Genomic DNA, 144,179 nt, shown 5'->3' on the forward strand with positions numbered 1-144,179 from the left:
GGAAAAAGAGAAGTTTCATTGCTAGTCGGACTGAGAGCTGGATGGTATTACGAGCTGCGGTCGTGATATCCATCATCCGAAGGAGCATATGCTGTGACTGCCATTATACCGGTGGGAGATACAAAAAGCTGTGGGCCAACCAAAAATTGGGGAACAGTGGGTATCACCTGGTACGGGGCAGTGGAACTACTGATCCCAGGTTGGAAACTCGAGGACTAAGAGAATTGTCTGTTGGACATTTACCTGGAATTGCTGTTCACCGTGGTCGGAAGGAATAAAACTAATTGCATAGTTAACCTGCCTAGGTGATTATTAAAATCCACAACCGCACATCTTTACACTAAGGATATCTTGATGAGGTTCTATGAGAGAGGATACTCTAAACGTAGCATAAAGAGAGGCTATAAAAGAGCTCTGTTGAGTAAAAGGACGGACCTTTTGAGTTCAAGAACCAAACCACCACAAGAGTTTAAGGTGAGATTCATCTCCACTTTTCACGAAAAGTGGTGGGATGTCAAAAATGCCTTGCAAAAGTACTGGCAAATTTTAAGAGTTGATGATACCCTTGCGAAATATACTTTTGACTACCCCTCTATAACGTACAGAAGAGCTAACAACCTGAAGGAACAATTGACACATAGTTACCATGCCGGATCTAGGCCTGAAAAATCTTTCTGCTCAAAAGGCCCATCATGGGGATTCTATCCATGCAAAAAGTGTATTGCGTGTCCCAATATGGTAAAGGCTGTGGATTTCCAATTGAGTGACGGGAAATGTAACTTCAAAATCACTCAACATATTACCTCGCTCAGTGTCCTTGCCGAAAAGTATATGTGGTTCTGATTCCTAGACCCCTGAGGATTAGAGTGCGGGAACATGTCAGGGATATTCTGAATGCCAGTGATGTTGAAGATATCCATTCATTAAAAGCAATACCAAGGCACTTTAAACAAGCCCACGGATGTGATGCTGGACTCCTGAAAGTCCATGGTATCGATAGAGTTCTTATATCCAGCAGAGGAGGTAATTGGAGGAGAAACCTGGCCCAGCTAGAGGCTAGATGGATCTTTAAGATTAATTTGGTTCAGCCTTTTGGCTTAAATTAAGTTTTGAGCTTTGCCCCCTTCTTGTAAATAATTGGTTATTTGTATTTTATGTTTTTTATTTGTTTTTAATTCCCGTTTTTTTGTCAGTTTTGTTGTAGAGGTATAGAGATCATTCGCTTGTATACTTACCTGATATGATATCCCTGGGCTTCTGGATGGTGGCAAGACGGCTGATGGAGATGCTTTTTACCATGCACTTGGATTCTCAAATGAAGCGTCATCAAAAAGGAAGTGAATAAAAAAAGCAGTTATAGTGTAGTTAGGGAAGGATAGGTATTTTTTAATTCAGATATATTAGAAAATAGTTTTGATTTTGAAATCAAATAGATAGGGATATAGGATGAAAATTACTTTGGACTTCGAACCACCCCTTTAAGTTTATATGTAAATGCTTTGGATAAAATTAGATACAAATTATTTTAATGGCTTGCCTATTTACACATTCATTTTATGGAAGTTAAACATAGGAAAGTATAAAACAATCACCTTGATACTCTCACACCAACTCATTAATGCATAGCTATTAGTATATAAAATCGTTTACCTTCTATTGCAATATGTCTCTAATGTATTGGCTTGTCTCACAAATATTGCTACTTTTCCAGTATTTTGGTTGCCATGTAATGTGGACATACATTGTCACAGTTTACCATTACCCTGCTAGTTCAGGTATCAAAGCACAGTTAAATCTGCCAGACACACACTGCTTGTGATGCCCCAGAGATCATCCTTGTCCTGAGAGGTAAAACACTGGCAGGAATGAATGGAGTGCAACATAATCACGTCTTTGTTGTTCTGAACAGTCTATTAAATGACGACATTGCATTCACAAGACTCCAGAATGACAGGCATATGGCACATATAAATAAATGAAAAGGCTGCTGATACAATTACGCTTAAAAGTCTGAACTGTGTACCTGGTAACATTTGGTAAGCTGCAGGTTGTCTGTTCCCTGATCAGTCGCCAGATGAAGTCTTTATCAATTTTCTTATCAAGCATTCATTATGATTCATTATAAAAATATTTTAAAAAAGGTTGAAAATATTGTACATTCAAGATATTATAGGTCTGTATTATTATTGCAATGCTTTGCAAGTATTAAATGGAAAAAATAATTGTATGATAAAAGTAATATCCATTACTGAAAATTAAATCCAAAGAAAAAAAATGTAAACATTTATAGAATGCCAACATATTCTGCAGCGCTTTACAATTATCATATATTTGTAAAATGACATATAATAAAAACACTGAAAAATGGGAACGTAGAGAGGTCTCTGGCCATAAGAGCTTACAGTCTAAAGACTCCCACACACATAAACATTTGTCAATTCGGACCGTGTATAGCACTTCACAAAACCTGATAAATAATGCTGGGGAAAAAAAGACTGGCATTTTAATTTAAACACCCAATTCTGTGTTCTCCCAGAATAGAGAGGTGTCTGACAGTGGCTTACTCTCCTGTCTCTGTACATGCATGTGTATGGGGTAGACAACTTTCTAATGCATATACAGTGCTGGCCAAAAGTATTGGCACCCTTGCAATTCTGTCAGATAATACTCAGTTTCTTCCTGAAAATGATTGCAATCACAAATTCTTTGGTATTATTCTCTTCATTTAATTTGCTTGCAAGGAAAAAACACAAAAGAGAATGAAGCAAAAATCAAATCATTGATCATTTCACACAAAACTCCAAAAAAGGGCCGGACAAAAGTATTGGCACCCTCAGCCTAATACTTGGTTGCACAACCTTTAGCCTAAATAACTGCGAACAATCTCTTCCGGTAACCATCAATGAGTTTCTTACAATGCACTGCTGCAGTTGTAGACCATTCTTCTTTGGCAAACTGCTCCAGGTCCCTGATATTTGAAGGGTGCCTTCTCCAAACTGCCATTTTGAGATCTCTCCACAGGTGTTCTATGGGATTCAGGTCTGGACTCATTGCTAGCAACCTTAGAAGTCTCCAGTGCTTTCTCTAAAACCATTTTATAGTGCTTTTGGAAGACCCATGACCTCTGAGGGAGACCCAGCTTTCTCACACTGGGCCCTACATTATGCTGCAAAATTTGTTGGTAGTCTTCAGACTTCAGACTTCATAATGCCATGCACACGGTCAAGCAGTCCAGTGCCAGAGGCAGCAAAGCAACCCCAAAACATCAGGGAACCTCCGCCATGTTTGACTGTAGGGACCGTGTTCTTTTCTTTGAATGCCTCTTTTTTTTCCTGTACACTCTATGTTGATGCTTTTTCCCAAAAAGCTCTACTTTTGTCTCATCTGACCAGAGAACATTCTTCCAAAACATTTTAGGCTTTCTCAGGTAAGTTTTGGCAAACTACAGCCTGGCTTTTTTATGTCTCGGGGTAAGAAGTGGGGTCTTCCTGGGTATCCTACTATACAGTCCCTTTTCATTCAGACGCCAACGGATAGTACGGGTTGACACTGTTGTACCCTCGGACTGCAGGGCAGCTTGAACTTGTTTGGATGTTAGTCGAGGTTCTTTATCCACCATCCGCACAATCTTGCGTTGAAATCTCTTGTCAATTTTTCTTTTCCATACACATCTAGGGAGGTTAGCAACAGTGCCATGGGCTTTAAACTTCTTGATGACACTGCGCATGGAAGACACAGGAACATTCAGGTCTTTGGAGATGGACTTGTAGCCTTGAGATTGTTCATGCTTCCTCACAATTTGGTTTCTCAAGTCCTCAGACAGTTCTTTGGTCTTCTTTCTTTTCTCCATGCTCAATGTGGTACACACAAGGACACAGGACAGAGGTTGAGTCAACTTTAATCCATGTTAACTGGCTGCAAGTGTGATTTAGTTATTGCCAACACCTGTTAGGTGCCACAGGTAAGTTACAGGTGCTGTTAATTACACGAATTAGAGAAGCATCACATGATTTTTCAAAGGGTGCCAATACTTTTGTCCACCCCCTTTTTTAGGTTTGGTGTGGAATTATATCCAATTTGGCTTTAGGACAGTTCTTTTTGTATTTTTTTCATTGAAGACAAATTAAATGAAGATAATAATACCAAAGAATTTGTGATTGCAATCATTTTCAGGAAGAAACTGAGTATTATCTGACAGAATTGCAGGGGTGCCAATACTTTTGGCCAGCACTGTAGGTCCCCTAAAACACTGCACAATAAGGTGTTCTAAAGGCCCCCTTAAAGAGTATATTAACATCAGCTGAATACAAATATTGGGTCAATTTTTTTCTACTACCTCTTGTGAGAATAAAAAATTTGAGGCCAAAGTAATATTTTACAGGAAAAAAAATAATCTTTGTATTTTATTGCCTAATCTTATAAAATTCTGTGAAGCACCTGTGAGTTCAAAATGTTCATCACACTCCTAGGTGAATTTTATGTGGAGATAAGATTGTAGTGTGACATTAAGTCACTTCTCACAGACTAGCCGTGAGACGGGGAAGTCAAGGAGTCCTAAGTTCAGAGCCAGAAACGTACATCATAAACAGAGGGGAGAGACAAAGGCATAGTCAGGACATAAAAAACAAAGACAAAAGCACAATACACAAATACCCAAAGGTAAATGGATAAATCGCAAAGTGCATAAAAATAATGATAAATAATAAAGGGTATTTAGTTAACATAAATTTTGATAAAGATAATGTAAAAACCATCCCGCCACGTCACGGCAACCCTTATGGGACAGTCCTAACTCTAATATTAAAACCTTACCATTTGTCAAGTGACATACATATAGATAAGGGATGAGAGACTGAACCCTTAGTAGAAGAATGGACCTGAGAGGCAGAATGAACCTTCCAGCTCAGAAAAAGGGCGGCCACACCCTTATATGCACTAATGCACATTAAACTACAAAGAAGTCAGGACATAGTCCGGGATCAGAATTCCAAAGTCCGAGTGCGTCAAGGCAAAAGGGGTAATCAAAAGGCAAATTCAAGCTCTGGCAACAAAGATCAGAATATCAGAGTACAGAGCACAGAGCAAACACACTTCTGATTCTATCCTATATACGGGGTATTCCAATGGCATTATTAATGCCAAAATGTTGGAGGGTTTAACCACTGAATGCCTGGTGGCTCCCACCTTCTAACACCTAAGGTACATAAGGATATCAATAATCCCCCAGGGAGTCCTATTGTGGCGGGCAATGGGGGGTAATATGAAGCTCCCTATCGCTTAATTGATGACTATCTGCAGCGGTGTGTTGAAACCCTTCCGTCCTTCATTAGGGACACTACAGACATCCTGAGACATCTGGATGGAGTACAATTAGAACCCGATATGATTCTTGTCACATGTGACATCGAATAGTTGTGCACACCTATAGGACCATGGGATCACGGTGTTCAGGCCCTTCTTAAATGCTACTGACCTGGACATGGATTTGATTGAATTTATCTTAGGACTTTTCCATTTTTCATTAACGCATAATTTCTTCGTGTTTAAGGACCTTTTTTCCTACAGCTCCAGGGAACGGCGATGGGGGCGACTTGTGCGTCCTCATACGCCAATCTTTCCCTGGGGCTGTGGGAGAAGGAGGTGGTTTATGAATTGGAGGACTTCGGCGCCGTGGACTCATGGTCCCTTTACATTGACAATATTTTGCTCATCTGGCAGGGGTCAGAGACATCTCTTATGACATTTCTAACCAGACTGAATGATAATGAAAGAAATATTCAGCTTACATGGAAATATAGTGCAATCCAGGTTGAATTTTTGGATGTCTTGACTCTTAATGGAAAGAGGCGAGAGGGCGGTTCATCACTACCTATATATTTCGGAAATCAACCGCCATGAATACACTCCTCCATGCGGCGTCGTTGCATCACCCCTCAACTACGAGAACCATTCCAATAGGTTCAGCGGATGCGTAGAATCTGCTGGGACTATATGAAATTTGAACAGCAATCTTGTATACTTACCCATAATCTACAACAGAGAGTCTATTATCATAGAACTATCAGAGCAGGGTATAGGAGGGCAAAATTTACATCTAGAAATCAATTGCTCGTGAACAACAAAAGCAAGAGAACTGTTAATGACTCCCAAATTGGGTTTATCACCTCCTTCAACTCTAGGTGGCCAGATCTTTTGAGTATTCTAAGGAAGCAATGGTCTGTATTGATTATAGACGAATATTTGAAAAAACATTTCCCCAGCCATCCATTAGTGACATGGAGGAGATCCAAAAATATAAAGGATCTGGTCACCCATAGTCATTATGTGCCACCTCCCTCGAAATTTTTTCTGACCGATAGAGTGGGACCAAGGTGGGGGTCCTTTAAGTGCGGTGATTGCTCTATATTTAATCACATGGAAAGATCCAACACCTTTACAAACAGTGATAATTCTAAAACCTATACCATCACGCACCATATCACATGTTGTTCGGAGATGGTTGTGTACTATATGTACTGTTCTTATTCTTTGATATATATCGGCATGACGACCCGCCAACTGCAAGTGAGGATTTTAGAGCACATAAGAGACATCAAAAATGCATCTGACATCACAAATCCATTAAAAACTATTCCTAGGCATTTTAGGGTCTGTCATCAGGGCTGCCACAAGGAATTTCAGGGTCCCATACTGGCAAAATTTTTGAGCCCCACTGAGACTCCGCCCCAGGCTCCACCCCAGCTCCACCTCCATCCTTCAAACCTTCCACAGTCCCACCGCCTAGTCTTGGAAATACTCCACTTCTGCACCACGTCCTCACCAATCACACATTAACAGTTTCCATAGAACACCAGATCACACACATAGCCAGCAGCTTCTGTTTTGGCCAAAAGATTTCTTAAGCCGCTACCAGGACAAGGTAGACTCTTCTGGCTGGATCCTACTCTACTTTAACCAATTAAACATTTCTTATAATACCCAATACTCTTTTTAAGTATATTTTTCTGGAAGGGAATGTGTCACATATTTTTTTTTAAAATGACCAATAATAACACATACAAGGGACAAATACCGCCACACCATTACCAGACCACATATTACCACCACATAGTGACTGAATAATACTACATACAAGGAATACCGCCACACCATGACTGGACCATATATTACTACCACATAGAACCTGAATAATGTCACATACAAGGAAAAAATACCACCACACCATGGTTGGACCACATATTACCATGACATAGTGACTGACTGCTACAATACTGATCATTAATAAAAAAAAAACACAATACTAATATTACCATAAGTGCCATTATACACAGGAGCTCTGCACATAATATACAGCAGTAATAATATCCCTTAAATGGCCCCTACAGTAATAATGTCCCACAACCTGCCCACATATGACTTCATCCTGTCCTCATGTCATGTCTTCGCTCTCCCCCCCATGTCTCTGCTCTGCACCCCATGTCTCCACTCTGCACCCTATGTCTCTGCTTTGCCCTCCATGTCTCAGCTCTGCCCTCCCTTTCTCAGCTCTGCACCCCATGTCTCCGCTCTGCACCCCATTTCTCATCTCACCCCCCATGTCTCCGCTCTGCACCCCATGACTCCGCTCTGCACCCCATGTCTCAGCTCTGCCCTCCATGTCTCATCTCATCCCCCCATGTCTCAGCTCACCCCCTCATGTCTCAGCTGTTAGAACCCTCCTGTTTGTTTTTTCCATCTTGTGTTTTGCGGTCACGTGACCATTTGCCTTTATATTCCAGCTCCACCCTTATGGCTGTGCTGGACTTCAGTGTTTGACTGTTTCTCTAGCCTGGTGCTTCGGTGCCTTTCTCTGTCAAGTTTGCTTGGTCCTTCTGGGACCTTTAGTACATTTTTGTCAGTTTGTCTTTTTGCGTTCTGCAACAACTTCTCTGTTTAGGAGGTGTCCCATTTTTGTCTCAGTCCTTAGTTCATTAAGGGACCCCTCCCTTAATGCTATAGGTCTTCGTTCAGACTAGCCGAGGACTAAGGCGGGTCTGTTCGCTAGGAACAGGCAGCCTGTTACATCGTAGGGATTCAGCATAGTCTTACTGTAGGGACAGCTTTTTTCCTATCTTTCCTTAGTACTTGTTGCAGATCATAACAGTAAGTCCATCCCAAAAAACTAAAAGGAAAGAAATTCGGGGATCAGTATGGTTTCAGTCCAGGATTTGGCTCAACGTCTGCAGGGATTGTCTCTGGAGGTGGCCGAGCTTCAGCAACACGTGAGTAGCTGTTCTGGAGCGCATTTTGTCGAACCCAAGGTAGGACTGCCTGATGTTTTTTATGGTAAACAGCAAGATTTTTTTTCCTTTAAAAATTCTTGTTTGTTATATTTTCATTTGAGACCAAGGTCCTCTGGGAATGAATCACAGCGCATTGGTTTTATTATGTCACTTTTGCGCAATGAACCACAGGGGTGGGCCTTTTCTTTCCATCCTAATGATCCGAGTTTAAGGTCTGTTGAAGAATTTTTTTCTGCTATGGGGCTTTTATATGACGATCCTGATCGAATCTCATCTGCTGAATCAGAACTCAGACGTTTGAATCAGGGGTCAGATGATGTTGAAAATTATTGCACACACTTCAGGGGATGGGCTTCAGAAATTAAGTGGAATGATCCTGCGCTGAGATGTTTATTTCTTGCTGGTCTGAGTGAAAGGGTTAAGGATTTGCTAATTGCATTCCCTGCACCTGAGACTCTGCAGGATGCTATGCAGTTAGCTTTTCGTATAGACTGGAGACTGAGGTGCAGGCTCAATGAGGTAAAGACTCCTGTAATGCCAGGTCCTAGTCCCCAGAAAATCTGCTCTGACGGCGGAGAACCGATGGAGGTTGGGACGATGTCACTCCACTCTCAGGAAAGAGACCGGAGGTTCGCCGAGGGATTGTGTCTTTATTGTGGTAAAGCTGACCATTTGATTAAGTATTGTGAGCGTCGTTTAAGTAAAGAAAAAAAAAGGTCAGTTACGCCTGTATAGCTTGTTTACGCTCTGCAGGAGTATTTCTTTCTGGGAGTACTACTCTGTAGGGAGATTTGATTGAATTTCAGGTATTTGTGGATTGTGGTTCAACACTTAACGTGATTGATAAAGGGTTTTTGGAAAACCTTACATTGAAATCCAAACCTTTGTCATATTTCTGTGATTGCAATTGATAACACTCCTTTGAAATGTATTACTCACAAGACTGCTGCATTTCCCCTCACTATCAATGGAGTTCACCAAGAAATTTTGGACTTGGTTGTTTTAGATAATTTACCCTCTCCAGTTGTACTAGGATTGCCTTGGTTAAAACTGCACAATCCTTTATTGGACTGGTCTACTAATGTGATTAAGTCTTGGAGTCCGAAGTGCTATGATAAATGTTGTAATGGTCGCATTGCGGCTGTGGAAAAAGGGGAATTACCGGTACCTATTCAAGATTTTTGGAGGGTTTTTTCGGAGGAGGAATCGCAAGTTTTACCTCCTCATAGGGATTATGATTGCGCCATTGAGTTTGCTCCGGCAGCTACTCTACCCAAGAGTCGCTTGTTTAATCTGACTATCCCTGAAAGAAAGGCCTTGGAGGAGTACATACAGACTAGCCTGGCTGCTGGTCACATTAGACCTTCTAAGTTGCCTGTGGCAGTTGGATGTTTCTTTGTTAAAAAAAAGGACGGCGGTTTACGTCCATGTCTGGATTTTTGTGAAATTAATAAGATTACCGTACGCAATTCCTACCCATTGCCGTTAATTCCTGACTTGTTTAACCAGTTAGTGGGGGCCAAAATTGATCTCTGGGGGGCATACAATTTGTTACGAGTGAAGGAGGGTGATGAATGGAAAACTGCTTTTAACAGTCCGGTAGGTCATTTTGAGAATCTGGTGATGCCTTTTGGTCTTACCAATGCACCTGCATTTTTTCAGAACCTTATTAATGACATCCTGAGACCTTTGATTGGTAAGAATGTGGTTGTGTATTTGGATGACATTTTGATTTACTCACCAGATCTAGAGTCCCATTGGCAGAGTGTACGTGAAGTTTTGCAGTTATTGAGTGATAATTCACTCTTTGCTAAGCTGAAGAAATGTGAGTTCGCTGTGCATAAAATTAGTTTTTTGGGCTACATTGTTTCCAGCGAGGGCTTTGAGATGGACCCTGTGAGGGTTCAGGCTGTGCAGGAATGGCCTAGGCCTATTCGTTTGAAATCTATACAGAGAATTTTGGGGTTTGCCAATTATTACAGGAAATTCATTAAGAATTTTTCTGTAATTGTTAAACCTTTAACCGATCTCACCAGGAAAGGTGCGAATACGGCCCAGTGGACTACTGAGGCCATTGAAGCGTTTGAGTATCTCAAAGAGAGGTTCAGTTCTGCCCCTATCCTTATGCAGCCTGATGAGACCAAGCCTTTTTTGGTCGAGGTCGATGCTTCATCTGTGGGGGTCGGAGCAGTTTTGTCTCAGGAGAACAAGGGTGGAGTACATCCTTGTGCCTTCTTTTCGAAAAAAATTTCGGTAACCGAACTGAATTATGATGTTGGAAATCGGGCATTGCTGGCTATTAAACTTGTGTTTGAACATTGGCGTCATTTTTTGGAAGGTGCTAGATTTCCTATTCAGGTTTTCACAGATCATAAGAATTTGATCTATCTGGATGCTGCCAAGCGCTTGAATGCCCGTCAAGCTAGGTGGGCACTTTTTTTTTCTCGGTTTCATTTTTCTGTTACCAATATCCCTGGTACTAAGAATGTTAAAGCCGATGCTTTATCTCGCAGCTTCTCTCCTACGGTCGGTGCCGAGGAGGAGGAGAGCATTTTACAGAAAAGAGTTGTGGTGGCGGCATTGGACTCCGTTTTGGAGAATGGGATTCTGAAAGCTCAAGATGATGCTCCATCTAACACTCCCCATGGGAGTTTGTTCGTGCCTAGAGCCTTTAGGAGAGATTTGTTTGTGGAGTGTCATGAGTCTCGGTTGGCAGGTCATCCAGGAATTTCGGAGACTAAGAGACTTATCAGTCGCAGTTTTTGGTGGCCTGGAAGGCAGAAGGAAGTCGTCAAGTGGATGCGTCAGTGTACTGTGTGTGCTAGGTCAAAGGCTTCACATACTCCTGCTGAAAGGTTGCTTTGCCCTCTGAAGGTTCCTAGTGCGCCTTGGACTCATCTCACAATGGATTTTATTACTGATCTTCCTGTGTCCGAGGGTTTTATTGTCATCTGGGTGGTCATGGACCGTTTTAGTAAGATGTGTCATTTGGTTCCATTCATTAAGTTGCCCTGCGCCAAGACACTCGCTAAGGCGTTTGTTAAGGAAATTGTCAAACTCCATGGCGTTCCCACGGATATTGTTTCTGATAGAGGACCTCAGTTTGTGGCTCGCTTTTGGCGTGCTTTTTGTGACAGGTTGGGAGTCCATTTGTCATTTTCGTCTGGCTATCATCCTGAGTCTAATGGACAGACTGAAAGAAAGAACCAGGATGTTGAACAGTTTTTGTGTTGTTTTGTGGCGGACAATCAAGAGGTGTGGTCTGAGTTTCTGCCTCTCACAGAATTTGCTCTTAATAATCATACATCCTCCTCTGCTGGGTGTTCTCCTTTTTTTTGTTGTACTGGGAGACATCCGTCTTTTGGTTCGTTCTCCAAATTGGGGTCGGCGGTGCAGGAGGAGGAGAATTTTTCCGGTGATTTGGAGAGAGTTTGGACTAATGTACGTTGCAAGCTTCAAGAGGCTAACAAGAAGTCCAAGAAGTATTTTGACAGGAAACGTAAGGAGGTTTTGTTTACTGTGGTTGACATGGTTTGGTTGTCCTCGATGAACCTGCGGTTGAGGATTCCCTCTAAAAAACTGGGTCCTAAGTTTGTGGGTCCATTTAAAGTGCTACAGGTTGTTAACCAGTCTGCTGTTAGGTTGGATGTCCCTACTTCCTGGAAGATTAATCCTGTGTTTCATGTTTCCTTGTTGAAAAAGGCTGATGTATCTGATAGGGACGCCACTGTCACAGTTCCTCCCGTTGCGGAAGACAGCGAATATGAAATTTCTCGTATCTTGAATTCTAGATGGCATAGAGGGAGATTGCAGTATTTTGTCTCCTGGAAGGGTTTCAGTCCCGAAGACAACTCCTGGTAAGGACGGATGATGTCTCTGCTCCTAGGCTTGTTAAAGCTTTCCACAGGAGGTTTCCGGATAGGCCTGGGCCTGGAGGATCCTCATAAAAGAGGGGGTACTGTTAGAACCCTCCTGTTTGTTTGTTTTTGTTTATATTCCAGCTCCGCCCTTATGGCTGTGCTGGACTTCAGTGTTTGACTGTTTCTCTAGCCTGGGGCTTCAGTGCCTTTCTCTGTCAAGTTTGCTTGGTCCTTCTGGGACCTTTAGTACATGTCAGTTTGCCTTTTTGTGTTCTGCAACAACTTTGTTTAGGAGGTGTCCCATTTTTGTCCAGTCCTTAGTTCTTTTAGGGACCCCTCCCTTAATGCTATAGGTCTTCGTTCAGACTAGCCGAGGACTAAGGCGGGTCTGTTCGCTAGGAACAGGCAGCCCGCTACATCGTAGGGATTCAGCTTAGTCTTACTGTAGGGACAGCTCTCCCCTATCTTTCCTTAGTACTTGTTGCAGATCATAACATCAGCTCACTCCCCATGTCTCAGCTCACACACCCCCATGTCTCAGCTCACACACCTCCATGTCTCAGCTCACCCCCCATGTCTCAGCTCAACCCCCATGTCTCATCTCACCCCCCCATGTCTCAGCTCTGCACCCCATGTCTCAGCTCTGCACCCCATTTCTCAGCTCTGCACCCCATGTCTCAGATCTGCACCCCATGTCTCAGCTCACCCCCATGTCTCAGCTCACACCCTCCATGTCTTATCTCACCCACCCATGTCTCAGCTCACCCCCCATGTCTCAGCTCAAACCCCCATGTCTTAGCTCACACACCCCCATGTCTCAGCTCACACACCCCCATTTCTCAGTTCACATCGCCCCATGTCTCAGCTCACACCCCCCCATGTCTCAGCTCACCCCCCCCATGTCTCAGCTCACCCCCCCATGTCTCATCTCTCCCCCCATGTCTCAGCTCACCCCCCCATGTCTCATCTCACCCCCCCATGTCTCAGCTCACGCCCCCATGTCTGAGCTCACACCCCCATGTCTCAGCTCACTCCTCATGTCTCAGCTCACCCCCCATGTCTCAGCTCACACCCCCCATGCCTCAGCTCACCCCCCATGTCTCATATCACCCCCCATGTCTCATCTCATCCCCCATGTCTCAGCTCACCCCCCATGTCTCATCTCACCCCCCATGTCTCATCTCACCCCCCATGTCTCAGCTCACCCCCCATGTCTCAGCTCAACCCCCATGTCTCACCTCACCCCCCATGTCTCAGCTCACCCCTACCATGTCTCAGCTCACCCCCCCATGTCTCAACTCACACCCCCAAGTCATAGCTCTGCACTCCATGTCTCCAAAAATAAAAAAAAACATTCCTCCTTACCTTGCTGCTGCTCCAAAAAACACCTGCAAGGGCTTCCTAAGCCTTTAAAAAGGTCCCTTAGGCTGTGTGCCCACTATGCGTTTTTTAAGCGTTTCCGCAGCGGCAATTCCGCTGCAGAAACCCTTAAAAAACGATTGGTAGAAGGTCTGCTATGCTCCCCAATGATAATCCGCATGTGCTGTGCACATGCTGCAGAAATTTCCGCTTCAGATTATCATTGCGGAAAAATCCGCAGTACTACCAATTATTTTGCATAAGCGCAGCGTTTTTGCCGCCATTGACTTGCATTGAATCGCTTAATATCCGCATGACTACATGTGCACATGTGGATATTAAGCTATTCAGTGTGCGGATGGTACCTAGGTCTGGAGAAGAGGAGACTCTCATCCAGACCCGGGTACCATAGTACCTGTAAAAAAAGAATTTAAAATAAAAAAACATTATACTCACCTTTTGATGGCCCCCAGTCTACTTAGTGATGCGTCCTGGCTCGTCAGCGGCTCGCGATGGTCAAAAAGGACCTTCCATGACGTCATTTAGTCATGTGACGGGTCACGCGACCGCTGACGTTGGCTGTCGCGTGACCTGTCACATGACTAAATGATGTCATGGAAGGTGCTTTTACACCACCGCGAGCTACCGGGGAGACCGGAGAAGGAGACCTGGGGCCATCGGAAGGTGAGTATAATTTTTTTTTAAACATTTTTATTCTTTTATTTAACTAACTTGGTCACACTCTATAAAATCCATGCCGGTTGCATGAATTTATATAGTGTGACCAAGTTGTCAAGCACTTTTCAAAGAGATGCTAAAATCGCTTGGAAAGCGCTTGACAACCCGCATGCGAAATTGCATATACAAAATGCGTGACAAACGCTTGTCCCTGGCTGGAAAAAGGCATGTAAAATCCGCATGTGTTTTTTTCTGCCAGGGAGATGTAGTAATGCTCCGGAAAAATCCGGAGCATTTCTGCATCATAGGCACATAGCCTTAGTCTGTTTCAGTAGGCTCAACAATCATGGGGAAGACTGCTGACTTGACAGATGTCCAGAAGGCAATCATTGACACACTCCACAAGGTCCCTCCATGCCGCGCCGCATTGATGCAGTAATTGATGCAAAAGGAGCCCCGGCCAAGTATTGAGTGCATTTACTGAACATACATTTCAGTACGCCAACATTTTGGATTTTAAAAACATTTTTCAAGCTGTTGTTATAAAGTATTCTAATTTAGTGAGATATTGACTTTTGTGTTTTCATTGGCTGTAAGCCATAATCATCAACATTAACAGAAATAAACACTTGAAATAGATCACTCTGTTTGTAATGACTCTACTGTATATAATATATGAGTTTCACTTTTTGCATTGAAGAACTGAAATAAATTAACATTTTCAGGATATTCTAATTTAGTGAGATGCACCTGTACATCATACATAGATTTGCAGTGCAGTATTTTTGATATCTCAAGCTATATAGCACTTACTATTAGCTTGACTTCCATAGATGGGGATTAGATTATGGCAACAAGCTATTTTGTGATAGCCTGACTTGTACCCAGTATGCAGACCATTAGCACACTCAGTGCATGTGTGGCACCCCAGGGGTCTGGTTTCCACAGTAACAGCAATGTTATGTCTGAGAGCAGGTGGGAGGTCTCTTGGTCAGGAATCCTATACATGCCACACCTCCTGCCCAGTCCTGGGAGGGGAAGGACTTCCCCTATATAAACCTAGGGCTGAGGCAGGGTTAGTGAGTAGAGAAGAAGTAGAGACAGAGAAGAGAAGCAGATATAGGAAAAGAACATCAGGAGCTCTGTGGGAGCAGTGCTATAAGGAGTCAGGGGCTGGCAGCTGCAGAGCTCGCCCTGACTGAGAAGCTATCACCGAACCCGGAGTCCGAGGCTGTGGGGACTAATCTTTACCCAGCAGCAGAAACCGCCCGGCAGGGGATTTCAGGTCCTCTGGCCAAGAAACCCGAAGGCACGGTCACACGCGTGGGACCAGCACCGCCGTCGTGGAGCGGACGCCACTAGAAGGCCCCGAGTCACCGGCCATACGGGTGAGCACCACACGGTACACTCAGGGACGTGGGCTACTTATACCCGCCTCTAGCAAGGTAGCCAGAAGAGTACAGTCAGTTTGGGAGGCCTACAACTCCGCCTGGCCAGGGGAGATCCCATCTGCTCAAGGACTGACCGGGCCCCGATCGCTAGCCAGTACTCCGGGAGGGTCTATCTTTATCACCAGTAAAGACCCTGAATTACACCGCATCGTCTCTGAGTGATTCCTGCTACCCCATCATCCACGTCGGCTGCCCTGAGGCCATACCCCTCCCGTTGGGGGTGATACTATCACGCTGCACAATCCTACCACCGGCCTCAGCGGTCTGCTCTGCAGCGGCAGCTCCTTCGCTGCATTCAACGGGTGGCGTAGTCGTCCAACATCTACCGCTAATACAGCACCACTTAGTCTGACTCCCTGGGCACGGACCGGGTCACCGCCACGAGACTACAACCCTCAACAGATCCGGCTCCGGGTAAGCTCCCGCGTGCGCAACGCTGCGCGACACAGGCCCAGGGGTGCGTCAACTTTTGGCGTAGTCGGCAGGATCTTGTGCCCGCAACCACCGGGTACTGCGTGCCTGAAAAAGACTGTTCAAACTTACCAGTGGTGAAGATTCCCGCCATCCGGCGCCATCTTCTGTCTTCTTCCCGCCATCCGCGAAGTTTTCCCGCCATCCGGCGCCATCTTCTGCCTTCTTCCCGCCATCCGTGGAGTTTTCCCGCCGTTGGACGCCATCTTGAAGACGCCGCGCGGGAAGAAGAGGGGCGTAGACTCCGAAAGCGCTCTAGAACTGAAGCCCCGCCTCACGTCCGGACGTTGCGTAAGGTCCTGGAAGGAGCCCAGCAGACGCCGACGTCACAGGAGCGCGACGGAAGGTCCTCAACCCTGACGATCCACTGCGGAGCCGCGGCCTACGGAAGAGGATCATCGCAAGGTAGGCCACGGTCCACTAGGGGGGAGAAGGATGTCGGATACGGAGGAGAGCTTCACCGCTTCAACCCCCGCCAGCGCCACCGCTGTTGCGGTCATGCCTTTCACCATGCCCTATATCCCGGGGGCAGCCTGGCTACCCCAGTACTCAGGGGAGTCACATACCCTGCATGACTTTAGAGAAAAGCTGGATAGCCTCTTCCAGGTGTATCCCCTCACCGAGGAGCAAAAAGTGAGCATCCTGGTGGCCCAATTAACCGGGGCAGCCCAAAGGGAGGTAAAGTCCTGGCCACCTGGGAGGAGGACTGTCGCAGAGATACTAACCCGGCTGAGGGACACCTTTGATACCCGCACCTCAGCCGAGATCAAGCTTAGATTCTACGGGTGCAAACAGCAGGCACATGAGAGTATAAGGGACTATGCCCTGAACCTACAAGAGGCCCTGAGAGCCATTAAGCAGACCGACCCTGACGACGTGGGAGACGAGGACAGGCTGTTGACTGAACAATTTATAGAGGGTTTATATTGCAATGCCCACCGAACCCAGTTGCGGGCAATGGCCTTACAGGACCCTCATCTGGGATTTGCACAGTTCAAGGACAGAGCCATCCGGGTGCTCCGAGAACCGGCACCAGGTGGCGTTGTGACCCACAGACGCCCCACTACCACTTACCACCAGGAGGCGGCACCCTTGTCGGCAGGGCCTGTGGGAGCTGATGCGCAGGCTTTGAACAATGACCCGGCTCCAGACCTGCACCATCAGGTCCAAGAGCTAGCTAAAAGCGTTGCCGCGCTAACCCGAACTGTGAAGTCTTTACAGGTTTCCACTCCAGGGAAGATCCAGCTGGCATCCGGACCGGAGGACATCCCGTGGCGTCGACCAAGGAGGACCCCACCGGCCAGAGGAAGACCCAGCGACCGATACAACGAGGACGGACAACCCATCTGCCGCCGCTGCAATCAACCCGGACATATGGCAAGGTACTGTCCTTTAAACTGGCACAACCTGGGGTAGAGGGCCAAACCCCAGGAAAAAGATCATCAGGCCCATCGAACTGGCGCGACAAATATGTGGGAGGGCGTCCAGTCTTGCCCGTGGTACTGGATGGCATCCCCATGAGTGCCCTACTGGACACCGGGTCACAGGTTACCACTATCCCGTACGTGCTCTTCAAGCAGTACTGGAATGACTCGGATATCACCCGCTACCCTGACGACGACTTGAGTATCATCGCCAGCAATGGTCAGCCCGTGCCACAGATTGGATTTAAAGAGGTGACCATTAAAATTGGTAGAGTCGAACTGGCAGCACAGGGACTGATCATTGTAGACATTGACAAACACGAGAGTCACCCAAAGATAACTCTAGGAACTAATGTAATTGAAAATTGTCTTGCAGAGGTGATTTTCCTTTTACAACAGGTTGCCAAGAACGCCAGCTCCGGCCAGCAGCGAGTGCTCCAGAAAGAGATCCGGGCACTGATGCGACGGCAACAGATAGAACTCTCCGGTGGTGAGATTGGTAGCGTAAGAATGTGTGACCCTTTCCCTATTGCCATGCCCCCAAAAAGTGAAATGATGATTTGGTGCCGGGCAGCTATTGGTCTGAGAGGTAGAGATTACCAGGCAATGGTAGAACCAGTTTACTCAGACAGTAGGCCCACCATTTTGACAGCACGGGGGGTGGTCAATGTACGCCATGGGAGGGTGCCCGTTCGCATAATAAATATCGGGAAGAGGGAAGTGTACCTGCCCCGGTATGCCACGCTAGCCAAATTGTATACCATCAATCAAAATTCCATACAGTCCGTAGAACCCTTGCCTCCATCTTCCCCGGAGGAAGGTAACGGCTCTAAGGAAACAATGGAGGACTGGTGTCAGCAACTACATTTGGGTACTGACTCCACTCCCTCACACCAGAAACAGGGAGTCTATCGGGTGGTTCAAGAGTACGAGAGAGTGTTTAGTAAACACCCGTTAGACTTCGGGCGAGTCAAGGGGGTAGAACACCACATCCCCACGGGAGACCATCTTCCTATAAAAGAGAGGTATCGACCCGTACCCCCTGCACACTACCAACACGCCAAGGGGATGCTTAGGGACATGAAGGAGGCTGGGGTGATCAGGGATAGCTGTAGCCCCTGGGCAGCTCCACTAGTCTTAGTCAAAAAGAAAGACAACACCATGAGGATGTGTGTAGATTACCGGAAAATTAACCGTATCACACACAAGGATGCGTACCCCTTACCAAGGATAGAGGAGTCTTTGGCTGCTTTAAGATCTGCTAACTTCTTCTCTACCTTGGATCTCACTAGCGGGTACTGGCAGGTTCCTGTAGCAGAGGCGGACCGGGAGAAGACCGCATTCACCACCCCGATGGGACTTAGCGAGTTTACCTGTATGCCGTTCGGACTCTGCAACGCACCGGGAACCTTCCAACGATTAATGGAGTGCTGTCTGGGCCACAGAAACTTCGAGACGGTCCTGTTGTACCTGGACGATGTGATCGTATATTCCAAGACTTATGAGGACCACCTGAAACACCTGGCGGAAGTGTTCGAAGCTCTGGCAAGCTACGGCTTAAAGGTAAAACCCTCCAAGTGTCACCTCTTGAAACCAAAGGTGCAGTACCTGGGACACGTGGTGAGCGCTGACGGAGTGGCTCCCGACCCTGATAAGATCACCGCAATTAAGGAATGGCCAAGTCCCTCCAGTGTAAAGGAAGTGCGGCAGTTCCTCGGGTTGGTAGGCTATTACCGCAGATTCATCCCCGGTTTCACCAAAAAGGCAGCTCCTATGCAGGACCTCCTGATAGGCCAGTCCCGGAAGGCCAAGAACCAGAAGCCGCCCTTCAAATGGGAGAAGTTAGAAGAAGAGTCCTTCCGCCAGCTGAAGATGGCCCTCACGGGGGATGAAATCCTGGCGTACCCTGATTACAGCCAGCCCTTTATCCTCTACACCGACGTAAGTAACATCGGGCTAGGAGCCGTACTGTCCCAGATCCAGCAGGGGAAAGAACGAGTAATCGCTTACGCTAGCCGAAAACTGCAATCCACCGAAAGAAACCCTGAGAATTACAGCTCATTTAAGCTAGAGTTCCTGGCAGTGGTGTGGGCAGTCACCGAACGCTTTAAGCACTACCTCGCTTCTTCCCGGTTCACCGTGTACACGGATAACAACCCGCTGACACACCTGGACACGGCAAGACTCGGTGCCCTAGAGCAGAGATGGATGGCCCGTCTGTCCAACTACGAGTTCACAATCAAATACCGGGCAGGACGCTCCAATACCAACGCGGACGCCCTGTCCAGGATGCCAAACCTACCGGACGTAGGAGAAGATCCAGAGGGACTGGAAGAAGTCGAACTCCCCGCGTTCCACCGTCATGGGACTATCCAGTATTCCCATCGGATAAGGAGTAAGCAAGCCGCTACGTTTAACCCCTTGCCTCACTACAACTGGGAGGAAACGCAAGACAGTGACCCTGCCGTCCGGCTGGTGAAGGAGATGCTGACTCGGCCAGAGGCTCGCCTTGACCCAGACGCTCCGGAGGAAGCCAAGCAACTGTGGGCTGAGAAGAGTCGACTGTTCCTTTACAAGGGGAAGTTGTGCCGCAGAATGGTTAACTCCCGGACACATGAACTAATCTGGCAAGTAGTGGTGCCACGGAGAGACGCAGCCATGGTGATGGAAGCATACCACGACGGGGCTGGACACTTCGGATGGAAGAAGCTGGAGTTCCTGCTGCGTGGGCGGTTCCACTGGGTAGGCATGAGGGGAACCATCGAGAGGTGGTGCAGAGACTGTGGCCCGTGCAACCTAAGAAGGAAGGACCGTGCCAGCCAGAAGACTCCCCTGCAGTCCATCGTCACCCGGCAGCCGTTGGAACTGGTAGCCTTGGATCATGTAAAACTGACCCCAAGCAGAAGTGGCTACGTCTACGCGTTAACCATTGTGGATCATTACTCCCGGTTCTTGGTCGTCGTCCCCGTTAAGGACTTAACGGCTCAAACAGCAGCTAGAGCCTTCCAGCAGCACTTCTGCCGCCCACACGGGTACCCGGACCAAGTGCTGACGGACCAGGGACCTGCCTTTGAAGCGGAGGTCTTCCAGGAATTCTGCAATCTGTATGGCTGCCGGAAGATAAGGACGACACCCTATCATCCGCAAACTAATGGACTTTGTGAGAAAATGAACCAGGTGGTAATGGATCTCCTGAAAACGTTGCCCCTGGAAGAACGCAGTCTGTGGCCTGAGAAGCTGCCCGATCTGGTGGACCTATACAACCACATCCCGGTAGGTTCCACCAACTGTACCCCGGCTTACCTAATGAGGGCGAGACCTGGTAAGTTACCTGTTGACCTGGAAATGGGAGTCCTGACACCCGAGGACACTTCACCAGAGGCAGACTGGGACACAGAGAGGCAGCAGCAGTACCGGAAAGTACAGGAGAGCGTGGAGCGAAGTCTCTGTCAGGCTAGGGAAAGACAAGAGAAAACTTACAACCAGTATGCTCCCGCTGTTCCCCTGGTACCCGGAGAGCAGGTCTTGAAGAGGAAAAGACGGCTCCACAAGTTGGACGACCAGTGGGAGAAGGACCCGTACACCGTACTGCCCTCAAGCCATGAGAACCCGAAAGTCTGTACCATCAGTAAAGACGGAGGGGAGACCATAGCCATTGTATCCCGGAATCACCTGAAGAAGTGTCCTGAACAGCTACGGAACCCTGAAGAGGAACAAGAAGACCATCGACCCGTAGAGGAAAGGGAAGATATGGTTAGTACTGTGCTCGGAAACTTCCCTCGGTCCTGGACTCAAGTCAATGGTGCAGTTGTGGTACCCATCCTCACGTTCCTCCAACCAGCATCCCAAGTGCCTACGGAGCAACAGGTAGAGCTGGAAGAGCAGCCGGTCCAGGAGGCAGAAGACTCCACACAAGCAGAACAGGAGGATCAACCCTCTGCTTATAGTGAGCCTGCCGTACCCCTAGTGAGCCAAAGAGCCGGTAGACAGCTGCCCAGTTTACCCTTGACAGCTCCTACACCCTGTAGTTCAGGGCTAGACAGTCAGCTCCGTAGGTCCACTAGGGCCACTAGAGGCCAGTTACCCGCACGTTGGAGGATTTGAAGTGTATAAACTGTTTTATTTGTGGTTACCTGTTTTTCTTGTTGCTTGTGTATAATTATGTGTTTCTAGTTATTTATAGGAGTCCTTGGTGGATTTACCGGGAATCCTTGTACATGGTTGGAGCGTAACCTAGGAATGGACTAAAGACTGTTAAGGACTCGGGGCAGGACAGACCCCTACCTGGTTACGTCTCCCTGTTTTGGTGAAATGGACACCTTGCTTTTCTTCAAAAACTGCACCCGGTTGCGGACACGCCGTGACCATCTTTATATGTTTTTCTTATTGTACTATTATTGTTTATACCTTGTTATGTTTAAAAATATGTTTAGTCCCGGAGTACTAAATTTAACTAGGGGGGAATGTGGCACCCCAGGGGTCTGGTTTCCACAGTAACAGCAATGTTATGTCTGAGAGCAGGTGGGAGGTCTCTTGGTCAGGAATCCTATACATGCCACACCTCCTGCCCAGTCCTGGGAGGGGAAGGACTTCCCCTATATAAACCTAGGGCTGAGGCAGGGTTAGTGAGTAGAGAAGAAGTAGAGACAGAGAAGAGAAGCAGATATAGGAAAAGAACATCAGGAGCTCTGTGGGAGCAGTGCTATAAGGAATCAGGGGCTGGCAGCTGCAGAGCTCGCCCTGACTGAGAAGCTATCACCGGACCCGGAGTCCGAGGCTGTGGGGACTAATCTTTACCCAGCAGCAGAAACCGCCCGGCAGGGGATTTCAGGTCCTCTGGCCAAGAAACCCGAAGGCACGGTCACACGCGTGGGACCAGCACTGCCGTCGTGGAGCGGACGCCACTAGAAGGCCCCGAGTCACCGGCCATACGGGTGGGCACCACACGGTACACTCAGGGACGTGGGCTACTTATACCCGCCTCTAGCAAGGTAGCCAGAAGAGTACAGTCAGTTTGGGAGGCCTACAACTCCGCCTGGCCAGGGGAGATCCCATCTGCTCAAGGACTGACCAGGCCCCGATCGCTAGCCAGTACTCCGGGAGGGTCCATCTTTATCACCAGTAAAGACCCTGAATTACACCGCATCGTCTCTGAGTGATTCCTGCTACCCCATCATCCACGTCGGCTGCCCTGAGGCCATACCCCTCCCGTTGGGGGCGATACTATCACGCTGCACAATCCTACCACCGGCCTCAGCGGTCTGCCCTGCAGCGGCAGCTCCTTCGCTGCACTCAACGGGTGGCGTAGTCGTCCAACATCTACCGCTAATACAGCGCCACTTAGTCTGACTCCCTGGGCACGGACCGGGTCACCGCCACGAGACTACAACCCTCAACAGATCCGGCTCCGGGTAAGCTCCCGCGTGCGCAACGCTGTGCGACACAGGCCCAGGGGTGCGTCACATGCGCTGCCGATGCCACCATGGGGTGGTGCTCAGTGATACGAGGCATCGTCTGGCAGCGGGCCGGGTCAGCTGACCTGGTTAGGCTGCGGGGTGACGTCCGCATTGAGCGCCGGCCACACGGATGGCGCAGCAACATGGAGGTGGCGCTCTTACACATGGACACTGACTGGCGCCAAGCACAAGGCACAGGTGAGGGAAGTCACAAGCAAGAATAGAAGGAAAGGCAGCACTCACCCAGTCTTCTTTAAAACGTTCCTTTATTTTTGTGTGCGGAGCATTTCAGCGTGCAGCATTGTACTGAGACCCCGAAGGGTATGCGGGGGGAGAGGAAAAAAGGGACAACGGCTGCCTTCTGGCGCTTTAACGGGTCCAAAGTAAGTGACACACCTGTTCACTTCCTTTTAAACCAATACAAACATGTGTGAATAAATTAAAACATAATGATATGCATAAAAACATTTTCCATCATTAAGCTGAAAAAACATTATAAGATGAAGCAAGCAAGTACATAGCGGTATCATAAGAAAACTGACAGATCTACCTTCTCATTCAACCCTAATGGGCCCTGGGCTTCAGAATTTAATATCCATCTAGCCTCATGTTGCAATAGTATTTTTTTGCGGTCTCCTCCTTCCCTTGGCAGTCTAACATGTTGTAACCCTGCAAAACGTAACACAGTCGGGTTGGCAATATGACATTCAGAGATATGTTGAATTAATCTAAGGGAACCTTTCTTTGATACTATAGAGTTATAGTGTTCCCTGAACCGAATAAATAAAGGTCTAATAGTTTTGCCAATATAATAAAACTGGCAGGGACATGTAATTATGTAAACTACATAGTTCGTTCTACAAGAAATAAAATCCTTGACTGTGTGTGTTAAAGGTCCTATTCTAAAAGATTTATCGATTCTATGAAATTTACAAAAGGAGCAATGCCCACACTTAAAGTTCCCCTTTGGAGTACCACTTTCTAACCAGTTAACAGAATCCTCTTGGAATCTGTTGTGCACCAGGAGGTCTCCCAGACTGCACTCCGTCTATAGGAAACAATTGGTTTTTTGCTGGCTCTTTCAGTCAGATCTTTGTCACTCTCCAGAAGGTGCCAATTATTGTTAATAGCTTTTTTAATTATATCTGACATCGGACTAAATTTGAAAGTTAGAATGAATTTTTGATCTTCTTTTTTGGACACTCTTTTTTGTCCTTTTAATAATTCTTTTTGAGTTTTTTTATCGGCTTTAGAGCGAGCTGAATTTACTTCTTGCATGGGATAACCTCTATCAAGAAATCTTTTGACAGGTCATCTGATTGTTCTTCAAATTTTTTATTAGAGTTATTAATTTTTCGAAGTCTTAAAAATTGACTGTAAGGAAGTCCACGTTTTGCATGATATGGATGATAACTATTAAAATGTAATAACATGTTAGTGGCAGTGTCTTTCCGAAACGACTCTGTCACAATAGTACCTTCCTGAATGGATACATGCACAAATTCTTCAAATTGCACTCTTGTCCCAGCCCATACCAAGAAAATGTCATCCACATATCTACGGTATGCCTTAATATATCTCAGGTAAGGATTAACACCACTCAGAATAAATGTTTCTTCCAAGACAGCTAAAAATAAGTTAGCGAAGGTACAAGCGACGGGCGTACCCATTGCTGTGCCTGTTGTTTGTGTATACCATTCATTCCCAAATTTGAAAGCATTATGGGCGAGTATAAATGAGAGGCTGTTTTTTACAAAATCTATATAACTCGTTTCATTGCCAGCTTTTTCCAGGATTTTACCAATCGCCTGTACACCCGCATGCTGAGGGATGCGCGTGTACAGGCTTTCAACGTCAAGGGATGCTAACGACCAATCGTCTTGCCATTCAATCTCCTGCACGATGTTTAAAAAATCTCCTGTATCTTTTACATATGAAGGTATCTCTTTTAATAATGGTTTCAATAACCAATCTATATATTTTGATAGAGGTTCTGTGAGGGAACCTATCCCTGAGATTATCGGGCGTCCCGGGGGCTTATGTGAATTTTTATGGACTTTAGGCAAATAGTACCAATGCGGTTTGCGTGGAAAGTCTGGTAATAATTTATCAGCCGCTTTTTTTGATAAAGTACCATTATCAATAGCCCTCCTCAATAATGAACGTAACTGCTCTTTATATTTGTGCGTAGGGTCCCCTGACAGTTTTTTATAGGTATTTTCATCTGATAGCTGTCTCTGAGCCTCCCTTAAATAGTCTGATTTTTTTAGTAGAACTATATTTCCCCCTTTATCTGCTTTACGGAATATCACATCATTCCAGTTTCTTAATTCTTTTATAGCCTCTTTCTCTCTTATGGTTAAATTATCTACCGTTTTTTTATAGATCAATGCTTGTACATCTGTAATAACTTTCTCTTGGAACAGATCAATCACGTTGCCTGGATTCACTGGTGGGACAAAGGTGGATTTGATACCACCTGTGAATGGTGTGTATTGTGCAGATGCAGGGCTTTTATTATTTGTGGAAGGGGGATCGTTCAGACTAAGTAGCAACTCTACTTCCTCTCGTGGTATGTGATCTTGAGCTAACGTACTAAATCCAAATTGATCAATAGTGGTGGGAATTTCACCTATAGCGGGGATTATTGTGCTCTGATCTTTATTTATAAACAATTTGTGCAAATGCATTTTTCGCGTGGATTTATAAAGATCTATTTTAAAGTCCGTTGAATCGAACTGTTCAGGGATACAGAAATTGAAACCCTTTTTTAGTTTGCTCAGATGATCAGAAGATAGTGTCCGGTCTGTTAAATTAATGATTTCATTATTCACTATATTTGTGTCCGTTATTTCCTCCAGGAAACTAGCTTGCGTTTCGTGCCACCTGTTGGCATATTTCTTCCTCCTTTTCCAACGTTTCCCTCCTCTCCGGATCTGTTTGGAGGGGGATTGAAGTTTTTTGAACCAGATTCTAATTGCGCTGTATCCATACATTCCATCCGATGATTTTCCTCAATCCCACTTGAATCTGAGTCAGTGGTCCAACCATCATAATCCATTCTTCTCTTCTTCCTGAAATTGGCATTAAAAAATCTGCGTGTTCTGAACGTCTTCTTATTTGTGTTTTGCAAATTTTTATTCCATTTAAATACCATATTCATTTCATAGTCCTTTTTTTTATCTTATGATACCGCTATTTACTTGTTTGCTTCATCTTATAATGTTTTTTCAGCTTAATGATGGAAAATGTTTTTATGCATATCATTATGTTTTAATTTATTCACACATGTGTTTGTATTGGTTTAAAAGGAAGTGAACAGGTGTGTCACTTACTTTGGACCCGTTGAAGCGCCGGGAGGCAGCGAAACGGCCGTTGTCCCTTTTTTCCTCTCCCCCGCATACCCTTCGGGGTCTCAGTCCAATGCTGCACGCTGAAATGCTCCGCACACAAAAATAAAGGAACGTTTTAAAGAAGACTGGGTGAGTGCTGCCTTTCCTTCTATTCTTGCTTGTGATTGAAATATTTCTTGGATGTGCACCAACGTTTAAGTCTTGAAGCACACAGTCTGAATTATGCCCTGGTGATTGATCCTCTGAAAAAACAGCGTGGTGCCAGAATGTTTCTCTTGCATTTGAACAGGTGAGGGAAGTATTGACAATTAGGGGCACTACATAAGGATAACTGAATTACGCATACACACCTCCTGACAAAACCGCAGGCAGCTGTGAAAGGCGTTGAGGTGTACGACAGCCCTGGTTCTCTGCACACATATCGCTATGGCTTCAGGTATGACCATTGTGACTTGTTTTATATCTTCTATGAGAATGAACTAATGGGGACTTTTGGTGGATACTGGATAATGAACTTTGCCTATCTACTGTTTTCTATTAATATTTTGCGCATTTGATCTGTGAGTGTATCCATACACATATACTAGTGATAGGCTATATCATTCTGCACTATATGTATAGGCAGTTTCATGGCAGATATTATTACAATTTCCTCTATCTTGTGCAATAATATCCTTGCATCTGTGCACCCATAGCAGTTCAATGAGATACAGTATCTCAATATACATTTCTAATAGTGGCCGTTACCAATTATGTTTAGCCAGCAGCATGGTAACTATGCCGTTTATGTGTTAATAAATATATTATAATATCAATATTGGGAAAACGGGGCTGGTTTTCACTGTGTTTTGTATCATATTTTATATTTTTTATATATGGATTGTTTAATAAAATTTATTTTTAAAACTACTTGGATTGTAAGCTCCTTCCTAATTTCTCTATAGGATATATATATATATATATATATATATATATATATATATATATATACTACTGAGCTGAAAGATATGACTGGCAATAGCCCCAGCATAGCCGAACAGCTAAATGGCCAAGCAATCACCCTGAAAGGGTGACACCTGGAGGATTTCCATCAGGCCTGGACTAATTGAACTGCAAGTAAATCCCATACACAAAACTGACAGCCGAGCACTCCTCTGCATGCTATAGGATGGCTAAGCTGTCACTCACAATGCTCACAGCCCAGCACGCCCCTGCAATCCATAGGATGGCTGGGTTGTCGCTCACTCCCTGGGACACAGTGAGCGGTGGGATTCTGACATGTAGATTGCAAAACCCATGAAAGCAGGGTCCTCTCCTGTTCTGTACCAGACTGCAAAAGATAGTTGGTTCTCTTGTAAGGTGCCCCAGCGAGGTAGTCGTGGGCGAGCTGTAGCCCCCTTTTGCTCTGGCACCCTGCAGACAATTCGTGTCCTCCCTCTGATGTGTGGCTGTGTATGTGGGGCTCTCCACTTACTTCAAACCATCCGATCGCGGCTGTCTCCAGGCATTTCTCTTCTGGGACCACAGCAGCAATAAATTCAGAGGATACGAGGTTCTTAACCATAACTTGGACTTTACTTGGGGAAGAGGAATATGTACAGTATTTACAGGCAGATATAATGGATAAGGCCCGACAGGCTATTATCTCCCTCACAGGCGCTGGCAATATTTTCAGCCCTGGTTCCCTCTTTAAGTGAAGCATCTCTGTGACTCTAATCTCTAGCCCAAGAGACTCTTCTGCAATACCAACAGTGTTCCGGATCCAATATCTCCCCCACGTCTTAGCCTGGAGTCCTATTTATCTTCCTCTGCTTCCTGCAGACTAGAAGTGCCCCGGGTCTTCAATACCTCTGTTGAGTTTCTCCGGCCAGCTAACAGGACTCTTGCGTAGGGAGACTTTTACACTGGTGATCCCACTGTCTGAGGGTATGGAGCTCCCGTCTACCCTAGCAGCCACCATATAGTCAGGCTGCCCGTACAGTTCACTGTCCTATCTCTTACTACTCATCACTTCCTGCTCCTGGAAACTAAGCAGGGATTTTCCTAATGTGCCCACCCTCTGTGGGCTGCCATCACACAGCATTAACCACATCACTGTCTGTAACACTGCTAGCAGACTCAACCTGACATCTGCACCCAGGACAGTGGCATCTTGTGGCTGGTCACAGGTACTGCAGCCCACAAGGAATTATGCCAGGAACAAGCTCTATAACACTCAAGGCTTGATCAGGGCACTAAGTTCCCCCTCTACTCTACTGACTGGACCACTAAAGCTAACCCCTTAGCTTGGCCTACCAACAGTTCAGAGAGGTCTAACTACAGGAACACTTTCTTTAACTACTTCAGTGCCAAAGGAAGGCTGCGTCCTTGCCCACTATTACATTCCCCCACACTTTAACGTTGGTCGTCCCCGACCACACTAGACAATCAATACACATCAGCATTTATGACATCATATCACATAACTACATTTACTAAAACATTTTAGCACAAGACTGGTCCTGAAGTCTTCTACTTGGGTGGGAGACTGGCCCTTCTCGGTTAAGGGCTCTGGAACTGCAATTCAGAACAGTCCATTGCCATAACATTTGACTCCGCTCAACAATACCGGTCCTTCTTGGTAAGGACCCTGGAAACACAATGTCCATGTCCATATTTTTTTAAGACAGGTCACACACCAATAGCCCTCAATCTCCTTTGAAGGCTGCATTCTGAGGCACACGATCACAGGGAACACCCCGTGAGTCTCTTTCTTCTTGGCCATAGCGGGGGTCACCAGTTCTTCCCGCTAGGCCGCAAATCTCTTAGATTTAGAGGACAGTCATCCTCACAGTGTGCCTCAGTGTTTCAAATTCCAGCAGAAAAAGGCGCAACAAGCGCAACAAAAATAAAAATAAAAGTAAAAACAAAAAGAGCAGTTCTCTTGGGCACACAACTTAGTGCTGCTTAAGGCCTTCCTGGCCTGGGAGGTAGGGGAACAGTCCTCCGTTTTTTTGTTTTTTTTTTCTTCTCCAACTTAAACTCAACATGGGGCATTCCGCCCCCATTGAGAAACAGTCCCAGAAGCAGAACCACAGCTGGTGAATCTTAGTAGAGGAAGAAATGAAAGGTCAACGGACCTTTTAGCCAGCTAGCTCATTTCTTCCGGGCCTCCCTCCGCTCCTTCATGAAGGCGGCCCATGCTGTAGATGAAGGTGGCTTCTTCCACCTCCAAGGCTGGTCAGGGTACCTGCTGGGCCCAAGGTCCTCATCCGAGGAAGTGGCACTGCCGCAGCCAACCTGGGTAGGGCCATAGCTAGTAACTGTAAAGTTATGGATCACATTACTGGCGCCAGCCTGAGATCTTCCGGCAGTTCCCTGATCAACTGCCTCAGCCCCTCCTGGGTGTTTTGTTGCTTAGTCAGCATCATGCACCTCACTGGGAGAGTCGGCACCCCTGCAGCTCGTGAAGCCTTCCTCCTCTTCACTTTCAATCTCTCCCCACTGCCGTTTCCTTGGTTCCTCCTCTTGCAGGACACCGGCCTTAGGAGGGGGTAGAAATCCTTTAGGTGCCTCCCTAGCCCAGCGCTGCAGAGCCTCTCTCTTGGCCCTTCATTGGAAGACCTCCTCATCCTTCTCAAGGACATCCTTTCATTCGTACGGTCGGGTGAGCGCAGCTGCGTACCACCCTCTAGAACACTCGCACTTCACGAAGTGCACTATATCTCCTACACACAGGTTATGGAGACGATCGGGCAGATAATCCCGCTTAATTACCTCACAAGTAACGAACACCTTGTGCCCGGTCCACTCTTCCTCCAGGAATCCGTACCCCTCACGGATGTGGAACTCAAGGACTCTTCCCCGTGTCTGGGAAGCCTCCACCGACTGCCTCCGTGCCGCATTGGACCCTTCCAGCCAGCCTCTCAGGAAGGTATCGGTCCACCGCCGCTGCTCCCGTGGCGTCATTGGGGGGTTACGTGTAGTCCACTTCAGACTACCGAGCTCGGCATAACGCTGCGCCGAGGGGGCGTTTAGGGCCTCTAGTGCCATCTGGCAAAAATTTTCCTGTGCGGCCTTCCTCCTTGGAGGCCTCGCCTCCGCATCAGCCTCTTCAGGCCTAGGGGCCTCCGCCGATGCCCCGGGAGTTATCACTATTGACTCCGTGAGCGGGGCCAGCCACCAGGATATAGGCCGCTCACCTTCATCAGGCCACGCTGTAGCAGCTGCTTCGGCCACACCGGGATGTTCTTCGCCCTCTGCCGAGGAGGAAGCATCTTCCGGCATCCGGCTCCAGCACCACATACGTAGCTCATGAACGAGCAGACCCACCTCCGGTTCAGGCCTAGTAGACCACTGGACGGCCACTGGTGGTAAGGGCAAAGGCTCACGGGTAGCGCCCGCGGGTGAGTGGCTTCCGGCTGCGGCCCCTGGGGTGATCAGCTTCAGGATTTCCTCCTCACTGCTCATCTCGGGCATGTCATCGGATCCTCCGGCTGCCATTTTCCTAGAACATCGGCTGCAGCACCTCCTTCTCCTCATGCAACGGACAGAAAATGGCGCTGGTCACTTACCGATGACGCGCGTCCTGCGCGTCCAACTCCTCCTCTTTCTGGGCCGGCCTTCTGACGAGACCGCCGCGTCACTCGTCACTCTCGGCAGCTCCGCCTTCAGCCACGCCCCTTCTCTGTGCGCACTGATACTCACTGGGCTGGACTTCGCTTTGCGTCGCGCCCTCTTCTTCACTGGATGTCCCATCCTGGGACGCATCTTCACTGCTGGGCCCATCCTTCTTTGGGACGGAACTTGTAGGGGCTGGACATTTTTCGCGCTCTCCGGCGCCGTCCACTCCCACGATAGACGATTCTTCTCCCAGACTTTACCGCCAATATCACCACCTTGGAATCCATGCTTCGGGCCGCCATCTTGGGCCGCATGCCTTCCAACACTTTCTCCTCAGTATTCTGCGTCGGCTCTTCCCCGTTTTCTTCGTGCGAGGAGCTCGGATCCTGCCGACTACACCAAATGTAAGGTGCCCAAGCGAGGTAGTCATGGGCGAGCTGTAGCCCCCTATCACTCTGGCACCCTACAGACAATTTGTGTCCTCCCTCTGATGTGTGGCTGTGTATGTGGGGCTCTCCACTTACTTCAAACCATCCGATTGCTGCTGTCTCCAGGCATTTCTCTTCTGGGACCACGGCAGCAATAAATTCAGAGGACACGAGGTTCTTAGCCATAACTTGGACTTTACTTGGGGAAGAGGAATATGTACAGTATTTACAGGCAGATATAATGGATAAGGCCCGACAGGCTATTATCTCCCTCACAGGCGCTGGCAACATCTTCAGCCCTGGTTCCCTCTTTAAGTGAAGCATCTCTGTGACTCTAATCTCTAGCCCAAGAGACTCTTCTGCAATACCAACAGTGCTCCGGATCCAATATCTCCCCCACGTCTTAGCCTGGAGTCCTATTTATCTTCCTCTGCTTCCTGCAGACTAGAAGTGCTCCGGGTCCTCAATACCTCTGTTGAGTTTCTCCGGCCAGCTAACAGGACTCTTGCGTAGGGAGACTTTTACACTGGTGATCCCACTGTCTGAGAGTATGGAGCTCCCGTCTACCCTAGCAGCCACCATATAGTCAGGCTGCCCGTACAGTTCACTGTCCTATCTCTTACTACTCATCACTTCCTGCTCCTGGAAACTAAGCAGGGATTTGCCTAATGTGCCCACCCTCTGTGGGCTGCCATCACACAGCATTAACCACATCACTGTCTGTAACACTGCTAGCAGACTCAACCTGACATCTGCACCCAGGACAGTGGCATCTTGTGGCTGGTCACAGATACTGCAGCCCACAAGGAATTATGCCAGGAACAAGCTCTATAACACTCAAGGCTTGATCAGGGCACTAAGTTCCCCCTCTACTCTACTGACTGGACCACTAAAGCTAACCCCTTAGCTTGGCCTACCAACAGTTCAGAGAGGTCTAACTACAGGAACACTTTCTTTAACTACTTCAGTGCCAAAGGAAGGCTGCATCCTTCCCCACTATTACACTCTGAAATGTATATATATTAATTGGTATGTAAACCCTATTAACATGTACAGTACCATGGAATTAAAAAAATAATAACAAGTTTCCAAAATGATTTCACTTGTGAGGGAAAGAGGGGTTTCTGCTTTTTTGGAGGAGCTCTGCAAATGAAACCTAGTGTCCACAATCTATTCTAGCCTAATTTTCACTAAAAAAACTAAATAGCACTATTTCTTTACCAAACCCTGGTAAAGACACACCTATAGGTAAAATCGTTGAGTGGTCTAGTTCCAAATATGGGGTCACATGTGGGTAGTTTCTGCTGTTTTATCACCTTAGGGACTCTGCAAATATGTGTTATAGCTCGCTTTGGGGATTTGATCCAGTGACCTGTTGCTGTGTGGTCGATTCCTCTGTCTGCTGAGCTATTGGACTTTCTTCCCTGTCCAAATGCTGATGGTTTCTATTGTTTTTGTTTTCCTTTCTTGGTTTGTTCCTCTCCAGTTGTTTATCATTTTCCCGTTTTGGTTTGCCCCATCACATTCTGGGTGGGGTTTTCTATGTTTACCCTTCACTGCACTTCCTTGCTGGCTATACCTCTTGGTAGAAGTGTGTACAGGGGTTCCAGCCCTTCAGCTAAGGAGTTTATGACGCGCCCCTGGGCCTGCTGTGTCGTGCGGCATCGCGCGCACGGGGCTTACCCGGAGCCGGATCAGATGGGGATAGTAGTCTCGTGGCGGTAACCCGGTCCGTGCCCAGGGTGTCAAACTAAGTGTGTGGCAGTCTTGGTAGATGTTGGACGACTACGCCACCCGTTGAGTACAGCTAAGGAGCTGCTGCTGCAGGGCAGACCGCTGAGGCCGGTGGTAGGATTGTGCAGCGTGATAGTATAACCCCCAACAGGAGGGGTATGGCCTCAGGGCAGCCGACGTGGATGATGGGGATAGCAGGAACCACTCGGAGACGGTACGGTGTAGTTCAGGGTCTTTACTGGTGACAAAGATAGACCCTCCCGGAGTACTGGCTAGCGATTGGGGCCTGGTCAGTCCTTGAGCAGATGGGATCTCCCCTGGCCAGGCGGAGTTGTAGGCCTCCCAAACTAACGATACTCTTCCGGCTACCTTGCTAGAGGCGGGTATAAGTAGCCCACGTCCCTGAGTGTACCGTGTGGTGCTCACCCGTATGGCCGGTGACTCGGGGCCTTCTAGTAGCTTCCGCTCCACGACGGCGGTGCTGGTCCCACGCGTGTAACCGTGCCTTCGGGTTTCTGGGCCAGAGGACCTGCAATCCCCTGCCGGTCGGTTTCTGCTGCTGGATAGGAGTTAGTCCCCACAGCCTCGGACTCCGGGTCCGGTGATAACTTCTCAGTCAGGGCGAGCTCTGCAGCTGCCAGCCCCTGACTCCTTGTAGCACTGCTCCCACAGAGCTCCTGATGTTCTTTTCCTATATCTGCTTCTCTGTCTCTACTTCTTCTCTACTCCCTAACCCTGCCTCAGCCCTAAGTTTATATAGGGGAAGTTCTTCCCCTCCCAGGACTGGGCAGGAGGTGTGGCATGCATAGGATCCCTGACAAAGAGACCTCCCACCTGCTCTCAGACGTAATATCTCTATCACTGTGGCAACCAGACCCCTGGGGTGTCACATTCCCCCCTAGTGAAATTTAGTACTCCGGGACTAAACATATTTTTTTAGAAAAACATAACAAGGTATAAACAATAATAATACAATAAGAAAAACACATAAAGATGGTTACGGCGTGTCCGCAACCGGGTGCAGTTTTGAAGAAAAGCAAGGTGTCCATTTCACCAAAACAGGGAGACGTAACCAGGTAGGGGTCTGTCCTGCCCCGAGTCCTTAACAGTCTTTTAGTCCATCCTGGGTTACGCTCCAACTAATTGTACAAGGACTCCTGGTAAATCCACCAAGGACTCCTAAAAATAACTAGAAACACATAATTATGTACAAGTAACAGACAGGTGACCACAAATAAAACAATTTAAACACTTCAAATCCTCCAACGTGCGGGTAACTGGCCTCTAGTGGCCCTAGTGGACCTACGGAGCTGACTGTCTGGCCCTGAACTACAGGGTGTAGGAACTGTCAAGGGTAAACTGGGCAGCTGTCCACGGGCCCTTTGGCTCACTAGAGGCATGGCAGGTTCACTATAAGCAGAGGGTTGATCCTCCTGGTCTGCTGGTGTGGGGCCTTCTGCCTCCTGGACCGGCTGTTCTTCCAGCTCTACCTGTTGCTCCGTAGGTGCTTGGGATGCTGGTTGGAGGAAGGTGAGTACGGGTACCACAACTGCACCATTGACTTGAGTCCAAGACAGAGGGAAGTCTCCGAGCACAGTACTAACCATATCTTCCCTTTCCTCTACGGGTCGAGGGTCTTCTTTTTCCTCTTCAGGGTTCCGTAGCTGTTCGGGACACTTCTTCAGGTGATCCCGGGATACAATGGTTGTGGTTTCCCCTCCGTCTTTACTGATGGTACAGACCTTTGGGTTGTCGTGGCTTGAGGGCAGTACGATGTACGGGTCCTTCTCCCACTGGTCGTCCAACTTGTGGAGCCGCCTTTTCCTCTTCAAGACCTGCTCTCCGGGTACCAGGGGAACAGCGGGAGCATACTGGTTGTAAGTTTTCTCTTGTCTTTCCCTAGCTTGACAGAGACTTCGCTCCACGCTCTCCTGTACTTTCCGGTACTGCTGCTGCCTCTCTGTGTCCCAGTCTGCTTCTGGTGAAGTGTCCTCGGGTGTCAGGACTCCCATCTCCAGGTCAACAGGTAGCTTACCAGGTCTTGCCCTCATCAGGTAAGCCGGGGTACAGTTGGTGGAACCTACCGGGATGTGGTTGTATAGGTCCACTAGGTCGGGCAGCCTCTCAGGCCACAGACTGCGTTCTTCCAGGGGCAATGTTTTCAGAAGATCTATCACCACCTGGTTCATTTTCTCACAAAGTCCATTAGTTTGCGGATGATAGGGTGCCGTCCTTATCTTCCGGCAGCCATACAGAGTGCAGAATTCTTGGAAGACCTCCGCTTCAAAGGCAGGTCCCTGGTCTGTCAACACTTGGTCCGGGTACCCGTGTGGACGGCAGAAATGCTGCTGGAAGGCTCTAGCTGCTGTTGGAGCTGTTAAGTCCTTGACGGGGACGACAACCAAGAACTGGGAGTAGTGATCCACGATGGTTAGTGCGTAGACGTAGCCACTTCTGCTTGGGGTCAGTTTTACATGATCCAAGGCTACCAGTTCCAACGGCTGCCGGGTGACGATGGACTGCAGGGGAGTCTTCTGGCTGGCACGGTCCTTCCTTCTTAGGTTGCACGGGCCACAGTCTCTGCACCACCTCTCGATGGTTCCCCTCATGCCTACCCAGTGGAACCGCCCGCGCAGCAGGAACTCCAGCTTCTTCCATCCGAAGTGTCCAGCCCCGTCGTGGTATGCCTCCATCACCACGGCTGCGTCTCTTCGTGGCACCACTACTTGCCAGATTAGTTCATGCGTCCGGGAGTTAACCATTCGGCGGCACAACATCCCCTTATAAAGGAACAGTCGACTCTTCTCAGCCCACAGTTGCTTGGCTTCCTCCGGAGCGTCTGGGTCAAGGCGAGCCTCTGGCCGAGTCAGCATCTCCTTCACCAGTCGGACGGCAGGGTCACTGTCTTGCGTTTCCGCCCAGTTGTAGTGAGGCAAGGGATTAAACGTAGCAGCTTGCTTACTCCCTACCCGGTGGGAATACTGGATAGTCCCATGACGGTGGAACGCGGGGAGTTCGACTTCTTCCAGTCCCTCTGGATCTTCTCCTACGTCCGGTAGGTTTGGCATCCTGGACAGGGCGTCCGCGTTGGTATTGGAGCGTCCTGCCCGGTATTTGATTGTGAACTCGTAGTTGGACAGACGGGCCATCCATCTCTGCTCTAGGGCACCGAGTCTTGCTGTGTCCAGGTGTGTCAACGGGTTGTTATCCGTGTACACGGTGAACCGGGAGGAAGCGAGGTAGTGCTTAAAGCGTTCGGTGACTGCCCACACCACTGCCAGGAACTCTAGCTTAAATGAGCTGTAATTCTCAGGGTTTCTCTCGGTGGGTCGCAGTTTTCGGCTAGCGTAAGCGATTACTCGTTCTTTCCCCTGCTGGATCTGGGACAGCACGGCTCCTAGCCCGATGTTACTTGCGTTGGTGTAGAGGATAAAGGGCTGGCTATAATCAGGGTACGCCAGGATTTCATCCCCCGTGAGGGCCATCTTCAGCTGGCGGAAGGACTCTTCTTCTAACTTCTCCCATCTGAAGGGTGGCTTCTGGTTCTTGGCCTTCCGGGACTGGCCTATCAGGAGGTCCTGCATAGGAGCTGCCTTTTTGGTGAAACCGGGGATGAATCTGCGGTAATAGCCTACCAACCCAAGGAACTGCCGCACTTCCTTTACACTGGAGGGACTTGGCCATTCCTTAATTGCGGTGATCTTATCAGGGTCGGGAGCCACTCCATCAGCGCTCACCACGTGTCCCAGGTACTGCACCTTTGGTTTCAGGAGGTGACACTTGGAGGGTTTCACCTTTAGGCCGTAGCTTGCCAGAGCTTCGAACACTTCCGCCAGGTGTTTCAGGTGGTCCTCATACGTCTTGGAATATACGATGACATCGTCCAGGTACAGCAGGACCGTCTCGAAGTTTCTGTGGCCCAGACAGCACTCCATTAATCGTTGGAAGGTTCCTGGTGCGTTGCAGAGTCCGAACGGCATGCAGGTAAACTCGCTAAGTCCCATCGGGGTGGTGAATGCGGTCTTCTCCCGGTCCGCCTCTGCTACAGGAACCTGCCAGTACCCACTAGTGAGATCCAAGGTAGAGAAGAAGTTAGCAGATCTTAAAGCAGCCAAAGACTCCTCTATCCTTGGTAAGGGGTACGCATCCTTGTGTGTGATACGGTTGATTTTCCGGTAATCTACACACATCCTCATGGTGTTGTCTTTCTTTTTGACTAAGACTAGTGGAGCTGCCCAGGGGCTACAGCTATCCCTGATCACCCCAGCCTCCTTCATGTCTCTAAGCATCCCCTTGGCGTGTTGGTAGTGTGCAGGGGGTACGGGTCGATACCTCTCTTTTATGGGAGGATGGTCTCCCGTGGGGATGTGGTGTTCTACCCCCTTGACTCGCCCGAAGTCTAACGGGTGTTTACTAAACACTCTCTCGTACTCTTGAACCACCCGATAGACTCCCTGTTTCTGGTGTGAGGGAGTGGAGTCAGTACCCAAATGTAGTTGCTGACACCAGTCCTCCATTGTTTTCTGAGAGCCGTTACCTTCCTCCGGGGAAGATGGAGGCAAGGGTTCTACGGGCAGTATGGAATCTTGATTGATGGTATACAATTTGGCTAGCGTGGCATACCGGGGCAGGTACACTTCCCTCTTCCCGATATTTATTATGCGAACGGGCACCCTCCCATGGCGTACATTGACCACCCCCCGTGCTGTCAAAATGGTGGGCCTACTGTCTGAATAAACTGGTTCTACCATTGCCTGGTAATCTCTACCTCTCAGACCAATAGCTGCCCGGCACCAAATCATCATTTCACTTTTCGGGGGCATGGCAATAGGGAAAGGGTCACACATTCGCACGCTACCAATCTCACCACCGGAGAGTTCTAGCTGTTGCCGTCGCATCAGTGCCCGGATCTCTTTCTGGAGCACTCGCTGCTGGCCGGAGCTGGCGTTCTTGGCAACCTGCTGTAAAAGGAAAATCACCTCTGCAAGACAATTTTCAATTACATTAGTTCCTAGAGTTATCTTTGGGTGACTCTCGTGTTTGTCAATGTCTACAATGATCAGTCCCTGTGCTGCCAGTTCGACTCTACCGATTTTAATGGTCACCTCTTTAAATCCAATCTGTGGCACGGGCTGACCATTGCTGGCGATGATACTCAAGTCGTCGTCAGGGTAGCGGGTGATATCCGAGTCATTCCAGTACTGCTTGAAGAGCACGTACGGGATGGTGGTGACCTGTGACCCGGTGTCCAGTAGGGCACTCATAGGAATGCCATCCAGTACCACGGGTAAGACTGGACGTCCTCCCACATATTTGTCGCGCCAGTTCGATGGGCCTGGTGATCTTTTTCCTTGGGGTTGGCCCTCTACCCCAGGTTGTGCCAGTTTAAAGGACAGTACCTTGCCATATGTCCGGGTTGATTGCAGCAGCGGCAGATGGGTCGTCCGTCCTCGTTGTATCGGTCGCTGGGTCTTCCTCTGGCCGGTGGGGTCCTCCTTGGTCGACGCCACGGGATGTCCTCCGGTCCGGATGCCAGCTGGATCTTCCCTGGAGTGGAAACCTGTAAAGACTGCACAGTTCGGGTTAGCGCAGCAACGCTTTTAGCTAGCTCTTGGACCTGATGGTGCAGGTCTGGAGCCGGGTCATTGTTCAAAGCCTGCGCACCAGCTCCCACAGGCCCTGCCGACAAGGGCGCCGCCTCCTGGTGGTAAGTGGTAGTGGGGCGTCTGGGGGTCACAACGCCACCTGGTGCCGGTTCTCGAAGCACCCGGATGGCTCTGTCCTTGAACTGTGCAAATCCCAGATGAGGGTCCTGTAAGGCCATTGCCCGCAACTGGGTTCGGTGGGCATTGCAATATAAACCCTCTATAAATTGTTCAGTCAACAGCCTGTCCTCGTCTCCCACGCCGTCAGGGTCGGTCTGCTTAATGGCTCTCAGGGCCTCTTGTAGGTTCAGGGCATAGTCCCTTATACTCTCATGTGCCCGCTGTTTGCACCCGTAGAATCTAAGCTTGATCTCGGCTGAGGTGCGGGTATCAAAGGTGTCCCTCAGCCGGGTTAGTATCCCTGCGACAGTCCTCCCCCCAGGTGGCCAGGACTTTACCTCCCTTTGGGCTGCCCCGGTTAATTGAGCCACCAGGATGCTCACTTTTTGCTCCTCTGTGAGGGGGTACACCTGGAAGAGGCTATCCAGCTTTTCTCTAAAGTCATGCAGGGTATGTGACTCCCCTGAGTACTGGGGTAGCCAGGCTGCCCCCGGGATATAGGGCATGGTGAAAGGCATGACCGCAACAGCGGTGGCGCTGGCGGGGGTTGAAGCGGTGAAGCTCTCCTCCGTATCCGACATCCTTCTCCCCCCTAGTGGACCGTGGCCTACCTTGCGATGATCCTCTTCCGTAGGCCGCGGCTCCGCAGTGGATCGTCAGGGTTGAGGACCTTCCGTCGCGCTCCTGTGACGTCGGCGTCTGCTGGGCTCCTTCCAGGACCTTACGCAACGTCCGGACGTGAGGCGGGGCTTCAGTTCTCGCGCGCTTTCGGAGTCCACGCCCCTCTTCTTCCCGTGCGGCGTCCTCAAGATGGCGTCCAATGGCGGGAAAACTCCACGTATGGCGGGAAGAAGGCCGAAGATGGCGCCGGATGGCGGGAATCTTCACCACAGGTAAGTTTGAACAGTCTTTTTCAGGCACGCAGTACCCGGTGGTTGCGGGCACGAAATCCTGCCGACTACGCCAAAAGTTGACGCGCCCCTGGGCCTGCTGTGTCGTGCGGCATCGCGCGCACGGGGCTTACCCGGAGCCGGATCAGATGGGGGTAGTAGTCTCGTGGCGGTAACCCGGTCCGTGCCCAGGGTGTCAAACTAAGTGTGTGGCAGTCTTGGTAGATGTTGAACGACTACGCCACCCGTTGAGTACAGCTAAGGAGCTGCTGCTGCAGGGCAGACCGCTGAGGTCGGTGGTAGGATTGTGCAGCATGATAGTATAACCCCCAACGGGAGGGGTATGGCCTCAGGGCAGCCGACGTGGATGATGGGGGTAGCAGGAACCACTCGGAGACGGTACGGTGTAGTTCAGGGTCTTTACTGGTGACAAAGATAGACCCTCCCGGAGTACTGGCTAGCGATTGGGGCCTGGTCAGTAGAGATGAGCGTTGTTCTACTCGAACTGTTCGCCAATCTCAAATTCGAGCTGTTTTGGGCGGTGTTCGAGCCGGTCGGCGAACACGAACAATTTGAGAAAAATTCGGCTGTTCGAGGTTATGTTCGATAACTGTTCGTTCACCAAAATCATAACTGGATTTTTTCTCAGTAATGATGAAAATTAATGTTAATACGCAGTTTGAGTGTACAGCGGGGCGGGGGGAGGGGCAGGGGATGGATCTCTGCAGGAACAATGAAGATCTCCATTTTTTTTTCTCTTTCCCGCATTTGCAGTGGGGAGGTGCAATCTGTCAGCCTATCAGCAGCGCACACACGGAGCGAAGTGCTTTTTTTCACACAAGCAAGGGCATGTGTGATTGGCAGTGTATGTCACATGTCCTTGCCCTATAAGACCAAGCCATTTTCCCCGTCGCCACCATTTTCTCACTGCTGCAGCTGCGTGTTAGACGGCACCGCTGTTGCTGTGTGCGCTATACCTTGTTAATTTCAAGCCAATTTTCGCACAAATATACAGATAGCTTGGGAGTAGGGAATAGTTGTGATTGCAGTCCTTTTAAGGACTAGGTTACAGCATTTCCTACGACTTTTATCAGGCAGGTCTGTGCTCTTAAATAGATAGATTGTGGGAGTAAAGACTAATTGTAATTGGAGTCCTTTTCAGGACTAGGTTACATCAGTTCCTATCAGTTTTTGCCAGGCAGGTCTGTGCCAGTGCTGTGCAAGTTTTTTTCACAGCATTTGGCTGAATCTAGCAAAGCTAATCCTTTTTGGCCTATTGCAGAGTGTGTTAGTCAGTGGAGTAGCCTATCTGTGTTGCAAGATATACCACCTGTGTATAGAATACCAATTTTTTTACTGCACCTAGTGAAGTAAAATCTTTTGGGCATAGCATCATTCTATTAGTCCATCTATACTGACCTCCATCAGGTTGCAAACTGAATATAATTTTTTTCTGCATCTAGCTCTGAAAAAATATTTGGGCTTCTAGCAGTGTGTGGGACTTGGTCTATTAGTCCATCTATACTGACCTCCATCAGGTTGCAAATTAAAAATAATTTTTTTCTTCATTTAGCTCTGAAAAAATATTTGGGCTTCTAGCAGTGTGTGGGACTTGTTCTATTAGTCCTTCTATACTGACCTCCAGCAGGTTGCAAATTGAATATAATTTTTTTCTGCATCTAGCTCTGAAAAAATATTTGGGCTTCTAGCGGTGTGTGGGACTTGGTCTATTAGTCCATCTATACTGACCTCCATCAGGTTGCAAATTAAAAATAATTTTTTTATGCATCTAGCTCTGAAAAAATATTTGGGCTTCTAGCAGTGTGTGGGACTTGGTCTATTAGTCCATCTATACTGACCTCCATCAGGTTGCAAATTAAAAATAATTTTTCTCTTCATTTATCTCTGAAAAAATATTTGGGCTTCTAGCAGCGTGTGGGACTTGTTCTATTAGTCCATCTATACTGACCTCCATCAGGTTGCAAATTAAAAATAATTTTTTTCTGCATCTAGCTCTGAAAAAATATTTGGGCTTCTAGCAGTGTGTGGGACTTGGTCTATTAGTCCATCTATACTGACCTCCATCAGGTTGCAAATTAAAAATAATTTTTTTCTGCATCTAGCTCTGAAAAAATATTTGGGCTTCTAGCAGTGTGTGGGACTTGGTCTATTAGTCCATCTATACTGACCTCCATCAGGTTGCAAATTGAATAAAAAAAATTTCTGCATCTAGCTCTGAAAAAATATTTGGGCTTCTAGCGGTGTGTGGGACTTGGTCTATTAGTCCATCTATACTGACCTCCATCAGGTTGCAAATTAAAAATAATTTTTTTCTGCATCTAGCTCTGAAAAAATATTTGGGCTTCTAGCAGTGTGTGGGACTTGGTCTATTAGTCCATCTATACTGACCTCCATCAGGTTGCAAATTAAAAATAATTTTTTTCTTCATTTAGCTCTGAAAAAATATTTGGGCTTCTAGCAGTGTGTGGGACTTGTTCTATTAGTCCTTCTATACTGACGTCCAGCAGGTTGCAAATTGAATATAATTTTTTTCTGCATCTAGCTCTGAAAAAATATTTGGGCTTCTAGCAGTGTGTGGGACTTGGTCTATTAGTCCATCTATACTGACCTCCATCAGGTTGCAAATTAAAAATAATTTTTTTATGCATCTAGCTCTGAAAAAATATTTGGGCTTCTAGCAGTGTGTGGGACTTGGTCTATTAGTCCATCTATACTGACCTCCATCAGGTTGCAAATTAAAAATAATTTTTCTCTTCATTTATCTCTGAAAAAATATTTGGGCTTCTAGCAGCGTGTGGGACTTGTTCTATTAGTCCATCTATACTGACCTCCATCAGGTTGCAAATTAAAAATAATTTTTTTCTGCATCTAGCTCTGAAAAAATATTTGGGCTTCTAGCAGTGTGTGGGACTTGGTCTATTAGTCCATCTATACTGACCTCCATCAGGTTGCAAATTAAAAATAATTTTTTTCTGCATCTAGCTCTGAAAAAATATTTGGGCTTCTAGCAGTGTGTGGGACTTGGTCTATTAGTCCATCTATACTGACCTCCATCAGGTTGCAAATTAAAAATAATTTTTTTCTTCATTTAGCTCTGAAAAAATATTTGGGCTTCTAGCAGTGTGTGGGACTTGTTCTATTAGTCCTTCTATACTGACGTCCAGCAGGTTGCAAATTGAATATAATTTTTTTCTGCATATAGCTCTGAAAAAATATTTGGGCTTCTAGCAGTGTGTGGGACTTGGTCTATTAGTCCATCTATACTGACCTCCATCAGGTTGCAAATTAAAAATAATTTTTTTCTGCATCTAGCTCTGAAAAAATATTTGGGCTTCTAGCGGTGTGTGGGACTTGGTCTATTAGTCCATCTATACTGACCTCCATCAGGTTGCAAATTAAAAATAATTTTTTTCTTCATTTAGCTCTGAAAAAATACTTGGGCTTCTAGCAGTGTGTGGGACTTGTTCTATTAGTCCTTCTATACTGACCTCCAGCAGGTTGCAAATTGAATATAATTTTTTTCTGCATCTAGCTCTGAAAAAATATTTGGGCTTCTAGCGGTGTGTGGGACTTGGTCTATTAGTCCATCTATACTGATCTCCATCAGGTTGCAAATTAAAAATAATTTTTCTCTTCATTTATCTCTGAAAAAATATTTGGGCTTCTAGCAGCGTGTGGGACTTGTTCTATTAGTCCATCTATACTGACCTCCATCAGGTTGCAAATTAAAAATAATTTTTTTCTGCATCTAGCTCTGAAAAAATATTTGGGCTTCTAGCAGTGTGTGGGACTTGGTCTATTAGTCCATCTATACTGACCTCCATCAGGTTGCAAATTAAAAATAATTTTTTTCTGCATCTAGCTCTGAAAAAATATTTGGGCTTCTAGCAGTGTGTGGGACTTGGTCTATTAGTCCATCTATACTGACCTCCATCAGGTTGCAAATTGAATAAAAAAAATTTCTGCATCTAGCTCTGAAAAAATATTTGGGCTTCTAGCGGTGTGTGGGACTTGGTCTATTAGTCCATCTATACTGACCTCCATCAGGTTGCAAATTAAAAATAATTTTTTTCTGCATCTAGCTCTGAAAAAATATTTGGGCTTCTAGCAGTGTGTGGGACTTGGTCTATTAGTCCATCTATACTGACCTCCATCAGGTTGCAAATTAAAAATAATTTTTTTCTTCATTTAGCTCTGAAAAAATATTTGGGCTTCTAGCAGTGTGTGGGACTTGTTCTATTAGTCCTTCTATACTGACGTCCAGCAGGTTGCAAATTGAATATAATTTTTTTCTGCATCTAGCTCTGAAAAAATATTTGGGCTTCTAGCAGTGTGTGGGACTTGGTCTATTAGTCCATCTATACTGACCTCCATCAGGTTGCAAATTAAAAATAATTTTTTTATGCATCTAGCTCTGAAAAAATATTTGGGCTTCTAGCAGTGTGTGGGACTTGGTCTATTAGTCCATCTATACTGACCTCCATCAGGTTGCAAATTAAAAATAATTTTTCTCTTCATTTATCTCTGAAAAAATATTTGGGCTTCTAGCAGCGTGTGGGACTTGTTCTATTAGTCCATCTATACTGACGTCCATCAGGTTGCAAATTAAAAATAATTTTTTTCTGCATCTAGCTCTGAAAAAATATTTGGGCTTCTAGCAGTGTGTGGGACTTGGTCTATTAGTCCATCTATACTGACCTCCATCAGGTTGCAAATTAAAAATAATTTTTTTCTGCATCTAGCTCTGAAAAAATATTTGGGCTTCTAGCAGTGTGTGGGACTTGGTCTATTAGTCCATCTATACTGACCTCCATCAGGTTGCAAATTAAAAATAATTTTTTTCTTCATTTAGCTCTGAAAAAATATTTGGGCTTCTAGCAGTGTGTGGGACTTGTTCTATTAGTCCTTCTATACTGACGTCCAGCAGGTTGCAAATTGAATATAATTTTTTTCTGCATATAGCTCTGAAAAAATATTTGGGCTTCTAGCAGTGTGTGGGACTTGGTCTATTAGTCCATCTATACTGACCTCCATCAGGTTGCAAATTAAAAATAATTTTTTTCTGCATCTAGCTCTGAAAAAATATTTGGGCTTCTAGCGGTGTGTGGGACTTGGTCTATTAGTCCATCTATACTGACCTCCATCAGGTTGCAAATTAAAAATAATTTTTTTCTTCATTTAGCTCTGAAAAAATATTTGGGCTTCTAGCAGTGTGTGGGACTTGTTCTATTAGTCCTTCTATACTGACCTCCAGCAGGTTGCAAATTGAATATAATTTTTTTCTGCATCTAGCTCTGAAAAAATATTTGGGCTTCTAGCGGTGTGTGGGACTTGGTCTATTAGTCCATCTATACTGACCTCCATCAGGTTGCAAATTAAAAATAATTTTTTTCTGCATCTAGCTCTGAAAAAATATTTGGGCTTCTAGCGGTGTGTGGGACTTGGTCTATTAGTCCATCTATACTGACCTCCATCAGGTTGCAAATTAAAAATAATTTTTTTCTGCATCTAGCTCTGAAAAAATATTTGGGCTTCTAGCAGTGTGTGGGACTTGGTCTATTAGTCCATCTATACTGACCTCCATCAGGTTGCAAATTGAATAAAAAAATTTTCTGCATCTAGCTCTGAAAAAATATTTGGGCTTCTAGCGGTGTGTGGGACTTGGTCTATTAGTCCATCTATACTGACCTCCATCAGGTTGCAAATTAAAAATAATTTTTTTCTGCATCTAACCCAGCCAATAGTTTTGGCCTAATACCACAGTTTGGCCACTCAGCTCTGCTCGGTTACCATCCATTGTTTTTTTGTGCAAACAACTCCAGAGTTGTGAATTAGTTAACCACCAAAATGAGTGGAAAAAGGCCTGCTGCTGGTGGAAAGGGGAATAGGCGTGTTGGGAAGGGGAAAAAAGGTTGTGTCCGTGGGGTAGGTGCAGAAGAAAGACCATCTTCCAGCCAAACTAAAATGTCTACTTCTTTTAGCGGACAATGTGATAAGATCCCTTTCTTACGGCCACGCCAATCGCTACAAATTCCAGATGAGGCACAAAAACAGCAGGTGCTTCAACGGATATCAAGTGCTCCTTTAAGTGGGCTCTCCTCCACATCAACTTCAACATCACAAATACTCCAGTCCTCAAAGGTGTCACCCAAATCGCACTTGCTTCCTCACAGCTCCCAAATCTCCAGCTGCCCGTCTGAGTATGAGGTAAAACAGATGGTTGAGTCTGCAGAGCTGTTTACTCATACTATAGCCTGGGAATCAGAGGTCGACTCCAGCGCTTCTGTGAATCCAGACGAGGAAATGATCTGCACTGATGCCCAGAATCTTTATGAGTCGGATCCAGGAGCAGACGCAGAAGGTTCTGACCATAATGTAGACCCTCATTCCCAAACTGTAACTCCTGTTGGTGGAGACAATGAGGAAGACGATGATAAGACTCAAATACCTGATTGGAGCGACAACTTTAGTTTTTTGTCAGGGCAGGAACAGGTTGGCTCTGAGGACGACGGGTGTGATAACGCACAGGGTGATGATGATGAGGTCGGAGATCCCACTTACTGTCAACCCACAGTCAGCCAAGAGATGAGGTCAGCAGAGGAGGTGGAGGAAGATGCTAGTGACGACGAGGTCAGGTTGCGCCTTCCTGGACAGAGACGTAGTACTGGAAGCACGTCAACAACTGCATCCTCAAACACAACTCTGCCTCTCACCACAAGTCGTGGTGGCTCTTCAGGTCGCATGGGTGCTAAGCCTTGCATAGCCTGGGCATTTTTTCAGATCGATAAAGATGACCCAACTCGTGTTATCTGTAACATTTGTCAGCAAAAGCTAAGTAGAGGCCAAAAAATACATAGTTTGAGTACTTCATGCATGAACCGGCACATGGACATGAAGCATAAGTTGCAGTGGGAAGCTCAGTGTGCTACAATGCGGTCTAGCCGGCCGGGCCAACCACCGTCTGCCATATCTTGTGCATCCGCGGCCTCTTCATCCTCTGTGACTGGGGGGACAGCAGTCACACCTGTTTTGGGGCGCAGACCTGCCACCTCTTTACCCGCAACAGCCAGCGTGATTGGCAGGTCATCATTTTCTTTGGAGGTGGTAACACCAGCTGGTCTTGAGCGCTGTCCGACATCGATAGCACCACCTTTGGATCAAGGCAACCTAACATGTCCGCCTGCATCTTCCTCACAGACCGGCAGTTTGCCGGGGACACCCTTATCAACCCCATCTAAGCACAATAGCCAGCCCTCGGTCCCTCAGATGTGGACAAGTAAAAGACCATTTCCTCCTAGCCATGAGAAAGCTAAGAGGTTGAATTTCACCATCTGCAAGCTCTTGGCTACAGAAATGCTGCCTTTCCGCCTGGTGGACACAGAGGATTTTCGAGACCTTATGTCCGTCGCAGTGCCCCAGTACCAGATGCCCAGTCGGCACTACTTCTCAAAGAAAGGTGTGCCTGCGCTCCACCAGCATGTCGCACACAACATCACCGCTTCTTTGAGAAACTCTGTGTGTGACAGGGTGCATTTCACCACAGACACTTGGACGAGTAGGCATGGACAGGGGCGTTACATGTCGCTGACTGGGCACTGGGTAACTATGGTGACAGCAGGACAAGGGGCTGCTGTCCAAGTCTTGCCGTCCCCACGAGTTGTGCGTCAATCCTCTTTATGTCATTTTTCCTCCACTGCTTCTGCCTCCTCAACCTCCTCTCGGTCTTCCACCTGCACCCAAAGCCTGTCTGGTCATGCCACAAGCTTTCTAACTGCGCAGAAGGGATCCTGCACACCTCCTTACTATGCTGGCAGTAGGGCTCAACGTCATCAGGCGGTTTTTACATCGAAATGTCTGGGAAATGTGAGTCACACAGCTGAGGAGTTGTGGTCAGCTCTGGAGAACCAATTTCATGAATGGTTGTCTCCACTGGACCTGAAACCAGGGAAGGCCGTGTGCGACAATGCTGCAAACCTGGGTGCGGCCCTTCGCCGGGGCAATGTCACACACGTGCCTTGTATGGCTCACGTGTTGAACCTGGTTGTCCAGCAATTTTTAGCCCACTATCCCAGACTAGATGGCCTTCTGCAGAGGGCACGGTCGCTGTGTGCTCACTTCCGCCGTTCGCATCCCGCAGCTCAGCGACTTACATCTCTACAGAAGTCGTTGGGCCTGCCACTTCACCGGCTAAAATGCGATGTGCCTACCCGGTGGAATTCAACTCTGCACATGTTGCAGCGACTGTGGCAGCACCGACAAGCCCTGGTGCAATACGTTCTGACGTATAGCCTGGGCCAACGAGATTCAGAGGTGGGGCAAATCACGCTGGAGGAGTGGTCTCAGATCAGGGACCTATGCACCCTTCTGCACAGTTTTGAAATGGCGACGAAGATGTTTAGTGCTGACGATGCCATTATCAGCATGACTATTCCGGTGATTTACATGCTGGAGCACATGTTAAACAGAATTCGGAGTCAGGTGGTGGCACAAGAGGAGGTGGAGGAAGTAGAGGAGGAGGAGTTGTATGCGGAAGGGCTAACATCTGCAAGGTCCAGACGGTCGGCAGCACCAGGGCGGCAGGCATGTGAGGGTGGGGGAGATGATTTTACCAGGGCGCATGGTAGCAGCCAAACTAGTGAGGAAGGTGCAGGAGCCCAGGAAGAAGTGGAGGACGAACTGATGGAAGACTCATCAGATGAGGGAGACCTTGATCACATTTCTGTTGTGCGAGGTTGGGGGGAGAGGACAGAGGAAGGAAGCATGATTGTTACCTCGCCACCAACACAACAGGGACTTGGTGCTCCTGGATGCGCAACACACATGAGTGCCTTCTTGCTGCACTACCTGCAACATGACCCTCGAATTGTGAGAATTAGAAATAATCCTGACTACTGGGTTGCCACACTGTTAGATCCCCGGTACAAAAGTAAATTTGCAGAAATTATTCCTGCCATAGAAAGGGATGCACGCATGCAGGAGTATCAGCAGAGACTGTTGCAGAATCTTACATGTGCTTTTCCACAAAATACCAGTGGTGCACGTAGTGAATCTCACAGTTCCAACTTGCCAACCGTGGTCTGTATGGAATTGTTCAATAAAGGGCCCAAAATTAAGATAACATAGATGGGAGAGGTCTCTATGAATAGGAATTCCTAAGTATTTGATACCCTGTGAGGGCCAGGCAAAGGGAAAGTTGGACTGGATGGAATCCTATATTGATTTAGGGAGGGAGACATCGAGGGCCTCAGACTTCGCTGCATTGATTTTAAAATTTTACCATGTAACAAAGTGATCTATTTCAGCCATAACAGCAGGGATGGATATATGTGATTGAGTGATATATACTAGGACATCATCAGCAAATAGAGAGCACTTGTACTCGGTGCCTCCCACCTCAATCCACCTAATATTGGGGTTATGGCGAATTGATGAGAGCAGGTGCTCCGTCACTAGGATGTATAAGAGAGGGGACAGAGGACATCCCTGCCTTGTCCCATTGGTGATTGTGAAAGGTGATGAAAATGTTCTGACGCACCCCCTGGGCCTTGGGACACCCGGAGCCGGACCCTTTTTGGTGGATGCTGGTGGTTGTAGTCTTCGTGGCGGCGATCCGGTTCCGTGGCTCAGGGCGGTCAAACCAGTGGCGGAACTATTTATGTGGTTTTGATGTTTAAATGTCCGACTACGCCACCCGTGGATTGCGGTCAGAGTGAACCGCCGCTACAGGGCAGACCGCTAAGGCTGGTGTTGTGGGTGCAGCAGAGCGTAGCATAACTCCCCACGGGAGGAGTATAGCCTCAGGGCAGTGTATGCGGAGGATGGGGGTGATGGTGCAGGGCAGCAGCAGTAACGACACGGAGTCAGTGATGCAGTTCAGGGCCTTTACTCACAGTTCTTATTATCCAGACCACGTCTGCAGGTAACGGCTGCCCACGTCGTACTGTGCTCACCAGGTGAGGGGCTCAGACAACTCCCAGATAACTTTGGAGCGCTTCACAGGACCCCCTTTGTGTGTCCTTTGTCTGGCCTTTCTTACCAACACTTCTGTCCGGCTGCCTCGGGCCTCCTCTTGGTAAACTTGGCGCCAGTTTCTCTGACCCTATGTGGTGCCTTCCTAGCGGGTGGAGCAAGGGGCTGCGCCACATAAAATGTCAGAGCCTCCGGTTTCTAGCTGAGGGTCGTTTCCTGCCTCCACTAGTTCGGGGACCGGTCTCCCCCTTTGGCCTGACCCCTCCACGCAGGTGGATTCGGGCGTGCGGTGGCGACTCGCCCGTCCGCACCCCTGGGATCCCTTCATTCCTCGTTCCTGGAGCCTTCTCCGCTCCTCTTCCTTCCTTCTCCCTCTTGCAGGCCTGGGCCTCTGTTACTAGGCCCGCCTCCGGAGCAGAGCTCATGCAGAGCCCCTGCTCCCTGCCACTTCTGCTCAGACTTCTCTGCACTGAACTAAGATGGTGCCCACCTTTTATACTCCCTTCTCAATGCACCCAGGAACTGCTTCCTCCCTGCTCCTGCACTGCAGGGTTCCCCTTCCTCAGTGTTCCCTCCCCCCACTCCAGCCAGGGACAGGGACTGTCGTGCCCATCTCAGGGGCATATTGGTCGCCCTGCCCCACGGCAATGTGGTGTAATGCATGCAGGTGTCGGGTCCTGATCCACACTCCATCCTTATCTGAGAGTGAGATATCACACCTCTGGGTGAGGTGCAATACGTCTGTAGCAACCGAGCCCTCGGTGCTACAGTTCCATTTATCTTCAGCCTAGGTGACGTATTGTGATACAGGGCCGTGATTTTGGCTATAAAAGGGTCCCCTAGACCCCTGCCCCAAGCTTTTTAAGAGAATCATATATGGCGTGCCAGGAGACTCTATGGAATGCTTTCTCAGCATCCAACGAGAGTATCTACTTACAAATTTTTAACTGCATCTAGCCCAGGAAATACTTTGTGCCTAGTAGCAGTGTCTGCTAGTCAGCGGATTATCCCGGCTGTTAAGCAAGCTACACCACCTGTAGTTTGGACACTTAATTTTTTCAAAGGAAATGCTTCGGGACCACGGGATACTTAGTGAAGAGCATCAGGAGTAGAGATGAGCGGTGTTCGACTAGAACTGTTCGCCAATCTCAAATTCGAGCTGTTTTGGGCGGTGTTCGAGTTGTTCGACGAACCAGAACGATTTGCAAAAAATTCGGCTGTTCGAGGTTATGTTCGATAACTGTTCGTGCACCAAAAGCGTGTCCTGCATGTCTGGTGCTATTTAGAGCACCAATCATGCAGGGATTGTCTGCCACTCACTGTAATGCCACAGCCATGGTGGTTGTGGCATTACAGTGATTGCCCAAATCGATGGGAACAGTGCCAACAGTGAAACATGAAAAGCCGGCAATTCAGCAGCAGCATACACCTGTACCCGACAATTTAGAACCGAAAGAATAGAGCTTCACACATAGATTAGATAGATATAAACATGTCAGCCACATATATACGAAGTACAGTGAAAGTGCTGCTTACTGTACTTGTCATTTAGTGTAAAGGATTTATCAAAAAAAATAATAGTGTTTTCATGCACCGTCTCTTTAAAAAAGCCGGCCGGCAATTCAGCAGCGGTACCCGACAATTTAGAATAGAAGGAATAGAGAATCACACATAGATTAGATAGATAGAAACATGTCAGTCACATTTATAAGAAGTGCAGTGACAGTGTTGATTACTGTACTTGTCATTTAGTGTAAAGGATTTATTTAAAAAAATAATAGTGTTTTCATGCACTGTCTCTTTAAAAAAGCCAGGCGGCAATTCAGCAGCGGTACCCGACAATTTATAACAGACAGAATAGAGCATCATACATAGATTAGATAGATAGAAACATGTCAGCCACATATATACGAAGTACAGTGACAGTGTTGCTTACTGTACTTGTCATTTAGCGTAAAGGATTTATCAAAAAAAATAATAGTGTTTTCATGCACCGTCTCTTTAAAAAAGCCAGCCGGCAATTCAGCAGCGGTACCTGACAATTTATAACAGACAGAATAGAGCATCATACATAGATTAGATAGATAGAAACATGTCAGCCACATATATACGAAGTACAGTGACAGTGTTGCTTACTGTACTTGTCATTTAGCGTAAAGGATTTATCAAAAAAAATAATAGTGTTTTCATGCACCGTCTCTTTAAAAAAGCCGGCCGGCAATTCAGCAGCGGTACCCGACAATTTATAACAGACAGAATAGAGCTTCACACATAGATTAGATAGATAGAAACATGTCAGTCACATATATATGAAGTACAGTGATAGTGTTGGTTACTGTACTTGTCATTTAGTATTAAAATAAAGGATTTATTATTAAAAAAATTGGCGTGGGGTTCCCCTTAATTTTAGGCTCTAGCGGAGGTTAAGCAGACGGCTGGGGCAGATGTTTGAAGCCTGGGAAGGGGGTAATACCCACGGAGCTTCCCAGGCTACTAATATCAGCACCCAGCTGAATACATAGCCTTTACTAGCTATTAAAATGGGGGACCCCGCAAAAAAAATGACGTGGGGTCCCCCCTAATTTAATAGCTAGCAAAGGCTAGGCAGACAGCTGGGGGCTGATATTAATAGCCCAGGAAGGGAGCCATGAATATTGGCCCCCTCCCAGGCTAGAAACACCAGCCGTCAGCCGCCCCAGAAATGGCGCATTCATAGGATGCGCCAATTCTGGCACTTAGCCTCGCTCTTCCACGCTGCCCTGGTGCGGTGGCAGGGGGTAATAGGGTTGGGGTTGATGTCAGCTTATAATGCCAGCTGACATCAAGCCCAGGTTAGTAATGGAGAGGCGTCTATAAGACACCCCCATTACTAACCCCATAGTCAAAGTTAAAAAAAACACAAACACCCAGAATAAAGTCCTTTAATTGAAATAAAGACACAATCCTTTATTGTTCTAAATTAAACCATACTTACCGTCACGCCCATTCCAGCTGAAGCCAACGATCTCCTGCAATAAAAGAAAAATAATAAAGCAACCTCATCCTTACCTTTCCATGGTTCCCACGACAGCTTCAGCTCTGCTACATCGAGATGACAGGCTGGACCGCAGCAGAACGCTGCCATCCAGCCTCTCATCCCGCAGACACTGAGAAGCGCAGGCTTGCTTGCGCTGCTCAGCGTCTCTCTGTGACGACATCCAGATGAGCCGAGTTCATGTCCAATGAACTCGGCTCACCTCATGCACGTCACTGACAGCGTGGGAAAATTCTCAAGCTGAAGCGGTGAGTGCAGGAGAATTCTCCCACGCTGTCAGTGACGTGCATAAGGTGAGCTCATGTCCAATGAACTCAGCTCACCTCCTGCACGTCACTGACAGCGTGGGAGAATTCTCCTGCACTCAGCGCTTCAGCGTGAGAATTCTCCCGCTGAAGCGCTGAATGCAGGAGAATTTTCCCACGCTGTCAGTGACGTGCATAAGGTGAGCTCATGTCCAATGAACTCAGCTCACCTCCTGCACGTCACTGACAGCGTGGGAGAATTCTCCTGCACTCAGCGCTTCAGTGTGAGAATTCTCCCACGCTGAAGCGCTGAGTGCAGGAGAATTTTCCCACGCTGTCAGTGACGTGCATGAGGTGAGCCGAGTTCATTGGACATTAACTCGGCTCATCTGGATGCCCTCACAGAGAGACACTGTGGAGCGCAAGCAAGCCTGCGCTTCTCAGTGTCTGCGGGATGACAGGCTGGATGGCAGCGTTCTGCTGTGGTCCAGCCTGTCATCTCGATGTAGCAGAGCTGAAGCTGTCATGGGAACCATGGAAAGGTAAGGATGATGTTGCTTTATTATTTTTCTTTTATTTCAGGAGATCGTTGGCTTCAGCTGGAATGGGCGTGATGGTAAGTATGGTTTAATTTAGAACAATAAAGAATTGTGTGTTTATTTCAATTAAAGGACTTTTTTCTGGGTGTTGTGTTTTTTTTAAATACTTTACTAGAAATTCATGGTGGTCATGTCTAATATTGGCGTGACCCCATGAATTTCGGGCTTAGGGCCAGCTGATAATGCCAAGCTGGCCCTAACCCCTTTATTACCCAGTGAGCCACCGCATCAGGGCCCTGGATGAGTTGGGTACAGCGCCAGAAGATGGCGCTTCTATGAACGCGCCATTTTCCGGGGTGGCTGCGGACTGCAATTTGCAGCGGGGGTGGCCCAGAAAGCTTGGGCCTCCCTGCGCTGCGGATTCCAGCCCCCAGCTGCCTAGTTGTACCTGGCTGGACACAAAAACAGGGCGAAGCCCCACGTCAATTTTCTTTAAATTATTTCATGAAATAATTAAGAAAAAAAGGGCTTCCCTATATTGTTGTGTCCGGCCAGGTACAAATAGGCAGCTGGTGGTTGGGGGCAGCCCGTTCCTGCCTGCTGTACCTGGCTGGACACAAATATAGTGCGAAGCCCCACGTCAATTTTTTTTAAATTATTTCATGAATTTCCTGAAATAATTTAAAAAAATTTAAGTGGGGCTTCGCACTATATTTGTGTCCAGCCAGGTACAGCAGGCAGGAACGGGCTGCCCCCATCCACCAGCTGCCTATTTGTACCTGGCCGGACACAACAATATAGGGAAGCCCTTTTTTTCTTAATTATTTCATGAATTTCATGAAATAATTAAAAAAAATTGAAGTGGGGCTTCGCACAATATTTGTGTCCAGCCAGGTACAGCAGGCAGGAACGGGCTGCCCCCAACCACCAGCTGCCTATTTGTACCTGGCCGGACACAACAATATAGGGAAGGCCTTTTTTTCTTAATTATTTCATGAATTTCATGAAATAATTAAAAAAAAAGTACGTGGGGCTTCGCCCTATTTTTGTGTCCAGCCAGGTACAACTAGGCAGCTGGGGGCTGGAATCTGCAGCGCAGGGAGGCCCAAGCTTTCTGGGCCCCCCCCCCGCTACAAATTGCAGTCCGCAGCCACCCCGGAAAATGGCGCGTTCATAGAAGCGCCATCTTCTGGCGCTGTACCCAACTCATCCAGGGCCCTGGTGCGGTGGCTCACTGGGTAATAAAGGGGTTAGGGCCAGCTTGGTATTATCAGCTGGCCCCAAGCCCAAAATTCATGGGGTCACGCCAGTATTAGACATGACCGCCATGAATTTCTAGTAAAGTATTTAAAAAAAACACAACACCCAGAATAAAGTCCTTTAATTGAAATAAAGACACAATTCTTTATTGTTCTAAATTAAACCATACTTACCATCACACCCATTCCAGCTGAAGCCAACGATCTCCTGCAATAAAAGAAAAATAATAAACCAACCTCATCCTTACCTTTCCATGGTTCCCACGACAGCTTCAGCTCTGCTACATCGAGATGACTGGCTGGACCGCAGCAGAACGCTGCCATCCAGTCTGTCATCCCGCAGACACTGAGAAGCGCGGGCATGCTTGCGCTCCTCACTGTCTCGCTGTGACGGCATCCAGATGAGCCGAGGTCATGTCCAATGAACTCGGCTCACCTCATGCACGTCACTGACATCGTGGGAAAATTCTCACGCTGAAGTGCTGAGTGCAGGAGAATTCTCCCACGCTGTCAGTGATGTGCATGAGGTGAGCTCATGTCCAATGAACTCAGCTCACCTCCTGCACGTCACTGACAGCGTGGGAAAATTCTCCTGCAATCAGCGCTTCAGCGTGAGAATTTTCCCACGCTGTCAGTGACGTGCATGAGGTGAGCCGAGTTCATTGGACATGAACTCGGCTCATCTGGATGTCGTCACAGAGAGACGTTGAGCAGCGCAAGCAAGCCTGCGCTTCTCAGTGTCTGCGGGATGACAGGCTGGATGGCAGCGTTCTGCTGCGGTCCAGCCTGTCATCTCGATGTAGCAGAGCTGAAGCTGTCGTGGGAACCATGGAAAGGTAAGGATGAGGTTGCTTTATTATTTTTCTTTTATTGCAGGAGATCGTTGGCTTCAGCTGGAATGGGCGTGATGGTAAGTATGGTTTAATTTAGAACAATAAAGGATTGTGTCTTTATTTCAATTAAAGGACTTTATTCTGGGTGTTTGTGTTTTTTTTAACTTTGACTATGGGGTTAGTAATGGGGGTGTCTTATAGACGCCTCTCCATTACTAACCTGGGCTTGATGTCAGCTGGCATTATAAGCTGACATCAACCCCAACCCTATTACCCCCTGCCACCGCACCAGGGCAGCGTGGAAGAGCGAGGCTAAGTGCCAGAATTGGCGCATCCTATGAATGCGCCATTTCTGGGGCGGCTGACGGCTGGTGTTTCTAGCCTGGGAGGGGGCCAATATTCATGGCTCCCTTCCTGGGCTATTAATATCAGCCCCCAGCTGTCTGCCTAGCCTTTGCTAGCTATTAAATTAGGGGGGACCCCACGTCATTTTTTTGGGGGGGTCCCCCATTTTAATAGCTAGTAAAGGCTATGTATTCAGCTGGGGGCTGATATTAGTAGCCTGGGAAGCTCCGTGGGTATTACCCCCTTCCCAGGCTTCAAACATCTGCCCCAGCCGTCTGCTTAACCTCCGCTAGAGCCTAAAATTAAGGGGAACCCCACGCCAATTTTTTTAATAATAAATCCTTTATTTTAATACTAAATGACAAGTACAGTAACCAACACTATCACTGTACTTCATATATATGTGACTGACATGTTTCTATCTATCTAATCTATGTGTGATGCTCTATCTTTCTGTTCTAAATTGTCGGGTACCGCTGCTGAATTGCCGGCCGGCTTTTTTAAAGAGACAGTGCATGAAAACACTATTATTTTTTTAAATAAATCCTTTACACTAAATGACAAGTACAGTAAGCAACACTATCACTGTACTTATTATATATGTGACTGACATGTTTCTATCTATCTAATCTATGTGTGAAGCTCTATTCTTTCTGTTCTAAATTGTCGGGTACAGATGCTGAATTGCCGGCCGGCTTTTTTAAAGAGACGGTGCATGAAAACACTAATATTTTTTTTAATAAATCCTTTACACTAAATGACAAGTGCAGTAACCAACACTGTCACTGTGCTTCTTATATGTGTGACTGACATGTTTCTATCTATCTAATCTATGTGTGATGCTCTATTCCTTCTTGTCTAAATTGTCGGGTACCGGTGTATGCCGCTGCTGAATTTGCCGGCCGGCTTTTTTAAAGAGAGTGTCTTCTGAGCAGTTTGTCAGCTTTTGGACACCTTTGCAGGTGTTTTCTATGTGTTTCTATGTGTTTTTGTTTGCCTGCCATTGGTTTTAACGGTGTTCGACGGTGTTCTAAGGTGTTCGACGAACAGTTCGACGAACAGTTCCTCGAACATCCCGGTGTTTGACGAACCGAACTGAACCCGAACACTACGGGGGTGGCTCAACACTAATCAGGAGGCACCCCAAGGCATAGGGGCTGGGACTGGCACTAGGATGCCTTGCGGTGGACAGCCGAGCTCGATCCTTATAAAAGCTTTTTAACTGCAGCAGCTTTAGTGGACGCTACTGGAGCTGGAATTACGCGGCTGCTGGCATGAGACTTGCCCTCCAATAGATCCTTGTAAATGGATTTAAAGTGTATTCATTCAAATTAGAGGGACAATTTAAATTAAAAAGCTTAGAGCTGCCTCCACCACAGGGGGGCTCTCTCGACCCACCAGCGGACAGGCACCAGTATTGGGAGAGGGGGGCTGGCCGTCAGGGTTCACCGCGGCTCTGGCACAAACCCGGCGACACGGAGGTGGCACGGGCAGGAGCGGACTGGCCGTCTCGGCTTCTCACTTTTTGGATTTTAGAAGGGCATGACATGCCTATATCTGTGTCTCCCCCTCCTTTTACTCCTCCACCTCTTTTCTTTTCGCATGACTATATGTACTTGTCACTTTTCCATGTGTTAGTTGTGTCTTCTGAGCAGTTTGTCAGCTTTTGGACACCTTTGAAGGTGTTTTCTATGTGTTTCTATGTGTTTTTGTTTGCCTGCCATTGGTTTTAACGGTGTTCGAAGGTGTTCGACGAACAGTTCGACGAACAGTTCGGCGAACACACGGGTGTTCGACGAACCGAACCGAACTCGAACACTACGGGGGTGGCTCAACACTACTGGTCAGTCCTTGAGCAGATGGGATCTCCCCTGGCCAGGCGGAGTTGTAGGCCTCCCAAACTAACGATACTCTTCCGGCTACCTTGCTAGAGGCGGGTATAAGTAGCCCACGTCCTTGAGTGTACCGTGTGGTGCTCACCCGTATGGCCGGTGACTCGGGGCCTTCTAGTAGCTTCCGCTCCACGACGGCGGTGCTGGTCCCACGCGTGTGACCGTGCCTTCGGGTTTCTGGGCCAGAGGACCTGCAATCCCCTGCCGGTCGGTTTCTGCTGCTGGATAGGAGTTAGTCCCCACAGTCTCGGACTCCGACTCCGGGTCCGGTGATAACTTCTCAGTCAGGGCGAGCTCTGCAGCTGCCAGCCCCTGACTCCTTGTAGCACTGCTCCCACAGAGCTCCTGATGTTCTTTTCCTATATCTGCTTCTCTGTCTCTACTTCTTCTCTACTCCCTAACCCTGCCTCAGCCCTAAGTTTATATAGGGGAAGTTCTTCCCCTCCCAGGACTGGGCAGGAGGTGTGGCATGCATAGGATCCCTGACCAAGAGACCTCCCACCTGCTCTCAGACGTAATATCTCTATCACTGTGGCAACCAGACCCCTGGGGTGTCACATTTACCTTTGTGGTAAACTCCAGTGGAATTTTTGCAAAGTCTATTTACTTTCCCTCCCAGCACCTTTTCCTTTTACCACTGTTAAGGTTTTGGGGGGTTATTTTTGTTCTATTTTTTGGGGGGTTCTCCTTAGCTCGCCCTCTCTACCCTATATGAATGTGTTTTAGTTTCTTACCCTGGGTTTTCGTGTTTTACTTCACACTTTCCTTTCCCTTCGTTGGCAACGTGTTGGGGCCTCCCCTCTGGTTCCTCAGGAGGTACAAAAAAAACCTTGACTGCATTTTAGGGGGTGTTTTTAGTTGTGCGGCTAGGGCCTTTCTAGTCTGTACAGGGACCAGTTGGGTGTAGGCGTGGCATTTCTCTTGTGTGAGTGTCTACACATTCATAACAATGTTCCTTGGCATCCACAATGGATTTCAGCAAAACATGGGCTCTAAAAATCAAATACTTCCTTACCTTGCGACCCCTGAAAAAATGTGCCAAAACATAAATTTTTAACCACTTATTGGATATTTCCGCATTAGGGCTAAATTGCATAACAAATTGTACGGTCCATTTTCTCTTATACCCCTTGGGAAAATGAAAAATTTGGGGATAAAGCTAAATTTTAGTGGAAAAAATAATTTTTTTCATTTTTTTTATTCCACTTTGTATTAATTTATATGTATCACTTAAGAGATAAAAAAAATTCTTGACAGCAGTTTTAAATAACTTTATCGGTGTAGTTTTTAAAACTATATTTTTTTGGGTGGTTTCTGACATTTACTCCCCCTGAAAGTGATTTCAGTTCTGAATAGGTCGGAAAACAAAAAGGACTTGTAAATTTTGTTGAGAAAAATGAAGAATTGCTAGTAAATTTTAACCCTTATAACATCCCAATATAATAAATGGACGTTTTAAAAATGATGCTGATGTAAAGTAGACATGTGGGAAATATTCTTTATAAACTAGTTTGGGGATGGGATGATTATCTGGTGTTAGAGTATAGGCATTCAAAATTTGAAAATTGTTAATGTTTCTAATTGTTTTTCTGAAATCTTCTTAAAAAAACCTACAAAACATATCAACCTAAATTGGAATCACTGGGATATTTTAAAGCATTCCAGAGTTATTACCACATGAAGTGACACATATCAGATTTAAAAATTGGGGTTTGGTCATGAAAGCCCAAACAGGCTGCAGGGAGTAAGGGGTAGATATACAATTGTCTAGGGAAATGCAAAGAAATTGTGCATCTACAAACAAAATAAGACTATAATGGCATTGAACAATTAAACATAAAGATTCTAATATTTCTTTGAAATGTAAGTCAGTACAACAAATCAATAATAATACATCTAATCCATTTTGTAATTTATTGTAATTTAGATTTTAGACCTGTCAAATAAATAGTATGAAATTTAAGTATCCCTGTTGAAATAATGATGCCTCCGATCACCTCCCATTAGTGATATTTTGGTGCTGAAAATTTAAAATAATTTGCTGGAAACAATCAACTGTAAACATTCAGTGGTTTTGCCATCATAAAATGGGTTGTCCACTACTAGGACAAACCCTTCTCAATATGAATGCTTGGCACCCATAAAATAAAAACACTGATACTCACCTCTGTACAGCCACTGTTCCAGCAGTGTCGGCACTTGCGCTCCCAGGGCTCTCCTGCAGTTGTTATGACACATAAGCCCTATGCCTAATCAGCACCGGTGTCACTATCCCCATCTTCGGATAAATCAAATATCAAGAGGAAGTGAACCACCTCCCCGGCCACCTCCGCTGCTCGCTGTCTCCCATGCAGTCCTTGGTGCCTCTTCTTACTGTCGCATCGCACTAAAACCCTGGGCCTTTTCATAATAGGCCAAGACTTCCGGCCATGACCAGGCCTGGGCTGTGTCTGCGATTGCATGTCACAACCTTGCATCAATATAATGTGCACCACGACCTTAGCACATGCACTCCAGAACGTCGGACTACCTGGGAATGCAAACAGCGAGGGTGGCCAGAAAGGTGAGCTGTGAACAGAGTATTATTATTTATTTATTTTTTTTCCTACATTTTACATTTCTTATGCTCTGGGGTCATTCCAGACCGTAGAGCATAAAAAGGGACAGTGTGTGGAGAATAAATTTGCTGCAAATCAAATTTATGGCAAAATTCACATTATTTGGCCAACACGAATCTCGTCAGATCTGTTTATTTCTACCTGGAAGCATTGTTCTCCAAGTAAGTATGATTTCACCAATACAAAACTTGTATAGTTTTTTTTGAAATTTGTAAAAAAAATGTTGTTGGTGTTGTCATATTCTGAGACTCATAACTTTTATTTTTCAATCGATGGAGCTGTGTGACAGCTTAAATTTTACCTGCCAAGCAGATGTTTTTATGGTTGCAATTTTTGTGTACACATGACATATTGATCAGTTTTTATTGCCTTTTTTATGGTAACTTTTTGAACAATTCTTTTAAAACTAGGAAAATGATTAAAATGTTTATATTTCTTTAAGATTTTTTTTTACTTTTTTTTTATTTTCAACTTATTTTTTAGTCCCTATAGTGGACTTTAACCTGTGATTGTTTGATGGCATAACTATATACTGCAGTGTTGCTGTTAGTATATAGTATAAATCGTGGTCTCTTGATGCTCAGTCTACAGAAAGTATATATAGGAGTACCAAGAAGAGAACTCTTTTTCCAGGCTGTTTGAACACAAAGGATTTTTTCTTCAGCCTCAGTCCTCTGTGCTCAGTCAGCCGAGAAAAAGATTTATTTCTTCTCCTGTCACACACATATCCAGCAACACCATATGCATGCATACTGGTCTTCTGACAGTTCATACACAGGTCTTGGGAGCTGTGTTTCTTCAGAATGCAGTTTGTCCTGACAAGTGACTAGGATGGGCTGCTGTTTGAATTCCGTGATTGGGGAGGGGAATTTTATTACATTCTTCGAGAACCCCTTTAAATAGCAGAGATCACAGTTAGCACTGATTGCTGCTGTTACAGGCAGATGTCGGCTATGTATTACTGACAGTGTGTACGCTATAAGGAGCAAGCACAGCTCCTGAGCCTGCTCCATACAGACACACCCCCTGACTGTGATGTAAATGCAAAGGGGTTAATCAAAGTAATTTTCTGACACATTCCCTTTAACTGCTTCTGGATTGCTCATAGACTTTAACATCTGGGCAGTCCTATCTTGTTCCTGCACAGAAATTCTAAAACGTCAGTGCATTCTAAAGAGATTTCACTAGATTATGAAATTGTAGGGGAGGGAAACTGGCTGGCACATTCAATCAGACATCCCAAAGAGAAGATAAACATGATTTATTACCATGTTCACATCCTTGATCTCTGTACATACAGTGCTGAACCAGCACTGTGTATATAGATTAGGAAGCACTTACCCTGCTTCCTCCTCCAAACCCAGTGAACATGTGAACAATTGATGTAGGGAGGGAACAGGAGCTGTTGGGTCCTTAGAAACCTGGACAGTTCTGCTTTGCAGCCTGCAGGCTAAAATTACTTTGCAGCTGGAGCTAATATACCAGCCCAAATTACAAGAAAAATAAAAAAAAAGCCTAAATAAAAAAAATAACTAAACTAAAAAAAAGAGACACAGTGACACCGTCAGTCTAAATAGCTTTTTCTAGCCCTGCCCCTAATGAAAAAATATGTCCAATATATAAAGGGAGACACAATTTAAAATGTTTTTAGCAGTGCTTTGTGGTTGTAAAAAAAAAATCTCTCTCTACATATACATATATACAGCATATATAGATATATATCTATATATGAAAAAAGATAAAAATTACATGCACATTTCCTATTTTTCTTTACATTTTCTAACAATGTCTTCAAAAATATAGGAATATAAACTTACATAAAAGTTTTCTTCAGAATATAGCTGATCAATGGTTGTCCCAGCCAGGGGACCTTTTATATCTTCAGGATATAAATTCAGGATTGTCCAAAGCAGAGAATCTCATTTAGACACGTGATAACTAAATTGAATGTTACCACCTTGTGAAGCTTTAATATTTACAATACACTAAGTCTCTACTTATTAGATCAAATTGTTGTAAAAAGACATGAACATCTACAGTGGGGAAAATAAGTATTTGATACATTGCCGATTTTGCAAGTTTTCCCACCTACCAAGAATGGAGAGGTCTGTAATTTTTATCGTAGGCACACTTAAACTGTGAGAGACAGAATCTTAAAAAAATCAAGAAAGTCACATTGTATGATTTTTACATAATTAATTTGCATTTTATTGTACAAAATACGTATTTGATACAATAGAAAAACAAACCTTAATATTTGGTACAGAAAACTTTGTTTGCAATTACAGAGGTCTTGACCAAGTTTGCACACACTGCAACACAGATTTTGTCCCACTCCTCCATACAGATCTTCTCCAGATCTTTCAGGTTTTGGGGCTGTCGCTGGGCAACATTGAGTTTCAGCTTCATCCAAAGATTTTCTATTGGGTTCAGGTCTGGAGACTGGCTAGGCTGCCCCAGGACCTTGAAATTCTTCTTATGGAGCCATTCCTTAGTTGCCCTGGCAATGTGTTTCGGGTCATTGTCATGCTGGAAGCCCCAGCCACGACCCATCTTCAATGCTCTTACTGAGGGAAGGGGGCTGTTGGCCAAATCTCACGATACATGACCTCATCCATCCTCCCCTCAATACGGTGCAGCACGGTGGCTCAGTAGTTAGAACTGCAGCCTTGCAGCACTGGGGTCCTGGATTCAATCCCACCAAGGCCAACATCTGCAAGGAGTTTGTATGTTCTCCCCATGTTTGCGTGGGTTTCCTCTAGGTACTCCGGTTTCTTCCCACACTTCAAAAAGACATACTGATAGGGAATTGTCACGCAAGGTGTGGGAAAGACTAAGTGCAGCACAAAGGGATGAGGGGAAGAGAGCCCAGACACTAGGGGAAGGGCGAATGGAGACCTCCTAGGCTGATTTGATATCTCCCTGTCACTCCTAACGTCCCTATATTGGTTCCTCACCAATCGCAGCACAGGAACCTAAAACCCTATATTTCCCTAGAGCTAGGCCCTGGCTAGGTAAGGGGGGGGGGGATGAGCACTAGTCAGTCCCCACTAATAAACTAAAGACAACAAGGTAGACAGACACGGGGGAAAGTAAGTTAGCTTGAGACGATTTCAGAGAGAAAGCACACACGTCCTCTTAACCCCAAAGAGGAAGTAAGAACAATACAAGCTCCAAGCATTCACAAGGAAACATGTGAATATCACCAGCACCTTCTTGCTGCAAAGTGAAAACTATTTAAACATCCAGGCCAGGGTGTCAATAAGAGCAGGAAGGAGGCAGCCACTGGGTCCTAGAGTGAAACAGCTAAGAAGGTGTCTGTAATGCCAAACGTAGAGATCTTCTGCAACCAACTGCAGGGCGACTGTCTGTCACATCTGACACACCCAAGACAGGAATCTAGATTGTGAGCACCAATGAGGACAGTGTCAATAATGTCTGTAAAGCGCTGTGGAATTATTAGCGCTATATAAGTGAGTAAAATAAATAAATACATGACCCCATTTATCCTCCCTTCAATACAGTGCAGTTGTCCCTTTGCAGAAAAGCACTTTCAGAGTATGGTGTTTCCCCCACCATGCTTCATGGTTGGTAAGGTGTTCTTGGCGTTGTACTCATCCTTCTTCTTCCTCCAAATATAGCAAGTGGAGTTGATATCAAAAAGTTCTATTTTGGTCTCATCTGACTACATGACCTTCTCCCATGCCTCTTCTGGATCATCCAGATGGTCATTGGTGAACTTCAAATGGGCCTGGACATGAGCTGGCATGAGCAGGATTTTAATCCATGATGGCATAGTGTGTTACTAACAACAATGTTTGAGACTGTGGTCCCAGCTCTCTTCAGGTCATTGACCAGGTCCTCCCATGTAGTTCTGGGCTGATTCCTGACCTTTCTCAGAATCATCGTTACCTCACGAGGTGAGATCTTATATGAAGCCCCAGACCGAGGAAGATTGACAGTCATCTTGAGTTTCTTCCATTTTCTAATAATTGTGCCAACAGTTGTTGCTTTCTCAGCAAGCTGCATGCCTGTTGTCCTAATCACAATTTTTTGTCCTATATTAATCCATTGCTGGACACTTCAAAATGAATACATAACAAAAATCCAGAACTGCATGTACTTGGCAGTTAGGATAAGGAAGAGATACCAGCTTAATTTGAATTAAAAGGTATATACTTTATTTCATGCATAATAAAACAATTAAAAAGACAGGGCAATAACCTCTATAAAGGAGGGACAAATACACCCAATAGGGAGAATTACCCCCAGAGTAGGCCAGATATCATAATTATTAATGAGAGATATGGAGGGTATCAATTGTGCTCTATTGTATCCACATATACCTAATATACCACCTCCCGACTAACATGAATCAGTAGTGTGCTATTGAAATAGACCAGAAAATAACTGTAGATAGACTCTAAACCAAATCTTCTAATTTCAGCATCCTATGCAAGTGCTTAATGCGGCAGGTTGAGGGAATCCTAGATCTGAATCAAGTGCAAGGAGATAAGATGGTAAATTAGACACAAACGGTTGTAAAAAGTAATCCACATAAATACATGCCCTCTCACTAATGCTACCGATTCCGGCCACAATAGGTCTTCCCAGACGACATTCCAAGTTCTTCTGAATTTTGGTCAGAATATAAAGGTAGGTATAGTAGGTTTTTTAACGAACATATATTCCTTTTCTTGTTTAGTGATTATACCCATATTCAATGCCCTCAACAGTCGATTCTCCAGTTTAGATGAAAAAACAGATGTTGGATCGGAAGGGAGTTTGTGATAATAATTAATGTAATGCATACGGCCGGACTGACTGGCGTGTGCGTGTATATGTAGTGATTCCACTGGACCATACCAGAGAGTGAATGCCTGGAGGGGCGTAACTAAGTATCCACCCGATCCGACCAAGGTCGCACGACAGCATACGACGCCAGTGTACTAAGGAGGGACCGAGCAGAGGGACCAGGTGCTACTCCAGGTCAGACCCCGGACACGGCTGTTGACCCAGACCGGGGAATACAGGAACAGGCAGGTTAGGCTGGCACACAGACTGGTGGGTACAGGCAGACACGACAGGTATGCAGACGGGTGGATGCTGGCAAGCACGACTGGTATGCAGGCAGGGAGGTACTGGCAGGTACAACAGGTTGGAGCACAGAGTGGATAGGACCCAGTACAGACTGGGACTCAGGAACAGAACCGCAGATGCGGTGGACAAACACAGCAGAGTGAGGCCGCCCGGAGCGGCGAGCAAGAGCAGAGTAAGACGAGACCGCCTGGAGCGGTGAGCGAGAGTAGAGCAGGACGAGGCTGCCTGGAGCAGCGAGCAAAGGGTCAGAGCAGAGCGAGACTGCCGGAGCAGCGAGCAAAGGATCAGAGCAGAGCGAGACTGCTGGAGCAGCTAGCAAAGGGTCAGAGCAGAGCGAGACTGCCGGAGCAGCGAGCAATGGGTCAGAGCAGAGCGAGACTACCGGAGCAGCGAGCAAAGGGTCAGAGCAGAGCGAGACTGCTGGAGCAGCGAGCAAAGGGTCAGAGCAGAGCGAGACTGCCGGAGCAGTGAGCAAAGGGTCAGAGCAGAGCGAGACTGCCGGAGCAGCGAGCAAAGGGTCAGAGCAGAGCGAGACTGCCGGAGCAGCGAGCAAAGGGTCAGAGCAGAGCGAGACTGCCGGAGCAGCGAGCAAAGGGTCAGAGCAGAGCGAGACTGCCAGAGCAGTGAGCAAAGGGTCAGAGCAGAGCGAGACTGCCGGAGCAGTGAGCAAGGCAGAGCAGGCAAGAACCGCCGGAGCGGCGAGCAAGGCAGAGCAGAGGGGACAGGGCTCTGTTCACACGGAACAGACAGGAAGGGAAAGGCAGAACCAGATACCCACAGGGTACTTGCAGTGAAGTAGCGAGTGGACCACAAACTCACAAATGGAAGTACAGTGACAACGAGCAGGAGTTAGGTACGAGTTCAGACTCTGCAGAAAAAGGGAAGATATGGGCGTAGAGAGAAATGGGAAACAGGCTGGAAGATGGTTAGGGCAGGAACAGACACTGGGAAAGGACACAGACAACTGATTTAGGTATGCGGCCCCTAGAGGGCGGAAGGAACAGGCTAAGAGCGTGTTCACACGGGCCTGGAATTACAGCCTCCAGGAAAGGCAGCTGGCTAGAGTACACAGACAGGACACAGTTCAGACATGGGAACTGATACCACAAGGCAGGAAACATAGACAGGACCTGGCACATCAGTGACTTGACGCCAAGTGACAGAACAAGATGCTCAGGCAAGGATTCCAGGGAGGAGCTGGGTTAAATACCAGGTGACAGACAGCAATAGGCTGAGGAAGCATCAGGGGTGTGTCTGCAGCAGCTACATGAAACGGGAAGTTCAGCGGGCGTCGCCCTAAGCAGACAGAGCAGAGCAAAGCAGACCATATGGAAAGAAGCCAAAGTGATAGTCTGGACTGGAAATCAAGTGCGCGCTCTTGCACAGTGGGAGATGGACCACTATGCAAGGACGCCACCAGGTATGCTACAGTACCCCCCCTTACGCCCCCTCTTCTTCAGGCCTGCCAGAATCTTCCGCAGGGAATTCGAGGGCCAATCCTTCACTTCAAGGAGATTACTTCTGCTGTCCACAGAAAAAAATGGTCTCATCTGGGTAGCTAGGATGCTACCTCCTATCCAGCCTTTCTCAGCAACAGACGAAACGGGTGGAGTACCAGGAACAGCACACAAGGAAGTCTCTCTCCACATATTTACAGGTGGCACCCCAGAGGGTACAGGAGACAACTGGAAGTCCTCCGCCGGGTTGGAGGGGGGTAGAGACTCGGGGGTAACCTCTGCTTCGGGGTACATCTTGTCAAGCTCACAGGATGAAATGGGCGAGGTATCAGGTACAAGGTGTAGAAACGTCACTGTCCCTTTGTTATCTGGTGGTACCCCGGAGGATTCAGGAAACAACTGGAGGTCCTCCGCCGGGTCGGAGGAGTGCAGAGACTCAGGGGTAACCTCTTCTTCGGAGTACACTAGGTCGGACTCACTGGACGAAGCGGGCGAGGTATCAGGTACCGAGTATAGGAAAGCCTCTGTCCATTCACTACCAGGTAGCACCCCGAAGGGTTCTGGTGACAACTGGAGGTCCTCCGCCTGGTCAGAGGGGTGTAGAGACTCGGGGGTAACCTCTGCTTCGGAGTACACTAGGTCGGACTCACTGGACGAAGCGGGCGAGGTATCAGGTACAGAGTATAGGAAAGTCTCTGTCCATTCGCTACCAGGTAGCACCCCGAAGGGTTCAGGAGACAACTGGAGGTCCTCCGCCTGGTCGGAGGGGTGTAGAGACTCGGGGGTAATCACTGCTTCGGAGTACCCTTGGACAGGCTCACCGGTTAAAGTGGGTGAAGTATCAGATACCGGGTGCAAGAAGTCCTCCTGTGTGGATTCTGGGTGGGCAGCAGTCTCTTCGGGCAGGAGAACTGGTGCGCTACCCACGCACATTACCCGTCAGGGTTGCTCCGGGATACTGGGGAGTGAAGCTTCAGCAGGGACTTCAAGGTTGGGGTCAGGAGGTCTTTGGGAGGACAGACCCTGGCGTGACAGCTTGCCTCTACGCCTAGCATGTCTGGACTGCCTCTTGAGGTTGGGAGAAGTATTCCGGAGAGCGTAGTCATCCTGTGTGGATTCTGGGTGGGCAGTAGTCTCTTCAAGCAGGAGGACTAGTGCGCTACCCACACACATTACCCATCGGGGCTGCTCCGGGATATTGGGAAGTGAAGCTTCAGCAGGGGCTTCCGGGTTAGGGTCATCGAAGACCATTAGAAAGGCCACCAGGAAGGCCTGCAGGACCAGGATGATAGGATCCTGTGCGTCCCATAGGGGGGTGATCCATTTCAAGGCATCACCCCCTAGGTAAGACATCATGAATCCCACCTTAACCTGATCGGTGGGAAAATAAAGAGGGTAGAACTTGAAGTGTAGCAAGCATTGCTCCACACATGCACGACTCAGTCTTGGATCCCCATAGTACCGTGGTGGATCCGCAGGAACGAGTGCAGATAGATCCATCTGGACGGGTGCGTAATTAGCCTGGAACTCAGCTGGTAGCAAAAAAAAAAAAAAATTTCTTCTAGATCCACGTATTCACTGAAAAACGTCTCAGAGAGCGAAGGCCGTGGGGCTCAACGGGAACCATGGCCTGAGCATGCTGTAATGCACACGCCCGGACTGACTGGCGTGTGCGTGTATATGTAGTGATTCCACTGGACCGTACCGGAGAGTGAATGCCTGGAGGGGCGTAACTAAGTATCCACCCGATCCGACCAAGGTCGCACGACGGCATACGATGCCAGTGCACCAAGGAGGGACCGAGCAGAGGGACCAGGTGCTACTCCAGGTCAGACCCCGGACACGGCTGTTGACCCACACCGGGGAATACAGGAACAGGCAGGTTAGGCTGGCACACAGACTGGTGGGTACAGGCAGACACGACAGGTATGCAGACGGGTGGATGCTGGCAAGCACAACTGGTATGCAGGCAGGGAGGTACTGGCAGGTACGACAGGTTGGAGCACAGAGTGGATAGGACCGAGTACAGACTGGGACTCAGGAACAGAACCGCAGATACGGTGGACAAACACAGCAGAGTGAGGCTGCCCGGAGCGGCGAGCAAGAGCAGAGCAAGACGAGACCGCCTGGAGCGGTGAGCGAGAGTAGAGCAGGACGAGGCCGCCTGGAGCAGCAAGCAAAGGGACAGAGCAGAGCGAGACTGCCGGAGCAGCGAGCAAAGGGTCAGAGCAGAGCGAGACTGCCGGAGCAGCGAGCAAAGGGTCAGAGCAGAGCGAGACTGCCGGAGCAGCGAGCAAAGGGTCAGAGCAGAGCGAGACTGCCGGAGCAGTGAGCAAAGGGTCAGAGCAGAGCAAGACTGCCGGAGCAGTGAGCAAAGGGTCAGAGCAGAGCGAGACTGCCGGAGCAGTGAGCAAAGGGTCAGAGCAAAGCGAGACTGCCGGAGCAGTGAGCAAAGGGTCAGAGCAGAGCGAGACTGCCGGAGCAGTGAGCAAAGGGTCAGAGCAGAGCGAGACTGCCGGAGCAGTGAGCAAAGGGTCAGAGCAGAGCGAGACTGCCGGAGCAGTGAGCAAGGCAGAGCAGGCAAGAACCGCCGGAGCGGCGAGCAAGGCAGAGCAGAGGGGACAGGGCTCTGTTCACACGGAACAGACAGGAAGGGAAAGGCAGAACCAGATACCCACAGGGTATTTGCAGTGAAGTAGCGAGTGGACCACAAACTCACAAACGGAAGTACAGTGACAACGAGCAGGAGTTAGGTACGAGTTCAGACTCTGCAGAAAAAGGGAAGATATGGGCGTAGAGAGAAACGGGAAACAGGCTGGAAGATGGTTAGGGCAGGAACAGACACTGGGAAAGGACACAGACAACAGATCTAGGTATGCGGCCCCTAGAGGGCGGAAGGAACAGGCTAAGAGTGTGTTCACACGGGCCTGGAATTACAGCCTCCAGGAAAAACAGCAGCTGGCTAGAGTACACAGACAGGACACAGTTCAGACACGGGAACTGATACCGCAAGGCAGGAAACATAGACAGGACCTGGCACATCAGTGACTAGACGCCAACTGACAGAACAAGATGCTCAGGCAAGGATTCCAGGGAGGAGCTGGGTTAAATACCAGGTGACAGACAGCAATAGGCTGAGGAAGCATCAGGGGTGTGTCTGCAGCAGCTACAAGAAACAGGAAGTTCAGCGGGCGTCGCCCTAAGCAGACAGAGCAGAGCACAGCAGACCATATGGATAGAAGCCAAAGTGATAATCTGGACTGGAAATCAAGTGCACGCTCTTGCACAGTGGGAGATGGACCACTATGCAAGGACGCCGCCAAGTATGTTACAATTAGTATGATTCAATTGTTTTTGTACGTCAGAAATATATATATCCCTGGACCACAATACAATATTACCCCCTTTATCGGCTTCTTTAATCAGGAAGTCTTGGTTCTTTTGTAGATCACTAAAGTCCCATTTCTCTTGGGGAGATAAGTTCTTATGAGTTAAATTGTTGGTGGGGAGTCCCTTAATCTCATTTTTCATGACTTCAAAAAATGTAGAGACTTCAGGAACCATAGACAGTGCTGGTAACACTCTGGAAGGCAAACGGTGCGGGAACTTTTGCCTACCTGGGTGTGCCTGGTTCTCCTGCAGTAGACCGAATAGGTCCACAAAAACCTGTCTGTCATATAATTATGCTTTTTTCACTGCCCAATGGTATAAATTAAAAAATTAAAAAATACTCACTACTTCCCTAGATGAATTCCTTGAGAGGTGTAGTTTACAAAATGGGGTCACTTGTGTGGGTTTCTGCTGTTTCGGCATGTCAGCGACTCTTCAAATGTGACATGGTGTCTGCAACCTATCCCAGCCAACATAGCGCTCCTTTCTCTTCCGAACCCTGCCATACACCAAAGCAGTGTTTTTCCCCCACATATGGGGTATCGGTGTACTCAGGAGAAATTGCACAACAAGTTTCATGGTGCAATTTATCCTGTTACCCTTATGATAATGCAAAATTAGGGAATGAAAAACATTTTTTGTGGGAAAAATGTGAAAATTTTATTTTTATGGCTCAATATTATAAACTTCTGTGAAGCAGCTGGGGTGCAAGGTGCTCACCACACATCTAGATAAGCTCCCTAAGGGGTCTAGTTTCCAAAATGGTGGTACTTGTGGGGGGTTTCCACTGTTTAGGCACATTAGGGGCTCCCCAAATGCGACATGGCATCTGCCAATTATTCAAACAAATTTTACATTCAAAAAGTCAAATGGCGCTCCTTCCCTTTCAAACCCTGCCGTGTGCCCAAACAGTGGGTTTGCCTCCACATATGGGGTATCGGCGTGTTCAGGAGAAATTGCACAACAAATTTCATGGTGCAATTTATCCTATTACCCTTATGATAATGCAAAGTTAAGGGATGAAAAACGTTTTTGTGGGAAAAATGTGAAAATTTTATTTTTACAGCTCATTATTATAAACTTCTGTGAAGCACCTTGGGGTTCAAGGTGCTCACCACACATCTAGATAAGTTCCCTAAGGGGTCTAGTTTCCAAAATGGTGTCACTTGTGGGGGGTGTCCACTGTTTAGGCACATCAGGGGCTCCCCAAATGCAACATGGCGTCCGCTAATTATTCAAACAAATTTTACATTCAAAAAGTCAAATGGCGCTCCTTCCCTTTCAAACCCTGCCGTGCGCCCAAACAGTGGTTTGCCTCCACATATGGGGTATCAGCGTGTTCAGGAGAAATTGCACAACAAATTTCATGGTGCAATTTATCCTATTACCCTTATGATAATGGAAAATTAAGGGATGAAAAATGCTTTTGTGGGAAAAATGTGAAAATTTTATTTTTACAGCTCAATATTATAAACTTCTGTGAAGCACCTTGGGGTTCAAGGTGCTCACAACACATCTAGATAAGTTCCCTAAGGGGTCTAGTTTCCAAAATGGTGTCACTTATGGGGGGTTTCCACTGTTTAGGCACATCAGGGGCTCTCCAAACGCAACATGGCGTCTGCTAATTATTCAAACAAATGTTACATTCAAAAAGTCTAATGGCGCTCCTTCCCTTCCGAACCCTGCAGTGCGCCTAAACAATGGTTTTCCCTCAGATATGGGGTATCAGCGCGCTCAAGAGAAATTGCACAAAAAATTTTGGGGTCCATTTTTTCCTGTTACCCCTGTGAAAATAAAAAAAATTGGGTCTAAAGTAACATTTTTATGAAAAAAGTTAAATGTTAATTTTTTTCTTCCACATTCCAAAAATTCCTGTGAAGCACCTAAAGGGTTAATAAAGTTCTTGAATGTGGTTTTGAGCACCTTGAGGGGTGCAGTTTTTAGAATGGTGTCATTTTGGGGTATTTTCTGTCATAAAGACCCCTCAAAGTGACTTCAAATATGATGTGGTCCCTAAAAAAATGTTTTTGTAAATTTTGTTGGAAAAATGAGAAATCACTGGTCAACTTTTAACCCTTATAGCTCCCTAACAAAAAAAAATTTTGGTTCCAAAATTGTGCTGATGTAAAGTAGACATGTGGGAGATGTTATTTATTAACTATTTTGTGTGACATATCTCTCTGATTTAAGGGCATGAAAATTCAAAGTTTGAAAATTGCAAAATTTTAAAAATTTTCGCCAAATTTCCTATTTTTTCACAAATAAGCGCAAGTGATATCGAAGAAATTTTACCCATATCATGAAGTACAATATGTCACGAAAAAAACATTCTCAGAATCAGGGGGATCCGTTGAAGCGTTCCAGAGTAATTACTTCATAAAGTGACAGTGGTCAGAATTGAAAAAATTGGCCCGGTCACGAAGGCAAAAACAGGCTCTGGTGCGAAGTGGTTAAAAATAATTTTCCTACAAAATAAATACAAATCTTTCAATTAAGTGAATTTATCAACTGGAGCCATGGAAGAAAATGTGAGTCCTTTTTGTAATACTTACCTTTCAGAAGTAATAAGAATACGTAAAGTAAGGTTGACAACTTGAAGCTGAGGATTAGCAAAGCCTAGTATTTGTTCCTCCTCCTGTTCGTTCTGACAGTTGTTACTTTTTTATACTTGGGACCTGATTTTCTGATTACGTCTACTGCGTCTCGTCCTCCGTCGGTATTGCTCATTTCCGTGCTTAAAAAATCACTGTTACCAGTACTGGCTGTCGAGGGCGCTTCAGTGTATCTACCGGATAATGGAACTCTAGGGTTACCCTTATGTCTCTACTTAAATGTCTGACTCTTCTCATAATCCCTTTTGTCCCGAGTGAGTTTGTTCCTCTTCCTATTCATGATGTCTTTGTCGAGACGATCTATAATTTCCTTTAGGTTAGCTTGAAATGGTAAAACTAACTTGGCCTGATCATATTTGGCCATTTGAATCTCGAGCCCCTTAATACGGGTCTTTAATGTTTGAAATAGCTCCCTGTCATGCTGTAAGAGCAAGTTGATCAAGATATTGGAGCATTGTAATAGGCCAGTCTCTCATGCAGTTTTAAAATTAGGAGACACCTCCCAAGCCGGGAAAATTTGGACTCGTAATCCCCGTGGTATGATAGACAATCTCTGATATTCCTCTAAACTGGAAATGTTCCACCAAACCCGTGGGATTGATTTATGCAGGTCAGTTAAATCCCGTGCAAGGGCATTAAAATCATTATCTTCCACCAGAACTGTATGAGGGAAGACGATTAAATTCTGCTTATTCCAGGCTGCTTCCCTGACATCAAAATCAAAGGCCATATCCACTGGGCAATGGTCACAACTATAAAGAAACACATCTAAAAATAAATATAAATGAAGAATATGAAAAACGTATTAATACATAGAGATCTTTTGGTGCGTGCAGCCGCCCAGAAAAATCAGGAATACTGATAAGTAAACTTAGCACAAACAAATGAATTGGCGGGCACTGCTCAATAATTAAATATACATACACATAGAGGGGTGCTACAGGAGCCCCACATGGGGATAAATTCATATGGAAAAGAAAGGTCGGACAATCATGACTGTAGAATCACATTTTTTGCATTTTCATTCTGCTAACTCTAGATATTTGCATGTGATAGGCTTACAGAAAATGCAGTCCAATTTTCGTAAAATGGATTACACTAATGATCTTTTAAGACTAGAGTCCAGATGGATATTTTTGTTGGATTCTGTTGCCCCAAAGGGGATCAACGAGGAGGACCTTTCATTCACGGGGTATCTTAATTAGACACCTACATTATCCTCAGTGCTGACCCTTCAAATGGTTTCTTTAGATCTATTTCTTTGTGTAACAACTCGCGTTTCAACCTGTCCTTTCAAACAGTTTAATCTTTTTATCTGTCTGATTCATCTTGTTGAATTTATTCACCTTCTAAAAGTCATAAGGATTTAGCAACGACTCAGTTTCTTACTATCCCTGGATGGTGGGTATGAACCTGTTATATGTTGTATTGTCTAAATGTTTTTTGGTGCATTTATTTATATTCACATTATGGGTGCCCTTTATATTTGTTTTTATTCATTATTGTCTTATTAGTTTTATGTCTTGTCTGTCCTGTTGTATTTTGCTCTATTTTGTTTGCCTTATTTTTATTATTTTTTTCACTTTTGCTTCTATTTCTACTGGTTATCTATTTGGCGGACGCGCCATTTCTCGGTTTTTCATCCCACCACGCTGAGTGGAGCGCTATTTGACTATTGGGGATTACCTTATTTGCTTGTGTTCCACCGCAACCAGCATGTGAAACGCAAGTGCTCCGGATATGAGACTACTGGAAGTGACATTTCCCATAATTTTCGGTTGCGTTCCACCGTGATACATGGTGGAGCGCATGTGATTTCCGGATGTGACGTGGACGTGGACGGGGGGGTGCGACATGCGTGCCACATCCTGTTTATGCATTCCACTCTGGTATATAAACACGAGCCATTCACCGGCTCATTACCCCTGACGAAGTTGCTGGTTAGCAGCGACACGCGTTGGGTCCACACACCTTGCAGGTAACTATATGTATTTACCCCTTATATACTTTTTCATCTGTTTAGGACACCTGTTACTGCACATATCGATTGTGTATTACTATAGTATTGGTGTGGTAGACTGCTGACCTGGGGTGTTGTCTTGGTTTATTCTACCCGGACTTAACATATTAGGGATATTTTACAGAGCCTGCAAAGTTAAGAGGTCTTTTACATCCTTTGGCTACCATGTCCATTCCTCTTGGTTTATAATACCGTTTGTACACTATATGTGTTTTAATTGTTTTTAAATTTTGCTTGTGTTTTGCTTGTGTATTGTTAATAGTGTTGAGCCACTCCCGTAGTGTTCGAGTTCGGTTCGGTTCGTCGAACACCCGTGTGTTCGCCGAACTGTTCGTCGAACTGTTCGTCGAACACCTTCGAACACCGTTAAAACCAATGGCAGGCAAACAAAAACACATAGAAACACATAGAAAACACCTTCAAAGGTGTCCAAAAGCTGACAAACTGCTCAGAAGACACAACTAACACATGGAAAAGTGACAAGTACATATAGTCATGCGAAAAGAAAAGAGGTGGAGGAGTAAAAGGAGGGGGAGACACAGATATAGGCATGTCATGCCCTTCTAAAATCCAAAAAGTGAGAAGCCGAGACGGCCAGTCCGCTCCTGCCCGTGCCACCTCCGTGTCGCCGGGTTTGTGCCAGAGCCGCGGTGAACCCTGACGGCCAGCCCCCCTCTCCCAATACTGGTGCCTGTCCGCTGGTGGGTCGAGAGAGCCCCCCTGTGGTGGAGGCAGCTCTAAGCTTTTTAATTTAAATTGTCCCTCTAATTTGAATGAATACACTTTAAATCCATTTACAAGGATCTATTGGAGGGCAAGTCTCATGCCAGCAGCCGCGTAATTCCAGCTCCAGTAGCGTCCACTAAAGCTGCTGCAGTTAAAAAGCTTTTATAAGGATCGAGCTCGGCTGTCCACCGCAAGGCATCCTAGTGCCAGTCCCAGCCCCTATGCCTTGGGGTGCCTCCTGATGCTCTTCACTAAGTATCCCGTGGTCCCGAAGCATTTCCTTTGAAAAAATTAAGTGTCCAAACTACAGGTGGTGTAGCTTGCTTAACAGCCGGGATAATCCGCTGACTAGCAGACACTGCTACTAGGCACAAAGTATTTCCTGGGCTAGATGCAGTTAAAAATTTGTAAGTAGATACTCTCGTTGGATGCTGAGAAAGCATTCCATAGAGTCTCCTGGCACGCCATATATGATTCTCTTAAAAAGCTTGGGGTAGGGGTCTAGGGGACCCTTTTATAGCCAAAATCACGGCCCTGTATCACAATACGTCACCTAGGCTGAAGATAAATGGAACTGTAGCACCGAGGGCTCAGTTGCTACAGACGTATTGCACCTCACCCAGAGGTGTGATATCTCACTCTCAGATAAGGATGGAGTGTGGATCAGGACCCGACACCTGCATGCATTACACCACATTGCCTTGGGGCAGGGTGACCAATATGCCCCTGAGATGGGCACGACAGTCCCTGTCCCTGGCTGGAGTGGGGGGAGGGAACACTGAGGAAGGGGAACCCTGCAGTGCAGGAGCAGGGAGGAAGCAGTTCCTGGGTGCATTGAGAAGGGAGTATAAAAGGTGGGCACCATCTTAGTTCAGTGCAGAGAAGTCTGAGCAGAAGTGGCAGGGAGCAGGGGCTCTGCATGAGCTCTGCTCCGGAGGCGGGCCTAGTAACAGAGGCCCAGGCCTGCAAGAGGGAGAAGGAAGGAAGAGGAGCAGAGAAGGCTCCAGGAATGAGGAATGAAGGGATCCCAGGGGTGCGGACGGGCGAGTCGCCACCGCACGCCCGAATCCACCTGCGTGGAGGGGTCAGGCCAAAGGGGGAGACCGGTCCCCGAACTAGTGGAGGCAGGAAACGACCCTCAGCTAGAAACCGGAGGCTCTGACATTTTATGTGGCGCAGCCCCTTGCTCCACCCGCTAGGAAGGCACCACATAGGGTCAGGGAAACTGGCGCCAAGTTTACCAAGAGGAGGCCCGAGGCAGCCGGACAGAAGTGTTGGTAAGAAAGGCCAGACAAAGGACACACAAAGGGGGTCCTGTGAAGCGCTCCAAAGTTATCTGGGAGTTGTCTGAGCCCCTCACCTGGTGAGCACAGTACGACGTGGGCAGCCGTTACCTGCAGACGTGGTCTGGATAATAAGAACTGTGAGTAAAGGCCCTGAACTGCATCACTGACTCCGTGTCGTTACTGCTGCTGCCCTGCACCATCACCCCCATCCTCCGCATACACTGCCCTGAGGCTATACTCCTCCCGTGGGGAGTTATGCTACGCTCTGCTGCACCCACAACACCAGCCTTAGCGGTCTGCCCTGTAGCGGCGGTTCACTCTGACCGCAATCCACGGGTGGCGTAGTCGGACATTTAAACATCAAAACCACATAAATAGTTCCGCCACTGGTTTGACCGCCCTGAGCCACGGAACCGGATCGCCGCCACGAAGACTACAACCACCAGCATCCACCAAAAAGGGTCCGGCTCCGGGTGTCCCAAGGCCCAGGGGGTGCGTCAGAACATTTTCATCACCTTTCACAATCACCAATGGGACAAGGCAGGGATGTCCTCTGTCCCCTCTCTTATACATCCTAGTGACGGAGCACCTGCTCTCATCAATTCGCCATAACCCCAATATTAGGTGGATTGAGGTGGGAGGCACCGAGTACAAGTGCTCTCTATTTGCTGATGATGTCCTAGTATATATCACTCAATCACATATATCCATCCCTGCTGTTATGGCTGAAATAGATCACTTTGTTACATGGTAAAATTTTAAAATCAATGCAGTGAAGTCTGAGGCCCTCGATGTCTTCCTCCCTAATTCCATATAGGATTCCATCCAGTCCAACTTTCCCTTTGCCTGGCCCTCACAGGGTATCAAATACTTAGGAATTCCTATTCATAGAGACCTCTCCCATCTATGTTATCTTAATTTTGGGCCCTTTATTGAACAATTCCATACAGACCACGGTTGGCAAGTTAGAACTGTAAGATTCACTACGTGAACCACTGGTGTTTTGTGGAAAAGCACATGTAACACCGCGTTCCAAATTATTATGCAAAAAGTGTTTAGGAGTGATAAGGGAAGAATTTGTTTGTTTGTCAGTTAAACTCATTGATGGTGATGTGTGTCAGGGCTCTTTATATCACTGTAAGCAATTGCAGACACCTGTGCTAATTAGTTTGGCAGGTGTGTCCAATGAAAGGCAAGACTACTTAAGAAGGCTCTCTCACATTATTAAGCAGCCTACATTTTCTGCCAAAATGGGAAAGAAAAAGGATGTGTCGGCTGCTGAGAAGCAACAAATTGTGGAGTGTTTAGGTCAAGGCATGACTACAATCAACATTGTGCGATGATCAGGATGAAGTGTCTTGGCAATCAAGAAGTATGTAGCTGATTCACAGTACACACGTGTGCGTGCTGATAAGGGCAAATTGAGGACTCTTTCCTACAGGCAATTACGTCAGGTTGAAACAGCAGCGGCAAAAAAGCCTTGTCATAGCAGCAGACAAGTTTTTGAAGCTGCTTGTGCCTCCAACGTTCCCCGAACAACAAGATGCAGGGTCCTTCAGAGGTTTGCAGCTGTGCATACGCCATCCTGTCGACCTCCTCTATCCACTTCACACAAGCAGAAACGGCTCCAGTGGGCCAAACATTACATGAAGACTGATTTCAAAACTGTTTTGTTCACGGATGAGTGCCGTGCAGCGCTCGATGGTCCAGATGAATGGAGTGGAGGATGGCTGGTTGATGGACACCCCACGCAAACACGGCTACAGCGCCAACAAGGAGGAGGTGGAGTAATGTTTTGGGCTGGAATCATGGGGAGAGAGATTGTCGGCCCCTTTAGGATCCCTGAAGGCGCTAAAGATGAACTCCATAATGTATGTGGATTTTCTCAAACAGCACTTCCTGCCATGGTTCAAGAAGAAGAACCGTGTATTTCACAGCAAGATCATTTTTCTGCATGATAATGCACCATCTCATGCTGCACATAAAACATCTGCATCTCTGGCTGATATGGGCATAAAAGGGGACAAACTTATGGTGTGACCCCCATGCTCCCCTGACCTCTACCCCATTCAGAACCTTTGGAGCATCATTAAAAGGAGTGTCTATGATGGCGGGAGGCAGTTCACATCTAAGCAACAGCTCTGGGAGGGTATTCTGTCCTCATGCAAAACAATTGAAGCAGAAACCATCCAAAACCTGACAAATTCAATGGACGAGAGAGTTCAGAAGCTCCTTTCGAACAAGGGGTCCTATGTGAAAATGTAACATCACCTAGAATAAAGTTTTGAGTTGAAAACTGTTTGATTTCAGTTTCTAACAACCTGCTAATGCTTATAATTTCAAAAATGACCATTTTTTTGGTCTTTATTAAAATGAAAAGGTTGATCGAAAAGTTTGGGGGATCTAAGAGTGTGGCAACCCAGTAGTCATGATTACTTCGAATTCTGACAATATGAGGGTCATGCTGCAGGTAGTGCAGCAAGAAGGCACTTATGTGTCTTGCGCATCTCGGAGCCCCAAAATTATTTTCCGGGCTAGATGCAGCTAAAAATTATTTTTAATTTTAAATCTGGTGAAGCTTATTATAGATGGCCTAATAGGATCAGTGCTGCACACTGCTACAAAGCCCAAATTATTTTCCAGTCAAGATACAGATAAACATGATTAGTAATTTGAAAGCTTAAAACGGTTGGTAGGGTGATTTTAACCAATCATCAAGCTTTTACTCTCCCCAGGATGACACAGGGGTAGAAAAGTCGTTTCGGATCCATGATTTGTTCATCTTTATGAACGTGAGTCTGTCTACATTATCAGTGGAGAGCCACGTGCGCTTATCTGTCAGCACACCACCAGCAGCGCTGAACACACGTTCAGACAGAACGCTGGCTGCGGGGCATGACAAGATCTCCAAGGCGTAAGTGGCTAGCTCCGGCCATTTATCCAGATTGGAAGCCCAAAAAGAGCAAGGGTCCAGTGACACAGTCGTGGCTTCAATGTTTACTTGGAGATACTCCTGTACCATCGTCTCTAGGCGTTGACTATGTGTCAGACTTCTTGTCTCCTGTGGCCTTGCAAAGGATGGGCTAAAAAAGTGGTGAAATGATTCCGCAAAATTGATGTTACCAGCAGATACTGTGGTTCTGTTACGGTTTGAGTGCTGAACACTTGACGGTCCCACGGTTGGCAAGTTGGAACTGTGAGATTCACTACGTGCACCACTGGTATTTTGTGGAAAAGCACATGTAAGATTCTGCAACAGTCTCTGCTGATACTCCTGCATGCGTGCATCCCTTTCTATGGCAGGAATAATTTCTGCAAATTTACTTTTGTACCGGGGATCTAACAGTGTGGCAACCCAGTAGTCAGGATTATTTCTAATTCTCACAATTCGAGGGTCATGTTGCAGGTAGTGCAGCAAGAAGGCACTCATGTGTGTTGCGCATCCAGGAGCACCAAGTCCCTGTTGTGTTGGTGGCGAGGTAACAATCATGCTTCCTTCCTCTGTCCTCTCCCCCCAACCTCGCACAACAGAAATGTGATCAAGGTCTCCCTCATCTGATGAGTCTTCCATCAGTTCGTCCTCCACTTCTTCCTGGGCTCCTGCACCTTCCTCACTAGTTTGGCTGCTACCATGCGCCCTGGTAAAATCATCTCCCCCACCCTCACATGCCTGCCGCCCTGGTGCTGCCGACCGTCTGGACCTTGCAGATGTTAGCCCTTCCGCATACAACTCCTCCTCCTCTACTTCCTCCACCTCCTCTTGTGCCACCACCTGACTCCGAATTCTGTTTAACATGTGCTCCAGCATGTAAATCACCGGAATAGTTATGCTGATAATGGCATCGTCAGCACTAAACATCTTCGTCGCCATTTCAAAACTGTGCAGAAGGGTGCATAGGTCCCTGATCTGAGACCACTCCTCCAGCGTGATTTGCCCCACCTCTGAATCTCGTTGGCCCAGGCTATACGTCAGAACGTATTGCACCAGGGCTTGTCGGTGCTGCCACAGTCGCTGCAACATGTGCAGAGTTGAATTCCACCGGGTAGGCACATCGCATTTTAGCCGGTGAAGTGGCAGGCCCAACGACTTCTGTAGAGATGTAAGTCGCTGAGCTGCGGGATGCGAACGGCGGAAGTGAGCACACAGCGACCGTGCCCTCTGCAGAAGGCCATCTAGTCTGGGATAGTGGGCTAAAAATTGCTGGACAACCAGGTTCAACACGTGAGCCATACAAGGCACGTGTGTGACATTGCCCCGGCGAAGGGCCGCACCCAGGTTTGCAGCATTGTCGCACACGGCCTTCCCTGGTTTCAGGTCCAGTGGAGACAACCATTCATGAAATTGGTTCTCCAGAGCTGACCACAACTCCTCAGCTGTGTGACTCACATTTCCCAGACATTTCAATGTAAAAACCGCCTGATGACGTTGAGCCCTACTGCCAGCATAGTAAGGAGGTGTGCAGGATCCCTTCTGCGCAGTTAGAAAGCTTGTGGCATGACCAGACAGGCTTTGGGTGCAGGTGGAAGACCGAGAGGAGGTTGAGGAGGCAGAAGCAGTGGAGGAAAAATGACATAAAGAGGATTGACGCACAACTCGTGGGGACGGCAAGACTTGGACAGCAGCCCCTTGTCCTGCTGTCACCATAGTTACCCAGTGCCCAGTCAGCGACATGTAACGCCCCTGTCCATGCCTACTCGTCCAAGTGTCTGTGGTGAAATGCACCCTGTCACACACAGAGTTTCTCAAAGAAGCGGTGATGTTGTGTGCGACATGCTGGTGGAGCGCAGGCACACCTTTCTTTGAGAAGTAGTGCCGACTGGGCATCTGGTACTGGGGCACTGCGACGGACATAAGGTCTCGAAAATCCTCTGTGTCCACCAGGCGGAAAGGCAGCATTTCTGTAGCCAAGAGCTTGCAGATGGTGAAATTCAACCTCTTAGCTTTCTCATGGCTAGGAGGAAATGGTCTTTTACTTGTCCACATCTGAGGGACCGAGGGCTGGCTATTGTGCTTAGACGGGGTTGATAAGGGTGTCCCCGGCAAACTGCCGGTCTGTGAGGAAGATGCAGGCGGACATGTTAGGTTGCCTTGATCCAAAGGTGGTGCTATCGATGTCGGACAGCACTCAAGACCAGCTGGTGTTACCACCTCCAAAGAAAATGATGACCTGCCAATCACGCTGGCTGTTGCGGGTAAAGAGGTGGCAGGTCTGCGCCCCAAAACAGGTGTGACTGCTGTCCCCCCAGTCACAGAGGATGAAGAGGCCGCGGATGCACAAGATATGGCAGACGGTGGTTGGCCCGGCCGGCTAGGCCGCATTGTAGCACACTGAGCTTCCCACTGCAACTTATGCTTCATGTCCATGTGCCGGTTCATGCATGAAGTACTCAAACTATGTATTTTTTGGCCTCTACTTAGCTTTTGCTGACAAATGTTACAGATAACACGAGTTGGGTCATCTTTATCGATCTGAAAAAATGCCCAGGCTATGCAAGGCTTAGCACCCATGCGACCTGAAGAGCCACCACGACTTGTGGTGAGAGGCAGAGTTGTGTTTGAGGATGCAGTTGTTGACGTGCTTCCAGTACTACGTCTCTGTCCAGGAAGGCGCAACCTGACCTCGTCGTCACTAGCATCTTCCTCCACCTCCTCTGCTGACCTCATCTCTTGGCTGACTGTGGGTTGACAGTAAGTGGGATCTCCGACCTCATCATCATCACCCTGTGCGTTATCACACCCGTCGTCCTCAGAGCCAACCTGTTCCTGCCCTGACAAAAAACTAAAGTTGTCGCTCCAATCAGGTATTTGAGTCTTATCATCGTCTTCCTCATTGTCTCCACCAACAGGAGTTACAGTTTGGGAATGAGGGTCTACATTATGGTCAGAACCTTCTGCGTCTGGTCCTGGATCCGACTCATAAAGATTCTGGGCATCAGTGCAGATCATTTCCTCGTCTGGATTCACAGAAGCGCTGGAGTCGACCTCTGATTCCCAGGCTATAGTATGAGTAAACAGCTCTGCAGACTCAACCATCTGTTCTACCTCATACTCAGACGGGCAGCTGGAGATTTGGGAGCTGTGAGGAAGCAAGTGCGATTTGGGTGACACCTTTGAGGACTGGAGTATTTGTGATGTTGAAGTTGATGTGGAGGAGAGCCCACTTAAAGGAGCACTTGATATCCGTTGAAGCACCTGCTGTTTTTGTGCCTCATCTGGAATTTGTAGCGATTGGCGTGGCCGTAAGAAAGGGATCTTATCACATTGTCCGCTAAAAGAAGTAGACATTTTAGTTTGGCTGGAAGATGGTCTTTCTTCTGCACCTACCCCACGGACACAACCTTTTTTCCCCTTCCCAACACGCCTATTCCCCTTTCCACCAGCAGCAGGCCTTTTTCCACTCATTTTGGTGGTTAACTAATTCACAACTCTGGAGTTGTTTGCACAAAAAAACAATGGATGGTAACCGAGCAGAGCTGAGTGGCCAAACTGTGGTATTAGGCCAAAACTATTGGCTGGGTTAGATGCAGAAAAAAATTATTTTTAATTTGCAACCTGATGGAGGTCAGTATAGATGGACTAATAGACCAAGTCCCACACACCGCTAGAAGCCCAAATATTTTTTCAGAGCTAGATGCAGAAAATTTTTTTATTCAATTTGCAACCTGATGGAGGTCAGTATAGATGGACTAATAGACCAAGTCCCACACACTGCTAGAAGCCCAAATATTTTTTCAGAGCTAGATGCAGAAAAAAATTATTTTTAATTTGCAACCTGATGGAGGTCAGTATAGATGGACTAATAGACCAAGTCCCACACACCGCTAGAAGCCCAAATATTTTTTCAGAGCTAGATGCAGAAAAAAATTATTTTTAATTTGCAACCTGATGGAGGTCAGTATAGATGGACTAATAGACCAAGTCCCACACACCGCTAGAAGCCCAAATATTTTTTCAGAGCTAGATGCAGAAAAAAATTATTTTTAATTTGCAACCTGATGGAGGTCAGTATAGATGGACTAATAGACCAAGTCCCACACACCGCTAGAAGCCCAAATATTTTTTCAGAGCTAGATGCAGAAAAAAATTATATTCAATTTGCAACCTGCTGGAGGTCAGTATAGAAGGACTAATAGAACAAGTCCCACACACTGCTAGAAGCCCAAATATTTTTTCAGAGCTAAATGAAGAAAAAAATTATTTTTAATTTGCAACCTGATGAAGGTCAGTATAGATGGACTAATAGACCAAGTCCCACACACTGCTAGAAGCCCAAATATTTTTTCAGAGCTAGATGCAGAAAAAAATTATTTTTAATTTGCAACCTGATGGAGGTCAGTATAGATGGACTAATAGACCAAGTCCCACACACTGCTAGAAGCCCAAATATTTTTTCAGAGCTAGATGCAGAAAAAAATTATTTTTAATTTGCAACCTGATGGAGGTCAGTATAGATGGACTAATAGAACAAGTCCCACACGCTGCTAGAAGCCCAAATATTTTTTCAGAGATAAATGAAGAAAAAAATTATTTTTAATTTGCAACCTGATGGAGGTCAGTATAGATGGACTAATAGACCAAGTCCCACACACTGCTAGAAGCCCAAATATTTTTTCAGAGCTAGATGCAGAAAAAAATTATTTTTAATTTGCAACCTGATGGAGGTCAGTATAGATGGACTAATAGAACAAGTCCCACACGCTGCTAGAAGCCCAAATATTTTTTCAGAGATAAATGAAGAAAAAAATTATTTTTAATTTGCAACCTGATGGAGGTCAGTATAGATGGACTAATAGACCAAGTCCCACACACTGCTAGAAGCCCAAATATTTTTTCAGAGCTAGATGCAGAAAAAAATTATATTCAGTTTGCAACCTGATGGAGGTCAGTATAGATGGACTAATAGAATGATGCTATGCCCAAAAGATTTTACTTCACTAGGTGCAGTAAAAAAATTGGTATTCTATACACAGGTGGTATATCTTGCAACACAGATAGGCTACTCCACTGACTAACACACTCTGCAATAGGCCAAAAAGGATTAGCTTTGCTAGATTCAGCCAAATGCTGTGAAAAAAACTTGCACAGCACTGGCACAGACCTGCCTGGCAAAAACTGATAGGAACTGATGTAACCTAGTCCTGAAAAGGACTCCAATTACAATTAGTCTTTACTCCCACAATCTATCTATTTAAGAGCACAGACCTGCCTGATAAAAGTCGTAGGAAATGCTGTAACCTAGTCCTTAAAAGGACTGCAATCACAACTATTCCCTACTCCCAAGCTATCTGTATATTTGTGCGAAAATTGGCTTGAAATTAACAAGGTATAGCGCACACAGCAACAGCGGTGCCGTCTAACACGCAGCTGCAGCAGTGAGAAAATGGTGGCGACGGGGAAAATGGCTTGGTCTTATAGGGCAAGGACATGTGACATACACTGCCAATCACACATGCCCTTGCTTGTGTGAAAAAAAGCACTTCGCTCCGTGTGTGCGCTGCTGATAGGCTGACAGATTGCACCTCCCCACTGCAAATGCGGGAAAGAGAAAAAAAAATGGAGATCTTCATTGTTCCTGCAGAGATCCATCCCCTGCCCCTCCCCCCGCCCCGCTGTACACTCAAACTGCGTATTAACATTAATTTTCATCATTACTGAGAAAAAATCCAGTTATGATTTTGGTGCACGAACAGTTATCGAACATAACCTCGAACAGCCGAATTTTTCTCAAATTGTTCGTGTTCGCCGACCGGCTCGAACACCGCCCAAAACAGCTCGAATTTGAGATTGGCGAACAGTTCGAGTAGAACAACGCTCATCTCTAATTGTTAATAAAGATTTTTGATATTTTTCATTATACTTGGGGGTGCACGGCTTTTGTTTTGCCCAACGTCTTCTTCTCTTTTCTATCCAAATACTTATTTCATGCAATAAAATGCAATTTAATTATTTAAAAATCATACAATGTGATTTTCTGTTTTTTATTTTTTGATTCTGTCCTCACAGTTGAAGTGTACCTAGTATAAAAATTACAGACCTTTGTAGGTGGGAAAACTTGCAAAATCGGCAGTGTATTAAATACTTATTGTTCCCACTGTATGTATGCCATTCAAAAAGGTTCATAAAATATCAAACCTCTGCTTTCCAAATTCATGAAAGTGAACTTGGCTTAAAAGTATTTTTTTACCGGACTTTGTGGTGCTTTTACCATGAATTTACACCCAAGGGTAATAATGTTTCTTTAAATTTGTATTAATTGTGTAAATACAATGAACATGATACGTTGCTGGAAAGAGCACACTCATCACTGCAGATGAAAGAGTTCCCTGGAGTTGGGTTCCTGACAAATGGTGAAGTGTGCATAAGCTTTGTCACTGGGGGAAGGGTATGCAAGGTGTCAAAATTCATGTGTCTGCAACAGCTGGAGAATGTGCAGCATAGTCTCTGTATAGACTATAGTGGAAAAAGACAGAGGAGTGTGCAAGAAAGAATGTATTAAGTGAACAATGCAATTGATATTAGTATACATTTCATTCCAACATGTAATTGCATGCCATCTTTTTATGCAGTTTCCAAGGACACTAAAACAAAAACCTCTAATTTATTTTAAATTAATTATCGCGAGTATGACAGGTAATGTAGACGAATATGTATAGAGAAAACTTATCTCAGGTCACCTGCCCTTTTTTTCTTCACACCAAATGAAGAATCAGAGCATGGTAAAAGGGAGAGAGTAAACATTTCCAAATATATCCTTATGGAATATTTTCTTAGGGAATTTTTCTCCTCTCACTTAAGCCACGATTAGAGTTTTTTCATTTAACGTAAAAGTCTGGGATGATGGACCTTCCGTTGGCATGTAAAAGGGGCCTTACACTGACTTATCTAATATGGTTTTACATACGTCTTTAGAGTTTTTTCAAAAGCTATTCCAAGACACACATGCACAAGCTTGAATTCTCATTAGGGAGAGGGAGAAATTGTGGTGTCTTAGTGATGTCTTATCTCCTGTGAGAACAAATAATTGGGTATATTGATATCGGATAAGCCCAATCCTTCTTTTACCCAACATTTTTCATCTGGAGAGAGTTGGGACATCTTCATACACATTATTTTGCCGTCTGGTCCCTCCCCCCAAGTTGGTGGGTTTGCTCTGTGTGTTGATGCTTTTTTAACGGAAAGAAAAAAGAAAGACGCTCCCAGACACCGCTACTTTCTAGAACAAAATAGCTTGGTATTTGAATACAAGTTGATAGAACCTTATCTCCCCCTACATCATCTGTCATGAGAGAGTTGGGAGGCCCCCATACACATTAGATAGTTAGATTAGAATTTAATCTAATGTGTATGAGGGTCATAAAAAATAACGACTTTATTTTTATTTTAACAATTGTGTTGGGGGTATTATCTTTTGGCTTATACTGTATATAAGAATTTCAGGTTCTCCTCCTATACTATTATCAATGGCTGCTGATGGATGAGTATGAGACTAGTCCTGTCCATTAGTTTCCATTTTTCAATTAGAGGAGGCTGATGGACAGTGCTGGTCACATGTTTCTCCACCAACTGCCATTTTGAGAACAAGTGAGATGTGCAGTCTGTGAGGAACATGTAATACCTACTTTATATATTAGGGTGAGCCACAAAATCATGTCCCCAAAACATTTGTTAAAACATACAATGGCCAACCCCTTACCGACAAAGGAACTTATTATTATTATTTATTTATATAGCACCATTGATTCCATGGAGCTGTACATAAGAAGGGGTATACAGATATCACTTACACTAAGTGACTAACAATGATAGACTGGTACAGAGGGAAAAGGACCCTGCCCTTGCGGGCTTACATTCTACAGGATGGGGAGGGGGACAGTAGGTTGGGGGGTTGCAGCAGCTCTGGTGATGGTGAGGAGGCAGTGTGGTCATGGCAGGCTGTAAGCTTTCTTGAAGAGATTGGTTTTCAGGTTCCATCTGAAGGATCCGAATGTGGCAGATAATTGGATGTGTTGAGGCACAGAATTCAAGAGGATAGGGGATATTCGGGAGAAGTCTTGGAGGCCATTGGGTGAGGAACGAATAAGTGTGGAGGAGAGGAGGTGGTCTTGGGAGGACCGGAGATTACATCAGGGAATATATTGGGAGATTAGTTCAGAGATGTACAGAGGAGAAAGGTTATGGATGGCTTTGTAGGCCAGTGTTAGCAGTTTGAAATGGATTCGCTGGGCAATTGGGAGCCAGTGAAAAGATCTGCAAAGGGGGATAGCAGAGGAGTAGCGAGGAGAGAGATGAAATAGGCGGGCAGCAGAGTTAAGGACAGACTTGAGAGTTGCGAGAGTGTTAGCAGGTAGGCCACAGAGGAGGATGTTGCAGTAGCCAAGGCGGGAGATGATGAGGACATGCACAAGCAGTTTAGTAGATTGAGGGTTGAGGAAAGGACGGATTCTGGAAATATTTTTAAGATGGAGGCGACAGGTGGTGGCGAGGGTTTTGATGTGTGGTTTGAAGGACAGAGCAGAGACGAGGGTTACGCCAAGGCAGCGGATTTCTGGTACAGGAGAAAGAGTGATGTAATTTATTGAGATAGATAGATCAGATGGGGAAGATAGGAAGATATACGGAGGGAGGAAAGATGATAAGATCAGAATTTGTCCAAATTGAGTTTGACGAAGTGAGAGGAGAAGAAGGAGGATATGTCTGATAGACACGCTGGGATTCTGGACAGCAGAGAGGTGATGTCTAGGTCAGAGAGCTAGATCTGAGTGTCATCGGCATACAGGTGGAACTGGAAACCACGGGACTTTATGAGCTGTCCCAGGCCAAGGGTATAGATGGAGAAGAGTAGGGGTCCTAGGACGGAGCCTTGAGGGACTCCAACAGAGAGAGGGCGGGATGAGGAGGTAGTGTGTGGGAGTGGGAGACGCTAAATGTGCAGTTGGAAAGGTATGAGGAGATCCAGGATTTGGCAAGGTCTTTGACACCAAAGGAAGAGAGAATCTGTAGTAGGAGGCACTGGTCAACTGTGTCAAAGGCAGAGGACAGGTCTAGAAGGAGGAGTATGGAGAATTGTCTGGTAGCTTTGGCTGTAAGTCATTAGTAATTTTGGTAAGGGGAGTTTCGGTGGAATGGTAGGGACGGAAGCCAGATTGTTGGTTGTCGAAGAGAGAGTTAGATGAGAGGTGAGAGAAGAGTTCAGCATGAACATGTTGCTCAAGGAGTTTGGAGGCGAATGGGAGCAGCGATATGGAGCGATAGCTGGACAAAGCAGTTGGGTCGAGGGATGGCTTTTTGAGGATGGACGTGATTGTGGCATGTTTGAAAGCAGAGGGGAAGGTACCAAAAGTTAGTGATAGGTTGAAGAGATGGGTTAGGGATGGGATGAGTGTGGGGGTGACGTTGGGGAGGAGGTGGGATGGAATGGAGTCAAGTGCGCAAGTGGTGAGGTGTGATTTGGAGAGGAGGCGAGTAAGCTCTCCTTCAGTGATGTTCGAGAGGTAGTTTATAGGGGAAGGGCAATGGTCTGGAAAACAAAGGGGTTGTGGTGGTCAGACAATGAAGGCTTGCCTTATTTGGTCAATCTTGTTTTTGAAGTGTGTGACAAAGTCCTCAGCAGAGATGAGGGAGGTCGGAGGGGGCAGTGGAGGGCGGAGGAGGGAGTTAAAAGTGTTAAATAGTTGTTTGGAGTTGTGGGATAAGGAAGATGTGAGGGTTGTGAAGTAGGCCTGTTTAACGGAGGTGAAGGCTGATTTGAATGCGAGAGTTGCTTGTTTGAATGCAGTGAAGTCATCTTGCGAATGTGTTTTCTTCCAACGCCGCTCTGCAACCCTGGACACTTGCCGAAGCTTTTTAGTGAGGTTATTGTGCCAGGGTTGTCTATTGATTCGTCGCACTATGCACAAGAGGGGGGACAGAGTCAATAGTTGATGCGAGAGTGGAATTGTAGAAAGCAATGGCTTTCTTATAGCCTATTTCTTATAAGATCGGGTGTCCAACCAACAGTCTAGACTCCAAGGAAAAAGTGACTTAGGATACAGCTGCTCCTAAGTTTTTTCTCTTCTGTAAACTAGTCAGTAGTGATTGGCAAACCTGAACAGTACCTAGTGTTCGGGCATGAACCCTGAACACGGACTTCTCCACAAAGTCCGTGTTACTATTCGCGTTCGGCAGCCTAAATATCGACTGTTTCCCACACTGTCATCTGTGTGACAGCGTGAGAAACACCGATGGCTCTGATTGGTGGTAACATCGTTACCGCCGATTGGACAGCTGCGGTTCCACGCTGTCAGATGACAGCGGTTGAGCCATGAGCTCTGTCAGGCGCCAGCTGAGAGTACTACTTTCATAGGCGTACGCCTGCTGTTGCTGATAAGAAGAATTTGTGGATAATCTGTGCTGCTGGTATCCCATATAATAAATCCAACTCCAGTACATGCGTTTTTTCTTTATTTAATCAACATGTTTCGAGGTAGTACAGACGTTTTCATCAGAACAAGAAAAGGTGCTTTTCTTGTCTTGATGAAGAAGTCTGTAGTACTTCGAAACGCATTGACTAAATAAAGAAAAAACGCATGTACTGGAGTTGGATTTATTATATGGGATACCAACAGCGCAGATTATCCACAAATTCTTCTTATCTGTGTTTTCCCGGTCTGATGACCCATTGGACCTGCAGCAGCTGGATTTATAAGTGATTTAAATGTTGTGTATACACAACTAAATCAGGTTAGTATAACCTTATTTAAACACCTTTATCTCCCTTGGATAAAACCCTATTGCACTGTCTTTTTCTTCCTAGTTTTATGTTGTCGCTGATAGCAGCAAGAGCAGGCGCCGCTGATGAGAGTATTCATTTCCTGGCGCCTGTGCTATAAATGAATAATAAAAAAAATGATGTGGTGTCTCTTCTAATTTTGATAACCAACACAGGCAAAACTGACTGGCTGAAACCCCCAGCTGTCAGCTTTACCATGGATGGTTATCAAGAATACAGTGGTCCCCACACCGTTTTAAATATTTAAATAAATAATTTTAAAAAACGCCATGGATATTGGCCCTCCCTAGCCTAAAAATAGCAGCCCGCAGCCGCCCCAGAAAGGGCGCATCTATTAGATACGCCAATTCTGGTGCTTTGCCTGGCTCTTCCCACTTGCCCTGGTGCGGCGGCAAGTGGGGTAACAGGGTTGAGGTTGATGTCAGTTTTGTGTTGTCAGTCAACATCATGTCCAGGAGTTAGTAACGTAGAGGCGTCTATAAGACGCCCCCATTACTAACCCCATAGTAAGTTTAGAAATAAATACACAACAAGAATAAAATTCTTTATTTGAAATAAAACTCAACTCCCTGTTTTACACATTTATTAAAAAATAAAAAACACATTTATACTCACCTTTACACCTAATACATTGTAGCCAATGTCCCCTGTAAAAAAACAAAAATAATAAACAACCATAGCCCTCACCTGTCCAACGTGAAGATAATCCTCCGATGCCTATGTTCCCTGTAAAAATACAAAAATAATAAATATCCCTCACCTTTCCAACATGGAAATAATCCATACTGTCCTATGCAGGGCCGTATTTATAGTTTATGCTGCCCTAGGCACTTTTAGTGCTGCCTCCCCCTATCGGTGAATATTGCTAATGCCAGACACTGTCAGCAGTGACTTATCACCCCTCTCCATTAGTAGTCATGGGAGAATCTGGTGACTCTCATAGACAGTAGACAGTCAATTGATCTTGCCATGAATGCAAGGTTTGGCTGACAGATATTTAAAGGGAACCTGTCAGTCGATTCATGCTACTAAAACCATGGGCAGCACCAATCAGACTGCAGACAGGTATGTTTATCTTTGAAATGCTCTGACATTTCAGAAAGATCAGTTTGAAGAGCTGGATGGGTACTATAGGGGGAGAACTGACTAATCTGGTGCCACCCTCTGTGGGCTTCTCCCTACATGTCTCCAGGTGATTGACAGGTGTCTCCCATGTGTGTTCATAGAGCAAGACCTGTCAATCAACTAAGGCAGTGTGGGGAGAAGCTGCGCAGGACTAGTCACATCTCTCCCTATAGTCCCTGGCCGCCTTTTTACACTATATTTCAATTGTGCAGCCAGGCTCTGTGATTCAAGCTGCCAATGGTTTGGACAGCATGAATCGAGTGACAGATTTACTGTAATGTGTATGGGCAACTCAAGTTTGAACATTACTTAGTGGTGCAGTAAAAAGTCACGATATAACCTTTATGAACAACAGAGGAAAAAATGTTAATACATGCAGTTTTGTTTGTTTTAAAATTGTGGTCAAGTTTCATAAAATTTAAAAAATAAAAACAATTCTTGAAAAAACCTGCTCCAAGAAATGCTTCTACAGAGAACTGTCTTTTTGTAGTATTGAATTTTTAAGTAAATTTTCAGCATTGTCCTTTGTGGGTTGTTGTTTTTTTAAGAATAAAATACCATGCTGTAAAAAATTAATGGAGACACCATGCCTGAATACAGGTTTTGGAAATTAATCTACATTTAATGACCACATCTGTCAGGATTACTGAAGCATAAAGGAATCTGTCATCGGGATTGCACACCCCAAACTGATTATATGTGCATGTAGCTCTTTTATTTTATTTGTGAAAAAATTGGAAATTTGGCAAAAATTGTGAAAATTTTGCAATTTTCAAACTTTTAATTTTTATGCCCTTAATTTAGAGAGTCATGTTACACAAAATAGTTAATAAATAACATTTCCCACATCTCTACTTTTGGAAACATTATTTTTTTTGTTAGAAAGTTATAAGGGTTAAAAGTTGATCTGCGATTTCTCATTTTTACAACAAAATTTACAAAACCATTTTTTTTAGGGACCACATCACATTTGAAGTGACTTTGAGGGGTTTATATGACAGAAAATACCCAAAAGTGGCACCATTCTAAAAACTGCACCCCTCAAGGTGCTTAAAACCACATTCAAGAAGTTTATTAACCTTTCAGGTGGTTCGCAGGAATTAATGGAATGCGGAAGGAAAATATAACCATTAAACTTTTTTTCACAAAAATTGGATTTTAGACCCATTTTTTTCACTTAAAACTAGACCCCTAAAGGGACTTATCTAGATGTGTTGTGAGCATCTTGAAACCCCAGGTACTTCACAGAAGTTTATAACATTGAGCCGTGAAAATAAAAAAAATAAAAATTTTCCCGCAATAATGTTTTTCAGCATTCAGCATTTTCACAAGGGTAATAGGAGAAATTGGACCCCAAAATTTGTTGTGCAATTTCTCCATAGTACACTGATACACAATATGTGGGGGAAAAGTACTGTTTGGGTGCACGACAAGGCTTTGAAGGGAAGAAGCGCCGTTTGACTTTTTGAATGTAAAATTCGCTGCCATAATTAGCAGAAGCCATGTCGCATTTAGAGAGCAGCTGATGTGCCTAAACAGTGGAAATCCCCCAACACGTTACACCATTCTGGAAACTAGACCCCTCAGGGAACTTTATCTAGATGTGGGGTGAGCACCTTGAAACCCCAGGTACTTCACAGAAGTTTCTAATATTGAGCCGTGAAAATAAAAAAAATCAAATTTTTCCCGCAATAATGTTTTTCAGCATTCAGCATTTTCACAAGGGTAGCAAGAGAAAATGGACCCCAAAATTTGTTGTGCAATTTCTCCTGAGCACGCAGATTCCCCATATGTGGTCGAAAACTACTCTTGAGACATAGAGCAAGGCTCAGAAGGGAAGAAGCGCCATATTGGAGTTCAGATTTTGCTGGACTGGTTTGAGGGTGCCATGTCACATTGGTAGAGCCCCTGAGGTGCCAGATCAGCCAAACCCCCCATAAGTGACCCCATTTTACAAACTACACTTCTCAATGAATTTATCTAGGGGATCATGTTGAGACCACAGGTATGTCACAGCATTGTATACCATTGGGCAGTGAAGAAAAAATAATTAAATTTTTACAAACAAAATTTTGTTTTAGCACCAGATTTTACATTTTCACACTGGGAAATGGGTAAAAGTGGCAACAAAATTTGTCCAACAATTTCTGTTGAATTTATGAATACCCCATATGTGGCTGTGTAGTACTGCTTAAGCCATACGGCGAGACTCGGAGGGGACGGAGCACTTTTTGCCTCCAGGAGCACAGATTTTCCTAGAATAGTTTGCGGACTCCATATACTGAGCCCCTACGTGCTAGAAGAGCAGAATCCACCCTCAAGTGACCCCATTTTGAAAGTTATACCCCTTTCTGAATATATCTACAGGTGTAGTGACGATTTTGACTCCATGGGTGTCTAACAGAAACAAGCAGCAGTGGATGTTGCTAAGTGAAGATTGCAAACTGCCATTGTAGTGACCAAAACGTCGTAGTAACCAGTATGTTGCAGCGACCAGTACGTTATACCCAGTTCGTGCTTCAGGAGATATGCATCCGTAAATTAGGCAGGCTCTCATCGCTACAGGAATGACAAACATGTGGACGCTAACTGCAGTTTAGGCACACTGTAGAGCTCAGAAGGGAGCAGAACATTTGGATTTGGGAGCACAGAATTCGCTGGTTTTGTTTTGGAAGGCGAGGTGCCTTTCATTTTTTTCAGAGCCTTTGTGCTACCAGTAACGTGCAAGCCCCCTATATTTCCTTTAACAGATGACGGGCCTGAGTGGAGAATTGCTTTTTTTGTGAATAGAGTTGAAGCTTTTATTGGCAACATTTTACATAATAATTGGATCACATTTATCTTGCGCTCTACACTGAGAACTTATATCAGGGTTTCCATCTAAATCTCTGAGTGACGTGATTCAGATGATACCCCCGAGACATCCATTCAGCAGAGTTACTCTGGACTCTGTCTGGCTTCTGTACAGAGTCGTCCTTCTGTTCAGAAGTGCACAAAACTGTGTCCGACGGCACTTTTATTCAAGACTAATAAAAAGACGGACACCGCCGGATCATAGGCCAGACGGTGTCCACAGTGCCTCCATCTGCTTTATTATAGGGAATCTTCCACAGGGGTTTCCATCTGAATCACAAATTTTAGAGATTTACACAGAAACCCCGGTATAAGCGCTCAGCGTAGAGCGCAAGATAAATGTGTGCTGAGCCTTACTGCGATATTTGGGAGGTAGAATGAATAAATCAACAGAAGGTGAAGAATTAGTTTTATTTATTTTATATGCTGTTCCTCGAATGGTATAAGTGATTAGATTACTTTATTCTTCGGGTCGGTGCAATTACAGCGAAACCAGATTTGTATCAGCTTTTTATGTTTGGCTGCTATCACACACTATAAGACGCTTTGATAGCTATAATTGTTCCATATTTCTACCTACAGAGTCATGTGATGGCTTGTTTTTTTGCGGGACCAGTTGATGTTTTTATTGGTACCATTTTCGGGCAAATAACATATTTTTATCGCTTTTTATTATATATATCGTTATATATTCAGGAATTGCTTTTTGGGGTTTTTTTTTATGCTGTTCCGCGTGTGCTAAAATTGATAAGGCAGCTTTATTCTTCCTGTCAGTATGATTACAGCGATTTATATAGTTTTTTTATGCTTTGCCGCTTTTAGATAATGAAAACTATTTTATAGAAAAAAGAATTATTTTTGCATCACTTTATTCTGATGGCTGTAACTTTTTTATTTTTCCGCTGACGAAACTCTATGGTGGCTTGTGTTTTGCGGGACAAGATGACGTTTTCAGCGATACCATTTTTATTTACATTTTTCTTTGGTAGTATGATGATAAAGCATCGTTTTTTGCTTTGTTTTTCATTTATTTTATGACAGTGTTCACTGAAGGGGTTAACTAGTGGGACAGTTTTATAGGTCGGATTGTTCCAGACGCAGTGATACCAAATATGAGTACTTTTTTAACTATTTTTTAACATAGATGAATGTATTTATTGGATTAATATATATATTTTTTATGTTCTTTATTTTGTGATTTTCTTTTAATATTTTTATAATTTTTCTTAACATTTTTTTTTACTTTATTACATCAGATCAGCGCTTGCTCTCTGAGTAGGCGTTGAGTGGCCACCTTCCTACAGGACCCTGAAGGACTCCGTGGCCATCTTGGGACCAGGGGTCACCATGGAGGCCATCAGCATAACACGAAAGGAGACAGGGAGCTTACTTCCTGTGAGATGCCCTGCGATGTCGCTGTCACTATTGACAGCGGAATCACAGGGGTTAAACGCCCAAGATCGGTGTGAGCACTGATCGTGGGCATTGCTGCAGGGTGTCAGCACTCACATAGAACAGACACCCTACTCAATTGCGGCGGCATTCAGCGTGAGCCCACGCCATCATGGCGCCGTACATATACGGCGCTTTGTGGGATTGCAGCTCCCACGGCGCCGTATATATGCGGCGCATGTAAGGAAGGAGTTAAACACATACTTGAAAAAAACGGTATCAGTGTCAATGTACAGTCCATGTGTCCGTTTTTACCATCAGCGTTTTTCACGGATGGATACATTAAGAAATAAATGACAAAAATTCTCCTATACTTTGCAATGTTAAATTCGAACAGCACATGGATTACACAAAGGGATGGGATTCCCTGGGGAGGCCCAAGCAAGAGAGACCCGGGAGGAAGCCCTGAGAAGAGAGGAGTTCTGCCGGCAGCAGATTCGAAAGAGGGAGGCGGAGGAAAAGGAGCAGCAGTCCCGATGGCAGGCCATGGAGGAGAGGAACATACGGGCCAAGGCCCAGGCCTGCAAGTCCAAGCCCGCTGACCGGGGTCAGAGAGTGGTGGGCATGGTCGTCAAATTCAACCTGGACAAGGGCTGGGGTTTTATCCGGGAGCCCAATGGAGGCCAGGACTTGTTTGTGACCAGGAGGGATGTAGAGTCGCACCTCCAACAAGGAAACCCAGATCGCGACCGGTATCTCGGTGACCGAGTCACCTACACCTGGCATCGAGGAGAGAGGGGGTAGTACGCGCTCAATGTGTAGAAGACGAGCGCGGAGGACATGCCCCTGACACCCGGTGCAGTTGACTCCTGCCGACAACCAGCAGCAGCTTCAGCTCCGGCTGCAGCAAAGAACCCGGTTCTGCCATCTAGTGGCGGACAAGGAAATGAACTCCCCGGACAGGGAGAAGGAGCTCGCCCTCAGGTTTTGCTGTGGAAGAGGCCACAAGTTCAGCCCCGGAAGTGGCAGGAGCAATAGAACTGAAGAACCACAGGGTGAACCTATGTAAATAGTTGGAAAGTTATCCAGATAGGTGTTTATAAGGAATAATTAGTACCTGGTAAGAAAAAGACGTTATGGTTGTGGACAGTGAACAACCAGAACCTTTACTGTAAAAATTTGGCACTTCTTAATGTGCTTCTTGTTGGTTTTATAGGCCACTGAACAAAAACCCGTTTGGCGTGGCTGAACACGTGGTCCAAAGAGTGGATCAGCTATGCCCTGCAGCCACACCCAGGGCCTATGTTGGGGTTTTAGGACAGGTCCACCATATTGCACTTGAAACAGTGAGATGATCACCCTGATAGGGATCTCATTGGAGCATTCTGAATATATTTGAAAGAATGTTACTTAAAGTGATGTTATGTTTTATATACCCGGTAGCTATATGTAACGTTTAAGAAAAAGTGTCTCCCATAAAGGGAAGAAAAGTTATTAATTTACTGTTTTTACCTGTTAATACATTCTAAAAAATTTGCATATCTTAAATTCTTGTTTTTTTTTACTCTGTTCCAGCCCGCAGATGTGCTGTGTTTAACAGGGGTGGGGGATGTGGCGCCCCCGTGGGTCCAGTTGCCACAGAGGTACTGCATCTCAGCCAGAGGGGTGGTACCCCACTCTCGGGTAAGGAGGGAGCACTACGCGGGACCCACACACCCACATCCAACACCACATCACTCCAGTAGGGAAGGGTGAGATTGCTCCTGAGGGAGAACACAGTCCCTGTTCCTGTCTGGAGGGGGGAACTAGGTAGAGGAGGTGGGTGGAGGAAGTAGTTTAGGGGAGCACATAAGGAAGGACTGAAGGTAGAGGGGACCATGCAGAGTGACAGTTAGTGACGTGGGTCACATGACAGACAGTATGAAGAGACCAGTAGAAACATCTAGAAGGGGTCCTAGGAGCAAGAGGGCAGTGAGTGAGGACCGTTAAGGAGTAGGGTCCAGTCAGAGGGACCCAGTAAGAAAAAGAACAAGAGGAGCGAGGGAGTCAGAGAAGGACTCCAGAGACAGAGAAAGGATCTTAGGGGCACGGGAATTACGGAGTCCACCCATGCGCCCAAGTTCATGCCGAACGTGAAGGGATTAGGTTGCAGTAGGGGACCTGCCCCAGACTAGTGGAGGACTGCAAGACTCAGCTAGCAAACAGGAGGTTGCGGTATCTCTAAGTGCCGTAGCCAAAACCACACACATTCGCTGAAAAGGTGGCCATATAGGACCAAGGGGACACAGAGGACGTCGCCCGACAAGGCCCGCGGCCACTGGCTCGGGACACTGTGTGTGAGGCGGAGGGCAAGAGCCACCGCAGAGAGACGACCCGGGAAGGTACACAAGAAGGGGGTCTCAATCAAGTGCACCCAAGTTATCCGAGAGTTGGCTGGATCACTTCTCTGGAGGACACAGGACTCGGTGGGCTGTTATAACATGGCTAGCAGTTGTAACCAGGAGCACCGTAAGAACTGTGAGTAAAAACTTGAAGACTTCATCCCGCTGTGTCCTTGACTGAATTGCTGCGTCACCTGCCTCTCACTACACCAATATCTAAAACTTATCTCTTTAACTGTCCTGGGGCCTAGCTCTACCCGTGGAGAGCTGAAACATCACTGCTGCGTCACCAACGGCCCCAGTGGACCTGAACAGCAGCGGCAGCCACCTATAGCCGCGTACCACGGGTGGCGTCATGACATTTTTTCCCCAATTAAATTTTTCCCTTTTTATTGACCGCCCAGGGCCATGGACCGGGTCATGCCACGTGACTACCCCAATAGAATTGACTGACCTGACACCGAGTACCCCACGGCCCCAGGGGGCACGTAAAAAAAAAAGAGATAAGTTTTAGATGTTGGTGTAGTGCGAGGCAGGTGAAGTCAATTAAGTCAATGACACAGCGGGGTGCAGTCTTCAAGTTTTTACGGTGCTCCAGGTTACAACTGATAGCCATGTTATAACAGCCCACCGAGTCCTGTGTCCTCTGGGGAAGTGATCCAGCCAACTCTCGGATAACTTGGGTGCACTTGATTGGGACCCCCTTCTTGTGTACCTTCCTGGGTCATCTCTCTGCGCTGGCTCTCACCCTCCTGCCCTGCGCCTCACACACAGTGTCCTGAGCCAGTGGCCGCAGGCCTTGTTGGGCGACGTCCTCTCTGTCCCCTTGGTCCTATATGGCCACCTTTTCAGCGAATGTGTGTGGTTTTGGCTACGACACTTAGAGATACCGCAACCTCTGGTTTTCTAGCTGAGTCTTGCAGTCCTCCACTAGTCTGGGGCGGGTCCCCTACTGCAACCTAATCCCTTCACGGTCGGCATGAACTCGGGCGCATGGTTGGACTCCGCACTTCCCGTGCTCCTATGATCCTTTCTCTGTCTCTGGAGCCCTTCTCTGACTCGCTCCTCTTGTTCTTTCTCTTACTGGGCCCATCTGACTGAACCCTACTCCTCAACGGTCCTCACTCACTGCCCTCTTGCTCCTAGGACCCCTTCTAGATGTTTCTACTGGTCTTTTTATACTGTCTGTCATGTGACCCACGTCACTAACTGTCACTCTGCATGGTCCCCTCTACTTTCAGTCCTTTCTTGTGTGCTCCCCTAAACTACTTCGTCCACCCACCTCCTCTACCTAGATCCCTCTTCCAGACAGGGACTGTGCTCTCCCTCAGGAGCAATCTCGCCCTTCCCTACTGGAATGATGTGGTGTTGGATGTGGGTGTGTGGGTCCAAGGTAGTGCTCCCTCCTTACCCGAGAGTGGGGTAACACACCTCTGGCTGAGATGCAGTACCTCTGTGGCGACTGGACCATATCTCCCTCCTCACTGTGCAGCATCTGAGTGCCTCCTAGCTCTCTCTCCTCACTGTGCAGCACCTGAGTGCCCCCCCAGCTCTCCACCCTCACAGTGCAGGCACCTGTCCTCCACAGCTCTCCCTTCCTACAGTGCAGGCACCCCCCACCCGGTCTCCCTCCTCACTATGCAGTGGCCGGTGGATGCAGCTCCCAACAGGAGCACTGTGGGGAAGCTGATGAGAGCTGTCTACATCACTCAGGCTCTCCTCACAGTGCAGTGCAGGAAATCACATCTCTGCACTCCAGAACAAAATGACCCCCACTCCCAGTACTTGTCAACCCATACTAAATGTTCATAAATGCAGGCCAGCGCACCATGAAGCTGAAGCACCGCAAGCCAGTCTTCTTTCTCCTCAGCGGTGCTGGTGTCAATATTCTTTGCAGTGAATAATGGAGCAGCAGCACACTGATTGCATGTCCACCAATCAGAGCAAAGCTCTTCTCCTGCTATTGTCAGCTCATGACTGCAGCCAGACTGTGCAGTGTCCTCTGCACCATGACTCCACCCACCTTCCTCCCTGCACTTACAGGACAGCAAGACAAAGGTGAGTTTAAAAAAAATTTTTTTTCAAACTTCATTGCTGAGGTGAAGCACTCGCAACCTGCCGCCCTAGGCACCACACTCCTAGTGGCAAATACAGGCCTGGTCCTACGGCATAATCCATCTGTGCAACTTTTCAAAATGAATGGTGGCATGATGCAACCGTTCGTGCTGAAAACCAGGGGAGAATGAGTTGCTGCGAACAGTCCGATGACCTGCAGTGACCTCAATGAGATCACCGCTAGCTCAGTGAGGTCAACGCAATTCACATTGAGAAAATTCTACACTCCAGCATTCAACAGTCTAGTACTAGAGCTTCCGTGAGACCCGGTGGCTTGAACTAGGCCTATTTACGTTGGAAAAGAGAAGGCTTAGGGGAGACCTCATAAACATGTATAAATACATCAGGGGGCAGTACAAAGATCTCTCCCATGACCTGTTTATACCAAGGATGGTGACTAAGACGAGGGGGCACACTATGCGTCTGGAGGAAAGGAGGTTCCTGCACCAGCATAGAAGGGGATTCTTTACGGTCAGAGCCGTGAGACTCTGGAACTCTCTGGGAGAGGAAGTGGTGATGTCCAACTCACTTAATGAGTTCAAGAGAGGCCTGGACGCCTTTCTTGAGAACAATAAAATTACATCTTATGCTTAGTGATAGTTAATTAATCCAGATTGGTGTCGGGAAGTGAATTTTTTCCTCAATGATGTCAATTGGCCTATACCGCATGTTTTTTTTTTTTTTTTTTGTGTTGTTTTTTTTTTTGCGTTCCCCTGGATCAACGCTGCGGAATAGCTGCAGTGCACAAGAAATAGGCTGAACTGGATGGACGCTTGTCTTTTTTCGGCCTTATAAACTATGTAACTATGTAACTATGTAACTATGAACTCAGGTAACCTTTCAAGCTCACAGCCACCAGGTCTCCCGGCAACTGCGAGGTCCGGAAACCTCATGAAAAACTTTGAGGGACATTTTGAGGTTATTGGAGTTTCCAGCTGCTGGAACACTTGAAGGCTGTGAACTAAGGTTATCTTGGGTGTGTATTTTACTGTACCTGTTAATAAATAAAAAAATGAATGAAAAAAATGGTGTGGGGTCCCCCATAGTTTTCATGAGCAGCAGAGGGAAAGCCGAAAGCTGGGTCTGATGTTAATATTCTGGGAAAGGACCAATAGTCATAAAAGTTTCCAGGCTATTAATACAGTGACAACCAAAAGGGTAACAATGAACTTTTGACTTTCAGGTTCCATATCTCACCATTCACGACTGCTTCCAAGGTGAGGCTACCATCATTTTATAGACAATAATCTTGGCTATATCATGCATAAATTTGACTTGCAACTATTTAGCATATGATTAGTTATGCAGATTCTTGTCATGTCACTGCATTGTTAATGTTTTGCTCCTAAAAACCTAAATTTTAATTTTTAGTATTTTTTTAGTATTTTGTAAATCCACCTTTTGTTTTTCAACACTGCCTGAATCCTTCTGGGCATGCTCTCGATCAGACTCAAGCATGTCTCGACCGAAATCTGATCCCAGGTCTCTTCTACATGTTCCCAAAGTTGATGTATACTGGTCGAATCACTTGGGTATGTATACAGCTTTTTCTTCAACTCTACCCACAAGTGTTTGATTGAGTTGAGATGAAACCATTTATTCGCCAATCTCGAAGTATGCTTTGGGTCATTGTTCTGCTGGAACATTATGTCTTCCTTTTCATACCATAGTACTCGAGTGTATGAAGTAACTGGTTTTGTAGGATACTCATATATAGGTCAGCATTGAGACCACCATCGATCCTGGTCAAGTATCCATCGCCTTTGGCTATGAAACAACCCAATATAATCAGGCTTCCTCAACCGAACTTGACAGTTCCTTCAATTTCTCAGTCTGTTAGCCCCTTTTTCCCTTGTTTCTTCCAGACCCATTTGCACCCATCAAAGCCTAATATATTGACTTTCATCTCATCACTCCAAATCACCTGTTTCCAATCTTTTACTGTCCACTTTTCGTACTTATTTGCAAACTTGAGCCTACGCTTCTTATGACGATGTTGAAGTTGAGACTTCTTTACCGTTTTTTAGGCCAGCATTCCAAACTCATGTAACGTGCATCGCACAGTGCTTGCATGGATGTCTGTGATCTCACTATTATGAAGCATACGAGCCACCTCCATTGCCTTGTTTGTGGCTCCAGTACAGATAGACCTTGTGATGAGCCAAGTTGTTGACTCAGATACTTTCTTTGGACGTTCACCTTTTGGCTTTAGAACAGATGAAGGACTTTATTTCGTATTCTTCCAATTGTCATAGCATCTCACATGATGCAGTTTGGCAATGTTCTTAACCACTATTGATGAGCTGGATGATGCTGTTTCTCTTATTTTGGAAAATCTTTTTCATGGCTGCTCCTCGATTTGAGTCAGTGACCTTTCGCTTGGCAATCAACCTAATAATACATTGAGCTTTTAGGGAATGTGAGAACAGGTTGTAATTTGCAGTATGCAGGAAGAAAAAGATCTTTCCACCACCAGGAGCAAAACAGTAACAACGCAGTGACATGACAAGAATCTGCATAACTAATCATATGCTAAATAGTTGACAGTCACATTTATGTTAGAGATAGCCAAGATGATTGTCTATAAAATGATAGTAGTCTCAAGTTGGTAGCAGTAGTGAATGGTAAGATATGGAGCCTGAAAGTCAAAAGTTCAAAACATTGTTAGCTTTTGCTCATCACTGTCCAAGCTCACCACTGTTTGCTTAGCCTTTACTGGTTATTATAAGGGAGACCCCCCAAAAAAATGATGTGGAGTCCCCGCCATAATCACTAACCAGCAAAGGTTAAACAGACAGCTGCAGGCTGAGATTAATAGCCTAGGAGGGGGCCATGGTTATTGGCCCCCTCCCAGACTAAAAACATCAGCCCTCAGCCACCCCAGAAATGGCACATACAGTACAGACCAAAAGTTTGGACACACCTTCTCATTTAAAGATTTTTCTGTATTTTCATGACTATGAAAATTGTACATTCACACTGAAGGCTTCAAAACTATGAATTAACACATGTGGAATTATATACTTAAAAAAAGTGTGAAACAACAGAAAATATGTCTTATATTCTAGGTTCTTCAAAGTAGCCACCTTTTGCTTTGATGACTGCTTTGCACACTCTTGGCATTCTCTTGATGAGCTTCAAGAGGTAGTCACCGGGAATGGTCTGCCAACAATCTTGAAGGAGTTCCCAGAGATGCTTAGCACTTGTTGGCCCTTTTGCCTTCACTCTGCGGTCCAGCTCACCCCAAACCATCTCGATTGGGTTCAGGTCTGGTGACTGTGGAGGCCAGGTGTTAAGGGGACGGTTGCAAACAACTTTATTTATAATGGAAAGCAACCGAACCCAGGGTCCGCGATGCAGCCTGGTGGACTGCGGCCGAACACCTTCCGGGTGAGAAGGTAAAACAACCAACTTAAATGACAATCCCTTCCGTGTTACAGCACACTGGAACGGGAATAGGGATTCGCACTATCTCCGTTAACAGCACGAGAGATGTGCGATAAATAATATATCTGTAGTCCTGTTGCAGCACAGGGACTACACAGTTGGCGCTAGGATGTGTGTGTGACTCACGCCGGCGAATACGTGCCCTCAGCCGGCGTGCTACCGGACTGAGGAGTATCTCTCCACGTGGCTTACAGGAGGTATCGGGAATAGGATGTCTGCAGACTGCTCGGAGTGTAAGGCAACCCAGGTCAGAGCCAGGCTGTCAGATGAAGCTACCTGCCTATTTCCACTAGCCTGCCTATTTCCACTAAACCTGCTTGCAGAAACTAAAGCACGTGTGGAGCCCAAGAGACCAAGCATCCACACAACACCATCACTGCTCAATGATCAGAGCGCGCCGCCATGTTTGTGGGCGGACCTTTTAAAGATTAAGCCTTGCCCACCGTCGCACCATTGGTGACGTCACCCGCGACCAATCAGGCGGTGCCAGGTCACCGGATCAGCTGACTCCCAAACCACCAATCACGGTCCGCCATGTCACGGGCATGCTCAGTACAGAGAATCCTGGACTTAGACTTCAGTAGCCCTGTCTCCCTCCGCAACCTATGCTTCATGTTGCTAGGCACAAATACCCAAGAGACAATCTGTACATCTTGTGGACCAGCTAGGCGTTGGGACTGATGATGATGCTGAGCAGCATCTAGCCCTGGCTGGAACAGAATGGGAGACCACAGAAGGTTCTGGACCCATTTCAAATCCAGCAAACGCCCGACACCTAACACAAGGTCATCTGGCGTAGCACTCCATCACTCTTGTTCTTGGTCAAATAGCCCTTACACAGCCCGGAGGTGTGTTTGGGGTCATTGTCCTGATGAAAAATAAATGATGGTCCAGCTAAATGCAAACAAGATGGAATAGCATGCCGCTGCAAGATGCTGTGGTAGCCATGCTGGTTCAGTATGCCTTCAATTTTGAATAAATCCCCAACAGTGTCACCAGCAAAGCACCCCCACACCATCACACCTCCTCCTCCATGCTTCATGGTGGGAACCAGGCATGTAGAGTCCATCCGTTCACCTTTTCTGCGTCGCACAAAGACACGGTGGTTGGAACCAAAGATCTCAAATTTGGACTCATCTGATCAAAGCACCGATTTCCACTGGTCTAATGTCCATTCCTTGTGTTCTTTAGCCCAAACAAGTCTTTTCTGCTTGTTGCCTGTCCTTAGCAGTGGCTTCCTAGCAGCTATTTTACCAAGAAGGCCTGCTGCACAAAGTCTCCTCTTAACAGTTATTGTAGAGATGTGTCTGCTGCTAGAACTCTGTGTGGCATTGACCTGGTCTCTAATCTGAGCTGCTGTTAACCTGCGATTTCTGAGGCTGGTGACTCGGATAAACTTATCCTCAGAAGCAGAGGTGACTCTTGGTCTTCCTTTCCTGGGGCGGTCCTCATGTGAGCCAGTTTCTTTGTAGCGCTTGATGGTTTTTGCAACTGCACTTGGGGACACTTTCAAAGTTTGCCCAATTTTTTGGACTGACTGACCTTCATGTCTTAAAGTAATGATGGCCACTCGTTTTTCTTTACTTAGCTGCTTTTTTCTTGCCATAATACAACTTCTAACAGTCTATTCAGTAGGACTATCAGCTGTATATCCACCAGACTTCTGCACAACACAACTGATGGTCCTAACCCCATTAATAAGGTAAGAAATCCCACTTATTAAACCTGACAGGGCACACCTGTGAAGTGAAAACCATTTCCGGAGACTACCTCTTGAAGCTCATGAAGAGAATGGCAAGAGTGTGTAAAGCAGTCATCAAAGCAAAAGGTGGCTACTTTGAAGAACCTAGAATATAAGACATATTTTCAGTTGCTTCACACTTTTTTGTTAAGTATATAATTCCACATGTGTTAATTAATACTTTTGATGCCGTCAGTGTGAATGTACAATTTTCATAGTCATGAAAATACAGAAAAATCTTTAAAAGAGAAGGTGTGTCCAAACGTTTGGTCTGTACTGTACATTAGATCCGCCAATTCTGGAGCTTAGCCTCACTCTTCCCACTTTCTCTGGTGCGGTGGCAAGTGGAGTAATAGTATTGGGGTTGATGTCAGCTGTGTATTGTCAGCTGACATCAAGCCCAGGGTTTAGTAATGGAGAGGTGTCTGTAAGACATTCCTAACCCCATAATCAATAAAGACAAAACTAGAATAAAGTCCTTTAATTGAAATAATGACACTGACTCCTTTATTTGAAATAAAAATGAAAAAGCAAAGTTATGCTCACCTCTATGCCTAATCCACTGAATCCCATGTCCCCTGTAAAAGACAAAAAATAACAAAGCAAATTTACACTCACCTTATTGCCTAATCCAATGAAGTCCATGTCACCTGTAAAAGACAAAAAAACACATTCCTTTGTCCGAACAGAATATAATCCACATGTGTCCCACGACGATCCAGATGATTTAGAGATGTTCTTCACGCCAGCTGGAACACACTGAGACAGGAGTGTCAGAACGCGGCTGCAGTGTGCAGTGGTGCCGTGAGAAGTTCAATGGAATTCATAGCTGCTGAGCACCGTCACCTCACTTACAGAACAGATGGCTGCATGAGAACTTCACGGCACCGCTATACACTGCAGGAGCATTCTCACTCTCCTCTGACAGTGTGAGCCGGCTGGCGTGGATTGCAGTCGCATCACTGATGTGACCGCTAAGAAAATCATCTGGATCTTCGTGGGACAGATAAGGATTATAGTGAGGAATATGGTTGTTTATTATTTTTTTTCATTCACAAGGGACATGGGCTTTCGTGAATTAGGTGTAAAGGTGAGTATTATGGTAGTTTATTATTTTATGTCTTTTATAGGGGACATGAGCTTCAATGGATTAGATGTAAAGGTGCGTATAACTATGCTTTTTTACTTTTATTTCAAATAAAGGAGTCTGTCATTATTTCAATTAAAGGATTTTATTCTGGCTGTGTTATTCTTTTACAATCTAACCTTGGGGCTTGTAATGAGGGCGTCTTATAGACGGCTCTCCATTACTAACCTCTGGGCTTGATGTCATTGGCCATAAAGCATCTGATATCAGCCACACACCTATTACCCCACTTGCCACTGCACCAGGGTGAGTGGGAAGAGCCGGTCAAAGCGCCAGAATTGGGACCCCTCTATTCATGAGAACCAGCCATGATAAAGCTGACAGCTGAGGGTTGCAGCCCGCAGCTGTTGGTTTTAGCTGCACTGGTTATCAAAAATAGAAGGGACCCTATGTAATTTTTTTATTATTTATATATTTATAGCACAGGCGCCGGCTGATGAATACTCCCATCAGCGGCGCCTGCTCTCGCTGTTATCAACGACAGCAGGCGTACGCTAATGAGAGTAGTACTGCTGGTTCACACTGTCACCTGACAGCGTGCGAACCACGGAATCAGACCCTGTGTTTGCCACGCTATCATACAGATGACAGCGTGGCAAACAACGGATGTTTGGGCCCCCCCATTCATCTGAATGGGGTCCAGGTTCAGGTTCGGGTACTGTTCTGGTACCAGAACTGAACTGTATTTAGTAGTGATGAGTGAGCACTAAAATGCTCGGGTACCCGTTGTTTGAGTCAAGCAAATTGGAGTGCTCGAGTGCTCAGTCCGAGTAACGAGCCCAATGTAAGTCTATGGGAAACGTGAGCATTTTTCCGGCGGCTCCCCCCGGCGGTCTGCAGAGGGCCTAAAAATTGCCAAATTGCCCAAATTGATGAGAGCAGTGCTGAAATGACATGAGGAAGACACCTGGAAGCATTTCTGACTCCCAGGTCACTGCTGTCAACAACATTGTCAGAGGTATTACGCCAATTTTACGGACTCACAATAAAACATACAAAAACTAAACCAAAATGGATTTTCCTGGGAAATATGTTAAAGAACATCTTTTCCAGGATAATGACTTGTACATAAGGCAAAATAAATAGACAAAAACAAAAATTCTTCTCCACACCTTGGGCTATGTTCACACGTAGCGTGTTTGATGCGTTTTTAAACTTTTGCATTGCTTTCGACCAAGACAAATGCATTCACCGGGAAATGTCATTTTAACATTTTACAACCTTCTCTGACCATGTGTCCCATGTGACATGGGAACAGCATGGGGAAGACCCCTGGAGCTGGAAGCATCTCTAACTACTAGGGAACTGCCTAAAACTGTGGTCATCTCATCAGACGTGATCCTATATTACTGCGGTAATAATACAGACATTTTTGGCAATGTGACAAATCTTAAACTCCATTTAAAATGGACAAGCTGTGTGTCAAGGGATGGGGAAGTGGACGTTATGGTGATGGTGATAGTGTTCACAGAGGCCGTGGGCACGATGAAACTGTGCCTGCTGAAGGAGCATAACAAACACCCACGTCATGTCGAACTACCTTCCTGTCCCAATTTCTAGCGGGCCGTGGAACACCACTATTGAAGCCAGAGCAGTGTGAAAAGGTTGTTGGTTGGATAGCAAATAAAGTTTCCAGTCAGTTTGCCACCACCACCACCCTGTGTTCCACATGGTCCAGTATCAGTAGATGTGAGTCTGGATCACATTATTATTATTTTATCGCCATTTATTCCATGTCACTTTGCATGTGAAAAAGGGGTATACATCGCAAAAACAATTACAATAATCTTGAACAAAAATGTGACAGCGACTTGTACATGAGAGGAGAGCACCCTGCCCGTGAGGGCTCAGTCTACAAGGCATGGGTGAGGATACAGTAGGCGAAGATAGAGCTAGTCTTGCAGTGGTATGGTGGAGCAAGGGTTACTGCAGGTTGTACTCATGTCGCAAGAGGTGGGTCTTCAGTTTCCTTTTAAAGATTTTAACAGTAGGCAAGAGTCAGAAATGGTGGGGTAGAGAGTTCCAGAGAAGGAGGGATGCACGGGAGAAATCTTGCATGCAACTGTGGGAAAAGGAGATAAGAGGGGAGTAAAGAAGGAGATCTTGTGAGGATCAGAGGTTGCGTGCAGGTAAGTACCGGGAGACTAGGTCACAGATGTATGGAGGAGACAGGTTGTGGATAGCTTTGCATGTCAAGGTTAGGGTTTTTAACTGGAGCCAGTGAAGGGATTGACAGAGAGGAGAGGCCAGGGAATAGTGAGGGGACAGGTGGATTTGTCGGACAACAGAGTTTAGGATTGGAGGAATGCGAGAGTGTTAAAAAGGAGGGCGGCACAGAGCAGGAGGTTGCAGTCATTGAGAAGGGAGATGATGAGTGCATGCACTAGTGTTTTTGTAGATTTGTGGTTTAGAAATGTGCGGATCAGGGAGATTTTTTTTACTGAGAGTCGGCATCTTCCTCTCCTTGATCCTCCTTCCTGCCACCATCCCGAGTGCCCTGAGACAACTGATCCCACACTTGGACACTCCGAAGAGCTGTTTTGTTCATCTTTCCATTTATAGATTCTGGCCTCTTGCTCGGTCCGCTGGGAAGTGGAAAGAGCTTGGACATGTGGTTTGAAGGAGAGATTAGAGTCCAGGGTTACCCCAAGAGCTGTTCACTTTTCTATCAATAAATTTGGGCCTCTCGACCGGCAAGCTTCGAGCAGGGCAACAAAAAATCACATGTAGCGATTTGAGGAGCCATGGTCATCCGAAGGTGACGGTGGGAAAGTGCAAATACTGTCACAAGATGTAGATAATGATGAGACACAATGGACAGAAAGTCAGGAGGAGGACCAGGGTGCGGAAGTGAAAAACGAAGTGGTGACGATGAAGTCACTAACCCAACCTGGCAAGGGGACACGTAAAGCGAGGAAAGCAGCACACAGGGGGAGGGAGGTATAACACCACAACAGGCAGGAACAAGCAGTGTGGTGGCCACAGACACAAGGCGGGCAACCGCTCCCCGGAACACCAACACGACGGAAGTTGCCAGTACAACTGTTAGGTCTTCCCGAGTCTGGTTCTTTTTTTAAAGACTGTTTAGATAACCCCAAAAAAAACCATTTGCAACATCTGCCAGGCCAGCATCAGCAAGAGCACCAAAACTACCAACCTGACCACCACTAGCATGCTCAGGCACATGATAGCAAAGCACCTGACAAGCTGGGCCAAACACCAAGGTTCAGAAACAGTGTCTGCGAGTGACACCACTGCCTCTTCCTCTGTTATGCATGCACGACAATCCCCTGTCCATGGCGCATGCAAAGATGCCTCCCGCCCTGCACCTTTCATTGCAGACTTGAAACCATCACCGTCCATGTTCCTGTCCCTTTGCAGGGTTCAGTTGTTCCTACCACAGTTCTTGGAATGCAAGCGCTAGTATGCAGCCAACCATCCACCCACCCACAGGCTGCAATACTAATCTGCCACATTTCTGGACTGCTTGCTTGCACTTGAAATGTTACCTTTTAGGCTCGTGGAGGCAGAAGTTTTCCACAACCTCATGGCGGCGGCGGCCCGGTGTCCATACTCGGTCCCCAGCCGCCACTATTTCTCCCGGTATCATCTCCGCCTTCCACAAGCGCGGGTCCCAGAAAATTACCCGTGCCCTTCCCAGTGCACTTAAGTGGGAAGGACCGCCTAACCACAAACACGTGGACAAGTGAATATGGCCAGAGAGCAGTTGTTGAGTATCAGCTTCACATCCGTCGGCATTCAAGTCAGCCTCCGCACACAAGAGCTGATGAGTGGGCATGGATGTCTGACATCTGTGCCCTCCTCCAAAACTTTGAGGACTCCACCAAAATGGTGAGCGGCGATGACACCATAATTAGCGTCACCATCCCGCTTCTCTGTCTTCTGAAATGCTCGCTGCTCACAATTAAAGAGGAGGCATTGCAGGCGGACAAAGGAACTGTATAGGGTGATGCTACCCAGCCCAGCCTCATCTCAGCACAGATTGGGTGATAATGAGGAGGAGGAGGAAGAGAACATAGACAGTAGTACTCTTGGTGAGAACAGGGAAGTCTTGGCTGTTGGAAGTCTGGCAAACAAGGCCGACTTTATGTTCCCCTGCCTTTACCGTGACCATCGCTTTGTACGCATTTTGGGCATTACAGAAAACTGGCACGGCACGAGAGCATTCTTAGAGATGGAGCTGTGAGGTTCTGACTAAGGAGGATGTCTGTCTTAGATCAGTTGTAGAACCGAGAGCACAGGAGGGGTGATACACAGAAATGAGGGAAGAGATATAGGCCGGTGCAGAACTGTGGACAGCTTGGTGGGTGATAGACATGAATTTGTATTCTATTCTGTAGTGATTGTGTAACCTAACCCATGCAATGACTGGCACAGAGTAGAGGCATCAGTGAAGCAGCTTGATAGAAATACGACCCTGGCTGCTGCATTCAGAAGGGATTGGAGAGGAGACAGTTTGTTTATAGGGAGACCGATTAGAAGAGAGTTGCACTAGTGAATAAGAGTGTCAGTAAGAGTTTTTGCAGTATCAAAGGTGAGAAAAGGTCGACTTCTGGAGAAGTTTTTAAGGTGCAGGTGATATGAGCGAGTGAGTAATTTTCCAAGTTGAATAAAGGAAAGTTGTGTGTCAAATATGACTCCAAGATAGCAGGCCTGTCGAGTGGGAGTTATTTGGCAGCACCTAAAGGAAATTGCAAAGTCAGGTATAGGTAGGTAAGTAGAGGGAGGAAACCGAAGGAGTTCATTTTGGGAGATATTAAGTTCAGGCTCTTGTTGAAAAATTACAACAAAACAAAATTCCCATCTGACAACGCTGGAGGTAGAGGTCACAGTCAGACAGTTCATTGGACAACCAAGGAGTACAAGCGAGGAAGACACAAACCAGATGCGGCAGAGGCAGGAGAACGTTGTGAAAGGTCTGAGACAGTTTTCTCAGACCCTCCCAGCGCCCAGGCCCTGATACACGGGGTACTCTGACAAGGAGGGAAAAGTTTTGGAACATGCAATCTGGACACGTGGCAAGAACTGTCTTTCTACGCCTTGGAGCTCCTGGCTGCAAGCGTTTTGTCAGAGATAGTTTTTAGTGCCGCCGGGGGCATTATACCTGATAAAACTGATAGGCACATCCGCCTGTCAACTGAAAATGCTGATAGACTGACTCTTATAAAAATGAACAAGGGCTGAATTGGGCCAGACTTCTCAACACCACCAGATGATAGCATCAAACATAAACTCAAATCCAGTGGTTATTTTTTTGGAGGTCTATTCCCATGCATCCCTTCACACCCAGATATGGGTATACCCTTCAGGAATTGTTCTATTTTATGTCGCCCTCCTCCTTCTCCTCATCCTCCATCACCATATCACCAGGGAGACCGTGATGCAACACCCACATAATTTTTTTAACAGTGTTTCTAATTAGAGACGAGCAAATATTTCAATATTCGTTTGGTGAACGCAGGACGACGTGGGAGGTTACTCTAGTACTGGTAACCTGGAGGTCAACAACTGTTAGTAAACCTTGAAGACTGCACCCCACTGTGTCCTAGAATTATTATCTGCACCATCCCCTGCACTACACTGCACAGCAACATCTACCTCATCATTAACCATCACAGCACCGCTCTGGAGCTTAGCTCTACCTGTGGAGAGCTGAACCAACTTTACTGCATTACCAACAGCGCCAGAGAATCGGCACCGCAGTGGCGGCTCCATATAGCCACATACCACAAGTGGCGTCACGAACATTAAACTATAAAAACTGTAATCCCCTTTTATTGACCGCCCTGGGTCACGGACCGGTTCACTGCCACTGTGACATCCCCCAGCATCGACTGGCCCGGCTACCGAGTATCCCACGGCCAGGGGGCTCGTCATAATTATCTTCATCACAGCCTGTTGCTGCTTGGCCAAGGCATTGCTGCAGTGCTTTCAGCTTTTGACTGATGAGGTCACTTCGGAGATGGAGGCTGAACTGGAAGAGGAGGTGAAGGAGCTGAACAATGTGATTACATTGAGGTTACATTGGCGAGTCTGGTTTTTATGCTAAAGAAAGGTCCTACTGTGTTTTTTTTGTTTTTTTTATTTATTTATTTTTTACGTCTCTTCAAATGTGTATTGGAGTGCGTCCTATTTTTGGCAGCGCTTGAAATTGTTGCATATGCAATAACAGTATAGGAGACACACTCCTTAATAATGGGAAGGACAATTCAAATAGATTCTATATTCTAGAATATTAACTGTCTTATCTGAAATTATTTTACGGGTGAGGTATTGCAGTATGGATAGCGTATTACACCGATCCAGCCAGGTATTATTGCCTGATACTGCATGCTGCTGGTGCCCAAAAAAAATTAAAATCTATTCTATTCCCTATCGATAACACTGTTAGATGCATTTACAACAGGAACAGGTGCTGCTGCTAGGTGGTATCATCACCAGCTACAGATGAGTGTTCATTCTGGTCGCATAATTGTCTTCCACAGTCCATAACTTTATTTTTTTTTATTTCTTTGGCCTTATATACAAATCATTACCCTGGAAAGAATGTTTATCAACATTTTTTCCATTTTAGCTTCTTTCTTGTATGTTTTATTTTTTGTTAGTCTGCAAAATTGGCGGAATACTCTGACAACATTGTTCACAGATATGCTATTTGTCAGCAGCCAACTGAGAATAGGTTTGAACCCTCAACTGCAATACTTTAATTGGAGTGTAATATTTGACACGCTCACAAAAATAGATGGATTATTAGGGCAGTCATATGGGATAACGTCTGATGGCCACGGTTTCAGACAGTCGCCTAATAGTATGGTATTTGTCATCGACCAAGTGTCAACAAAACACAGGTGGCTGACTTCAAAAGAAGAGGAATACTTGGCACACTCCACAAAATTTCTGTATTATTACGGCAGCCATATGGATCACGTGCGTCTGATCGTTGAAAAAAGTTCCTCTGCTTCCACAATACAGTAATATGAATAAAACTAAAAAAAAATATGTCTGTATTCTGCAAACAAGCAAATGGAGCTGTAAAATGGTGTACACTGATACACTGCTACAATCTATAAATGGAGGGCAATATTTTCCATGTTCGCTACAAATGGCTGGATTTGAACCACAGTTATAGGTGATACGTCTGACAGAGAACCACGGTTTTAAATAGCAGGTCTGTAATTTACTAATATTATCCTACACAGAGACCTAGTGTGAATAGCTTGACCGACACACTGCAATAGAATGGAAATGGAAGAAATGGCTGATTTCGGAACAGTCTTATAGGTGATATGTCTGACAGAGAACCACAGCTTTAAATAGCAGGCATTTAATTTACTAATACTATTCTTCACAGACACCTAGTGTGAATAGCTTGACTGACACACTGCAACAGACTGGAAAAGGAGGCCAATATTTTCCACGTTCAGTTCAAATTTCTGAATTTTAATTGCTGAAATATGGAACAGATCGGGCTTTATTCTGCAGTGCTAACAAGCAAATGGAGCAGAAAAATTGTGTACTCTGGATTGCTTTTTAAGCAAATAACCAGGATTAAGCTAAAAAAAAAATTTGCCCTGGCCCCTGATATCTGGGGCTAGGTCTACAGATATCTCTAATTATTAAAGCAGCAGCAGACAGGACGTTCAATGGACCCTCTTGTGCTGTATCATACACTGCAGTTTGCCACATACCTTCCTGCCTAGCACTGATTATATGCAGCTGGATTAGTCCTCAGAAGGACTGTTAGTTCAGATATATATATATATATATATATATATATATACATATGTTATGGAATACCTATACTAACAGGATGTTCAATGGACCCTCTTGTGCTGTATCATGCACTGCAGTCTGCCATATACCCTGCCTGCCTAACTCCTGCTATCACCACTGAATATATGCAGCTGGATTAGTCGTCAGAAGAACTGTTAGTTCAGATGGATATATACATATATTTTGGAATACCTATACTAACTATAAACAAGCAAATCTCTCCCTAACTCAGCAGCACCTCTCCCTACTCTGCCTGTTTCCGGGGTAGACTGTGACTAGCATAGCAGCGCCAGGTCTGATATAGACCTGATCACGCTGTGCGGCCAGCCAATCACTGTAATGCCCACAACTAACATGGCTACGGCATTACAGTGCGTGGCAGGAAATCCCTGCATGTTCATTGGCTCTCTAAAGAGCACCAAGCATGCAGAGAGGGGACCCGAGTTCCAACCCGAGCAGCCCAGAAATACTTGCCGAGCTTGTCGAGCACAGTGATGCTTGGGCGAATACCGAGCAGTGGCGAGCACGTTCGCTCATCACTAATCACAATGTTTACAAAAGGACACAGGGCACAATTCACATAACATTATACACAGTAAACCTTGTTTCTTCAGGAGGGAAACGCGGTCAGCATGTCCATACCCTTACAAATCACTGACAGATCCTGAATTGATCTCTAGCCAAGAAACACTTTCAACTTTATACTGAGGAATAAAGTTGAAAACTGCAACGAAGCTCAATAGCCATGGGCTATGTGGTCGCCAAAATACCACACTTGCTCTCACCGTGACAACCCATTATTTAAAACATCCATTAAGTTTTGGGAACCATTGCAGTTATCCATTAGGACGCAACCGGATAGTGTGCAGCATCAGAAACATGAATGAACCTGACAGGCCTCCTTGTGGGCAAAGTCAGGAGATAAATTTTCGATCATATGATATATGCACATTAAGGCCATAATTAATCTGATTCATCAAAACTGGCATTTTCCACGCTGGTCTAGATGAGTGGGTGGGGTGGAGTGAGAGGCGTCCGATCCCTCAAGAGACACATTCCTCTTAAGGAAGTTGGCAAAGCGTGAAGTGGCATGCGCCTCCCTGTGTACCTCGCCACAAATCTTACTCCATATGTGGTGTGAGGTACACCACCGATCGTCATGAATTTGATAAGCAGGGGGGTAGCCACACCCCCACCTCACTCTAGCCACATTATTTTGTCTGAGCTGGGCGAAAATGGCGTGAAAATGTCAAAAGTGACGTTTTTTCACAACCTTTCAAAGCTTTTTACACCTGTTTTCTGGCTTAAAAACTGTGGTTAAACGAGGCCACAGTCCCTTGTGGCCTAAACGGGTGATCAAACTAAAGGTTAGAGGTGCTCTGCTGAGGAGCCCACACACCCCAACAAACTCCACAGGTTCCAGTAAGTCACTGTCACCACAGAATTGGTTTTCAGCTGCAGGAAAGGGGTATACCGGTAGGTGTAAATGGTGTAAAGTGTAGCGCCGGCGTCCCTGCCCTCTGCTAGGCAGGGACGCTGTTCCCCTCACCTCTCTGCTCCGTGCCCGGCGTCCTCCTCCCGCTCTGCTGGCAGCGCGCGCTCCTTCCCGGCCACTGTGCTTAGGGCGCGCGCACGCTCTCCCTCCCTCTTAAAGGGGCCGCGCGCGCCGTCCTAAGGAGTCCCCGGCCAATGGCCGGAGGACTTCACCATATATAAGGCACCTCCTCCAAAATGGAGGTGCCCGAGCAATGTTGTTGCACTGTTCACTACTCTGCTTCAGCCCTCAGGTCCCGTTGCCAGTTACCTGCCAGATACCTGCCAGATTCCTGCCAGCTTGCTGTCTTATTCCTGCCTGATATTCTGCTACCTGCCTGCTAGCCTGAGGTCCGACGGTCTGCCTTACAACTCCTGTCAGTCTGTCTAAGGACCAGCTTGCCCGCTCACCTGGGAGCGCACATCAGCTACCTGCCTGCTTGCCTGAGGTCCGACGGTCTGCCTTCCAACTCCTGTCAGTCTGTCTATGGACCAGCTTGCCCGCTCACCTGGGAGCGCACATCTGCTACCTGCCTGCTAGCCTACCTGGAGGCTCCGCCGTCACGTGCTGTGACCACCTGCCTGTCCAGTGACTCCTGCCCGCTCACCTGGGAGCGCTCATCTGCTGCCTGTCTGCTAGCCTACCTGGAGGCTCTGCCGTCACGTGCTGTGACCACCCGCCTGTCCAGAGACTTCTGCCCGCTCACCTGGAAGCGCTCATCTGCCGCCTGTCTGTTGGTCTTCCTGGAGGTTCCGCCGTCACATGCTGTGACCACCCGTTTATCCAGAGACTCTCGCCTGCTCACCTGGGAGCTCACGTCTACCATCAGCCGCCACAGGTCGTACCAACCCTTTACCCAGAGACTGCCCCGGTCACTTGCCGTGACCATCTGCCCGTTCATCCAGAGACTGCCCCGGTCACTTGCCGTGACCTCCTGCCCGTTCTTCCAGAGACTGTCCCGGTCACCTGCTGTGACTGCCTGCCTGGTCGCCACCCGCTCCCTTACAAGGACCGCCCCCTTGTATAGTAGCTCAGAGGTTCCGCCTCCCAGACCCGTTACAGTTTGCTCGGGCCATGGAACCCGGTGGCACCCAAGCTCCCTCGCTCTCGGACCTGTGTCATGAACTGTCCCGTCAGAGGTCCCAACAGGAGTCCATCCTGGGTCACCTGCGGAATGTCAATTCTCGTCTGGACACTCTGACTGCTCCGCCAGCAACCTCCGCCAGTGCCATGACTCGCAATCCGGCAGCTCCGTTGCCCACTAATACCATGGTATCCTACCCCGGACCCCGGCTTTCTGCACCTCCTCGCTTCGGAGGCGACTCCGCCCAGGCTCGGGGCTTCATAAATCAGTGCACCCTGCACTTTGAACTCCTGTCCCACCAGTTTAACTCCGACCGGGCCAAAATTTCCTTAATCATGTCCCATCTCAACGGGGAGGCCCTGGCCTAGCTAAATCCTCTATGGGAGAGAGGAGACCCCCTGGTGTCTGACTTGCCTGCCTTTCTCACGGCTTTCCGGAAAGTCTTCGACGAACCCGGACGGAAGACCTCATCCGCATCATCACTGCTACGCCTCCGTCAGGGAAGTCTCACCGTGGGCCAATATGCCATACGGTTCCGTACCCTTGCCTCGGAGCTGGCCTGGGATAACGACACTCTGGTATCCGTCTTCTGGGAGGGTCTGTCCGGCCGTATTAAAGATGAACTTGCCGGTCGGGACATTCCTACCACTCTCGATGACCTAATAACTCTTGCCACCCGGATTGACCTACGGTTCCAGGAGCGTGCCAAAGAGGTCACCCGTGAGAGGAGGTTTCCACGTCTAGCTCCTACTTTTCAGAAACCCGTCACTCCCTCCGTCTCTCCCCAGGTACACTCTCCTGAGCCTATGCAGGTCGACCAGACCAAGATGGTCAAAACCCGTCAGGACTTACGCCGTGCCGAGGGGAGCTGCTTCTACTGTGGCAGTAAGGAGCACCGGATCCGTGCCTGCCCGGAGAGGTCGGGAAACGCCTGTGTCTAGGTTCGCTCAGAGAGGTCGACCTAGACAAGAATAAATCCTCTCCATCTCTGCTGCTGTCAGTCTCAATCGTCTGCGGGGAGAACCGTTATTTCGAACTAGCCCAACTTGACTCTGGAGCAGCCGGGAATCTTATTTCACAGTCCCTGGTAGAGAAATACCGCATCCCCACCAAACCTCTGGCTGTACCCTTGTCTGTTGCTGCCGTGGATGGGGGTCTCTTACCACGCCCCATCCAACTCATCACCGAATCCATTACTCTGCAGGTGGGAATGCTGCATTCTGAGAGTATCTCCTTTCATGTTCTGCCTGGACTCTCTCACGCCCTCTTGCTAGGTCTACCTTGGCTCCAGAGACATGCACCCGTGCTTGACTGGCAGACCGGAGAAGTCCTTCGCTGGGGACAGGACTGCCATAAGACCTGTCTGGTTCCCGTCCATCCCGTCCGTCCTTCTCCTACCCCAGCTAATCTACCTGGACTTCCGATTCCTTATTGGTCTTATGCTGATGTCTTTAATAAAAAGGAGGCAGAGACACTACCCCCTCATAGACCATACGACTGCCCTATCGACCTGTTACCCGGTACTACTCCTCCCCGTGGGCGTATTTATCCATTATCCGCTGCTGAGACCCGGTCGATGTCCGAATATATTGAGGAGAATCTGGCCAGGGGATTCATCCGGAAATCTACCTCCCCGGCGGGAGCAGGCTTCTTTTTCGTCAAAAAGAAGGACGGCTCTCTCCGTCCCTGTATAGACTATAGAGGCCTTAACCAGATCACGGTGAAGAATAAGTACCCCCTTCCGCTCATTCCGGAGTCATTTGATCGTCTGAGGGGGGCTAGAATCTTCACCAAACTGGACCTCCGTGGGGCGTACAACCTGGTTCGTATCCGTCAGGGGGATGAATGGAAGACGGCATTCAACACCCGGGACGGCCACTATGAATATCTGTTAATGCCCTTTGGTCTCTGTAACGCTCCTGCCGTCTTTCAAGAGTTGGTCAATGACATCTTCCGGGACCTTCTCTACTCCTGCGTAGTGGTGTACCTGGACGACATCTTGGTCTTCTCTCCGGATCTCCAGACTCACCGGAGGGACGTTCGTCAGGTCCTGCTCAGGCTCAGGCAGAATCACCTCTTCGCTAAATACGAGAAGTGCCTCTTTGAGCAGACCTCGCTTCCGTTTTTGGGCTACATTATTTCTCAGACCGGCCTACGAATGGATCCAGAGAAACTGTCTGCCATCGAGAAATGGCCTCGACCAGAGGGGTTGAAGGCCATTCAGCGGTTCCTGGGCTTCGCCAACTACTACCGCCTCTTCATACCACACTTCTCTTCCCGGACTGCCCCAAATTCCGCGCTCACCCGTAAGGGTACTAATCCCAAAGAGTGGCCGCCCGAAGCAGAGGAGGCCTTTCTTTCCTTAAAAGAGGCCTTCTCTTCCGCCCCGGTGCTGCATCGCCCGGACGGCAACAAGCAGTTCTTCCTGGAAGTTGACGCCTCCTCCTCTGGAGCCGGAGCGGTACTTACTCAAAAATCATCTTCCGGGAGGATGGTAACTTGCGGCTTCTTCGCTAAACTCTTCTCCTCCTCAGAGCGCAATTATTCCATAGGAGACCGAGAGTTATTGGCCATCAAACTGGCATTGGAGGAGTGGCGTTACCTGCTCGAGGGGGCTCTTCACCCGGTAATAATTTACACTGACCACAAGAACTTGGCTTACCTCCAGCATGCCCAGAGACTTAACCCGCGCCAAGCCCGGTGGTCCTTGTTTTTTGCTCGCTTTGATTTTGTTCTTCATTTTCGCCCGGCTGTCAAAAACGTCAAGGCGGACGCCTTGTCTCGATCCTTTCTGGTGTCTGATCTCGAGGAAGATCCGAAACACATCATCGATCCCGCCAGAGTAATGCAGGTGGCTCCCGTGAGTCTAAATCGTCTCCCTCCCGGAAAGACGTTCGTATCAGTACCTGATCGGGAGAAGATCCTTCACTGGGGTCACTCGTCTAAACTGGCTGGCCACGCCGGTCAGAAAAAGACCCTCCAGCTTATTACCCGGCACTACTGGTGGCCTACCCTGCACAAGGCCGTAATAGACTTTGTTTCTGCCTGTGTGTCCTGCGCCCGCAACAAGGTTCCGAGACATCTGCCAGCCGGTCGCCTCCTTCCGCTTTCTGTACCTGCTGCCCCCTGGCAGCATATAGCAATGGACTTTATAACTGACCTCCCAGTCTCTGCCGGTTGTACGGTCATTTGGGTGGTCGCTGACCGCTTCTCCAAGATGGCTCATTTCGTTCCCCTGCCAGGCCTCCCGTCTGCACCCGAGCTGGCTAAAGACTTTATTCGTCACATCTTTCGTCTTCATGGCCTGCCCCTCCACATCGTGTCGGATCGTGGGGTACAGTTCACCTCACGCTTCTGGAGAGCAACTTGTAAACTGCTAGACGTCACCCTGGACTTCTCTTCCGCTTACCACCCACAGTCCAATGGTCAAGTGGAGCGGATCAATCAGAACCTGACCAGTTACCTCCGGCACTTCGTTAATGCCCATCATTCAGACTGGGTGGATCTCCTACCATGGGCCGAGTTCTCTTATAACAATCACGAGAGCGAATCCTCCTCCAAATCCCCGTTTTTTGTAGTCTTCGGTCAGCATCCTCGGATTCCTTTTCCTGTCTCCACCTCTGTGGACAACCCGGCTGCGGAATCTCTCGTTAGCAAATTTTCCTCCATTTGGGAGAGTACCCGATCCGCACTCCTTCAGTCGTCCGAACGGATGAAAAGACACGCTGACAAAAAACGCCTGGATCCTCCACAATTTCGTCCTGGAGATAAAGTCTGGCTCTCATCTAAATATGTCCGGCTCAGGATACCTTCTTACAAGTTAGGGCCTCGGTTCATCGGTCCTCTGGAGGTCATCAGTCAGATCAACCCGGTGGCCTATAAATTGAAACTCCCGGCCAACTTACGGATCCCTAACTCCTTCCATGTATCTCTCCTCAAACCTGTGGTACTTAACTCTTTTTCCAAGTCTACAGGTACGCCTCCTGCTCCGGTTTCTGCTGAGGACGAGTTTGAGGTAGAGAACATTCTTGCCACCAAAAGGGTAAGAGGAAAGACCTTTTTTCTAGTAGATTGGAAGGGGTTTGGTCCTGAGGAGAGAACGTGGGAGCCCCGGGAGAACATCCATGCCCCTCTTATCCTTGCTAAATTTCTGTCTGGCCTAAAAAAGGGGGGGCCTAAAGGGGGGGGTACTGTAGCGCCGGCGTCCCTGCCCTCTGCTAGGCAGAGACGCTGTTCCCCTCACCTCTCTGCTCCGTGCCCGGCGTCCTCCTCCCGCTCTGCTGGCAGCGCGCGCTCCTTCCCGGCCACTGTGCTTAGGGCGCGCGCGCTCTCCCTCCCTCTTAAAGGGGTCGCGCGCGCCGTCCTAAGGAGTCCCCGGCCAATGGCCGGAGGACTTCACCATATATAAGGCACCTCCTCCAAAATGGAGGTGCCCGAGCAATGTTGTTGCACTGTTCACTACTCTGCTTCAGCCCTCAGGTCCCGTTGCCAGTTACCTGCCAGATACCTGCCAGATTCCTGCCAGCTTGCTGTCTTATTCCTGCCTGATATTCTGCTACCTGCCTGCTAGCCTGAGGTCCGACGGTCTGAATTACAACTCCTGTCAGTCTGTCTAAGGACCAGCTTGCCCGCTCACCTGGGAGCGCACATCAGCTACCTGCCTGCTTGCCTGAGGTCCGACGGTCTGCCTTCCAACTCCTGTCAGTCTGTCTATGGACCAGCTTGCCCGCTCACCTGGGAGCGCACATCTGCTACCTGCCTGCTAGCCTACCTGGAGGCTCCGCCGTCACGTGCTGTGACCACCTGCCTGTCCAGTGACTCCTGCCCGCTCACCTGGGAGCGCTCATCTGCTGCCTGTCTGCTAGCCTACCTGGAGGCTCTGCCGTCACGTGCTGTGACCACCCGCCTGTCCAGAGACTTCTGCCCGCTCACCTGGGAGCGCTCATCTGCCGCCTGTCTGTTGGTCTTCCTGGAGGTTCCGCCGTCACATGCTGTGACCACCCGTTTATCCAGAGACTCTCGCCTGCTCACCTGGGAGCTCACGTCTACCATCAGCCGCCACAGGTCGTACCAACCCTTTACCCAGAGACTGCCCCGGTCACTTGCCGTGACCATCTGCCCGTTCATCCAGAGACTGCCCCGGTCACTTGCCGTGACCTCCTGCCCGTTCTTCCAGAGACTGTCCCGGTCACCTGCTGTGACTGCCTGCCTGGTCGCCACCCGCTCCCTTACAAGGACCGCTCCCTTGTATAGTAGCTCAGAGGTTCCGCCTCCCAGACCCGTTACATAAAGTAACCGAGGGTGGTAGCCGTGGATGAGCTGCTGCTCCATAACGTCCTGGCACTTTACAGGAAAATCATGTCCCAGTCCTTATGTGCTGCGAGGTGTTGAGTGCATCACACTCACTTGTAGGCTGCAGGTCTCCACTTTCTCTAGACTTCCATCTTCAGGAGCTTACGCACATAACTCATGGGACTCGCAGTTCATTTTAACAAGGAAACGTTTACTGGACAGTTCAAGTTCATCAGATTGTAATACGCAGTATTGGGCACAATGCTTCTTAGTTCCTGTTTCCTTAATACAGTGCGTCTTCAGCTTTACTATCTGTTCCTCCTGAACTATACTTATATTCACCATTCCTGTCAGCACCAGGGATTTATCGTCCAGTCCCACAGTGCAGCCGGGATCCGTTACCTTCCCTTCACATGGTTCCACATCCATCGTCCCTGTATGCCAGAGGATAACGCACTCTTAGTAGTACCTGTAACAAGCCTCCAAACATCACAGGAATGTCTGCAAGGGATTCCATTAAAAAGGCTTCCCACTGCCCCGAACGATAGATGCTTGTCCACTGCAACTTGAACTTGACTTTGGTTACTGTACTTCCATATCTGACTAATTTTCAGAAAGGAGTCCTTTTTTACTGGGGCTTTCCCCTACCACTATGGGCTAGTCCCTAACCTTAACTATATCTGTCCCTACATCATGTGGCTGGTCAGATCTTCTTCACAAACATTATACATTACATTTACATACATTAAACATATTATACTTATAATGCTTACCAGAGTCTATCTTACCATATAGTCACTTCCTTCTGCAGTAATGCTTAACATCTTAACCCATACCTGTTCCACACAATTGATAGAAAAAACAATATTTTACTAACTGTACGGGAATATAGCGACACAAAGCAAAACTACAACTCGCCCACAAAAAAAGCCACATACAGATATGGGGAAGGATAAACAAAGAATTTATGGTTGTTGGAAGGTGAGGGGAAAAAAGTGCAAAAACAAAACTTGGCTGTGGTGGGAAAGGATTACAGAAAACCTGTTAACAGATTCGTTTTTGCTCTTGTTTATTCCCACTCCTTCCCTGACTTTATTTATTTTCTTAAATCCACAAAATCCACATTTTTCTTATATGTAAATAAGCTGTTCAGGACTATGGAGCGGACACTGGTCTGCCTCCAGAGCTTGTTTTAAATATAAGGGAGAGTTACCAATGTGATTGGTAATGGGCGCTCTCTGCTCTCCCGGCCGTTGATTCTCTCATGCGAGAGAATCGGGGCCGATTATTCAAATACTCTCAGATCTAACTCTGTCAAACCTTGATCCTAGTGTCAGGTAACTGTGCTCCGATTCTCTTGCATGAGAAAATCGCAGCATAGGTGCTGAAATGACGGAGAAAGTAATTTCTCCATTTTCTCCATTCCCTGTGTCTGCAGTAATTGCAATGCAGTCAGATTTTTCACATGCACACACAGACATGTATGGGCTTGTGTGAGCCGAGTCTCGAAGCTACTAGCAGCATGCCGAATCGGCATGAGAAAAAAATCACATTTGAGCTTCCCCATAGAATAACATTGCTCCGAGTGCTATCCGATAAGTGCATAGCACTTGGCTGTGTTATACTCTCGTGTGAGCAAACCCAAACTGACAAATCTGCAGATTTCTCTCAGCACTTCATTTTCATCTCACAGGCAGACAGTGGTGCAATATTGTTGCAATACAGCAGAGCTGTGAGAGCTGCAGCTGCTAACATGTTTGTTATGAGACAAAGTTCAGTTCCAGTGTCCTGTGTTAGTTACATGTCTCACACTGATAACTCCCCCTTTCATTTATAATAATGTCTGGAGGCCGATTCTCATGCAGATCAGTGTCCAGCCCATAGCCTGGAAAACTTAATTTACATATAAGAAAAATGTGGATTATTTTGGAATAAGACATCAAATCGCAGATATTAAGGTATCATTTTATTGGGCTTCCCATTACCTACATGCTTATATGCACGGCATACAGAGGAGGATAATTTAATATTACAGAGAGATTAATGTAAGCTGGAGGTTTGGGCTAAGACATGTCAGTTGAAGTTTAATGTATGTAAGATGGCTGCCGGAAAGATCCTTGAGGTTGGTAGCTTCGGTGATGTAAACCCAGGAAAAGCATGCTCCAGCACACGTATTGCTGAGAGAGTTAATTGGGCGTATCAGGGCTGGTTTTTACGAGCAGTCATAAGAGTTGGGAGGGATTGGCTGCTCACATATCCCCACCCCAGGGCATGTAAATAAAATGGAAATCAAGTGCCTCATTCAGTGTCTGTGGCTGGAGGTGTGGCGACCTCCAGAGTGTTTTGTGCTAAAGGACACTGACCGTGAGTGGGCGAACCCGCTGTCTTTTGTTTACTTCTAAAAGTGCGGTTTATGAAGATACAATAAACCTGCCTTGGACGTTTTTAAAGAAACAGTTTCCAGTGTCTACCTCTAACGCTGCTGAGTGAGTACCAAAACCCTACAATTGGTGGAGAATGCGGGCATAAATTCCAGTGTGACTGCTACAGGAAACCGTTTATGTCCTGGGTGAAGACCGGCAGCCAGCAAGGAATGTCCGGAAGCATGGAGGACGTAATAAAACACCTGGTCCTGTCGCATCAGCAGCAAAAGACGAACAAGCTGTTGCTACTGCAGATAAGTCAACAACAGCAGGATCAGCAGTAGCAGATGCAGCTTTTGGCGACCACCATCCAGGGTCGACAAACCACTCCACCCCCAAGTCCAGGTGTTGACTCACACGTCAGGAAAATGGTAAGGAGAGCGTTACAAAAGATGACACCGGATGATGACGTAGAGGCGTTCCTGACTTTATTTAAAAGGGTAGCGGAATGGGAGAAATTGCCTCCGGAGCAGTGGGCGGAGGTTCTGGCGCAGAAAGGCAGAAAGCCTATTATGGCTTGGCATTGCAGGAAGATAAAGAGTACGCCAAGTTAAAAACGGAGATCTTGGCATGCTTGGCAGTGACTCTGACTGTCAGGGCGCAACGGGTGCACCACTGAGCCTATTGCAGTGACAAACATCCCTGGTCCCAAATGTTCGACCTCCTACACCTGGTCCAAAAGTGGTTGCAACCTGAATCTTTCTCCACAGCACAGATGGTGGAGAGGGTCGTCATGGATAGGTTCATCCACTCCCTTCCAAGGTCGGTTAAAGCTTGGGTTGCCCAGGGAGATACCAGTAATGCCAATGACCTGGTGGGGTTGGTGGAAAGGTACCAAGCGGTGGAGATTTCTTTGGGAAATCCAGGGGTCGTAGCAACTCCATACTGAGGTTCCCAAAAGGGGACGGACACACAAAAGAGGGGAACTAGAGCCACATCTGGGCGGTGTCCTAGAGCCCAGGAGGGGTCTGAGTTGCTGCCAAAGTCCCGCCCAATAACATAGTATGTTGGAGATGTCACACTCCAGGTCACATAGCCGCAAGATGCCCCATGACAAACGAGCCAATGAACTGCAGCACAGGATGGCGCTGTTCGTACTTTGCATATCCTGCCTGCAGAGCTGTCCCACATCCAGACGAGGAACTGCAGGCATGCCTCGTGTCCGTGAATGGAGTGCAAGTGACTGCTCTGTTAGACTCAGGGAGTTTGGAAACCCTAGTAAGTGCCACAATTCCTCATCGGCTTGTTACGGGGAAAAAGGTCAGTGTCCGTTGTATCCATGGGGACGCTAAAGACTACCCTGTGGCCCAAGTGGTCATAAACACAAACTCTGGTGCCGAGTCCCATGAGGTGGGCTTAGTCAAGGACCTGTTACACCCTGTTATAATAGGGCGGGACTTTGCTTTGTTTTGGGACTTGTGGGAGAATGGGAGGAAGCCGGGTTGTCCAGACAACAACCAGGTCGCACGAAAAGAAACCTCATCGCAGGCCGCAGCCAACGGGTTTCCCTTTTGTGTGCTGGTTGGAGATGAGGATGAGGCAGCATCCCCAGAAGCCAGCATCCCTGAATTGGAGGTGTCCGGAGGAAACTTTGGAACCGCCCAGCTCAGTGACTTAACTCTAAAAGGGGCGTTTGATAATGTAACTGTTCTTAATGGTGTTGCTCAAGAGCCGGGGACTGACACCCAATATCCGTACTTTGCCGTAAATGGGGAGTTACTATATCAGGTCACCAAGCTCAGAGGGGAGGTAATCGAGCAGTTACTAGTGCCAGGGCTGTACAGATGCAGGGTGTAAGATATGGCCCATACACATGTGTTGGGTGGTCATCTGGGGGTAGAACAAACCCAGGAAAGGGTCCTCCAGAGGTTCTATTGGCCCGGCTGTCACTGAGAAATTGTAAATTATTATAGGTCATGTCCCACCTGCCAGCTGACCTCCCTGGTGGCTCGTTTTTGCAGCCCCTAAGTGCCGTTGCCGATCATTGAGGTGCCATTTGATCGTATAGCCACAGATCTAGTGGGACCCCTGGTTAAGTCCGCCAGAAGACATCAGTATATCCTGGTGGTACTGGACTATGGTACACTGTATCTGGAGGCTGTGCCACTACGTAACTCCTCTGCCAAATGTATAGCCCAGGAGTTGGTTCACATCTTCTCTAGAACGGGGTTGCCTAAGGAGATCCTAATTGACAAAGGGACCCCATTTATGTCAAGGGTGATAAGGGAGTTGTGTAGAATCCTGCAGATCACTCAACTCAGGACCTCAGCCTACCACCCCCAGACAAATGACTTAGTGGAGATATTTAATAAAACTTTGAAGGCCATGTTAAAGAAGGCCAGGATTGGGACTGACTGCTGCCATACCTTTTATTCTCCATTAGAGAAGTTCCATAGGCCTCTACTGGATTCTCCCCATTTGAGTTGTTATATGGCCGACACCCCCGCGGACTCCTGGACGTAGCAAAGGAGACCTGGGAGGCGAAGTCTACACCCTACAGGAGTGTGATCAAACATGTGGCCCAGATGCAAGAGAGGATTGCAGAGGTGGTGCCCATTGTGAAGGAACACCTGCTCAAAGCACAAGAGCCACAGTCGAGGGTGTACAATAGGTCGGCGAGGGTGAGACACTTCAACCCTGGGGATCCGAGTACTGGTGCTGGTACCTACGGTGGAGAGCAAATTCCTGGCTAAGTGGCAGGGCCCCTGTGAAGTAGTGGAAAAATTTGGTGATGTCAACTATAAAGTCCACCAAACACGGAGAAGGAAGCCCTACCAGGTGTACCACATCAATCTGATTAAGCCATGGCGACATAGGGAGCCTGTGGAAGCTCTGTGTTTGGTGGCGAAGTCGGAAGCCGATGTGGAAGAGGTCAAGGTGGCAGAGTCGCTGTCACGTGCCCAAAAGCAACAGTGCCACGAGTTGCTACAGCGGAGCACGGATCTGTTCTCAGATCTACCAGGGTGTACTCAGATCATAGAGCATGAGGTGCTTACAGAGCCTCATGTCCGAGTAAACTCATACCAGATTCCTGAAGCCTGCCAAGAAGTAATCTCAAAAGAGGTGAAGCGTATGCTGGGTCTAGGAGTTATTGAAGAGTCCAAGAGTGGCTGGTTCAGTCCCATAGTCTTGGTGCTGAAACCAGATGGAGAATGGCGATTCTGCAATGACTATAGGAAACTCAACGAGGTCTCGAAGTTCGACACCTACCCAATGCCCAGGTTAGACGAACTGATTGAAAAGTTAGGACCGGCCAGGTACATTACCACCCTTGTCCTCACGAAAGGATATTGGCAAATACCCATGTACCAAGATGCCAAGGAAAAGATGGCCTTCTCAATGCTAGACGGATGTTTCAAATATACAAGGATGTCGTTTGGGTTGCAAGGAGCCCCGGCTACCTTCCAGAGAGCCCAGAACCGGATCCTAGCTCCCCACAATAAGTACGCAGCAGCCTACCTGGATGATATCGTGATCTACAGCCAGGATTGGGAAAGCCATCTGAGTAAAGTCCAGGCGATATTCGATGCTCTGCGAAAGGCATCAACCTGAAGAAATGTGCCATGGGCATGGTGGAAACCAAATATTTAGGCTATGTCGTAGGCAGAGGCGTCGTGGGCTATTACAACCGGTTCATCCCTAACTTCGCCATGATAGCCGCCCATTTGACAGACCTCCTTAAAAGGACAAAATCGGCTATGGCTAAGTGGTCTCCAGAAGCTGAGACGGCCTTCCAGGAACTAAAACAAGCCCTGTGTAAACAGCCAGTGTTGGTGGCACCAGATTTCTCTAAAGAGTTTGTGGTCCAAATGGATGCATCAGATACCAGGCTGGGTGCTGTCCTATCACAAGAGATGAACAGGGAAGAGCACCCCATAATGTATTTAAGCCGGAAGCTGACATCTTGTCAGAAGAATTACTCCATAGTGGAGAAAGAATGTTTGGCCATCAAGTGGGCGTTGGACACTCTAAAATACTACCTCTTAGCCAGGAAATTCAGGCTGGTATCAGACTATGCCCCACTAAGGTGGATAAGCAAGAACAAGGGAAACAATGCCAGAGTGACCTGGTGGTTCCTAGCCCTTCAAGATTTTAGCTTCCATGTAACGCATAGGCTGGGGAAACTGCATGGCAATGCTGACGCATTGTCGAGGGTCCACTCTCCTTGGTAACAGAAGGTGCCAAGCTCCCCGGCTTTGGGCAGATGGGGGGATGTAAGATGGCCACCGGACAGGTCCTTTAGGGGAGATATGTATCACCGAGGTTGGTAGCTTCGGCGATGTAAACTTGGGAAAAGGGCCGGTTTTTACGAGCAGTCATGAGAGTTGGGAGGGATTGGCTGCTCACATATCCCCACCCCAGGACATGTAAATAAAATGGAGACCAAGGAGACTTCCACAGTGTTTTGTGCTAATGGACACTGACCATGAGCGGGTGAACCCACCATATTGTATGGACTGTTTATTTTCTGTTTTTGTTACTCTTTGTCGAACAAGGCTGTCTTTTGTTTTCTTCTAAAAGTGCGGTTTATAAAGGTACAATAAACCTGCCTTGGACGTTTTTAAAGAAACCAATTCCTGTGCCTACCTCTAATGCAGCTGAGTGAGTACCAGAACCCTACATGTAGATAAATATTCTTGCTTGGGCCGAAGAAATAAAATGCACAATTATGTACTAAATGGTAAAACTGTCATTTTTACGGCAGTCATTAAGGGTACTTATTCCACAGCGCCGTGAAAATGCGAAGATGTGGAACAAGAGCATAGCGCCGCCTGGCGGCAGCGATTCCTGCGGGAGTATTGGCCATGGCTGGTCTCCATGCCGATCGGGGCCGATTAACCACTTACATACCGCTGTCAATCGTCATGTGATGATCTCAGGGTATGGTGGCCTATGAGATCCATCAATAAGCTGGGTCTCACAGGGAGAGTCAATGAGTTCAGTGACTCACTGACAGGTTTCATGCATTGCAGTACAGAAATACTGCAGTGTATGAGATCAGCAATGTAAGTGAAAATTATACATGTCTCACAGTGGGAATTGGTGAAAAAGAAAAAAAAAGTTAAATAAAATATGTAAAAAAGTAAAACAAAACACACAAAAAGTGCACACAAATCACTAAAATCCGTTTCGCTGCTTAAAACGGAGCGTTTGTGATAAAACAAAAATAAACAAAAAAAACGTACACATAATTGGTATCGCCACATCCGGAACGACCCGCCCTATAAAACTGTCATGTTATTTAGTCCTTTGGTGAACGCCATAAAAAAATTAAAAAAAAACACACCAAAAATGAGGCTTTTTCATCATACTGACTCACAAAAAAGTGAATAAAAAGCGATCAAAAAGTTGTATGTAAAAAAAAATTATATAAATAAAAACGCCAAACCATCTCGCAAAAAGCAAGTCATAATATGGCTCATTCGGCAAAAAAATAAAAATGTTATAGCTCTCAGAATGTGACAATGCAAAATCAGGTTCTTTTTTGTAAAATACTGTTTTTAGTCTGTAAAAATAGCTAAGCATAAAAAAAATATAAATCTGGTATAGCTGTAATCGTACCGACCCGATGGACAAATCTGTCATATCACTTTTACTGCATGGCGAACGGCACAAAAAATAAAATATAAAAACAATAACTGAATTACTGTTTTTTGTTCATTCTGTGTCTGAAAAATCTGAATAAAAAGCGATCAAAAATTACTATGTGCCCCAAAATGATGTAAAAAAAATCTGCAATTAGTCCCGCAAAAAATAAGCCAGCATACAGCTCTATTCACCAAAAAATAAAAAAGTTACAGCTCTCAGAATAAGGCGATGAAAATAACTTTTTATAAAAAAAAGAATTTTTACTGTGTGATAGCAACAAAACCTAAAAAAACCCCATATAAATCTGGTATCGCTGTAATAGCACCGACCCAAAGATTAAATCCGCCTTATCACTTATACCGCACAGTGAACCGCGCAAAAATAAAAACTATTTTGGTACTGTTGTCTATTTCTTCATTCTGCCTCCAAAAAAATCGGAATAAGACTCGGCTCATGTTTATCTTGCGCTCTCCGCTGAGAGCCTACGTTGGGGTTTCCGTGTAAATTCACCAAAACGACAATTCAGACAAAAAACCCACATGGAGCCAATCACTTATAAGGCAGATCGAGTCCCTTTGGACTGGTCTCTGTTCCGGTGGCGTACCACCATTTTAGGCTTTTTTTTTAGCGCACAGGTGTAGACGACCACAGATCTGTGTGCGCCTAAAAAGATGGAGACGTCAAATAAATAAACTCCAAAGTGTTTGCATCTGCCTCTTTGTGGTGGGTGGTTCCGTTGGGGGTTTCGTCTGAATCGCATTTTTGTGGGATTCACATGGAAACCCCATCGTAAGTGCTCAGCGTAGACTGGCGATCATGTCTTATTCTGGAAGCAATCTAAATTATGCACCCCAAAATGTTACCAATAAAACCCCTAATTTATCCCATACAAAACCAGCCCCATCTCAGGTCCATCATCTGTCACTGGGACTACAGGGGGTCCCACATTATTCGTAGAACAAAGACTCTGGAAAAGCGACATGGCTCCCGTCCCCTCAAATAAAATCCAGTGAATTCTGGACTCCCAAATCCAAATGCCCCCTACTTTTGAGCCCCACTGTGCCTAAACCTATGTAAGCGGCCATATGTTTGGCATTATTGAAGCAGGGAGAGCACTTAATTTACGGGGTGTGTGTCACCAGGAGCAATGTATGGGGCCCTACACTACAATGTATGGGCACTAAGCTGGCATATTTGGAATTCTCCAAAATAAAGCCTGGCGTGGATGTTACATAATAGTCACTGCAGTAGTAGATGAATTCATTGAGATGTGTCATTTCTAAAATGGGGTCACTTTTTGTTTTTTTCTGCTGTTCTGGCACCTTAGGGGCTCCACAAATGCCGCCCACAAACTATTCTACCAAAATCTATGCTCCAAAAGCCAAACAGTGCTCCTTCCTTCTCAGCCCTGACGTGTGGCCTAACAGTAATTTCTGATGACATATGGGGCATCATCACGTTTGAGAGAAATAGCATAACAAATTATGGGGTCCGTTTTCTTCTATTATCCATTGCAAAAATTACAAATTTGGGGCTAAAACTACATTTTCGGGAAAAAAATTAAAATTTTCACTATGATGACCTAATGTTATCAAATTCTGTGTAGTACCTATGGGTTCAAAATGCTCACTATACCCCTGGATAAAATCCTTAAGGGGTGTAGTTTCCAAAATGGGGTAACTTGTGGGTGTTTTCTGTAACATACCTGGCGGCGTCCTTGCATAGTGGTCCATCTCCCACTGTGCAAGAGCGCACACTTGATTTCCAGTCCAGACTATCACTCTGGCTTTCCTCCATGCTGTCTGCTTGCCTCTGTTTCTTCTGCTTAAGGGCGGCACCCGATCACTTCCTGCTTCTTGTAGCTACTTGCGGGCACACCCCTTGTGCGTCCTCAGCCTATTGCTGTCTGTCACCTGGTATTTAACCCAGCTCTTTCCTGGAATCCTTGCCTGAGCATTGTGTTCTGTCAGTTGGCTTCTAGTCACTGATGTGCCAGGTCCTGCCTATGTTTCCTGCTTTGCTGTATCAGTTCCACTGTCTGAACTGTGTCCTGTCTGAACTATCTTCTAGCCTGTTGTCTTCTGCCTATCTGGAGGCTGTATTTCCAGGCCAGTGTGAACACGCTCCTAGCCTGTTCTTTCCGCTTCTAGGGGCCGCATACCTAGACCCGTTCCTGTATCTTGCCTGTTCCTGTCTGAACTCGCTCCTAGCCTGTTCGTTCCGCCTTCGAGGGGCCGCATACCTAGACTTGCTCCTGTATCTTTCTGCTGTGTCTGTTCTTGTCTGAATACTCTCCTAGCCTGTTACCTGTTTTTCTCTATGTCCGTACCTTCCCTTTTTCTGCAGAGTCTGAACCTGCACCTAACTCCTACTCGTTGTCCCTGTACTCCTGTTTGTGAGTTTAGAGTCCACTCGCTACTTCATTGCAAGTTTCTTGTGTGTACCTGGTTCTGCCTTTCCCTTCCAGTCTGTTCCGTGTGAACAGAGCCCTGTCCCCTCTGCTCTGCCTTGCTCACCGCTCTGGCGGTTCTTGCCCGCTCTGCCTTGCTCACCGCTCCTGCGGTTTCCACTTTGCTCGCTGCTCCGGCAATCTCGCTCTGCTCTGACCCTTTGCTCGCTGCTCCGGCAGTCTCGCTCTTCTCTGACCCTTTGCTCGCTGCTCCGGCAGTCTCACTCTGCTCTGACCCTTTGCTCGCTGCTCTGGCAGTCTCGCTCTGCTCTGACCCTTTGCTCGCTGCTCTGGCAGTCTTGCTCTGCTCTGAACCTTTGCTCGCTGCTCCAGCAGTCTCGCTCTGCTCTGACCCTTTGCTAGCTGCTCCGGCAGTCTCGCTCTGCTCTGACCCTTTGCTCGCTGCTCCGGCAGTCTCGCTCTGCTCTGACCCTTTGCTCGCTGCTCCGGCAGTCTCGCTCTGCTCTGACCCTTTGCTCGCTGCTTCGGCAGTCTCGTCCTGCTCCTCTCTCGCTCACCGCTCCAGGCGGCCTTGTCCTGCTCTTCTCTCGCCCACCGCTCCAGGCGGTCTCGTCGGCAGTCTCGCTCTGCTCTGACCCTTTGCTCGCTGCTCCGGCAGTCTCGCTCTGCTCTGACCCTTTGCTCGCTGCTCGGGCAGTCTCGCTCTGCTCTTACCCTTTGCTCGCTGCTCCGGCAGTCTCGCTCTGCTCTGACCCTTTGCTCGCTGCTCCGGCAGTCTCGTCCTGCTCCTCTCTCGCTCACCGCTCCAGGCGGCCTTGTCCTGCTCTTCTCTCGCCCACCGCTCCAGGCGGTCTCGTCTTGTTCTGCTCTTGCTCTCTGCTCTGGGCGGCCTCACTCTGCTGTGTTTGTCCACCGCATCTGCGGTTCTGTTCCTGAGTACCTGTCTGTACTGGGTCCTATCCACTCGGTGCTCCAACCTGTCGTACCGGCCAGTACCTCCCTGCCTGCATACCAGTCGTGCTTACCAGCATCCGCCAGTCTGCATACCAGCCGTGTCTGCCTATACCCAGCAGTCTGTGTGCCAGCCTAACCTGCCTGTTCCTGTATTCCCCTGTGTGGGTCAACAGCCGTGTCCGGGGTCTGTCCTGGAGTAGCACCTGGTCCCTCCGCTCGGTTCCTCCTTGGTGCACTGGCGTCGTATGCCGTCGTGCGACCCTGGTCGGATCGGGTGGATACTTAGTTACGCCCCTCCAGGCATTCACTCTCCGGCATGGTCCAGTGGAATTACTACATATACACGCACACGCCACTCAGCCCGGGCGTGTGCATTACAGCATGCTCAGGCCATGGTTCCCGTTGAGCCCCACGGCCTTCGCTCTCTGAGACGTTTTCCAGCGAATACGTGCATTAAAAATAAATTAAAAAAAAATAAAAAAAATTTCTTTAGCTGAGTTCCAGGCGAATTACGCACCCGTCCAGATGGAGCTTTCTGCACTCGTTCCTGCGGATCCGCCACGTTACTATGGGGATCCAAGACAGAGTCGTGCATTTGTGGAGCAATGCTTGCTACACTTCAAGTTCTACCCTCTTTGTTTTCCCACCGATCGGGTTAAGGTGGGATTCATGATGTCTTACCTAGCGGGTGATGCCTTGAAATGGATCACCCCCCTATGGGACGCACAGGATTCTATCGTCCTGGACTTGCAAGCCTTCCTGGTGGCCTTTCTAATGGTCTTCGATGACCCTAACCCGGAGGCTCCTGCTGAAGCTTCACTTCCCAATATCCCGGAGCAGCCCCGAAGGGTAATGTGTGTGGGTAGCGCACTAGTCCTCCTGCCCGAAGAGACTACTGCCCATCCAGAATCCAAACAGGATGACTACGCTCTCCGGAATACTTCTCCCAACCTCAAGAGGCAGTCCAGACGTGCTAGGCGTAGAGGCAAGCCGTCACACCAGGGTCTGTCCTCCCAAAGACCTCCTGATCCCTACCTTGAAGTCCCTGCTGAAGCTTAATTTCCCTGTATCCCGGAGCAGCCCCGATGGGTAATGTGCGTGGGTAGCGCACCAGTTCTCCTGCCCGAAGAGACTTCTGCCCACCTAGAATCCACACAGGAGGACTTCCTGCACCCGGTATCTGATGCTTCACCCACTTTAACCGGTGAGCCTGTCCAAGGGTACTCCGAAGCAGTGATTACTTCCGAGTCTGTGCATCTCTACTACCTGGCGGAGGACCCCCTGCTGCCTCCTGAATCCTCCGGGATACCACCTGATGACAAATCGAGAGAGACTTCCCTACACCCGGTACCCAATACTTCATCCGCTCCATCCTGTGAGCCTGACAATGGGTACCTCAAAGCGGTAGTTAACCCCGAGTCTCTACACCCCTCCGACCAGGTGGAGGACCTCCAGTTGTCTCCAGAACCCTTCGGGGTGCTACCTGGTAGCGAATGGACAGAGTCTTCCCTATACTCTGTACCTGATACCTCGCCCGCTTCGTCCTGTGAGTCTGACCTAGTGTACTCCGAAGCAGAGGTTACCCCCGAGTCTCGGCACCCCTCCAACCCGGCGGAGGACTTCCAGTTGTCTCCTGAACCCTCTGGGGTGCTACCTGATAATAAGTGGAGAGAGACTTCCTTGTGTGCTGTTCCTGGTACTCCACCCGTTTCGTCTGTTGCTGAGGATGGCTGGATAGGAGGTAGCATCCTAGCTACCCAGATGAGACCAGTTTTGTCTCTTCCTGTGGACAGTAGAAGTAATCTCCTTGAAGAGAAGGATTGGCCCTCAAATTCCCTGTGGAAGATTCTGGCAGGCCTGAAGAAGAGGGGGCGTAAGGGGGGGGTACTGTAACATACCTGGCGGCGTCCTTGCATAGTGGTCCATCTCCCACTGTGCAAGAGCGCGCACTTGATTTCCAGTCCAGACTATCACTCTGGCTTTCCTCCATGCTGTCTGCTTGCCTTTGTTTCTTCTGCTTAAGGGCTGCACCCGATCACTTCCTGCTTCTTGTAGCTGCTGCGGGCACACCCCTTGTGCGTCCTCAGCCTATTGCTGTCTGTCACCTGGCATTTAACCCAGCTCTTTCCTGGAATCCTTGCCTGAGCATTGTGTTCTGTCAGTTGGCTTCTAGTCACTGATGTGCCATGTCCTGTCTATGTTTCCTGCCTTGAGGTATCAGTTCCCCTATCGGAACTGTGTCCTGTCTGAACTATCTTCTAGCCTGTTGTCTTCTGCCTATCCTGGAGGCTGTATTTCCAGGCCAGTGTGAACATGCTCCTAGCTTGTTCTTTCCGCCTTCTAGGGGCTGCATACCTAGACCCGTTCCTGTATCTTGCCTGTTCCTGTCTGAACTCGCTCCTAGCCAGTTCGTTCCGCCTTCTAGGGGCCGCATACCTAGACCCGCTTCTGTATCTTGCTGCTGTGTCTGTTCTTGTCTGAATACTCTCCTAGCCTGTTACCTGTTTTTCTCTATGTCCGTACCTTCCCTTTTTCTGCAGAGTCTGAACCTGCACCTAACTCCTACTCGTTGTCCCTGTACTCCTGTTTGTGAGTTTAGAGTCCACTCGCTACTTCATTGCAAGTATCTTGTGTGTACCTGGTTCTGCCTTTCCCTTCCAGTCTGTTCCGTGTGAACAGAGCCCTGTCCCCTCTGCTCTGCCTTGCTCACCGCTCCGGTGGTTCTTGCCCGCTCTGCCTTGCTCACCGATCCTGCGGTTTCCGCTTTGCTCGCTGCTCCGGCAGTCTCGCTCTGCTCTGACCCTTTGCTCGCTGCTCCGGCAGTCTCGCTCTGCTCTGACCCTTTGCTCGCTGCTCCGGCAGTCTCGCTCTGCTCTGACCCTTTGCTCGCTGCTTCGGCAGTCTCGTCCTGCTTCTCTCTCGCTCACCGCTCCAGGCGGCCTTGTCCTGCTCTTCTCTCGCCCACCGCTCCAGGCGGTCTCGTCTTGTTCTACTCTTGCTCGCCGCTCTGGGCGGCCTCACTCTGCTGTGTTTGTCCACCGCATCTGCGGTTCTGTTCCTGAGTCCCAGTCTGTACTGGGTCCTATCCACTCGGTGCTCCAACCTGTCGTACCTGCCAGTACCTCCCTGCCTGCATACCAGTCGTGCTTACCAGCATCCGCCAGTCTGCATACCAGCCGTGTCTGCCTATACCCAGCAGTCTGTGTGCCAGCCTAACCTGCCTGTTCCTGTATTCCCCTGTGTGGGTCAACAGCCGTGTCCGGGGTCTGTCCTGGAGTAGCACCTGGTCCCTCTGCTCGGTTCCTCCTTGGTGCACTGGCGTCGTATGCCGTCGTGCGACCCTGGTCGGATCGGGTGGATACTTAGTTATGCCCCTCCGGGCATTCACTCTCCGGCACGGTCCAGTGGAATCACTACATATACACGCACACGCCACTCAGCCCGGGCGTGTGCATTACATTTTCCACTGTTTAGGCACCTCAGGGGCTCTCCAAACGCGACATGACACCTGCAGAAAAATTCCAACAAAGTCTGCATTCCAAAGGTCACTCCTTCCTTTCCAAGCCCTGCCATGCGCCCAAACAATAGTTTCCCCCTACATATAGGGTATGTCTGTACTCAGGAGCAATTGCACAACAAATTTTGGGGTCCATTTTCTCCTGTTACCCTTGTGAAAATAAAAAAAATAGGACTAAAAGTACATTTTTGTGGAAAAAAAATTAAATTTGATTTCTTAATTTTACGGCTCTACGTTATAAATAGTGTTGAGCCACCCCCGTAGTGTTCGAGTTCGGTTCGGTTCGTCGAACAACCGTGTGTTCGCCGAACTGTTCGTCGAACTGTTCGTCGAACATCTTCGAACACCGTTAAAACCAATGGCAGGCAAACAAAAACACATAGAAACACATAGAAAACACCTTCAAAGGTGTCCAAAAGCTGACAAACTGCTCAGAAGACACAACTAACACATGGAAAAGTGACAAGCACATATAGTCATGCGAAAAGAAAAGAGGTGGAGGAGTAAAAGGAGGGGGAGACACAGATATAGGCATGTCATGCCCTTCTAAAATCCAAAAAGTGAGAAGCCGACACGTTCAGTCTGCTCCTGCCCGTGCCACCTCCGTGTCGTCGGGTTTGTGCCAGAGCCGCGGTGAACCCTGACGGCCAGCCCCCTTCTCCCAATACTGGTGCCTGTCCGCTGGTGGGTCGAGCGAGCCCCCCTGTGGTGGAGGCAGCTCTAAGCTTTTTAATTAAATTGTCTCTCTAATTTGAATGAATACACTTTAAATCCATTTACAAGGATCTATTGGAGGGCAAGTCTCATGCCAGAAGCCGCGTAATTCCAGCTCCAGTAGCGTCCACTAAAGCTGCTGCAGTTAAAAAGCTTTTATAAGGATCGAGCTCGGCTCTCCACCGCAAGGCATCCTACTGCCAGTCCCAGCCCCTATGCCTTGGGGTGCCTCCTGATGCTCTTCACTGAGTATCCCGTGGTCCCGAAGCATTTCCTTTGAAAAAATTAAGTGTCCAAACTACAGGTGGTGTAGCTTGCTTAACAGCCGGGATAATCCGCTGACTAGCAGACACTGCTACTAGGCACAAAGTATTTCCTGGGCTAGATGCAGTTAAAAATTTGTAATTAGATACTCTCGTTGGATGCTGAGAAAGCATTCCATAGAGTCTCCTGGCACGCCATATATGATTCTCTTAAAAAGCTTGGGGTAGGGGTCTAGAGGACCCTTTTATAGCCAAAATCACGGCCCTGTATCACAATACGTCACCTAGGCTGAAGATAAATGGAACTGTAGCACCCTGAGGGCTCGGTTGCTACAGAGGTATTGCACCTCACCCAGAGGTGTGATATCTCACCCTCAGGTAAGGATGGAGTGTGGATCAGGACCCGACACCTGCATGCATTACACCACATTGCCGTGGGGCAGGGCGACCAATATGCCTCTGAGATGGGCACGACAGTCCCTGTCCCTGGCCGGAGTGGGGGTAGGGAACACTGAGGAAAGGGAACCCTGTAGTGCAGGAGCAGGGAGGAAGCAGTTCCTCGGTGCATTGAGAAGGGAGTATAAAAGGTGGGCACCATCTTAGTTCAGTGCAGAGAAGTCTGAGCAGAAGTGTCAGGGAGCAGGGGCTCTGCATGAGCTCTGCTCCGGAGGCGGGCCTAGTAACAGAGGCCCAGGCCTGGAAGAGAGAGAAGGAAGGAAGAGGAGCGGAGAAGGCTCCAGGAACGAGGAATGAAGGGATCCCAGGGGTGCGGACGGGCGAGTCGCCACCGCACGCCCGAATCCACCTGCGTGGAGGGGTCAGGCCAAAGGGGGAGACCGGTCCCCGAAACTAGTGGAGGCAGGAAACGACCCTCAGCTAGAAACCGGAGGCTGTGTCATTTTATGTGGCGCAGCCCCTCGCTACACCCGCTAGGAAGGCACCACATAGGGTCAGGGAAACTGGCGCCAAATTTACCAAGAGGAGGCCCGAGGCAGCCGGACAGAAGGGTTGGTAAGAAAGGCCAGACAAAGGACACACAAAGGGAGTCCTGTGAAGCGCTCCAAAGTTATCTGGGAGTTGTCTGAGCCCCTCACCTGGTGAGCACAGTACGACGTGGGCAGCCGTTACCTGCAGACGTGGTCTGGATAACAAGAACTGTGAGTAAAGGCCCTGGACTGCATCACTGACTCCGTGTCGTTACTGCTGCTGCCCTGCACCATCACCCCCATCCTCCGCATACACTGCCCTGAGGCTATACTCCTCCCGTGGGGAGTTATGCTACGCTCTGCTGCACCCACAACACCAGCCTCAGCGGTCTGCCCTGCAGCGGCGGTTCACTCTGACCGCAATCCACGGGTGTCGTAGTCGGACATTTAAACATCAAAACCACATAAATAGTTCCGCCACTGGTTTGACCACCCTGAGCCACGGAACCGGGTCGCCGCCATGAAGACTACAACCACCAGCATCCACCAAAAAGGGTCCGGCTCCGGGTGTCCCAAGGCCCAGGGGGTGCATCAGAACATTTTCATCACCTTTCACAATCACCAATGGGACAAGGCAGGGATGTCCTCTGTCCCCTCTCTTATACATCCTAGTGACGGAGCACCTGCTCTCATCAATTCGCCATAACCCCAATATTAGGTGGATTGAGGTGGGAGGCACCGAGTACAACTGCTCTCTATTTGCTGATGATGTCCTAGTATATATCACTCAATCACATATATCCATCCATGCTGTTATGGCTGAAATAGATCACTTTGTTACATGGTCAAATTTTAAAATCAATGCAGCGAAGTCTGAGGCCCTCGATGTCTCCCTCCCCAAATCCATATAGGATTCCATCCAGTCCAACTTTCCCTTTGCCTGGCCCTCACAGGGTATCAAATACTTAGGAATTCCTATTCATAGAGACCTCTCCCATCTATGTTATCTTAATTTTGGGCCCTTTATTGAACAACTCCATACAGACCACGGTTGGCAAGTTAGAACTGTAAGATTCACTACGTGAACCACTGGTGTTTTGTGGAAAAGCACATGTACACTGTGTTCCAAATTATTATGCAAAAAGTGTTTAGGAGTGATAAGGGAAGAATTTGTTTGTTTGTCAGTTAAACTCATTGATGGTGATGTGTGTCAGGGCTCTTTATATCACTGTAAGCAATTGCAGACACCTGTGCTAATTAGTTTGGCAGGTGTGTCCAATGAAAGGCAAGACTACTTAAGAAGGCTGTCTCACATTATTAAGCAGCCTACATTTTCTGCCAAAATGGGAAAGAAAAAGGATGTGTCGGCTGCTGAGAAGCAACAAATTGTGGAGTGTTTAGGTCAAGGCATGACTACAATCAACATTGTGCGATGATCAGGATGAAGTGTCTTGGCAATCAAGAAGTATGTAGCTGATTCACAGTACACACGTGTGCGTGCTGATAAGGGCAAATTGAGGACTCTTTCCTACAGGCAATTACGTCAGGTTAAAAGAGCAGCGGCAAAAAAGCCTTGTCATAGCAGCAGACAAGTTTTTGAAGCTGCTGGTGCCTCCAACGTCCCCCGAACAACAAGATGCAGGGTCCTTCAGAGGTTTGCAGCTGTGCATACGCCATCCTGTCGACCTCCTCTATCCACTTCACACAAGCAGAAATGGCTCCAGTGGGCCAAACATTACATGAAGACTGATTTCAAAACTGTTTTGTTCACGGATGAGTGCCGTGCAGCGCTCGATGGTCCAGATGGATGGAGTGGAGGATGGCTGGTTGATGGACACCCCACGCAAACACGGCTACAGCGCCAAATAGGAGTGTCTATGATGGCGGGAGGCAGTTCACATCTAAGCAACAGCTCTGGGAGGGTATTCTGTCCTCATGCAAAACAATTGAAGCAGAAACCATCCAAAACCTGACAAATTCAATGGACGAGAGAGTTCAGAAGCTCCTTTCGAACAAGGGGTCCTATGTGAAAATGTAACATCACCTAGAATAAAGTTTTGAGTTGAAAACTGTTTGATTTCAGTTTCTAATAACCTGCTAATGCTTATAATTTCAAAAATAACCATGTTTTTGGTCTTTATTAAAATGAAAAGGTTGATCGAAAAGTTTGGGGGATCTAAGAGTGTGGCAATCCAGTAGTCATGATTACTTCGAATTCTGACAATATGAGGTTCATGTTGCAGGTAGTGCAGCAAGAAGGCACTTATGTGTCTTGCGCATCTCGGAGCCCCAACATTATTTTCCGGGCTAGATGCAGCTAAAAATTATTATTAATTTTAAACCTGGTGGAGCTTAGTATAGATGGCCTAATAAGATCAGTGCTGCACACTGCTACAAAGCCCAGATTATTTTCCAGCCAAGATACAGATAAACATGATTAGTAATTTTAAATCTGGTGGAGCTTATTATAGATGGCCTAATAGAATCAGTGCTGCACACTGCTACAAAGCCCAAATTATTTTCCAGCCAAGATACAGATAAACATGATTAGTAATTTGAAAGCTTAAAACGGTTGGTAGGGTAATTTTAACCAATCATCAAGCTTTTACTCTCCCCAGGATGACACAGGGGTAGAAAAGTCGTTTCGGATCCATGATTTGTTCATCTTTATGAACGTGAGTCTGTCTACATTATCAGTGGAGAGCCGCGTGCGCTTATCTGTCAGCACACCACCAGCAGCGCTGAACACACGTTCAGACAGAACGCTGGCTGCGGGGCATGACAAGATCTCCAAGGCGTAAGTGGCTAGCTCCGGCCATTTATCCAGATTGGAAGCCCAAAAAGAGCAAGGGTCCAGTGACACAGTCATGGCTTCAATGTTTACTTGGAGATACTCCTGTACCATCGTCTCTAGGCGTTGACTATGTGTCAGACTTCTTGTCTCCTGTGGCCTTGCAAAGGATGGGCTAAAAAAGTGGTGAAATGATTCCGCAAAATTGATGTTACCAGCAGATACTGTGGTTCTGTTACGGTTTGAGTGCTGAACACTTGACGGTCCCACGGTTGGCAAGTTGGAACTGTGAGATTCACTACGTGCACCACTGGTATTTTGTGGAAAAGCACATGTAAGATTCTGCAACAGTCTCTGCTGATACTCCTGCATGCGTGCATCCCTTTCTATGGCAGGAATAATTTCTACAAATTTACTTTTGTACCGGGGATCTAACAGTGTGGCAACCCAGTAGTCAGGATTATTTCTAATTCTCACAATTCGAGGGTCATGTTGCAGGTAGTGCAGCAAGAAGGCACTCATGTGTGTTGCGCATCCAGGAGCACCAAGTCCCTGTTGTGTTGGTGGCGAGGTAACAATCATGCTTCCTTCCTCTGTCCTCTCCCCCCAACCTCGCACAACAGAAATGTGATCAAGGTCTCCCTCATCTGATGAGTCTTCCATCAGTTCGTCCTCCACTTCTTCCTGGGCTCCTGCACCTTCCTCACTAGTTTGGCTGCTACCATGCGCCCTGGTAAAACCATCTCCCCCACCCTCACATGCCTGCCGCCTTGGTGCTGCCGACCTTCTGGACCTTGCAGATGTTAGCCCTTCCGCATACAACTCCTCCTCCTCTACTTCCTCCACCTCCTCTTGTGCCACCACCTGACTCCGAATTCTGTTTAACATGTGCTCCAGCATGTAAATCACCGGAATAGTCATGCTGATAATGGCATCGTCAGCACTAAACATCTTCGTCGCCATTTCAAAACTGTGCAGAAGGGTGCATAGGTCCCTGATCTGAGACCACTCCTCCAGCGTGATTTGCCCCACCTCTGAATCTCGTTGGCCCAGGCTATACGTCAGAACGTATTGCACCAGGGCTTGTCGGTGCTGCCACAGTCGCTGCAACATGTGCAGAGTTGAATTCCACCGGGTAGGCACATCGCATTTTAGCCGGTGAAGTGGCAGGCCCAACGACTTCTGTAGAGATGTAAGTCGCTGAGCTGCGGGATGCGAACGGCGGAAGTGAGCACACAGCGACCGTGCCCTCTGCAGAAGGCCATCTAGTCTGGGATAGTGGGCTAAAAATTGCTGGACAACCAGCAATACAAGGCACGTGTGTGACATTGCCCTGGCGAAGGGCCGCACCCAGGTTTGCAGCATTGTCGCAGCATTGTCGCACACGGCCTTCCCTGGTTTCAGGTCCAGTGGAGACAACCATTCATGAAATTGTTTCTCCAGAGCTGACCACAACTCCTCAGCTGTGTGACTCACATTTCCCAGACATTTCAATGTAAAAACCGCCTGATGACGTTGAGCCCTACTGCCAGCATAGTAAGGAGGTGTGCAGGATCCCTTCTGCGCAGTTAGAAAGCTTGTGGCATGACCAGACAGGCTTTGGGTGCAGGTGGAAGACCGAGAGGAGGTTGAGGAGGCAGAAGCAGTGGAGGAACTTTGACATAAAGAGGATTGACGCACAACTCGTGGGGACGGCAAGACTTGGACAGCAGCCCCTTGTCCTGCTGTCACCATAGTTACCCAGTGCCCAGTCAGCGACATGTAACGCCCCTGTCCATGCCTACTCGTCCAAGTGTCTGTGGTGAAATGCACCCTGTCA

Source organism: Phyllobates terribilis, unplaced genomic scaffold (genome assembly GCF_046119375.1).
Source record: "Phyllobates terribilis strain yellow unplaced genomic scaffold, ASM4611937v1 Scaffold_4__5_contigs__length_816908805, whole genome shotgun sequence".
Classification (NCBI taxonomy): Eukaryota; Metazoa; Chordata; class Amphibia; order Anura; family Dendrobatidae; genus Phyllobates; species Phyllobates terribilis.